Source organism: Pseudophryne corroboree, chromosome 4 (genome assembly GCF_028390025.1).
Source record: "Pseudophryne corroboree isolate aPseCor3 chromosome 4, aPseCor3.hap2, whole genome shotgun sequence".
NCBI classification, from domain to species: Eukaryota; Metazoa; Chordata; class Amphibia; order Anura; family Myobatrachidae; genus Pseudophryne; species Pseudophryne corroboree.
The window spans coordinates 27,594,511-27,738,689 of record NC_086447.1 but is presented as its reverse complement, the minus strand read 5'-3'; the positions used below and the strand labels follow the sequence as shown (position 1 = coordinate 27,738,689).

At 44.2% G+C, this 144,179-nt stretch overlaps 1 protein-coding gene across 1 annotated transcript; it reads left to right on the top strand.

The window, feature by feature from the left end:
- The first annotated feature begins 74,221 nt into the window (after positions 1-74,221).
- LOC134910764 (uncharacterized) lies at positions 74,222-139,970 on the top strand. The gene is made up of 8 exons (XM_063919146.1): positions 74,222-74,232; positions 74,333-74,624; positions 80,188-81,009; positions 84,669-84,799; positions 85,204-85,552; positions 88,139-88,354; positions 103,294-103,417; positions 139,048-139,970. Exons 1-8 carry the CDS (start codon positions 74,222-74,224, stop codon positions 139,968-139,970), a joined length of 2,868 nt encoding a protein of 955 aa, XP_063775216.1.
- The last annotated feature ends 4,209 nt before the right edge of the window (positions 139,971-144,179 follow it).

Here is a 144,179-nt window from a genome sequence, read left to right as displayed (position 1 = left end):
AAGCACACCACAATTGACAAGCACAGGAGATGTACAGGGAGACAGAGGAGGTTAGGGAGGTAAATGTGTGGCTCAGAGACTGGTGTAGGAAAGAGGGGTTTGTGTTCTTGGAACACTGGGCAGACTTCTTGGTCAGGCGCCATCTTTTTTCTCATGACGGATTGCACCTGAATGCGGAAGGTGCTGCGGTGCTGGGGGGTAGGATGGTTAGTAGGTCGGAGGAGCTTTTAAACTAGGAGCCTGGGGGGAGGGTTTAGCTAGAAACTATGGGTCATGCAGCGAGTATAGTAGGGATGGTGGTAGTGAGATAAATGGGGGTGGAGAAGGGGGGAGGGAAAGTGTAGCCGGTAAGGGTATTTACATGGGTTCTATTAAGGGTGTTAAGAAAGGTATTGCTAAAGCATTAAATAATAACATGTGTCACCATTACAGACTATAGAAAATGTTGTACGGGACTTAAGGGAAAATACTTATGTCAGGGCGGTGATTTTAGATGGGAACATTGGGTTGACCAAAGAGAAAAGTAAGGTGGGCAATACTAAGTACAGTTGGGTTGGAGAGGGAGTGAGAAGGACAGTCTGTATCAGTAACTCTACAGATGCACTCGTTAACCAGGATGGGAAATCTTTAGGAAAACAAACAAATAAAGGAACCGATACACTAAAATGTGGGGAATTGGAATTGTTAGCATCAAAGGCTGAGTATGACATTATAGGTAATACGGAAACATGGTGGGACAACTCTTACGACTGGGTTGCTAACTTGGAGGGGTATTCTCTTTTTAGGAGGGACAGGGCTAACAAAAGAGGATGAGGTGTATGTCTATGTTAAACCATCACTTAAACCTTACCTAAAGGAGGTTATCTATGAGGAGACTGGCGATAATGTGGAGTCACTATGGGTTGAAATCTCAAGTGGGGGAATTGATGCAAAAAAACTAGTCATAGGCACGTGCTACAAACAGCCGGATATTAGCATACATGAGGAAGAACAACTATTGCAGCAAATCAAAACGGCTGCGGGATTGGGGGACATCCTTGTCATTGGGGATTTTAATTACCTGGATATAAACTGGAGTAACGATTCATGTGCTAAAGCGAGGGGCAGCAGGTTCTTAAATATGTTTAGGGATCACTACTTGTCTCAATTAGTCGAGAACCCAACTAGGGGTAAAACTACCCTGGATCTAGTAATTACTAATAATGTGGACATTATATCAAACACTAAAGTTGGGGAGACTTTGGGTAACAGTGATCACTATATGATCACATTCGACATCAGTTTTAGGAAACATAGCTACAGGGGTTCCACCAAAACTTTTAACTTTATGAAGGTTAATTTCAGTATGCTTAGATGTGCACTTAACGACATAGAGTGGGAGGTTCTGTTTAATAACAAGAACACTTCGGAAATGTGGGATGTTTTAAAAGGGTTGCTGGATAGCAATATTCATAACTTTATTCCCATGGGCAGTAAACGCAGGAGAATTAAACCCAAACCAATGTGGCTTAACAAGAAGGTTAAGGCAGAAATGGATAAAAAAAGCAGGCTTTCAAAGAATTTAAATCTAATGGAAAGGAGGAGTCTTTCAAGTATTACAAGGAGTGTGATAAGAAACGCAAAAAAGCAATAAGAGCAGCTAAAATGGAAAATGAAAAGCAAATCGCTATAGAGAGTAAAACCAATCCTAAAAAGTTTTTTAAATACATAAACGGTAAAAGGTTAAAAAAAGGAGAATATAGGTACATTAAAAGGTGAATTAGGAGAATTGATAAATGATGACGAAATATAAGCAGAAATACTGAACAAATTCTTTTCATCAGTATTCACCAGTAAAGAACTAATGGTGGGAGTAGAACATAACGATTGTAACAGTAATGATTCATGGTTAGATACTTGTTTAAGTGAAGAAGTAGTCTGGGAGAGACTAAGCAAAATTAAGATTAATAAATCACCTGGTCCTGATGGACTTCACCCGAGGGTTCTTATGGAGCTTAGTTCACAACTAGCACAACCCCTATACTTGATTTTCAATAGTTCAATTAGATCAGGCATGGTACCGAAGGATTGCCGTATAGCTGAGATGGTGCCATTATTTAAAAAGGGATCCAAAAATCTTCCGGGAAACTACAGACCAGTTAGTTTAACATCTATAGTGGGGGAAATATTGGAAGGAATTCTAAGGGACGTCATAGAGTAGTATCTAAAGTCTGCTAGGATTATTAGCAAGAACCAGCATGGGTTTGTGAGGGACAGGTCATGTCAGACTAACTTAATTAGCTTCTACGATGAAGTGAGCAATAATCTTGATCAAGGAAAAGCAGTGGATGTGGTCTTCCTAGATTTTGCAAAAGCCTTCGATACAGTTCCTCACAGGAGACTGATGATCAAATTAAAGGAGATTGGCCTAGGAAAAACTATTTGCACATGGATAAACAGCTGGTTGGATAGCAGGGTAAAGCAAGTAGTGGTCAACGGGAAGTCCTAAACCTGGTCCCGAGTATTCAGTGGAATACCACAAGGGTTCGTACTCGGACCACTGCTGTTCAACATATTTATCAATGATACCAAACTGTATAAGGTAATTAATTCAGAATTGGATGTGGAGTCCTTGCAGAATGATCTATCTAAACTTGAACTCTGGGCGTCTAAATGGAAAATGAGGTTCAATACAGACAAATGCAAGGTTATGCATTTTGGGACTAAAAACAAACTTGAATCCTACATATTAAATTGGGAACGCCTAGGGGAAACAGAGTTGGAAAAAGATTTGGGGGTATTCATTGATAATAGGCTTAATAACTGTACACAATGTCAAAATGCAGTAAAGAAGGCAAGTAAGGTGCTAGCGTGCATAAAAAGGGGAATTGAGACAAGGAACTCGGATGTAATCATGCCGCTGTATAAGGCATTGGTACGTCCGCACCTGGAATATTGTGTTCAGTTTTGGGCACCATTGTATAAAATAGACATCAGTGAACTCGAAAGTGTTCAAAGGTGAGCTACTAAATTGATTAAAGGCCTAGTAGGACTGGACTATAAGGAAAGACTTACTAGGCTGAATATGTATACACTAGAAAAGAGGCGTCTAAGAGGAGATATCCTTAATATCTTCAAATATGTAAAGGGTCATCACAAAGAGTTATCAGAGGAATTATTTATTAAAAGAACATAGGCCCTCATTCCGAGTTGTTCGCTCGGTAAAAATCTTCGCATCGCAGCGATTTTCCGCTTAATGCGCATGCGCAATGTCCGCACTGCGACTGCGCCAAGTAAATTTGCTATGCACTTAGTAATTTTACTCACGGCTTTTTCATCGGTCTGGCGATCGTAATGTGATTGACAGGAAATGGGTGTTACTGGGCGGAAACAGGCCGTTTTATGGGCGTGTGGGAAAAAACGCTACCGTTTCCGGAAAAAACGCAGGAGTGGCCGGAGAAACGGAGGAGTGTCTGGGCGAACGCTGGGAGTGTTTGTGACGTCAAACCAGGAACGACAAGCACTGAACTGATCGCAGATGCCGAGTAAGTCTGAAGCTACTCTGAAACTGCTAAGTAGTTTGTAATCGCAATATTGCGAATACATCGTTCGCAATTTTAAGAAGCTAAGATTCACTCCCAGTAGGCGGCGGCTTAGCGTGTGTAACTCTGCTAAAATCGCCTTGCGAGCGATCAACTCGGAATGAGGGCCATAGTTTAGGACACGTGGGCACTCGCTGCGACTGGAGGAGAGAAAGTTCCAAATTCAGCGGAGGAAAGGGTTCTTCACTGTTAGGGCAATCAGAATGTGGAATTCCCTGCCAGGGAAGGTAGTAATGGCAGACTCTGTAATTGGATTTAAAAAAGGATTGGATAAATGCCTGAATGAAAAAGCTATCCAAGGTTATAATACTTCAAATATCAACGTGGTTAATCCGGGGGTAACATGAGTTATAGTAGCTAACTAGTCACAAAACATTATTTATCAAGCATGTAGAATCATCACAACTTAAAACAGGTTTAACAGGATGGGCAATTTGCCTCTATTCAACCTCAAATACTATGTTACTATGTTACATGTTACTATGTTACATCTTATATAATAATATTATTATTATTATTATTATTATTAATATCCTTTATTTATATGGTGCCACAAGGGTTCCGCAGCGCCCAATTACAGAGTACATATGCACATAATCAAAACAGGAAAATGGTGACTTACAGTTGAAGACAATATAGGACAAGTACAGAGTAACATAACTAAGCATAGCTACACCAGTAAACAACATAGAGATAAGTTTCAAGGTGTTCAAACAACTGCAGGATTTGGGCAGTTGAGGATTATTAACGTAAGAAAAGGATAAGAACATGATGGAAGAGGGCCCTACTCGTGAGAGCTTACATTCTAAAGGGAAGGCAGACAGACAGGGGTGACACAGATGGGGTAGACCGAGCATGAGACAGAGATTTAGGATGAGATTTGGCTGGGTTTGGTAAAGAATTGGGTCTTAAGAGCCCGTTTGAAGTTCTGTAGAGAGGTGGAGAGTCCGAGGGGGAGAGGTAAAGAATTCCAGAGAAAGGGAGCAGCACATGAAAAATCTTGGAGATAGGAGAAGGGATGAAGTAATCAGAAGACAGGAGAGTTAGCGTGCATTAGCAGAGCGAAGAGGACGGGTGGGAGAGTAAAAGGGAGATAAGGTCATTGATGTAAATGGGAGAGGAGTGGGTGAGTGCGTTGTAAGTGAATGTGAGAAGCTTGAATTGGACTCTGAAAGGGAAGGGAAGCCAGTGAAAGGCTTGTAGGAGAGGGGAGGTGGACGTAGTGCATTTGGTGAGGAAGATGAGCCGGGCAGCAGCATTGAGGATTGATTGGAAATTATCAGGGAGGCCAGTTAGGAGGAGATTACAGTAATCCAGACTGGAAATGATCAGTGAGTGAATATTGGTCTTAGTGGCATCCTGGGTGAGAAAAGGTCTGATCCTGGAAATGTTTTTGAGATGAAAATTACAGGTTTGTGAGAGGTGCTGAATGTGTGGTTTGAAGGAGAGGGAGGAGTCAAGGATTACGCCAAGACAGCATACAGAACAGAGCCTTGGGGGACACCAACATTTAGTGGAAGTAGGGGGGAGGTAGCGTCATGAGAGGAGACAGAGAAGGAACGATCAGAGAGGTAGGAGGACAGCCAAGAGAGGGCAGTATCATGCAGACCAAGAGAGTAAAGGATTTGCAAAAGGAGAGGGTGGTCCACAATGTCAAAAGCAGCAGAGAGGTCAATAAGAATAAGCAGAGAGTAATGGCCCTTAGATTTGGCTGCATGGAGGTCGATGCAGACTTTTGTTAGGGCAGTTTCAGTGGAGTGGAGAGAATGGAAACCAGACTGGAATGGGTCAAGCAGTGAGTGAGAGGAAAGAAAGGCAGTGAGGCAATTATAGACAATACACTCAAGAAGTTTGGAGGCAAAAGGGAGGAGAGAGATGGGTCGATAGTTGGAGAGAGTGTTTGGATCAAGGGTAGGTTTTTTAAGAATAGGGGAGACAAGAGCATGCCTGAAGGCAGAGGGGACAGTGCCTGATGAGAGGGAGAGATTGAGAGGTGGGCAAGATGGGAACAGGCAGAAGGAGAGAGGTAGCGGAGGAGGTGGGAGGGGATAGGGTCAAGTGGGGAGGTTGTGGGGGTTAGGAACAGATGAGGGCCATGACTTCCTCACCAGATACATGGGAGAAAGATGTCAGAGTTGGTAAGAGGGAAGCTGTGATGTCCCGATGTATGGAGTCAATCTTGGATGTGAAATAAGTGTCAAAGTCAAGAGCAGACAATGAGGAAGGGAGAGGACATGGTGGTGGGCAGAGGAGGGAGTTAACAGTGGTAAAGAGGCACAGGTGGTTGGAAGACTGGGTAGAGATGAGAATTTTGAAGTATGATTGTTTAGCGAGAGAAAGGGCAGTACTGAAGGATGAGAGCATATATTTGAAATGGAGGAAGTCTGCCTTAGAGTGTGATTTCCTCCACTGTCGCTCAGCAGTACGTGAGCATTTTTGAAGATATCTGGTGCATTTGGTGTGCCAGGGTTGAGGTGTTGATCTGTGAAGGTGAATAGTGGTTGGCGGAGTAACAGAGTTAAGGGCAGAAGTAAGAGATGCATTGTATAGGGATGTGGCTTGTTCAGGGCATGTGAGAGAGAGAAAAGGAGAGAGAAGTGAGTCAAACAGGGAGGCTAGGGATGAGGTGTCAATAGCCTCAATGTTACGCTTAGTGATGGTAGCCGTAGGAGGGAGAGATGGAGAAGCAGAGATAGATAAGTTGAAAGAGAGCAGGTGGTGGTCAGATAGGGGAAAAGGGGAATTGGAGAAATCATAAATATCGCAGCGGTGAGTGAAAACCAGATCCAGTGAGCTCCTATTCACATGGGAGGGTGAGGTGGTCCACTGGGAGAGACCAAGTGAAGAGGTGAGGTTAAGGATTTTAGAGGCAGGTGATTTTGTGGGGTTATCGATAGGGATGTTGAAATCACCTAGGATAATGGAGGGAATGTCAGAAGAGAGGAAGTGAAGTAGCCAAGAAGCAAAGTTGTCAAGGAATTTGGAGGAAAGGCCATGTGGACGGTAAATGACAGCAACTCGAAGATGATAATAATAATAATAATTATTATTATTATTATTATTATTATTATTTATAATAATAATAATAATAATAATAATAATAATAATAATATGTGGTGAGGGAGGTGGTCTCTCACCTGAATTGTTCACTTTCCTGTGGAATCAGCTACCTCCAATATTGAAGATAACAAGACCTACACATTCTGCATCTGCAGTAGTCATTTGTGACTCCGGGTTTTCTTGATTGGACAGCTGCATGTGGAAAAATAGAGATCCGGGTTTTCCAGCTCATCCAGAGCCAGCAGGAAGTAGGAAGCAGGAGAGGGGTTTAAAACTCCCATACACGCACTGCAGGTTGCACTGATGCCTGTTAGAGGCCAGCAAGTAGGATGCAGTTTGCAGTGCAAGGGACTGTGAACGTTGGCTGTGCCAGGAGAGCATGGCAGGCTGCAGGCCATTGCAGTGTAATGATTATTGAGCACGGAAAGTGCTAAGACTTTTATGTTCATTTGTTTATTTTCTGTATGTACCTGTGTGAGCAGGCCCAAGCCTGTGTATGCTATGTCCAGTGACTGATGTTTCTACCAGAAAATACCTGCCAATGGGTCCTTATTTCAAGTACCCATTTTACATATGGCGGTCTGTACTCTGGGAAAAATTGCACCGCTGAGTCACTGCACAAATGCCAAATACCTCCAGCGTGGCCAAGGATTTGAAGGCAAACATTTCAGTATACGTGAGTAATGGTTGGTGGACCTAAATAACCATAGTTATGTTAAAATCACTGGATCATTTATTGTGCACAGTAAGATAAAAAATTGTCACCATGAAGAGAAACAGTTGCTTATTTTGTTTTATCTCATAAGTTGAAATGCTGTCTGCTGTACACAAGATAGGTTTGGCTGCTGTGCAATCAAATACACCTGATAATTGAACAGAGCAGGGCACACATATTGAGGTCTTACTAAGCACATGCATTGCTGAAAGACATATTTGAAAGACATATTTGTTTGTGCAAACTGTCTTCTCATTTAAAAGCGCCTACATTCTTTCAAACCCCTCCCACAATAAAAATGGATGAATTTTTCTTCACTGTAGTAAATTTGCTAGACTCCCATCAAAAAACAGAGGAGCAAATGTTACAATTAATGACCCAATCAATAGGCACAACATATGCTGCAGGGGCATCTGAAAAAAATGTTCTCCTCAGATGACCCATGGGGTGTATTTAATAATATTTGAAAGGGTGGCACAGTGCTTAAAATGGCCAGTGGATGCTTGGGCTGGTAGGCTTACTGGTGAAGCTTGGAAAGCATATGATGAGCTAACCTCTTTGATGCATAGAAATATGACTTAGTTAAAGGTACCAATCTAGCCCATTCAGGTCTCACTCCTTCTCGGAAAGTGCAGCGCTTCCACGAATGGGCCCTATTACCAGGGGCTCCAATTCAGAAGCAGGTGGCAGAACAGGGACGGAGTTGGCTCCAGCCAGAAGATCGCACTGCCACTCAGATTGTAAAGATGGTGGTCATTTACCAGTGTATGAGAACCTAAGGTTCCCTAAGTGTGGTCTGAGAGAATTGTATTTCTATTAATGGAATACTGATCGTAAATGTGAATCCGATAAAGCCTTGTCATGAAGACACAAAATTGATTTAAGAGAATAAACAGATGACACACAGTTTAATTTTGATAAACATTTATTAACACAGTTTCCCTTTTTTAATACTTTTTAATATCGCTTTTTATCATAATTTTAATACTTCACTCTTACAACCTTAATATAATGTAATAAAAATATGTTTTGGAAATGGCAATAACAAGCATAGAATATGTGAAATATGGATATGGATACCTTTTAAATAAATTATGAATAAACCGTTATTTTAAAAAAATAGCTTTTTGTTATCAGGGGATAAAAGTGCACCCAATTCAGAACTGATTCCTGTTCTGGTGCTTTTGGAACTATTTGCAGATTTGAGTCAGTGGGTAGCACTCAGTTGGAATTCATGATTAAAGGAGTCTTTAGAACCTTTGAATTTTTGAAAAAATAAACATAGGTAATTCCTTTGAATAATATTTTTCACATTAAATGCATTTAATGAACTTGTATCTCTAGTGCGGGATTTCTCTTCTATTTTGATTCAAGATAAATTACTAACCAACCAGCTCCTGTCATTTTTTTTTCAACCTGTAACATTGCAGTCAGAAGCTGATTGCCCAGTACTTTATCTCTGTCCACTGTTATCTTTCTCCAAGTCTTAGAACATAGACCCCTTATATTCCCTATCACACCGACACACATACACGCCATGACTTTTTGTTGTCAGACCCCAAATGACCTACAATTATTTGTTTGGAGCATGTGGAAAAATCTAAGAAAACATGCAGAAAACTTACAAATGCCACACAGATCAGCCATGACTGGGACACGTGTGCATCTCCACAATATTGGGATGCAGGAAAGCCAACCTCTACATCAACCATTATTCCCAGTAGGGAATAAGACAGAACAATGACATTTCTTCAATATTGGTCTACCAGTGTCACCTGATCTGTTTTCTATATTCAATTCCTCTAAACTTTATAATGGTGTTAAATTCTAAATGGAGTTTAATTCAATAAGATTTTCAGGGATGTCCATAGTTGGGTATTCTTGGAATTTGTTCTCCATCGATTAAGTATATTTGGGACAATTTTTGAAATATGTTTCATGAAACCAACAGAACAATACACAGAATATATTCAGGTAAGGCTGCGATACATAGACAACATCTTACTATTATAGGATGGCCTAAAGAACTATTGGAGGAGTTCATATGAAAACTGAATCCTAAGTAACTTCCTGTAGTCTATTATTAATATCTAAGATTAGCAGTAGTAACATCACTTTGCTTGTAATCAGCCTCGGAATAGCAGAAGATGAGGCCTGCAGAGGGATATCTTTAGAAACGCTCAAAAATTGACAGCATAGTAGATGCCATAAACTCACATCACAACTGGGAAGGGTTTCACCAAAGGAGAATTTTTAAGCACAAAGAGAAACTGATCCAATAATATAAATTGAAGGGAGAGGTAATGTAATGCCTGAGACCTAATGAAAGAGAATACAATTAAATAATCTCTGAAAGGGTATGAAACCCTTCATAAATATGCCGGAGATCGTTACTCCTATCGAGATCAACTAAAATACCATATAACACATTATGGCAAAACTGTACCTTCTGTAATAAGTGAAAAGATTAAAACAAATAATTAAAAAATGCTGGCATGTTTTACAGGGTATCCGGTCTATGGATCTACACTAAAAAGGTCTATAGTCAATAGGTAGACCACTAATGGTCAACATGCATTAGGTCGACTGGGTCAAAAGGTCGACATGTAAAAGGTAGACAGTTCAAAAGGTCGACATGGTCAACGGGTCAACATGACAACGGTTGACGCACATATGACGACACAAGTTTTTCTTATTATTTTTCATTTGTTTCAGCTTTTTCATACTGTACCGTCCACGTGAACTACGATTGGTAATAGTAACCAGTGCAGTGAGGCACATTTCCCAAAGCATGGTGAGCTAACCGAGCCATGCGAGGTGACGTGGTACACTAATAGGGCTTGTTTGTTGCAGAAAAGTGCAAAAACACCCCCAAAAAAACAAAAAAATCCAGAATGTCTACATTTTTGTGTCGACCATTTCCATGTCAACCTTTTCACCCTGTCAACCTTTTTGACCTTTTGACCCTTTTGACCTAATGCTTGTCGACTATTAGTGTTCTTCCAATTGAGAGTTAAAAAAAGGTTGTAAAGTAAACAACACTTAAAATAACTTGTCTGAGGAGGGGTTCCTCCAGTGCTCGGGTTCCTGGGAGACCAGATTGCTCTGAGCTCTGTCCTCTGTAGGTATGTGGAGAGGGAGGAAAGGTGCCATGAAAGTGGAAAAGTAGGAATAAAACCCAACACCAGAGCAGCAGTGCAGCACAACAATGCTCTTAATTTTAAAGGAAGCTATCCGCTGTATCACCAAAACTTATGTTTAGTGACAGCACTGGTGGAGGAGAGAAAACAATACAGTTAAGTGAAATAGAATGGCTGGAACTGCAGAGCTCATGTTGAGCTTTTAAATTGCCAATATATGGTTTAGCTGTTATAATCATGCTTACAGCTTTTTCCATCTTCTGGAATTGCCAGTGTATATTGAGAATTATGCTTATTATTTCTAAATTACTCTTGGGCTTTGTGATGAAGTCTACTCTCTGCATGTTGCTGCTATCTATTGCCCACCTGTGCAACCCAAACAATATCTGGAAGATGTTTCTGCCTTGTTTCCTCACTTCTTATCCTCTGACATCTCCACCATCTTTATGGGCAATTTCAATATTACTATTGACAAACCACAATCTCCCCATGCCTCCAAACTCTTCTCCCTAACCTCCTCTCTCAGCCTCTCCCAATGGACTGATTCCTCTACTCAACTGGAGGGCCACTGCCTTGTTTTTGTATTCACCAGACTATGCTCATTTTTTGAATTCACTAACAATTCTTTCCCTTTCTAAAATAGCAACCTTATCACCTGCATGCTCTCCTCCTTTACTTCAAATTTAATGTCACTGAAGTCTACCAAACCTCCTTAATCCTTCAGAAATACTAAGGCTATTCATTTTCAACAATTTTTCGCCTCTCTGCAACAACTATTCTCACCAAATTCTCCATCCACCTCTCCTGATACTGCTGTATCACTCCTAAACCAGACTCTAGAAATAGCACTCGATGAAGTGGCTCCAGCTACCCATCACACTCCACTTAGGTTTATATGTCAAACATGGCACTCTAAATTCACAAGACTCCTACAAAAACATTCACATAAGGTAGAACATCAGTATCCCAAATCTTGTAGTTCATGTGACTTCGCCACATATAGGACCATTTGCCACTCTTATCGTAATGCTGTGGACATTACCAAACAAACATATTTCCAATCTCTCATCTCTGCTGAAGCATCTAACCACAAGTGACTTTTTAATACATTTAAATCACTTCTTATCCTTCCCTCACCCAACCCACCAGCCACTATCAGTGTGCAAGATCTCGCTTCCTATTTCAAGGACAAAATTTATAAGATCCAAAATGAAATGGTATGCTCTTCCTCATCCAGTGATCTGCTCAATTCCCTTCCTGATCCCTCTGACACCTTCTCTTCTTGATCCCACAAATGAAGATGAAGTGTCTATATACTTGTCATCTGCCTACTCTACTACCTCCCCTCTCGATCATATAACCCCACAAATAAGTAAAGCTCTGATATCGCCGTGTAAAGTAATTGAAGAACAATGAAGTCTCTTTGGCAGATTTATTGCAGGTGGACTCACGATAAAAGAATATCATGAACTTTCCATTGACACATTGGTTTCATCTCTTATACTTTCATTGCAGCATTGCATACACCAATCAAAATAACAGACCAATCACAATTAATTTATGAGAATATATTATTAATTCATATACTCTCCTTATGGGGGATTTCCAATTAATTAGCTCAACATCTTATGATTATGAATGTTTAATATCAAAATACATTTTACCTCTCACCTACTTCTTCTAATTCTCTTTATTCTGCAAAACTCAATTCCCTATTCTGCAGGGCACTATCTAAACCACAGACTCATGACATACTGTGCATTTGGCTTTAACTTCTTGTTTTAACTAGAAATCACAGTTTCTGCAAACATATAAAAATCACTATCAAAGCAACATTTTATTTTCTAAACAATAGACAAACTGACATCCAGCTTCCATTTTGTGTATTCACTTATCTGTATCATTCCTCACTCTGCCAATATACTTGGCACTCTAATACACAAATCAGAAGGTTTGAATTCACAATTTCTAGTGAGGGTTAGGTAGATGCAGAACACAGGTAAAAGGTAGGTTCATGGGGTTGGCGTTGGCGCCAATGCTCACCTCACTGGACGGGAGATCCCTAAACTTTGATGTGAACCTTCTGGTGTTGGCTAGGAGGGTTTTGATACAGTTAATTGAAACTCATCTGTATTTCATGTCGAACATAATCATCCTTGTCAGGTACCACCTTGTTATCCATCTCATAAATGAAATTTACATGCTGAGTACTTCCCCTACCTTCCGGATCACCTTCTAACATCTGGTATATGGGGTCAACTTCCATGAGCTGCAAACTTTAATAAGACTTCTCCATGTCAGCATATACTACCTGTCTTTCCTGTTGCTCCTGGCTATTTCCTTGAGTCACCTGTTCCAGTGGACTCTCTTCATCTATTACCACAATGGACATCTCTTGGTGTATTTTCAACTGCCTAAATCCTTTACCACATTGCACACAAACTACCGGTCCACACTTGATGGTAAGATATATGATTCCCACAATAAGGGCAGCAAACACAATATACTGCAATATTCCAGGGAAAAGCTTTCCAATACTACCTCCTAAGCATCCAAGTGGATCAGAACCTTCACTAGCACCTAGTGGGGAGCACCTATTTCTGCTCTGTGATCTTCAATGTAGGTACAACATTCTTGTCCTACAACTACACATGCGCCACTTTCTGCTGCAAACAACTAATCCAGAGCCATCCTATTCTGTAAAGCCACCTCTCTTACTTGAGCAAGCTCTTCCACTGTCTGATTGAAACCTCTAATTCTCCTAACATCTGATCTAGTACTGTTTGGGACACAGCCTTTTAAATGATATAAAAAGTGGACTGAGTAAATAAAGTGCCAGCAGTTCACACACCATCCAAAAATCTAAAAGTCACATCTCCTTTTTTCAGTTCTCTTGTACTGTGGTGTTTCAAATATGTCAGATCCCTTGGCACCAAATCATGCTCTATGGGAATATTACTTGGGTATTGATCCAGATTATTAGTGGCTCTCACAAAGGGGACTACATAGGAGAGCACACATTGTCCTTTAGCACCTAAAGGAATCCATGAATATGCCCATTTTCCACAAACCCAATACATACCCTTAGGCAGAGGCATTCCAAATAGTTTGGTATAAAAGATTCCTATGTATATCATAAAGTACCCTGTGTTATTACCATTGGCATCTCCACATGTAGCAAAAACAATATGGAAACCAGTGCTGGCTGTGAGAGTTAGAAAATATGGACGGTGTGTTATAAAATAAATGGTATCAGCAATTTATTTACCAATACACATTTGAAATAAGTATGTAAAAGAATATACACATTAAATAAAAATTATTACTAAAATAGCTAATGTCATCAAATTGAAATAATTGATTCTCAGCTGATCCACTAAAAAGGCTCCCATACGTAAATTCTCACTTGGCTAGGATCTCCTTCAATGGAAAGCAGTCAGCATATAAACAATAGATGTTACCAGAAATCAGTAGATGGTTGTCCCTTGGTAAAACTCAGCCTTAGGGATTATCCATTTGTAGCTAGAAGGGAGTCCAAATGAAATATGTTTTAGCTGTAAGTCCAGATGATGTAGCAAATGTCAAATTAATGCCAGGGATGGATAGCAACATAGGGCAATCTTCCAAGTAGTATCTCATAAGCGGAAATATTCAGTTATCCTCTAGGGGTGGGCCAGATTCAGTGTAGCATTAATGGCAAAGCTTCTGGCCACTAAAAACTGGTTTCTTTACATATTTTGCCCAGCTTATTTTTAATAGTCCCATTGTAATGTTCAATGTTGGCACATCTTTTTAAACACTAGTCCCGTAAAATGTATGCCTTGGTTAGATGATATTACATATGGTATACCATACCTATAAATTCCCGTACCAATTTCAGTTCTGTACTTGATGTACTACCCAGCCACTGAACATGTCTACATAAACCAAAACATACTAAAACAACCTAACCTATGAAAGCTGAATGTAATCAATTTGTAGGATTTGGAAAGGACCAGTTGTTTGGGGAATGTGTGAAGGTATTTTTTTAACTGCTCTTCCAGCATTCTTCTGCAAGCAGGTGATGCAAGAATTACAGTATTTGGTTGCCACTGGTGCAAAACCAGGTGCATACCAATAAGTCTGAATCAGACTTATCATGGCCGTCTTACCTGCATGGGTCAGTCCATGGGACATCTATGCCAATGCTGGCAAGAGTGATTTTGGGGCAACAGGCTTACCTTCAGAGCTGTGCCACAGGCCTTTGCTGTCTTGGGTACATTTTGTACTTTCCCACTTGGTCTTTTCCTGTAAATCACAAACTTTTTGCATATTAATTAATGTCTATTCACTTGGTATGCATACATCAGTAATCATGCAAACATTATCAATTTTAACCTGTTGTGGGGCTGCCAACTTTGAGGTGGCATCTGCCCTTCTGTTCCATTTTGTAATTTCATCATGGCCAGTCATGTGAGCTCGGCATTTAATGACTGCTATTTCTGAAGGCAGTTGTATAGCATCTAGTAAGTCTTTTACTACCTCTGCATGTGCAATTGGATTTCCTGTTGCTGGGAGGAAGTCTCTGTGTTTCGACAGCTCACCAAAATCGTGTGTAACGCCAAACACGTACCTGCTGTCTGTGTGTATATTTATAGTTTTCCATTCAGCTAGTTGACATGCTTTGGTTAAAGTTTTAAGTACTGCCAGCTGTGCTGAGTGTAGTGGTGGGAGTGGGGAAGAAAAAACAGTTTTTGTGTCATCTATCACAGCATATCCTGATTGGGTAGCTTTGGTTTCTGTTTGTCTATGACTGCTACCATCAACATAGTAAACTAGATCAGGATTCTGGAGTGGTGTTTCTTCCAGGTCCACCTGTTATGCGCACCAGTGCCAGCAGGAAAGTACTGGTGTCAGAACTGTTATGCACTCCAGTGTCTGCAGGAATGTACTGGTGTTTGAACTGTTATGCAAAACAGATGGACTCACAGACAAACTGGGGAATATGACATAACGTACACAGAAGGTGATAGGGTAACAAAATACACACAAAGTGAACAGAGAAGCCCAGAGGCTAAGGAACTGGGTATCTCCCTTGTATTAGAACTGCTAAGATGGAAAAAGCAAGATGTTGTGTTTTAATACGTAGAGAACCCGAAATGCTGTTGCTAAGGGCAACAGCAAAACCCTAAAGGGTTACCAACGGGTGTGGCAGTAAACTCCTTGGTCAGAGATGGAATGATAGACACAAGGAGAATCTCCACAATCCTAATTCTCACTTGCAGTGCACAGGTTTTAGCTTACTGCCACTAAACTGACCCCTGACACCTAGCACAGTGAGACAGGATTAGACAGGCAAGTCTTAGAATACAGCCGCAAACTTGCTAAGTTCACAGAGTAGTAACAGAACCCCAGCAAGCTAAACGACTGACTCCAGTCTTACTGCTAGGTCTGGATTGGCAGAGTGTAATACCAAATTCCCAGGCCTATTTGCAGTAAGCAACAAACAAATACAAAGCTACACAGTACTGGCTAACTTTCATGAACTGACTAACCAACAAAGATTCAGCAGCATCTGCTTACCCTGAAAAGAGGCCTTATAAAGCAGGTGCTGTCCACGCCCCACTCAGACCTCACAGACTGTGAGCACAAAAACCAGCACCGGATCCCCTGCCGTGCACAGAGCCTATAACCACTGCACAGCAAAAGACCCGAACCGGAGTATCAGCTGCGCTCAGGTTACTCCACTAGCACTTGTCTCCCGGTTGCCATGACGACGTGGCAGCACAGGGCAGGAGACCCTAACAGTACCCCCCCTCTGACGAGGGGTCAAAGAACCCCTACCACCGGGTTTATCGGGGAACTGCGAGAAGAAAGAGCGTATCAGTCTGGGGGCATGAAGATCACAACTGCGCACCCACGACCGCTCCTCCGGGCCATACCCCTTCCAGTGCACCAAAAATGACAGCCGACCCCGAACCACCTTGGAGTCAAGAATCCTTTCAACAACAAACTCCCTCTGGCCACGTATCAGAAGAGGGGAAGGTCTTCCACTGGAAGAAGGATTACTAATCGCCCGTTTTAAAAGGGAACAATGAAATGTTTTATTGATACCCAAAGAACGGGGCAGATCTAACTGAAATGCCACCGGATTGATAACCCTGGTGATCTTATAAGGGCCGATGAACCGGGGCCCTAACTTATGAGATGGCTGTCTCAACTTCAAATTCTTGGTAGACAACCAGACGAAGTCTCCTAATTTGAAGCTGCAGGGTCTTTTCCGCTTATCAAAAACCCTTTTGGTCACTAATGACACAGACACAAGGGCTTTCTTCACTTTCCGCCAAATACCTCTAAGGACCGAAACCACAGAGGAACCACCAGGCGTGGAGTCCAGGGGGTCAAAAGAATTGGCCTTAGGATGATGCCCATACACACAAAGGAAGGGAGAGATCCCTGTAGCAGAGTGAGCCGCGTTGTTATAGGCAAACTCCGCCATGGACAGATGAGCAACCCAGTCAGTCTGACACTTGGAGACATAACACCTGAGGAACTGCTCCAAGGACTGGTTCACCCTTTCAGTCTGCCCATTAGACTGCGGATGGTAGCCTGACGACAAGCTGACAGAAATCTGGAGATCGGAACAAAATGCCCTCCAGAATTTGGCCACAAACTGGGATCCGCGGTCAGAGACCACATCAAGTGGCAACCCGTGGAGACGCACAACATGCAGCATAAATAATTCAGACAGGCGTCTGGCTGATGGCAGCCCAACCAGTGGAACGAAGTGCGCCATCTTCGAAAACCTGTCAACGACAACCCAGATGGCTGTCATCCCCGAGGATTTGGGCAAGTCCACCACAAAATCCATTGAAATGTGGGTCCATGGCTTAGATGGGATAGAGAGTGGATGTAATGGGCCAACAGGAACCCCTCTAGGAGTCTTATTTCGGGCACAGATGTCACATGCCCGAACCCACTGATCCACATCCTTAGCCACCGAGGGCCACCACACCGCCCTAGATAGCAACTCCTGAGTTCTGGCAATACCCGGGTGACCTGCCGACTTCTTGGCATGGAATTCCAGGAATACTCGCTGTCTTAACCTAGGAGGCACAAACAAAAGACCTACCGGAAGGTCTGGAGGAGCCTGCTCCTGTGCTCTAAGGACTAATGATAAGAGGTCCTGGGTAATGTCCACTTTAATACATGATGGGGAAACAATGGGCAACGGCTCCTCGGTGGTCTCCTGGATTGGAGCAAAACTCCGCGAGAGCGCATCAGCCTTGATGTTTTTTGACCCAGGGCGATATGTTATCAAAAAATTAAAGCGAGCAAAAAACAAAGCCCATCGTGCCTGCCTGGCATTGAGACGCTTCGCTGACTCTAAATATGCCAGATTCTTATGGTCAGTGAGAATTGAGACCACAAACTTAGCCCCCTCAAGCCAGTGTCTCCACTCCTCGAGTGCATCCTTAATAGCCAACAATTCCCGGTTACCCACGTCATAATTCATCTCGGCAGGCGAAAATTTACGGGAAAAGTAAGCACAGGGATGAAGGCGATTATCAGACACTCCCATCTGAGAAAGCACTGCCCCAATACCCATCTCAGAGGCATCCACCTCCACCACAAAAGGACGCTCTGGATCTGGGTGTCGCAGCACCTTGGCCGAAACAAATGCCCTTTTGAGACGGGCAAAAGCCGCTTTAGCCTCACAAGACCAGTGAGCAACATCCGCCCCTTTCTTAGTGAGTGCCACCAAGGGCGCCACTATAGACGAAAATCCAGCGATAAATCGTCTATAAAAATTCGCAAAGCCCAGGAAACGCTGAAGCGCCTTCAAACTAGTGGGCTGCACCCAATCCAGGACTGCCTGTACCTTGGAACCCTCCATTTGGAAACCTTCTGGGGAGATAATATATCCTAGAAATGCGATTTGCTGAACTTCAAATTCGCACTTCTCCAGCTTCGCCCCAAGCCGGTGGTCTCTGAGTTTCTGGAGGACTAAGCGTACATGCTTCCGATGTTCCTCCAGGGAATGGGAGAAGATTAGGATGTCATCTAAGTATACAACTAAGAATCTATCCAAATATTCCCTGAGCACATCATTCATGAAATCCTGGAAGACTGCCGGGGCATTACAGAGCCCAAAAGGCATCACCAAATATTCATAATGCCCTGAGTGGGTATTAAAGGCAGTCTTCCATTCATCCCCCTCTCTTATTCGGATTAGATTGTACGCACCGCGTAGGTCAATCTTAGAAAAAATGGTGGCAGTACGAAGCTGGTCAAACAAGACCGAAATGAGAGGCAGTGGGTATGAGTTTTTAATCGTGATACGGTTCAATTCCCTGAAGTCGATGCAGGGTCGCAACGAACCATCCTTTTTACCCACGAAGAAGAACCCCGACCCAACTGGAGACTGTGAAGGTCTGATAAATCCCTTAGCCAAGTTCTCCTGAATGTACTCTGCCATAGCCTGAGTCTCAGGACGTGACAGGGAGTACAACCTGCTCTTGGGAAGCTTAGCATTTGGCAACAAATCAATGGCACAGTCATAGGGGCGATGGGGAGGTAGTACCTCTGCAACTTTTTTGGAGAACACGTCCGCAAAATCTGCATAACACCCTGGCAATCCTGGCAAACTTAGCTGCGAGAGCCTGACTGGAAGGCTCAAGCAACTCCTGAAACAATCAGTACCCCAACTAAGAATCTCCCCAGAGACCCAGTCAAATTGAGGATTGTGGGCCCTTAACCAGGGTAACCCCAACACCAATGGGGCAAAAGTACAGACAGTCACATAAAAGGACAATTTTTCAGAGTGTGTGGCTCCAATAAACAAAGAAATCTGGCTAGTGCAAGAGGTAATTTTACCTTGGGATAATGGTTCCCCGTTTAACCCACAAATCTCAATTTCCGATGCCAAGGGTACTAAGGGAACAGAGTGTTTCAGGGCGAATTGGCGGTCCATAAAAACCCCGTCGGCCCCACTGTCCACAAAGGCCTCAGTCTTGACAGTTTGACCGAGGATCTTCAAGGTCACCGGAATGATAAAAGTCTTCTTGGGAAATTCTGACTTCTGGCCTGACAGGATATTTCCCATCACCCTCAGGCCCTGAAGTTTTCCGGCTTTTCTGGGCATGATACTACCACATGACCTTTATTCCCACAGTACAAACACAACCCCTGCTGTCTCCTCCGCGTCTTCTCACGCGAGGAGAGGCGGGTAGCCCCAATCTGCATAGGCTCCTCAGAAAATTCCTCAGAGTCTGAGGTTCCCTTGGGAAGGAAGGAAATCTCAGTCTCCCTTTCAAGCCTACGCTCTCTCAGCCGTCTATCCACCCGGATGGATAACTGCATGAGCTGATCCAAGCTATCAGGCAAGGGATATTGTACCAGTTGGTCCTTTATCTGGTTAGAAAGACCTCTTCGGTACTGGTGTCTCAGGGCTGGGTCATTCCACTGGGTATCATGGGCCAACCTCCGAAACTCCGTACAGTAAACCTCAACTGGCCTTCGCCCTTGCTTAAGGATCGAAATCTGAGCCTCGGCTGAGGCCGTCTTGTCAGGGTCATCATACAACATGCCCAGTGCCGTAAAAAAAGCATCAACACTTTTAAGCGACGGACAGTCAGGCTGCAACCCATATGCCCAGACCTGTGGGTCTCCTTGTAGCAAGGAAATCACTATGCCCACCCGCTGAATCTCCGACCCAGAAGACTGAGGCCTAAGCCGGAAGTATAGCTTGCAGCTCTCCTTGAAACAAAAGAACTGCGAGCGATCTCCAGAAAAACGATCCGGGAGATTTACTTTCGGCTCCTTAACCCCTGCAGGTGCTGCTGCTGCGGGAGCTCCGCCAGCAGCCTGGGAGGTGTGCATTTTAATGGACAAATCATTAAATTGTCGAGTCAGGACCTGCACCTGATCGACCACCTGTTGCAACGTATTTTGAGGGGTATGCTCCATATTCCCACAAAATTTCAACAGGAGTATTAGGCTGCTGAATATGTTATGCACACCAGTGCCAGCAGGAAAGTACTGGTGTCAGAACTGTTATGCACTCCAGTGTCTGCAGGAATGTACTGGTGTTTGAACTGTTATGCAAAACAGATGGACTCACAGACAAACTGGGGAATATGACATAACGTACACAGAAGGTGATAGGGTAACAAAATACACACAAAGTGAACAGAGAAGCCCAGAGGCTAAGGAACTGGGTATCTCCCTTGTATTAGAACTGCTAAGATGGAAAAAGCAAGATGTTGTGTTTTAATACGTAGAGAACCCGAAATGCTGTTGCTAAGGGCAACAGCAAAACCCTAAAGGGTTACCAACGGGTGTGGCAGTAAACTCCTTGGTCAGAGATGGAATGATAGACACAAGGAGAATCTCCACAATCCTAATTCTCACTTGCAGTACACAGGTTTTAGCTTACTGCCACTAAACTGACCCCTGACACCTAGCACAGTGAGACAGGATTAGACAGGCAAGTCTTAGAATACAGCCGCAAACTTGCTAAGTTCACAGAGTAGTAACAGAACCCCAGCAAGCTAAACGACTGACTCCAGTCTTACTGCTAGGTCTGGATTGGCAGAGTGTAATACCAAATTCCCAGGCCTATTTGCAGTAAGCAACAAACAAATACAAAGCTACACAGTACTGGCTAACTTTCATGAACTGACTAACCAACAAAGATTCAGCAGCATCTGCTTACCCTGAAAAGAGGCCTTATAAAGCAGGTGCTGTCCACGCCCCACTCAGACCTCACAGACTGTGAGCACAAAAACCAGCACCGGATCCCCTGCCGTGCACAGAGCCTATAACCACTGCACAGCAAAAGACCCGAACCGGAGTATCAGCTGCGCTCAGGTTACTCCACTAGCACTTGTCTCCCGGTTGCCATGACGACGTGGCAGCACAGGGCAGAAGACCCTAACAGTACCCCCCCTCTGACGAGGGGTCAAAGAACCCCTACCACCGGGTTTATCGGGGAACTGCGAGAAGAAAGAGCGTATCAGTCTGGGGGCATGAAGATCACAACTGCGCACCCACGACCGCTCCTCCGGGCCATACCCCTTCCAGTGCACCAAAAATGACAGCCGACCCCGAACCACCTTGGAGTCAAGAATCCTTTCAACAACAAACTCCCTCTGGCCACGTATCAGAAGAGGGGAAGGTCTTCCACTGGAAGAAGGATTACTAATCGCCCGTTTTAAAAGGGAACAATGAAATGTTTTATTGATACCCAAAGAACGGGGCAGATCTAACTGAAATGCCACCGGATTGATAACCCTGGTGATCTTATAAGGGCCGATGAACCGGGGCCCTAACTTATGAGATGGCTGTCTCAACTTCAAATTCTTGGTAGACAACCAGACGAAGTCTCCTAATTTGAAGCTGCAGGGTCTTTTCCGCTTATCAAAAACCCTTTTGGTCACTAATGACACAGACACAAGGGCTTTCTTCACTTTCCGCCAAATACCTCTAAGGACCGAAACCACAGAGGAACCACCAGGCGTGGAGTCCAGGGAGTCAAAAGAATTGGCCTTAGGATGATGCCCATACACACAAAGGAAGGGAGAGATCCCTGTAGCAGAGTGAGCCGCGTTGTTATAGGCAAACTCCGCCATGGACAGATGAGCAACCCAGTCAGTCTGACACTTGGAGACATAACACCTGAGGAACTGCTCCAAGGACTGGTTCACCCTTTCAGTCTGCCCATTAGACTGCGGATGGTAGCCTGACGACAAGCTGACAGAAATCTGGAGATCGGAACAAAATGCCCTCCAGAATTTGGCCACAAACTGGGATCCGCGGTCAGAGACCACATCAAGTGGCAACCCGTGGAGACGCACAACATGCAGCATAAATAATTCAGACAGGCGTCTGGCTGATGGCAGCCCAACCAGTGGAACGAAGTGCGCCATCTTCGAAAACCTGTCAACGACAACCCAGATGGCTGTCATCCCCGAGGATTTGGGCAAGTCCACCACAAAATCCATTGAAATGTGGGTCCATGGCTTAGATGGGATAGAGAGTGGATGTAATGGGCCAACAGGAACCCCGCTAGGAGTCTTATTTCGGGCACAGATGTCACATGCCCGAACCCACTGATCCACATCCTTAGCCACCGAGGGCCACCACACCGCCCTAGATAGCAACTCCCGAGTTCTGGCAATACCCGGGTGACCTGCCGACTTCTTGGCATGGAATTCCAGGAATACTCGCTGTCTTAACCTAGGAGGCACAAACAAAAGACCTACCGGAAGGTCTGGAGGAGCCTGCTCCTGTGCTCTAAGGACTAATGATAAGAGGTCCTGGGTAATGCCCACTTTAATACATGATGGGGAAACAATGGGCAACGGCTCCTCGGTGGTCTCCTGGATTGGAGCAAAACTCCGCGAGAGCGCATCAGCCTTGATGTTTTTTGACCCAGGGCGATATGTTATCAAAAAATTAAAGCGAGCAAAAAACAAAGCCCATCGTGCCTGCCTGGCATTGAGACACTTCGCTGACTCTAAATATGCCAGATTCTTATGGTCAGTGAGAATTGAGACCACAAACTTAGCCCCCTCAAGCCAGTGTCTCCACTCCTCGAGTGCATCCTTAATAGCCAACAATTCCCGGTTACCCACGTCATAATTCATCTCGGCAGGCGAAAATTTACGGGAAAAGTAAGCACAGGGATGAAGGCGATTATCAGACACTCCCATCTGAGAAAGCACTGCCCCAATACCCATCTCAGAGGCATCCACCTCCACCACAAAAGGACGCTCTGGATCTGGGTGTCGCAGCACCTTGGCCGAAACAAATGCCCTTTTGAGACGGGCAAAAGCCGCTTTAGCCTCACAAGACCAGTGAGCAACATCCGCCCCTTTCTTAGTGAGTGCCACCAAGGGCGCCACTATAGACGAAAATCCAGCGATAAATCGTCTATAAAAATTCGCAAAGCCCAGGAAACGCTGAAGCGCCTTCAAACTAGTGGGCTGCACCCAATCCAGGACTGCCTGTACCTTGGAACCCTCCATTTGGAAACCTTCTGGGGAGATAATATATCCTAGAAATGCGATTTGCTGAACTTCAAATTCGCACTTCTCCAGCTTCGCCCCAAGCCGGTGGTCTCTGAGTTTCTGGAGGACTAAGCGTACATGCTTCCGATGTTCCTCCAGGGAATGGGAGAAGATTAGGATGTCATCTAAGTATACAACTAAGAATCTATCCAAATATTCCCTGAGCACATCATTCATGAAATCCTGGAAGACTGCCGGGGCATTACAGAGCCCAAAAGGCATCACCAAATATTCATAATGCCCTGAGTGGGTATTAAAGGCAGTCTTCCATTCATCCCCCTCTCTTATTCGGATTAGATTGTACGCACCGCGTAGGTCAATCTTAGAAAAAATGGTGGCAGTACGAAGCTGGTCAAACAAGACCGAAATGAGAGGCAGTGGGTATGAGTTTTTAATCGTGATACGGTTCAATTCCCTGAAGTCGATGCAGGGTCGCAACGAACCATCCTTTTTACCCACGAAGAAGAACCCCGACCCAACTGGAGACTGTGAAGGTCTGATAAATCCCTTAGCCAAGTTCTCCTGAATGTACTCTGCCATAGCCTGAGTCTCAGGACGTGACAGGGAGTACAACCTGCTCTTGGGAAGCTTAGCATTTGGCAACAAATCAATGGCACAGTCATAGGGGCGATGGGGAGGTAGTACCTCTGCAACTTTTTTGGAGAACACGTCCGCAAAATCTGCATAACACCCTGGCAATCCTGGCAAACTTAGCTGCGAGAGCCTGACTGGAAGGCTCAAGCAACTCCTGAAACAATCAGTACCCCAACTAAGAATCTCCCCAGAGACCCAGTCAAATTGAGGATTGTGGGCCCTTAACCAGGGTAACCCCAACACCAATGGGGCAAAAGTACAGACAGTCACATAAAAGGACAATTTTTCAGAGTGTGTGGCTCCAATAAACAAAGAAATCTGGCTAGTGCAAGAGGTAATTTTACCTTGGGATAATGGTTCCCCGTTTAACCCACAAATCTCAATTTCCGATGCCAAGGGTACTAAGGGAACAGAGTGTTTCAGGGCGAATTGGCGGTCCATAAAAACCCCGTCGGCCCCACTGTGCACAAAGGCCTCAGTCTTGACAGTTTGACCGAGGATCTTCAAGGTCACCGGAATGATAAAAGTCTTCTTGGGAAATTCTGACTTCTGGCCTGACAGGATATTTCCCATCACCCTCAGGCCCTGAAGTTTTCCGGCTTTTCTGGGCATGATACTACCACATGACCTTTATTCCCACAGTACAAACACAACCCCTGCTGTCTCCTCCGCGTCTTCTCACGCGAGGAGAGGCGGGTAGCCCCAATCTGCATAGGCTCCTCAGAAAATTCCTCAGAGTCTGAGGTTCCCTTGGGAAGGAAGGAAATCTCAGTCTCCCTTTCAAGCCTACGCTCTCTCAGCCGTCTATCCACCCGGATGGATAACTGCATGAGCTGATCCAAGCTATCAGGCAAGGGATATTGTACCAGTTGGTCCTTTATCTGGTTAGAAAGACCTCTTCGGTACTGGTGTCTCAGGGCTGGGTCATTCCACTGGGTATCATGGGCCAACCTCCGAAACTCCGTACAGTAAACCTCAACTGGCCTTCGCCCTTGCTTAAGGATCGAAATCTGAGCCTCGGCTGAGGCCGTCTTGTCAGGGTCATCATACAACATGCCCAGTGCCGTAAAAAAAGCATCAACACTTTTAAGCGACGGACAGTCAGGCTGCAACCCATATGCCCAGACCTGTGGGTCTCCTTGTAGCAAGGAAATCACTATGCCCACCCGCTGAATCTCCGACCCAGAAGACTGAGGCCTAAGCCGGAAGTATAGCTTGCAGCTCTCCTTGAAACAAAAGAACTGCGAGCGATCTCCAGAAAAACGATCCGGGAGATTTACTTTCGGCTCCTTAACCCCTGCAGGTGCTGCTGCTGCGGGAGCTCCGCCAGCAGCCTGGGAGGTGTGCATTTTAATGGACAAATCATTAAATTGTCGAGTCAGGACCTGCACCTGATCGACCACCTGTTGCAACGTATTTAGAGGGGTATGCTCCATATTCCCACAAAATTTCAACAGGAGTATTAGGCTGCTGAATATGTTATGCACACCAGTGCCAGCAGGAAAGTACTGGTGTCAGAACTGTTATGCACTCCAGTGTCTGCAGGAATGTACTGGTGTTTGAACTGTTATGCAAAACAGATGGACTCACAGACAAACTGGGGAATATGACATAACGTACACAGAAGGTGATAGGGTAACAAAATACACACAAAGTGAACAGAGAAGCCCAGAGGCTAAGGAACTGGGTATCTCCCTTGTATTAGAACTGCTAAGATGGAAAAAGCAAGATGTTGTGTTTTAATACGTAGAGAACCCGAAATGCTGTTGCTAAGGGCAACAGCAAAACCCTAAAGGGTTACCAACGGGTGTGGCAGTAAACTCCTTGGTCAGAGATGGAATGATAGACACAAGGAGAATCTCTACAATCCTAATTCTCACTTGCAGTGCACAGGTTTTAGCTTACTGCCACTAAACTGACCCCTGACACCTAGCACAGTGAGACAGGATTAGACAGGCAAGTCTTAGAATACAGCCGCAAACTTGCTAAGTTCACAGAGTAGTAACAGAACCCCAGCAAGCTAAACGACTGACTCCAGTCTTACTGCTAGGTCTGGATTGGCAGAGTGTAATACCAAATTCCCAGGCCTATTTGCAGTAAGCAACAAACAAATACAAAGCTACACAGTACTGGCTAACTTTCATGAACTGACTAACCAACAAAGATTCAGCAGCATCTGCTTACCCTGAAAAGAGGCCTTATAAAGCAGGTGCTGTCCACGCCCCACTCAGACCTCACAGACTGTGAGCACAAAAACCAGCACCGGATCCCCTGCCGTGCACAGAGCCTATAACCACTGCACAGCAAAAGACCCGAACCGGAGTATCAGCTGCGCTCAGGTTACTCCACTAGCACTTGTCTCCCGGTTGCCATGACGACGTGGCAGCACAGGGCAGAAGAACCTAACAGTACCCCCCCTCTGACGAGGGGTCAAAGAACCCCTACCACCGGGTTTATCGGGGAACTGCGAGAAGAAAGAGCGTATCAGTCTGGGGGCATGAAGATCACAACTGCGCACCCACGACCGCTCCTCCGGGCCATACCCCTTCCAGTGCACCAAAAATGACAGCCGACCCCGAACCACCTTGGAGTCAAGAATCCTTTCAACAACAAACTCCCTCTGGCCACGTATCAGAAGAGGGGAAGGTCTTCCACTGGAAGAAGGATTACTAATCGCCCGTTTTAAAAGGGAACAATGAAATGTTTTATTGATACCCAAAGAACGGGGCAGATCTAACTGAAATGCCACCGGATTGATAACCCTGGTGATCTTATAAGGGCCGATGAACCGGGGCCCTAACTTATGAGATGGCTGTCTCAACTTCAAATTCTTGGTAGACAACCAGACGAAGTCTCCTAATTTGAAGCTGCAGGGTCTTTTCCGCTTATCAAAAACCCTTTTGGTCACTAATGACACAGACACAAGGGCTTTCTTCACTTTCCGCCAAATACCTCTAAGGACCGAAACCACAGAGGAACCACCAGGCGTGGAGTCCAGGGAGTCAAAAGAATTGGCCTTAGGATGATGCCCATACACACAAAGGAAGGGAGAGATCCCTGTAGCAGAGTGAGCCGCGTTGTTATAGGCAAACTCCGCCATGGACAGATGAGCAACCCAGTCAGTCTGACACTTGGAGACATAACACCTGAGGAACTGCTCCAAGGACTGGTTCACCCTTTCAGTCTGCCCATTAGACTGCGGATGGTAGCCTGACGACAAGCTGACAGAAATCTGGAGATCGGAACAAAATGCCCTCCAGAATTTGGCCACAAACTGGGATCCGCGGTCAGAGACCACATCAAGTGGCAACCCGTGGAGACGCACAACATGCAGCATAAATAATTCAGACAGGCGTCTGGCTGATGGCAGCCCAACCAGTGGAACGAAGTGCGCCATCTTCGAAAACCTGTCAACGACAACCCAGATGGCTGTCATCCCCGAGGATTTGGGCAAGTCCACCACAAAATCCATTGAAATGTGGGTCCATGGCTTAGATGGGATAGAGAGTGGATGTAATGGGCCAACAGGAACCCCTCTAGGAGTCTTATTTCGGGCACAGATGTCACATGCCCGAACCCACTGATCCACATCCTTAGCCACCGAGGGCCACCACACCGCCCTAGATAGCAACTCCCGAGTTCTGGCAATACCCGGGTGACCTGCCGACTTCTTGGCATGGAATTCCAGGAATACTCGCTGTCTTAACCTAGGAGGCACAAACAAAAGACCTACCGGAAGGTCTGGAGGAGCCTGCTCCTGTGCTCTAAGGACTAATGATAAGAGGTCCTGGGTAATGCCCACTTTAATACATGATGGGGAAACAATGGGCAACGGCTCCTCGGTGGTCTCCTGGATTGGAGCAAAACTCCGCGAGAGCGCATCAGCCTTGATGTTTTTTGACCCAGGGCGATATGTTATCAAAAAATTAAAGCGAGCAAAAAACAAAGCCCATCGTGCCTGCCTGGCATTGAGACGCTTCGCTGACTCTAAATATGCCAGATTCTTATGGTCAGTGAGAATTGAGACCACAAACTTAGCCCCCTCAAGCCAGTGTCTCCACTCCTCGAGTGCATCCTTAATAGCCAACAATTCCCGGTTACCCACGTCATAATTCATCTCGGCAGGCGAAAATTTACGGGAAAAGTAAGCACAGGGATGAAGGCGATTATCAGACACTCCCATCTGAGAAAGCACTGCCCCAATACCCATCTCAGAGGCATCCACCTCCACCACAAAAGGACGCTCTGGATCTGGGTGTCGCAGCACCTTGGCCGAAACAAATGCCCTTTTGAGACGGGCAAAAGCCGCTTTAGCCTCACAAGACCAGTGAGCAACATCCGCCCCTTTCTTAGTGAGTGCCACCAAGGGCGCCACTATAGACGAAAATCCAGCGATAAATCGTCTATAAAAATTCGCAAAGCCCAGGAAACGCTGAAGCGCCTTCAAACTAGTGGGCTGCACCCAATCCAGGACTGCCTGTACCTTGGAACCCTCCATTTGGAAACCTTCTGGGGAGATAATATATCCTAGAAATGCGATTTGCTGAACTTCAAATTCGCACTTCTCCAGCTTCGCCCCAAGCCGGTGGTCTCTGAGTTTCTGGAGGACTAAGCGTACATGCTTCCGATGTTCCTCCAGGGAATGGGAGAAGATTAGGATGTCATCTAAGTATACAACTAAGAATCTATCCAAATATTCCCTGAGCACATCATTCATGAAATCCTGGAAGACTGCCGGGGCATTACAGAGCCCAAAAGGCATCACCAAATATTCATAATGCCCTGAGTGGGTATTAAAGGCAGTCTTCCATTCATCCCCCTCTCTTATTCGGATTAGATTGTACGCACCGCGTAGGTCAATCTTAGAAAAAATGGTGGCAGTACGAAGCTGGTCAAACAAGACCGAAATGAGAGGCAGTGGGTATGAGTTTTTAATCGTGATACGGTTCAATTCCCTGTAGTCGATGCAGGGTCGCAACGAACCGTCCTTTTTACCCACGAAGAAGAACCCCGACCCAACTGGAGACTGTGAAGGTCTGATAAATCCCTTAGCCAAGTTCTCCTGAATGTACTCTGCCATAGCCTGAGTCTCAGGACGTGACAGGGAGTACAACCTGCTCTTGGGAAGCTTAGCATTTGGCAACAAATCAATGGCACAGTCATAGGGGCGATGGGGAGGTAGTACCTCTGCAACTTTTTTGGAGAACACGTCCGCAAAATCTGCATAACACCCTGGCAATCCTGGCAAACTTAGCTGCGAGAGCCTGACTGGAAGGCTCAAGCAACTCCTGAAACAATCAGTACCCCAACTAAGAATCTCCCCAGAGACCCAGTCAAATTGAGGATTGTGGGCCCTTAACCAGGGTAACCCCAACACCAATGGGGCAAAAGTACAGACAGTCACATAAAAGGACAATTTTTCAGAGTGTGTGGCTCCAATAAACAAAGAAATCTGGCTAGTGCAAGAGGTAATTTTACCTTGGGATAATGGTTCCCCGTTTAACCCACAAATCTCAATTTCCGATGCCAAGGGTACTAAGGGAACAGAGTGTTTCAGGGCGAATTGGCGGTCCATAAAAACCCCGTCGGCCCCACTGTCCACAAAGGCCTCAGTCTTGACAGTTTGACCGAGGATCTTCAAGGTCACCGGAATGATAAAAGTCTTCTTGGGAAATTCTGACTTCTGGCCTGACAGGATATTTCCCATCACCCTCAGGCCCTGAAGTTTTCCGGCTTTTCTGGGCATGATACTACCACATGACCTTTATTCCCACAGTACAAACACAACCCCTGCTGTCTCCTCCGCGTCTTCTCACGCGAGGAGAGGCGGGTAGCCCCAATCTGCATAGGCTCCTCAGAAAATTCCTCAGAGTCTGAGGTTCCCTTGGGAAGGAAGGAAATCTCAGTCTCCCTTTCAAGCCTACGCTCTCTCAGCCGTCTATCCACCCGGATGGATAACTGCATGAGCTGATCCAAGCTATCAGGCAAGGGATATTGTACCAGTTGGTCCTTTATCTGGTTAGAAAGACCTCTTCGGTACTGGTGTCTCAGGGCTGGGTCATTCCACTGGGTATCATGGGCCAACCTCCGAAACTCCGTACAGTAAACCTCAACTGGCCTTCGCCCTTGCTTAAGGATCGAAATCTGAGCCTCGGCTGAGGCCGTCTTGTCAGGGTCATCATACAACATGCCCAGTGCCGTAAAAAAAGCATCAACACTTTTAAGCGACGGACAGTCAGGCTGCAACCCATATGCCCAGACCTGTGGGTCTCCTTGTAGCAAGGAAATCACTATGCCCACCCGCTGAATCTCCGACCCAGAAGACTGAGGCCTAAGCCGGAAGTATAGCTTGCAGCTCTCCTTGAAACAAAAGAACTGCGAGCGATCTCCAGAAAAACGATCCGGGAGATTTACTTTCGGCTCCTTAACCCCTGCAGGTGCTGCTGCTGCGGGAGCTCCGCCAGCAGCCTGGGAGGTGTGCATTTTAATGGACAAATCATTAAATTGTCGAGTCAGGACCTGCACCTGATCGACCACCTGTTGCAACGTATTTTGAGGGGTATGCTCCATATTCCCACAAAATTTCAACAGGAGTATTAGGCTGCTGAATATGTTATGCACACCAGTGCCAGCAGGAAAGTACTGGTGTCAGAACTGTTATGCACTCCAGTGTCTGCAGGAATGTACTGGTGTTTGAACTGTTATGCAAAACAGATGGACTCACAGACAAACTGGGGAATATGACATAACGTACACAGAAGGTGATAGGATAACAAAATACACACAAAGTGAACAGAGAAGCCCAGAGGCTAAGGAACTGGGTATCTCCCTTGTATTAGAACTGCTAAGATGGAAAAAGCAAGATGTTGTGTTTTAATACGTAGAGAACCCGAAATGCTGTTGCTAAGGGCAACAGCAAAACCCTAAAGGGTTACCAACGGGTGTGGCAGTAAACTCCTTGGTCAGAGATGGAATGATAGACACAAGGAGAATCTCCACAATCCTAATTCTCACTTGCAGTGCACAGGTTTTAGCTTACTGCCACTAAACTGACCCCTGACACCTAGCACAGTGAGACAGGATTAGACAGGCAAGTCTTAGAATACAGCCGCAAACTTGCTAAGTTCACAGAGTAGTAACAGAACCCCAGCAAGCTAAACGACTGACTCCAGTCTTACTGCTAGGTCTGGATTGGCAGAGTGTAATACCAAATTCCCAGGCCTATTTGCAGTAAGCAACAAACAAATACAAAGCTACACAGTACTGGCTAACTTTCATGAACTGACTAACCAACAAAGATTCAGCAGCATCTGCTTACCCTGAAAAGAGGCCTTATAAAGCAGGTGCTGTCCACGCCCCACTCAGACCTCACAGACTGTGAGCACAAAAACCAGCACCGGATCCCCTGCCGTGCACAGAGCCTATAACCACTGCACAGCAAAAGACCCGAACCGGAGTATCAGCTGCGCTCAGGTTACTCCACTAGCACTTGTTTCCCGGTTGCCATGACGACGTGGCAGCACAGGGCAGGAGACCCTAACACCACCCTAGAAGTGGATTGCTCATCAACATGCTTTAAGCAATCATGTGAGGTGTTTTGTTCTACTCCCCATACTCCTTTCTCTGAAACTCATCAGTTTCATTTATTGTCAGAAGTGTTGCAGGGTTCAAAACATTACACTTGATGAGGGTGATGTTTGTGGGCATAATGAGGGCCAATTCCCACTTTGTCAGGCATGCTGCAGTGACATGTCTTGTCTTTTGGCAGGTAAGTAGGGCTGCTACAGCATGGGGAGCATAAACTTTAAGATCACAGCCCAACACAATATCTGCTGACTTGTCTACCAGTAACGCAGCTGCTGCTATGGCTCGCAGGCAATAAGGTAGGCCTCTTGCCACTGGGTCTAATTGGGCACTGTCTTCTGTGCTCATCCCAACCTTAACTAAAATCTGTAATCTCTCTCTATCAACTAGTATCATTCCATCCCTGTTTAAACTTGCAGAGATTACTCCCATACTAAAAAAAACAAAAATCTGACCCTAATTCTCTCTCAAATTACTGTCCCATTTCTCAGCTCCCATGCCCCTCCATGCTACTTAATATACTTGCCTACACTCGCCTCACACATTTTCTTATCTCACACGAAACAGCCTTTCGTGCCCAACACTCCAACGAGACAGTACTGACTAAGGTAGTGAATGATCTGGTCACTGATAAATCTAAAGGCAATTACTACATTTTTATTCTTCTTGATCTTTCTGCTTCTTTTGACACTGTTGACCACTCTCTTCTCATACAAACACTACAATCCATAGGTATTCAGGACACAGCCCTTTCTTGGTTCTCAATCTACAGTATCTAGCTAATCGCTTCTTTAGTGTCCGCTTCTCTAAATACACCACCTCTTTGCAACCACTGTCAGTTGGAGTACCGCAAGGCTCAGTCTGAGATCCTCTGCTTTTCTCAATCTATGCCACATATCTTTGCAAACTAATCAGCTCCTTTGGATTTCTGTATCATCTGTATACAGATGATACTCATATCTACCTATCCTCCCCAGATTTGTCACCATCTGTATTGGGCCGTGTCACTGAATGCCTTTTTCATCTTGGATGTCATCTTGCCACCTCAAACTTAATATTTCCAAAACATAGTTAATTATATTTCTACCAGCCAATAGTAGTTACCGACCTAGGGGTATATTTACTAAGCTCCCGATTTTGACCGATTTTGTGTTGTTTTTTTCAAAGTGTCCTCTCGAGAATTTACTAAACTAAAATCTCGGCAGTGATGAGGGCATTCGTATTTTTTTGTAGTCAGAGTAAAAAAATACGAATGAATACACCATTGGTCAAACACGCCTGTTATTTGATACAACTCGGTAATTTACTAAAAAATCGTATTCACAATCATTGCCGGCAATAGCCAAACACTGCCGTGGAAAAGTACAAATCGCAAAAAAAGCAGTTTTTAAATAGACCTGCTTTTTCCCCCTGTAATCTGATAGGCATGCACAGATCAGTGAGATCCGTGCATGCTTATTAGTGGGAAGGGGTGTGAAATGGTTAAAAATCTCCCCCCAAAAAATGCGTGGGGTCCCCCCTCCTAAGCATAACCAGCCTCGGGCTTTTTGAGACGGTCCTGGTTGTAAAAATACAGGGGAAAAACTGACTGGGGTTCCCCTATATTTAAACAACCAGCACCGGGCTCTGCGCCTGGTCCTGGTAAAAAAAATGTGGGGGACAAAAAACGTAGGGGTCCCCCATATTTTCAACACGAGCACCGGGCTCCACTAGTCAGAGAGATAGTGCCAAAGCCGGGGGAAACTTTTATATTGGTCCCTGCGGCCCTGGCATTAAATCCCCAACTAGTCACCACTGACCAGGGTACCCTGGAACAGTGGGGACCCCTTAAATCAAGGGGTCCCCCCTCCAGCCACCAAAGAACCAGGCATGAAGCCCAAGGCTCTCCCCCCCCCATCCGTGGGCGGTGGATAGGAGGCTGATAGACTTTTGTGTACAAAAAGAATATTGTTTTTTGTAGCAAAACTACAAGTCCCAGCAAGCCTCCCCTGCAAGCTGGTACTTGGAGAACCACAAGTACCAGCATGTGGGGGGGAAATAGGCCCGCTGGTACCTGTAGTTCTACTACAAAAAATATCCAAATAAAAACAAAACACACACACTGTGAAAGTTAAATTTTAATGAACATACATGCACACTTACATACATACATACATACATACATACATACTTACCTACCTATGTTGACACAAAGCACTCGGTCCCCTTGACCAGTAGAATCCAGGGCCAATATTTACTAAAAATCCGAGTTGGGACGATTTGTGTTTTTTTTTCTAAGTCCCAATCCGGGAATTCACTAAGCACAAATCTCGGCAGTGTTTGGACTATTCGTAATGGTTTGAATGACAACGTTCCGAAATACGAATGAATAGACCACCGGTCAAACGCGGCTGTTATTTCATAGAACACGGGTATTCACTATTCATTCGTATTTGGGTGTTAGTCTCGGAGTGCTCAAATGCGGTCGTATTTTTTTGCGATTCGTTAAAAAAAGCGGCAAAAAAATAGACCTGCTTTTTTCAGGTGTGTTTACATGTGTTGCAAATAAAAAATCACTCACACCTGAATTAGCATGCCTATAAAAGGATCTTAGGCCCATTTCAATACACCTACACTCAGAAATGGCAGCAGGACTGTGGACCAGTGATATTTTGTTTGCTGTGGGATTCCTCAGACTCAGACATCAGCCTGTAAGTACCCAGGGCCAAGAAACTGAACATGGTCAGCAGGTTGTACAGGTTCCGCGGAGGCTGCGCAGGCCTCGTTTTTTTAGGGGGCGTTTAAACTTAAACGCATTGTCCGATGATAAGGTCATACAGATGTTCCGTCTAAATCGTAACAACATTTTCCGTCTGTATGACCTTGTCAAGCTGGGCCTAGACCCTGAGACAGCACGCTCTCGCTCTGTCTCAGGCCTGCACAAACTCCTGGCTGTTTTGCACTTTCTGGCTACTGGCAGCTTTCAGGCTGTGTCTGGGGATGTCATAGGAATCTCACAGACCTCATTTTTTAGAATATTAACACAGGTGATGTATACCTAACTACCCACTCTGTTTTTGCTTGGTTTGAATTACTCGGTGGCCAGTTCTGTGCTAAAATCTCATGTATAAATTTCTTTCAAATATACACACAGGTGTTGGCTGTTTTGCAGCCCCACATCGATGCCTCAATCTGCTTCCCTACCCAGGATTCTCAGTGGCATGCCATCAGAGTAGATTTCTATGAGCTGGCTGGCATGCCCAATGTGCTTGGAGCCATAGATTGCACACACATTCAGCTGAGACCACCTAGGGGCAGGCAGCACATATATACAAATCGACATCTAGAGCACTCCACAAATGTGCAGGTGGTTTGCGATGCAAATCTCAAAATAATAAGTGTTGTTGCTGGTTACCCTGGGGGCTGCCATGACTCCTTTATCCTCAGTCAGTCATCCCTCTTTGATAAGTTTGAGGACGGACAAATGCCAGATGGATGGCTGCTGGGTATGTAATTTGATATGTGTAGGCCTGTGTATACTTTGTCCAAATACAGGGGCAGATGTATTAACCTGTAGAAGGCATAAGGAAGTGAGAAACCAGTGATATGTGCAAGGTGATAAAGGCACCAGCCAATCAGCTCCAATATGTAAATGAACATTTAGGAACAGATTGTCCGCTGCCTTTATTACCTAGCACATATCACTGGTTTATCACTTCCTTATGCCTTCTACAGGTTAAAACATCTGCTCCACAGTGTTAATTATGTGTTGCTGTATCTTAACATGAATCATGTTACTATATCTGTCTTTTAGGTGATGGAGGATATGGCTGTTTCTCTTGGCTTCTAATTCTATTGTCCCGACCTGATACCCCTGCTGAATACAATTACAATAATGCACATAAGTCCACGCGGAATGTGATAGAAAGATGTTTTGGTGTGCTGAAATCTAGGTTTCGGTGTCTGGATAAGTCTGGTGGCCTTTTGTTGTATAGTCCCTCGAAGGTGACTCAAATTGTGTTCTGCTGCTGCTTTCTTCATAACATGTGTTTGCAACAACATCTGCCACATGTTGAGGAGGAGGAGGATGAAGAAAGCAGCCAGCAAGCAGAGGAAATAGAGACATCTGGTGATACTTGGAGTACAGATGTAGGGAGGCAGGTTAGGCAAGAGCTCATCATTCGCTATTTCTAAGGTAAGTTTGGTTTGCTTATTTCATTTGTTGTGTAATCATAAATAGATGTTGGCCCATTTTTATTGTAAAAACCATTACTCAGAATGTGTCTGTCTCCTTGAGACATACAAACATGCCCTCGCTTTATGCAAAACAAATGTCGCATGTGTATTGTGTTTATTTTAAAAATCAAAACAACAAATTATGAGTGGCATGCATTAAGTCTGGATAAGTGTTCGTAAATTTGCACTGATAATTTATTACAAGCACACATAATCCACATAGTAATTTATTTAGTATTTTACTTTATGATTGTGTGTAACGTCCTAATGCACAGGTTTTCAAACTCGGCCCTCAGGACCCCACACAGTGCATGTTTTGCAGGTAACCCAGTAGAAGCACAGGTGTATGAATTACTCACAGACACATTTTAAAAGGTTCACAGGTGGAGCTAATTATGTCACTTGTGATTCTGTGAGGAGACCTGCAAAACATGCACTGTGTGGGGTCCTGAGGGCCGAGTTTGAGAACCTGTGTTCTAAATAAACAGTCATCAACATATAATATGTTAGCCTTGAGGAATACATGTGTCCCTATGTGTGATGCTCCATCATATTTAAGGGACACAAACTTACTCTCATCAAAAATAATTTATTTCATAATGTTTGCTGCAGTAAACTTGCTGATTTGTAAGTAAATACACAGTTTGCCACATATATACATTATTATACACATTATTTGTTTTTTGGTTAAAAATTTCTTATTTTTTGGTTTCTGTATCATGTGAAATAACATTATTACTCATTTTTAACACACACAAACATGGCCCAACAATAATGACATTCATTTTGGCAATGAATTATCTCAATTCAATGACAACATATTAAAAGCGTTTCACGCAACTCAATTGTGTTATTCTTGTAATGTTGTATAGAGAAAAAAGGTAAAATAGTTAACAATCACATTGTAATTTGGATTGGCTGCAGGATATGTGAATGATTGGAATCTATAAAGAGTAATGATTAGAAAAAAATCAAGTGGTCTGGTTACTTCCTGCTAACATGTATGTGCAGCTCCAACAACATTTCCGTCCTCCAAAAAAAACAAAGATGGTAAAGAATAAATGTGCGTACAAATTTTATGCTGTTGTTTGTACCACTTATAATTAAAGATGTTGTATAAATTGTCAAGGAGCTAAGTGTTATATATATTTTGCCAAACATACACTTACTAACTATTTTGATTTACTTATCAGAAATGTTAAATTTGTTTGTTTTGTTTTAATTTTTTTTGGGTGCCTGCTTGTCTTGCCCGTTGCCTTTAGCACTGTCATGTTGTCATGCTCTGGTGGAGCGTCTTGGTGGTGATGAGACTGGCGTGATATTTGGAGTAGTCGTACCAGAACAGCTGCTTGTTTGCTTTTGGTGCATGGATCTGAGTGTTTCATTCAGGTTAGTGAGGGTGGCATTGAGTTCACGTGTAGCAGCATTTTGATTGTCTGCAATTCGGAATAAACTTTCATTAATATTTTGATTGTTTTGAAAAATGTTCATATAACTTTGCTGTTGTCTGTGCTGTTCTTCCATTAATTTGTGCTGTTCTTCCATTATGCGCTGTAAGTTGCCCATGACCTGTGTAATGTCTGTACGCATGAGTTCCATCGTATTGCCAATTCTGGTTGTTTGTTAATTTTGTCTACTCATATTTCTGGTTATTCTTCTGAGGTGACATGGTAGGCTTGCAAACATTTGTGTCTGCTTACGCAGGCAATCTTCATTAGTGGCCTGCTGTCTAGCCCAAATGGTCCAAAACACCTGATCAGGGCCTTGTGTTACTGGTGTTGTTGGGCTGTGTTGTGGTGGTGGTGGTGTGCTTTGCTGTGGTGGTGTACTCACAGGTGCTGGAGGGCTGATTCCTTGGCTTAATGGCTGCATTTCTAAGATGTTTGTCTCCTCCATGTCACTGTGTTGCTGTTGTTGCGGAGGGATGCTGTTACCAGGACTAGAAGCTGAAATGTAGAAAAATTCTCCGTTAGCTATCCATATGTTTGATAAATGAAAACAAATCACTACACATGGAACACATGTCATTCACTGTTGCTTTCAGATATTCTGCCTAGCAACATCATCACTCATAACTTAAATACATACATATGCCTGTTTGTGGCAAATGTGTCTGGTTACTTAATTGTGAAAGCAAATACTTTAGTTTTATTGTAGATCAGACATACTCCACCATAAAAACACATTGTAATCCATAATGTGTTACCTTATAGCTTTTCTAAAACAAACATAGTAATGTTTTTATATGTATTTGTCAATGTGAGCTCAAACACACATGTGAAAATTTGATAAACAACCTTACTATTTGCAAAAATTAAACATACGTTTCTGTTGCAGCATCTTACACACAATGTGCTACTGTATGGCTCAAGTGGACATACATATCAATACTGGATGTGGACAAGGCCATTTTGCTTGGATTCCATTTCATGTTTTACTTACTTCGGTAAGTATATAAGTTTTTGATGTGTTTTGACTTAATGCGGTTAAGAAAAAGTTTGATTACGATCTGAAATTGTTTACATCTATTTCAGTTTGATACTCACAATCAAGATGAGGGGAGTGTGGATGACGTCTTGGTGTTATGAGCCACGGCTGTGGCTCATTCCTGTTTTGCATTTTTGTTATGTATTTTATGTTTATTTAGTTGTCTTGCATGCCAGGATTTCCCATTGCTCTGTTTTAGATTACTCTTGTCTGCTGCCGCTGGTGAGTCTGTGCAATTGCAGCTTGTTCCCATGTGTTCAGCCTCATCTGGCTGCTAATTGCATCTTGTCAGCTTGGAGTCCTGCAATAGGCCAGCTGCACTGGATTATTAATTAGGCCTCTCTGTTATATGCTGGCTGATTGCAGTTCGCAGATGCTGGTGATATTCCTGGGTTTTCAGTCTGCTTGAGTTCTGAGCTTGGTTCCTGCTAGTTCCTGAGCTTCCTGCATGCTGTCTTTGTTTGCTGAGAGTCTGTTCCAGTCTTGCTGTATCCGGTCATTCCAGTATTGGAAGCTCTGAACTCGGAAGTTTGTCATCTAATTCCTGGAGTCCTGACTAATCACCTTATAACATCCAGTGGTGTTCGTGAGTCACGGCCTTGCCGTGTGTTGCGGCTTGTCCACTTTATTATTTATTATTTATGTTTTGGTGCATTTTGCGGAGGGTTCCGCTTCCACAGGTCCACTCTGGTATCCGGCGGTGCCGGGTAGGAGTATTGGACAAGTGGATTTTGGTTGTCCTTTTCCCTGGCGGGTTTCCGCACATACTTTAGGTTTTGTCAGTTAGCTTGTAGCCCCTGGCCTGGTTGTTTAGTCAGAGGGCCCCTTGTTATCACCCTGTCTCGGATTTCCCTTTGTCTCCCATTAAGACCTGAGGGGGCATCGGAGTTGGGCAGACTTAATCCGCCCTTCAAACGCGGCTGCCATGGGCTCAAGCAACCATAGTCTCGCAGGGGATTTCTGACAGCACGGGCGAGACAACGGAGTTAGGGCGCCAGGGGCTATTCCCTTTCCATTCCCCTTTCCCAGCATTACGTCCTGGTGCACTGGACTCGCTTCATAACATCTCCCTTGTTCTGAGCACCAGGAACCTAACATTATCACCAGCCATACCACAAAAAAGAAATAAAACTTTTTTTCTTTTTTGGCCCAGTCCAGTGACTAGTCTAGAATCCAGTCCTGTCTAGATTTCAGTGTGTTAGAATCCAGTCCGGTGTTAGAATCCAGTCCGGTGTTAGAATCCAGTCCGGTGTTAGAATCCAGTCTTGTCTAGAATTCAGTGTTTAGGATCCAGTCCGGTGTTTAGAATCCAGTCCGGTGTTTAAAAAAAAAAAAAAAAGTCGTTTTGTTTAGCAAAATTTAGCCTTGCCTTGCCTTGCCTTGCCTTGTCTAGTTTTAAATCCTCCTATGTCTACTATGCAAGCCCTGCAGGCATCTCTCGCAGCCCTGAACTCTGTATTCAGTGCTTTGAGACCAGAGCGACTAGAAGTTTTGCAGCAATCCCTAAAGCAACTGCAAAACCTTCTGACTAAAATCTTGCTCATTTTGCCAGAAGTCGTTGAGAGTACATCTATCTCTAAAGAGACTCTTGCTCACAGTATGGTGACAAGAGAATCCTCTGGTTTAATTGAAGAGAAAAGGTTTAAGAGTTTTCTGCGGCCCAGGCTCTCAGAAGAGGAGCATCTGCGTCGCAGAAACTTAAACTTATGCCTATATTGTGGGGGTTTAGGCCATTATCTGCAGACCTGTGAGTTGCGCAAGCCAAAGTGTGGTGACGAGTCTTGCCCTCTGGCCAAGTTGAGTCATGATACAAGACCTACTCCTGTCTCTACTGTGGCAGAGGTACTTGTCACACAACCCACACAAAAAAGCTCTCTGTCCTATAATTGGGGTCCTTGGGCAAGGGAGCCCCATTATAGATTCAGGAATCAAAAGAGAATGTTTCTCTCCTCTCTTGAGGTTCCTGTGGAAGCGGAGTTGCAAGTCCCTGGAGTGGTGCTTGATGCCCAGGTTCTTGGAGTGGTGCCCGATGCCCAGGTTCTTGGAGTGGTGCCCGATGCCCAGGTTCTTGGAGTGGTGCCCGATGCCCAGGTTCCTGGAGTGGTGCCCGATGCCCAGGTTCCTGGAGTGGTGCCCGTAGCCCAGGGTCCTGGAGTGGTGCCCGTAGCCCAGGGTCCTGGAGTGGTGCCCGTAGCCCAGGGTCCTGGAGTGGTGCCCGTAGCCCAGGGTCCTGGAGTGGTGCCCGTAGCCCAGGGTCCTGGAGTGGTGCCCGTAGCCCAGGGTCCTGGAGTGGTGCCCGTAGCCCAGGGTCCTGGAGTGGTGCCCGTAGCCCAGGTTCTTGGTGCGGTGCCCGATGCCCAGAGCGCTGGAGCGGTGCCCGATGCCCAGAGCGCTGGAGCGGTACCCGATGCCCAGAGCGCTGGAGCGGTACCCGATGCCCAGAGCGCTGGAGCGGTACCCGATGCCCTAGCTTATAGAGGGACATCAAATATTATAGTTCAGGTGTCCATACCGGAAGGGGTCTCAGAAGCTGTTACCCCAGGTAGGGACTTGAAAAGCGCAACCCTAGAAAGTGTCTCTAAAACCATAGTTCTTGAGGGGAACTCGAGAAGCAAAACCCCAGAAGGGATCTTTGAAGTAATATCCCCAAGTGGGGTCTCGAGAGACGCAGCCCCAAAGAAGGGTCTAGAAGTCGCTTCCCCGGGAAAGAACTTAAGAAGCATAGCATTAGTGGAGGATCTGAACGTTATTGCTTCAGCAAAAGTCCCGGAAGTCATAGTCCCGGGAGAACTTTCGATAATTATCGACTCAGAGAGGGAGGCCGATGGCCCGATCCCAGTCAGGGAGGCCAACGGCCCGGTCCCAGTAAAAGAATCCGAGGTGCTGGCCCCAGCGGGGTTCTCGGAGGCCACTGCCCCAGCGGGGTTCTCGGAGGCCACTGCCCCAGCGGGGTTCTCGGAGGCCACTGCCCCAGCGGGGTTCCCGGACGCCACTGTCCCAGCGGGGTTCTCGGAGGCCACTGTCCCAGCGGGGTTCCCGGAGGCCACTGCCCCGGGTGGGGTTCAGAAAGTCACTGCCCCGGGTGGGGTTCAGAAAGTCACTGCCCCGGGTGGGGTTCAGAGAGTCTCAGCCTCGAGTAAGGTCAATAGTGACCAGGTCCTAGCAAAGCACTCCAGTCAGTCAGATGAGAAGGAAACAGATCCTGACTCTGATATCTCAACATCCATAACCTTTGATGGGGACTTCGCCCAATTTCTGGCGCTTTTCAAACACTATTACACTATTATGTTGTCTAGACCATTTCTGGGCATCACTTCAGAAAACCTTGGGCTCTATCTGATTTATTCTTTTAGAGGAGAGCCTTCTGAGTGGGCAACCAGCCTAATGAAAGCTGAAGATCCCATTCTTCAGGATCCCCTAGCATTCTGTGATGCAATTGTTAAAAGATACGGTTCCAAAGAAATTGGTTCAGGTTCCTCTAAGTCACCCGTCTTGTCTGCTGAGAGTCCACCAAATACTGTAAACTCTGCACAAGAGTCCCAGCCCGATGTTTTGACTGCAGGATGTGCTTTTTTGACTTCTTCTTCTTCTAATAATAGTACTTTACCAGAAAGTTCAGCTCCCAAGGGTAAGAAAACTGTCTCTGATTTGAACGCAGCCTTGCTGGGTGGTACCATCAGTTCAGACAATGTTTGGGGAATTACCTTGGTCAGACCTAAAGAGCTTTGTAAAAAGAAGAAGAAAAAGAAATAATTTTTTGACTCTTGCCTTGATTAAAAAAAAAAAAAAAAGAGATTTTTTTTCTCTCCTTGTCTTGTGTCCTGTGGCCACCGTTAGGGGGAGGGCACTGTTACAAGTTGTTGCTACAGCTTGTTTTTGTTTTCTTGTCTGTTAGACCAGTGTGTCAGGTTTTTGTGTTTTTTTTTTTTGTATCCCTTGTTCTGGATAGTCTGAATTTTGGGGTCTTTTGACCCCTCCTCAAGGGGGGGGTAATGTTATGAGCCACGGCTGTGGCTCACTCCTGTTTTGCATTTTTGTTATGTATTTTTTGTTTATTTAGTTGTCTTGCATGCCAGGATTTCCCATTGCTCTGTTTTAGATTACTCTTGTCTGCTGCCGCTGGTGAGTCTGTGCAATTGCAGCTTGTTCCCATGTGTTCAGCCTCATCTGGCTGCTAATTGCATCTTGTCAGCTTGGAGTCCTGCAATAGGCCAGCTGCACTGGATTATTAATTAGGCCTCTCTGTTATATGCTGGCTGATTGCAGTTCGCAGATGCTGGTGATATTCCTGGGTTTTCAGTCTGCTTGAGTTCTGAGCTTGGTTCCTGCTAGTTCCTGAGCTTCCTGCATGCTGTCTTTGTTTGCTGAGAGTCTGTTCCAGTCTTGCTGTATCCGGTCATTCCAGTATTGGAAGCTCTGAACTCGGAAGTTTGTCATCTAATTCCTGGAGTCCTGACTAATCACCTTATAACATCCAGTGGTGTTCGTGAGTCACGGCCTTGCCGTGTGTTGCGGCTTGTCCGCTTTATTATTTATTATTTATGTTTTGGTGCATTTTGCGGAGGGTTCCGCTTCCACAGGTCCACTCTGGTATCCGGCGGTGCCGGGTAGGAGTATTGGACAAGTGGATTTTGGTTGTCCTTTTCCCTGGCGGGTTTCCGCACATACTTTAGGTTTTGTCAGTTAGCTTGTAGCCCCTGGCCTGGTTGTTTAGTCAGAGGGCCCCTTGTTATCACCCTGTCTCGGATTTCCCTTTGTCTCCCATTAAGACCTGAGGGGGCATCGGAGTTGGGCAGACTTAATCCGCCCTTCAAACGCGGCTGCCATGGGCTCAAGCAACCATAGTCTCGCAGGGGATTTCTGACAGCACGGGCGAGACAACGGAGTTAGGGCGCCAGGGGCTATTCCCTTTCCATTCCCCTTTCCCAGCATTACGTCCTGGTGCACTGGACTCGCTTCATAACATCTCCCTTGTTCTGAGCACCAGGAACCTAACACTTGGAGGTGTGTCCAAAATTTGGAGTGGGGGGACCGAACATACTGTCGATAATCTTCTTGGCGGGGTAGCCTGCTGTGGTTGGCCCTGGACATCAGACCTTGCTTTCTTTGCTGCCACAGGTTTTTTGTGGTGGTGTCTTACAGAAGTCCCATTTCTGCTGCTCCAGACTTCTTTTGATGGACCTATCAATGAAAGTGAAATTTTGTTATGGCCATTCCTTTACAAACATACCCTATACTACAATGGACACTTTACCTGCTTCCGCAGCGTCATCATCATCAGATGTGATGGGAGTTACTGGAGGACGAGTAGTACTGCTTTTTTCAAACACTGTAAAAAATAAAAATAAACTCATGTATTCATGCTATTGTTGCCCATTATGCTTATAAACATTTATTCTTTAATAAATGCATGCTTTATTTTTTATAAATACATAAGGACCGGAAACAAAAAAAACACTACATAAAACAAAAACATTGTCCAATAGCCATATGCACTATGGAAAGTGCAACACAGGAAAACATGTACAGGACACTGACATAGGCCACAAGTAAAAATACATACATTAACAACCAAAAACACATACATCTTCATTTTGTAATGAAAGTAAAAATATTACAGATGCAATATATAAATTGTTCTTTGATGTGGCACTCCAAACACACATTACCACTATATGAGCCAAACAAAAACAAAACACAAATAAAAAAATTACACTGCAGTGTTGTGTCAGGGTACAAATACAAACTCAAACTGAACAAACAAATAGTGGGTTTTTTTAAAAAAAATATTACATTCTGTAATAATGACATTACACATGTAAGTGGTTTCCAAACCACTTCCCACTACTCCAGCCTCTAACATGACAAGCACTGTTTTTGAAACATTGCACATGGATAACCTAAATATAAAACATAGTCCAAATGTATAAAAAAGGCCAAAAGGAAACCATTATTGCAGGACAATTCAATGACACACCAAGTCCAAACTACACATGCAAAATATACTGGGGGAAAAAAACATGACATACAATAAAGTAAGATGTTACATTGGCTTTTGGTTAAAACATTACCCAAAACAATGTATTTGCTGACACACACTTGAAGATGGGAGTAATAAGCAACGTCACATGACACACATTAAAAAAAATATATATATAAGGTCATACAATGTTAATGGAAATACACGTGCTCACCATTCTTCCTGGGCCAGACATGGGTTGCAGAAACTACTTCAGGAGGTATTACACTCCGCATGGGCTCCTCATACTCCAGATATCTTGCAATATAGGGCTGCCCACCACCGGTTTTTCTAGCCGACTTTGCCTCCTTGGCCATTTTGGACTTGACATGTCGCTTTATGTCATAGTACCGTTTGCGGCACGTGTCCTCCGTCCGCTTGATCACCCCCTCACTATTCACAGCAGCAACAACTTTCGCCCACAACACGTCTTCTTCCGTGTTGGCACCTTGGCGGACTCAGGACCAAATAGCTGCCGCTGATACTTCATCAGCTCACGCACCAATGCCACATTTTCGGCATAACTAAACTTTACATTCCGCCCAGTCTTAGTAGCGGTACGTGGCTGCGGAGCTGTCTGATTGTCACTATCACTGTCACTTGAGGCTGTTGCAGCAACCTCACCCACCTCCTCCACTTCACTAACCTCACTCACACTCACCTCCTCCACCTGACCGACCTCCTCCCCCTCACTCACACCCTCCACCTCACCCACCTCTGAGTCACACATAATTGTGTGTCTAAACACTTAACACAGAAAAAAAAATAGACAAACAACACACTCCTCCACTACCACTACACAACTCACACACACACACCCACACACACACTGACAAGGGACTATAAAGAAAAATAACTTGGACAAAAAATGAGACAAAACCACAAAAAACAAGACTAAAAGAATGACAAGACGACTTTCAAACACAATACTACACTCAGAAATCGCTACCAACACTCCTCACCAAACCACAAATTCACCTACCTCCACAGCACAACCTCCCTCCTCCTCACCACTAACTAAACCCACGAGGTGCGGACGGTTTGGGGCATATTTATATGGTTGCGCACAGACATTGATAATGTGGATGAGGTGATTACACACATGAGGAATGATAGAAGACTGGAACAAGCACAAGTAAACTGCAGGATGCAGACAGCACACTGGTGTTAGGAAGGGGTGTGTATTGCATTACCGGCGGCCAATATCCTGGGGGTCAGCATCCCAACATCAGCATCCCAGATGCAGAATGCTAGCGGGGGCGAGTGCAACAAGTCCCTTGCAGGCTCGCTGCGCTTGCCACAGGTTCTATTCCCCCTCTATGGGTGTCTGGTCACCCATGAGTGGGAATAGTCCCTGTTGGTCAGCATGCCAACCGTCGGGATAGTGTAGGGGCAGGATGTAGGTGGAGGTGTTGTGACTGGTGGTCTCCAGACCGCCTGTCACATAACTACATCCCTTAGGAAGCAGCTGTGATTAGGCAAGAAGCACTCATGTAACAAATGCAGGATTTTGTTTCAGATGCAGGATCTTAGGAACTTCTTCTGCCACAGGGGACCAGGAGTCCGAGGAGCAGTGGCAGATTTTAACTATGGGCTGCAATTCTGCAGCCCCCCAGGTAAAATCTGCCACCCCGTAAAACTGTCAGTGAGACATATGAAGTCCGTGACTGCACTGGCTTCACTGTGACTGGCAGAGACTTCCTATTGGAGGTCCTACCTGTCAGTCACAGACACACAAGGCAGTCCCATTTGGAGGTGTTTCCTCCCTCTGGGACTGACAGACTGAGCTGCAATTATCCTATAGAAAGCCACTCCCTGCCTTTTTTTACGCAGCCCAATCTGGCTTTTATGGGCTACAGCCGATGCAGTCCATGGAAGCTGGGGGTTTGTGCATGTGCAGTTGCGCCTTTGTGTCTGTGCATGCACCAGTCCTAGCATCCCAGCACCTGTTGGATCCATTGTGCAGATGCCAGGACCTGGGGCTACCTGTCAAGTCTCCTCTCCAGGCACGGGGGTAGCGGCAGTCGACTACATTTCGTTATTAGAAGCCACTGCTGCCTAGGAAATTTAAAATACTTAGTAAAAAATGCAAAAGTAATCCCTAGTACACCATGAAGTATCAGCAATAAGACTTGAACACTACATGATAATAGAGAATTCAGAGATCTTAATTACATATATTTGCAAAGATATAATTAAGCCACCAGGCCTCGGCAAGCTTCCCTGATACTGATACTTCCTAGTGTGCGGGGGGAATCTTCTGTATTTCTTTTTCATCTTTAGAATAACCCTTCCATTTTATGCACCTGAAAGTATTACTAAAGTAATTGAGCAGCTACCTTTTTATATTGCAGTTCTGAGAGGAATGTATGGCATCAGCATTTTGAGGGCATGCTCTTTCTTGTGGTGCCATTTGGAGGATATAGGGGTGACTTCAGGTAAGTTGGCTTTAAATTTAGATATATTTCACATAGTATTAGGGACCACCAGTATCAGAGAAGCCTTGAAGAGGCCTGGTTGCTTAACCATATCTTTGCAATTATATATAATATCACTGAATGGAATAAATACGTAATCCCGATGGACTGTATTCCGGCTGTCAATATCCCGACAGTGGCATCCAGCCCGCCAGAATGCGGGGCGAGCTCAAAGAGTCCCCATGTGGGCTTGTTACGCTCGCCACACTACAGGCTTGGGATTCCCACTCTATGGGTGTCGTGGACACCCACGAGTGGGAATAGCCCTTGTGTGCTGGGATTCTGGCTGGCGGTATTGTCAGATGTCAGAATTCCGGCATCAGTATCCTGACGGTTGGGATCCTGACAGCAGGAAATGAACTGCTTCCCCTCTGAATTCTCTATTATCATGTAATGCTGAAGTCTGATACTTCTTAGTGTGCTGTTCTTTAGGTCCCTTTCATGCACTTGAAAGAGAAGCTATCATTTTATATTACTTACTGTACTGGCAAAATACAGGTGGTAGAATCAGATTAAATAGGGAGCTCTAGCAGAAGACTGGATGTGTGAGTTGATTGAGCATAGTAATACTGTGTATAGCTGGAGTGGCTCAAGTGATCTTAGACAAAATGGTGGTGCCCTTGCTGCTCCATGCTGTAGCTACAGGTGAATCCTGACATGACTGGCGAGCTGACATGTACAAGCCTATGAATCGGCATTACTGGGTAGGTATAGTCACTTTGTGACATGACTTTATAGGTTTTTTGTTATTCAACTTGTGAATTTTTCCCAATGTAATACCCAGGTACAGAGGTGTGTTTGAGTTCTGGCTGCTGCTGACTTCCTTCGGATGAACCATTGCTGAAATCACACCGTGACAGAGAGGCAAGCAGTTCAACTTCTCCTTTTAAGCAGACACAGAACCCACACGTGGAAGTAATCCAACACAATTTTATTGTATTCTGTGGCTGCACAATATAAAGGTTATCAATTGCAAGGGTACAGTAGAGTCATACATAGATTCAAATAAAGAAAAAAATTACATTGGAGATGGCACCAAAATATCTAATGGCTTTTATAACTCAGTCTCAGGTAACCAGCATTAGCATTAGACAGTATGCAGGTGAAGCAGAAACAGGTGCACAGTGAAACAAGCTGGATATGGCATTTATAACTCAGTCTCGAGTAACCAGCATTACACAGTAACACTAGAAATCACTTTTCATAACCACATTAGCATGAACCGAATAGAGTAATATTACCAAGGGAATGCAGGTTGCATACATGGTGAGGAGCAGGGTTAAAGGTAATCTTTCCCTGCACTAGTATGTATGTATGCTTTCTGGAACTAGACATCTCCCCGGAAAAGCTCTCTTTTACCTCTCGGGGCTGAACAGGGAGAGACTACCTCCTTTTTACAGATAGTAATTGAGCTTACCCCATTTTCTTTTTTAGAGTGGGGCACCCAGAGACTCAGAGCAGCAGAGAGCCTACCCTTTTCTTTCAACTTGTCCTGCTGGGACACAGAGATACAGGGAGCCTACCCCTTTTCACTAAGTTACTTCCCCAAATGCAGAGTTCTGGCAGTGGAAGGGTAACAGGGGCAGAGTCTGGCAGTGGAAGGGTTACAAGGGTAGAGTCTGGCAGTGGAAGGGTTAAGCAAGGGTACCAGGGTCTCACCACTAGCTGCGGCTCATCTGCCACCACCACCGTCTTTGGTGCCACACAAGTGCTATGCACCGCACCGGGGCTGCACCCTTGCTCTGAAGTCCGCTGTTCAGTCCTCTAGGGTCTCCAGCCATGCCATCACAGAAATCCTCAAGGGCCCTATCTACTAATTTGTGGGGTGTCCTCTGTGCTGTTCGACCACTTCTATCACTCCCATGGGGTCCTCTTCCTTCAATTTCTCCCTTGGCTCAGCGCTGCCCCGGATCCTCTCCGACGGTACTTACTATCTTCTCTGTGGAGTCTGGCAGTTTTGCGGGCAGCCCTTTCTTCTGACCAGCGTCTTCTGGGGTTGGCGACCCTTTCCACACTCCCGGCTCTTCTCCTGCACTCCGGAACCTCTGAAATTTTAGTGGGGCGGCTCCATCCAGGATTCAGCAGGCGAAGTCCTCACTCTCCGGTCGGCGCTTCATTCTTAACAGGTAAGTGATCTGGTCCCAGCCAAACTCTGTGCTCTCTCTTTCCCACTCTTTGGTCCTCCTTTTATGGGTCCCTGCTCACCAGCACTACCCCGTACTCAACAGTCATAGGCTCCCAGGTCCCTAGCAAAAAACAGCCCTCAGGCCACTCTGCCCTGCATCCTGAAGACCTAATCAATAAAGGCAAACTTTCCCGGGCTCCACTGTTGCTGGCCAGGAAGAGAACAAATCTAAACTTCAGCAGTGCCAAATCCTTCCTGTAGGGATGCAGGGTTATTCAAAGTTCATCTATGTGCCAATATGGGCTGCTAGGGGTGCACATGAAACCATGAACACAACTTCCGTTTTTTATCAATTAAAGTTTTACAAATAAAAAGGAGACATCAGAACTAGAGTGCTATCCTTGAGAAAGGGCATGCTGCCCGAAACGAGTTGGTTAGCGCACAATAGTGATACCAGCCACAGACTGCAGAGGACGCAAGTCCAGCATCTGCTGCAGACAGGTGCACGGAAGAAGCCGCAAGAGGGATCCATCCAGAAACCGCTTACCATTCAAGCATCAGCCACAGATGGGCGCATGGCAGAAGCATCGAGAGGCAACCAGCTGGAACTGCTCACCATACAGCTGTAAGTACGTTCTTCCGCTCCCACTCATCCACCAATGGCAATACATTTGAACTCTAAATGCTTTTAATCTGTGGACTCTAAATATTTCACTTAAAAGAGCTGTAAACAAAACTAACTACCAATTTTTTTCCCCACTGGTGTGCGTTCACATATAAACAAGCGCTCCGTTATTTATAGCATCATATTAAAACAACTTTTGTAGGAGCTGCTCTTTATAAAACCTCCATAAATAGGGCAGACAATTATTACTTATACATATTTGCAGCTAACCAATGGAAAAGGGAAAATTGGGATAACATTTTTTAATAAAATTATAAATGTCCTTGTCTCATGGGAGCAGTACAGGTAGGTAAGAGAATGTGGAGAGCACAAGAATGTAAATGTCCGTGCTGAGACTGGTTCTTGTGCTCGCCCCCCTCAATTCCCAGCTAACCTTGACGGGTAGGCCCAAGGGCCAGTCCTGATGCTTTTAGCCAGAAGGGTGGTAGGCCTGGTCCTGGAGTTCTCATGGCAGAAGTGAGGAGAGGCCACATAATGAGCCTAAAATTTGATGTTTCTAAAAATGGTTTCTTTTTAGAATCTAGAGTAGTCCAAATCTGGTTCAAGTTCTGGTTTTAATTGCATTCTTAAAATGACATCCTTAAAATGCGTTCTTAACAAATGCAGGTCAAGGACCTGCCTGGTGCCGGAGGGGATGTTGCATGAAAGGGAGGTTCACAGTTGCAAGCAGACTTTCTTGGCATGGGAAAAGTGTAGCCAGAGAGAGATGGTAAACTCAGATACACAAACATGAAGATGGTATTTACTGTTGTAAGCTGATAGCAGTCCTTTTGGAGGAGGCATAGAAGTTAGATTGTTGTCCCTCAGTTTTTCTCCGATCTAGCTCCAATATTCATATTATTGATTCATCACACTTTACATTAACACACGTAACATCTACATGGTTTCGCAGCCAGACACATACCAGAGCATGGAGAGCTACTAATATAATTTATAGTCCAATTTTCCTGGCAGTATTGTACAGAAAAAGCACAGAGCAGATGGAGGGATGGTGTTATGATCTGGGCAGTATATCTGGACAGAGTGTTGATTGGAATGATCTGGGGCATGTATCTGGATTGGGTGTTACACAAGCCCAGCAATCCGCAAGTCTCCTGCATACTAAAGCTTCACCTTTAGCAGCCGCCTTTCCTAGGTGGATTAAGTCCACCCAATTCTTAAATGCCCCCAGGTCTTAAAGTGGACAAGGAAACTATTGGAGGCTGGGCAAGTGCAAGGAATATGCTGAAGAAGACACCCATCTGGCTCAGAGTGGGTTAAAGCTGGAAAGATAGGCACACACTAGACAAGGACTGGCTGGTACTGGTAAATAGCAGGAGTATAACACTCAGTGGGATCAGGACTGGATAAGACAAGACTGGACTGGCAGGTACTGGTAAATAGCAGGAGTATAATACACAGTGGGATCAGGACTGGATAAGATGAGACTGGACTGGCAGGTACTGGTAATAAGCAGGAGCATAACACAAAGTGGGATCAGGACTGGATAAGATGAGACTGGACTGGCAGGTACTGGTAAATAATGTGGGAAGCGGCATCTATAGTAAGCACTGTTCTTTTAGGATATGCAGATAGATGTCCAAATTACTGAGTCTGATTTGTATAATAAGCAAAATGACATGTATTTTATTTGGAAAAATTTCCATAGGCAGAAAGTGACACAGTGCACATACAGTACGTACAGAATAGGACACATATACAAAAACATTAAAATATAAGGTTGATGAAAAATAGAAACATTGCACGGACCCTTAGTAAACATTTGCATGTAAACACTTAATTAGGTAGATCCAGTGCTAATATCATCTGGTGAAAGAAAAGGACTTCTGGCTCATACCATTCAAGGTATGTAGTGTGTGCTTCGATGTTCAAGAAAGGATCCCAGTAGGTAGCCCAGCAACACACCACAAACTCTGCCTCAATGAAGATGGATACAGCAAGAGATTAGGTCAGAGTCCAGATGGTTTTAGCGTTCTGTTGTCAGCACAACGTGTTTCGGAACTGTCATCTTTTTTCAAGTGCATAATGATGCGTGTAACTGCTGGAGTTATTTAAAGGCCTAATACAGAAGTGTACAAGGCTCATTAATCCCTCGTTTCCCACAGTTTCTATGGTTTGCGTTCCACTACGAAACCGGAACTGAAACTGTGCATTCCATTTGCTTCAATCGCCAGCGGAAGTTGGACAGTGGAAATCAATGATTCATCACCCCCGTAGCTTGCGTTCCACCATGGAAATGATACTGGAAATGTGCGTTCCACCTCGAATTCTTAAAGATTTATATTATAACAGCTAGATAATCCTGGACATAGAAATATTTAGAATATCCACATTTCACAACTTTCCGGTCAGATATACTATTGATTGAACATGGTTGGTGGCAAAAGATCTTTGTTTTTGCACATGGAAGAAACACCGATAATAAGAATACAAGTTGCCTGTAATTATCTAACATGGTACTTTGTATTCCTATGGAGTCCATCCCTAATGGCAACATTGTAGATATTATAAGCATTCTCTTTGATATCCAAATCTCCACAGAATCCATGTATAAAGAAAATATAAAGGAAAAAACCTATTAGAAAAAGGTATATATTTACAGATAAAACAATTAATTCATAAACCATTTCAATTCAAAATCTGAATTTAAACCATTGGGAACTAAAGTATTCAAAGTATATATTAGAGATGAGCGCCTGAAATTTTTCGGGTTTTGTGTTTTGGTTTTGGGTTCGGTTCCGCGGCCGTGTTTTGGGTTCGAACGCGTTTTGGCAAAACCTCACCGAATTATTTTTGTCGGATTCGGGTGTGTTTTGGATTCGGGTGTTTTTTTCCAAAAACACTAAAAAACAGCTTAAATCATAGAATTTGGGGGTCATTTTGATCCCAAAGTATTATTAACCTCAAAAACCATAATTTACACTCATTTTCAGTCTATTCTGAATACCTCACACCTCACAATATTATTTTTAGTCCTAAAATTTGCACCGAGGTCGCTGTGTGAGTAAGATAAGCGACCCTAGTGGCCGACACAAACACCGGGCCCATCTAGGAGTGGCACTGCAGTGTCACGCAGGATGTCCCTTCCAAAAAACCCTCCCCAAACAGCACATGACGCAAAGAAAAAAAGAGGCGCAATGAGGTAGCTGTGTGAGTAAGATTAGCGACCCTAGTGGCCGACACAAACACCGGGCCCATCTAGGAGTGGCACTGCAGTGTCACGCAGGATGGCCCTTCCAAAAAACCCTCCCCAAACAGCACATGACGCAAAGAAAAAAAGAGGCGCAATGAGGTAGCTGTGTGAGTAAGATTAGCGACCCTAGTGGCCGACACAAACACCGGGCCCATCTAGGAGTGGCACTGCAGTGTCACGCAGGATGGCCCTTCCAAAAAACCCTCCCCAAACAGCACATGACGCAAAGAAAAAAAGAGGCGCAATGAGGTAGCTGACTGTGTGAGTAAGATTAGCGACCCTAGTGGCCGACACAAACACCGGGCCCATCTAGGAGTGGCACTGCAGTGTCACGCAGGATGTCCCTTCCAAAAAACCCTCCCCAAACAGCACATGACGCAAAGAAAAAAAGAGGCGCAATGAGGTAGCTGTGTGAGTAAGATTAGCGACCCTAGTGGCCGACACAAACACCGGGCACATCTAGGAGTGGCACTGCAGTGTCACGCAGGATGTCCCTTCCAAAAAACCCTCCCCAAACAGCACATGACGCAAAGAAAAAAAGAGGCGCAATGAGGTAGCTGTGTGAGTAAGATTAGCGACCCTAGTGGCCGACACAAACACCGGGCACATCTAGGAGTGGCACTGCAGTGTCACGCAGGATGTCCCTTCCAAAAAACCCTCCCCAAACAGCACATGACGCAAAGAAAAAAAGAGGCGCAATGAGGTAGCTGTGTGAGTAAGATTAGCGACCCTAGTGGCCGACACAAACACCGGGCCCATCTAGGAGTGGCACTGCAGTGTCACGCAGGATGTCCCTTCCAAAAAACCCTCCCCAATCAGCACATGATGCAAAGAAAAAGAAAAGAAAAAAGAGGTGCAAGATGGAATTATCCTTGGGCCCTCCCACCCACCCTTATGTTGTATAAACAAAACAGGACATGCACACTTTAACCAACCCATCATTTCAGTGACAGGGTCTGCCACACGACTGTGACTGATATGACGGGTTGGTTTGGACCCCCCCCAAAAAAGAAGCAATTAATCTCTCCTTGCACAAACTGGCTCTACAGAGGCAAGATGTCCACCTCATCTTCACCCTCCGATATATCACCGTGTACATCCCCCTCCTCACAGATTATCAATTCGTCCCCACTGGAATCCACCATCTCAGCTCCCTGTGTACTTTGTGGAGGCAATTGCTGCTGGTCAATGTCTCCGCGGAGGAATTGATTATAATTCATTTTAATGAACATCATCTTCTCCACATTTTCTGGATGTAACCTCGTACGCCGATTGCTGACAAGGTGAGCGGCGGCACTAAACACTCTTTCGGAGTACACACTTGTGGGAGGGAAACTTAGGTAGAATAAAGCCAGTTTGTGCAAGGGCCTCCAAATTGCCTCTTTTTCCTGCCAGTATAAGTACGGACTGTGTGACGTGCCTACTTGGATGCGGTCACTCATATAATCCTCCACCATTCTATCAATGTTGAGAGAATCATATGCAGTGACAGTAGACGACATGTCCGTAATCGTTGTCAGGTCCTTCAGTCCGGACCAGATGTCAGCATCAGCAGTCGCTCCAGACTGCCCTGCATCACCGCCAGCGGGTGGGCTCGGAATTCTGAGCCTTTTCCTCGCACCCCCAGTTGCGGGAGAATGTGAAGGAGGAGATGTTGACAGGTCGCGTTCCGCTTGACTTGACAATTTTGTCACCAGCAGGTCTTTCAACCCCAGCAGACCTGTGTCTGCCGGAAAGAGAGATCCAAGGTAGGCTTTAAATCTAGGATCGAGCACGGTGGCCAAAATGTAGTGCTCTGATTTCAACAGATTGACCACCCGTGAATCCTTGTTAAGCGAATTAAGGGCTGCATCCACAAGTCCCACATGCCTAGCAGAATCGCTCCCTTTTAGCTCCTTCTTCAATGCCTCCAGCTTCTTCTGCAAAAGCCTGATGAGGGGAATGACCTGACTCAGGCTGGCAGTGTCTGAACTGACTTCACGTGTGGCAAGTTCAAAGGGCATCAGAACCTTGCACAACGTTGAAATCATTCTCCACTGCACTTGAGACAGGTGCATTCCATCTCCTATATCGTGCTCAATTGTATAGGCTTGAATGGCCTTTTGCTGCTCCTCCAACCTCTGAAGCATATAGAGGGTTGAATTCCACCTCGTTACCACTTCTTGCTTCAGATGATGGCAGGGCAGGTTCAGTAGTTTTTGGTGGTGCTCCAGTCTTCTGTACGTGGTGCCTGTACGCCGAAAGTGTCCCGCAATTTTTCTGGCCACCGACAGCATCTCTTGCACGCCCCTGTCGTTTTAAAAAAAATTCTGCACCACCAAATTCAAGGTATGTGCAAAACATGGGACGTGCTGGAATTTGCCCATATTTAATGCACACACAATATTGCTGGCGTTGTCCGATGCCACAAATCCACAGGAGAGTCCAATTGGGGTAAGCCATTCCGCGATGATCTTCCTCAGTTGCCGTAAGAGGTTTTCAGCTGTGTGCGTATTCTGGAAAGCGGTGATACAAAGCGTAGCCTGCCTAGGAAAGAGTTGGCGTTTGCGAGATGCTGCTACTGGTGCCGCCGCTGCTGTTCTTGCGGCGGGAGTCCATACATCTACCCAGTGGGCTGTCACAGTCATATAGTCCTGACCCTGCCCTGCTCCACTTGTCCACATGTCCGTGGTTAAGTGGACATTGGGTACAACTGCATTTTTTAGGAGACTGGTGAGTCTTTTTCTGACGTCCGTGTACATTCTCGGTATCGCCTGCCTAGAGAAGTGGAACCTAGATGGTATTTGGTAACGGGGGCACACTGCCTCAATAAATTGTCTAGTTCCCTGTGAACTAACGGCGGATACCGGACGCACGTCTAACACCAACATAGTTGTCAAGGACTCAGTTATCCGCTTTGCAGTAGGATGACTGCTGTGATATTTCATCTTCCTCGCAAAGGACTGTTGAACAGTCAATTGCTTACTGGAAGTAGTACAAGTGGGCTTACGACTTCCCCTCTGGGATGACCATCGACTCCCAGCGGCAACAACAGCAGCGCCAGCAGCAGTAGGCGTTACACGCAAGGATGCATCGGAGGAATCCCAGGCAGGAGAGGACTCGTCAGACTTGCCAGTGACATGGCCTGCAGGACTATTGGCATTCCTGGGGAAGGAGGAAATTGACACTGAGGGAGTTGGTGGGGTGGTTTGCGTGAGCTTGGTTACAAGAGGAAGGGATTTACTGGTCAGTGGACTGCTTCCGCTGTCACCCAAAGTTTTTGAACTTGTCACTGACTTATTATGAATGCGCTGCAGGTGACGTATAAGGGAGGATGTTCCGAGGTGGTTAACGTCCTTACCCCTACTTATTACAGCTTGACAAAGGGAACACACGGCTTGACACCTGTTGTCCGCATTTCTGGTGAAATACCTCCACACCGAAGAGCTGATTTTTTTGGTATTTTCACCTGGCATGTCAACGGCCATATTCCTCCCACGGACAACAGGTGTCTCCCCGGGTGCCTGACTTAAACAAACCACCTCACCATCAGAATCCTCCTGGTCAATTTCCTCCCCAGCGCCAGCAACACCCATATCCTCCTCATCCTGGTGTACTTCAACACTGACATCTTCAATCTGACTATCAGGAACTGGACTGCGGGTGCTCCTTCCAGCACTTGCAGGGGGCGTGCAAATGGTGGAAGGCGCATGCTCTTCACGTCCAGTGTTGGGAAGGTCAGGCATCGCAACCGACACAATTGGACTCTCCTTGTGGATTTGGGATTTCAAAGAACGCACAGTTCTTTGCGGTGCTTTTGCCAGCTTGAGTCTTTTCAGTTTTCTAGCGAGAGGCTGAGTGCTTCCATCCTCATGTGAAGCTGAACCACTAGCCATGAACATAGGCCAGGGCCTCAGCCGTTCCTTGCCACTCCGTGTGGTAAATGGCATATTGGCAAGTTTACGCTTCTCCTCCGACAATTTTATTTTAGGTTTTGGAGTCCTTTTTTTACTGATATTTGGTGTTTTGGTTTTGACATGCTCTGTACTATGCCATTGGGCATCGGCCTTGGCAGACGACGTTGCTGGCATTTCATCGTCTCGGCCATGACTAGTGGCAGCAGCTTCAGCACGAGGTGGAAGTGGATCTTGATCTTTCCCTAATTTTGGAACCTCAACATTTTTGTTCTCCATATTTTAATAGGCACAACTAAAAGGCACCTCAGGTAAACAATGGAGATGGATGGATTGGATACTAGTATACAATTATGGACAGGCTGCCGAGTGCCGACACAGAGGTAGCCACAGCCGTGAACTACCGCACTGTACTGTGTCTGCTGCTAATATATAGACTGGTTGATAAAGAGATAGTATACTCGTAACTAGTATGTATGTATAAAGAAAGAAAAAAAAACCACGGTTAGGTGGTATATACAATTATGGACGGGCTGCCGAGTGCCGACACAGAGGTAGCCACAGCCGTGAACTACCGCACTGTACTGTGTCTGCTGCTAATATATAGACTGGTTGATAAAGAGATAGTATACTCGTAACTAGTATGTATGTATAAAGAAAGAAAAAAAAACCACGGTTAGGTGGTATATACAATTATGGACGGGCTGCCGAGTGCCGACACAGAGGTAGCCACAGCCGTGAACTACCGCACTGTACTGTGTCTGCTGCTAATATATAGACTGGTTGATAAAGAGATAGTATACTCGTAACTAGTATGTATGTATAAAGAAAGAAAAAAAAACCACGGTTAGGTGGTATATACAATTATGGACGGGCTGCCGAGTGCCGACACAGAGGTAGCCACAGCCGTGAACTACCGCACTGTACTGTGTCTGCTGCTAATATATAGACTGGTTGATAAAGAGATAGTATACTCGTAACTAGTATGTATGTATAAAGAAAGAAAAAAAAACCACGGTTAGGTCACTGGTATATACAATTATGGACGGGCTGCCGAGTGCCGACACAGAGGTAGCCACAGCCGTGAACTACCGCACTGTACTGTGTCTGCTGCTAATATATAGACTGGTTGATAAAGAGATAGTATACTCGTAACTAGTATGTATGTATAAAGAAAGAAAAAAAAACCACGGTTAGGTCACTGGTATATACAATTATGGACGGGCTGCCGAGTGCCGACACAGAGGTAGCCACAGCCGTGAACTACCGCACTGTACTGTGTCTGCTGCTAATATATAGACTGGTTGATAAAGAGATAGTATACTCGTAACTAGTATGTATGTATAAAGAAAGAAAAAAAAACCACGGTTAGGTCACTGGTATATACAATTATGGACGGGCTGCCGAGTGCCGACACAGAGGTAGCCACAGCCGTGAACTACCGCACTGTACTGTGACTGCTGCTAATATAGACTGGTTGATAAAGAGATAGTATACTACTAATATTATATACTGGTGGTCAGGTCACTGGTCACTAGTCACACTGGCAGTGGCACTCCTGCAGCAAAAGTGTGCACTGTTTAATTTTAATATAATATTATGTACTCCTGGCTCCTGCTATAACCTATAACTGGCACTGCAGTAGTGCTCCCCAGTCTCCCCCACAATTATAAGCTGTGTGAGCTGAGCAGTCAGACAGATATATAATATATATAGATGATGCAGCACACTGGCCTGAGCCTGAGCAGTGCACACAGATATGGTATGTATGTGACTGAGTCACTGTGTGCTGTGTATCGCTTTTTTCAGGCAGAGAACGGATTATAAATAAAAGTGGTGGTCACTGGTCACTATCAGCAAAACTCTGCACTGTACACTACTGAGTACTCCTAATGCTCCCCAAAATTAGTAAATCAAGTGTCTAAACGGAGAGGACGCCAGCCACGTCCTCTCCCTATCAATCTCAATGCACGTGTGAAAATGGCGGCGACGCGCGGCTCCTTATATAGAATCCGAGTCTCGCGATAGAATCCGAGCCTCGCGAGAATCCGACAGCGTCATGATGACGTTCGGGCGCGCTCGGGTTAACCGAGCAAGGCGGGAAGATCCGAGTCGCTCGGACTCGTGAAAAAAAACATGAAGTTCTGGCGGGTTCGGATTCAGAGAAACCGAACCCGCTCATCTCTAGTATATATCCACTCTATTTATTTTTTCGCTAAACGTACATCGATATCTTTGGATCTACCTAATTCCTTTATTTGTTCTATACCAATGTACCTTTTTATATTGAATTCACAATTTTCGTGTGCTGTTTTGAAATGTTGTGACAGTGGATGGTTTAATTGACCTTTTCTGATATTATAAATATGTTCTGCCATACAAGTTTTGAGGTTACCAGTGGTTTTACCTATATATGTTAGATCACATATACATTCCAGTAAATAGATTATATTTTTAGAATGACAGGTGATAAAACTATTGATGTTATATTTTTTACCTCATATGTATCTTTCTTGAAATGAAAAGATTATTTGTAGAGCAGCAAATCAGTCATGATCCGCATCTATGAAATCCTTTAGTTCTTTCACTAATGGATTTTGTCTCATACAGTGTACTTTTCGCAAGTTTGTCCTTGAGGGATGGTGCCAAGCTGTACATAAATTTTGGTTTGTTAGTAAGGTGTTTTTTTTAGGATCAGGTCTTCCTGTAGTACCCTCCAATTCTTTTGTATACTAGTTTCCAATTCTCTAAAGTGGGATCCATACTGACTAATGAAGGTCCACTGTAGGGAGGGATTTTCTTTTTTCTTTTTCTTTTTTTCTCTTAATGGGTCATCTCTCTTTGTTTCCTTTACTATCTCCTTTGCTTTCAAAATGGTATTTACTGGATAACCCTTGTTTTCAAAATGTTTGCTAACAGCATCAATCTCGGCTTCACATACTATATCCTCTGCACAATTTCTTTTTACCCTTTTAAATTGACCTAGGGGTATGCCTTCCAACCATTTTTGATGATGCTGACTGGTAATATCGATATATGAGTTTGCATCAGTTTCCTTTCTAAAAATACTTGTAAATAAAACATTATCTTTGATATAAATGTTCAAATTCAAAAAGGAAACTATTTCCTTAATTCTGAAACAAGAAGAATTAGCCATTCTTCAGAAAGGTTTAAAGTTTGCCCCTACCACCTCTGCCAATTCTTATATATATATACACTGTATATATACATATATATATATATATATATATATATATATATATGTGTGTGTGTGTGGATGCACGAAAATATATACGTAAACTATGCACTATGCATCAAAAAATTATTTTTATCTAAAGATAATGAGAATGAAGCAACCCCAATAGATAAATAGATAAATCAAAATCAACCTTTTTTTCTGAAACAAATGAAAGGTAACTGCATCAACTGCTTTAGTACACTTGAAGAAAAAGTCATCAGAAACATGCAGCAGAATAAAAAATAAAAGAAGTAATGTCACAAAGAAAGAAGAATTTGCAATTAAATATTTAAGAGAAAATAAAGGAATATTAATTAAGCCCACGGATAAAGGCGGCTCAGTTGTCATTATGAACAGAGTGGATTATATAGATGAAGTTAAATGACAATTAGGGGACACTAACACGTATTAAAGGTTGAGGAAAATTATTTCCAGTAGTGTTATGAAAAAATTCAAGTCATTAGCTGATAAAGCACTTCAACATGGTGTCATAACACAAAACGAAAGTGACTTCATCAATATACAAAATCCAACCATCCTTATGATGTATATACCTCCTAAAATTCACAAGCATGCTACAAAACTCCCAGAATGACCTATAATCTCTGGGTCCAATAGTGTTACATTCAACTTATCTGCCATGGTTGATAACTATTTACAACCATTAGTGATAAAAAAATATTCCTATCTAAGAGATACATCTGACACTATTTTTATTTTAATGGATTTTTTTTTCATCTGCAGATACAAGGTACAGCAATGGGCATCAAGTTTGCCCCCAGTTATGCAAATCTATTTATGGCATACTGAGAGTATATTTTTATTGACCCACAGAAAACAGCGGGGGCAAAACTTGTGTGCTGGTACCATTTTATAGATGACATATTTTTTACTCGGAGGGGTAATAATGAAAGTTTGTCATCTTTTTGCACATACCTAAATGAAAATAATTTTTATATTTTATAAACCTTTCAAACAAGAAAACAGTTTCCTTTTTTGATTTGAACATTTATATGAAAGAGAATGTTTTATTTACAAGTATTTTTAGAAAGGAAACTGATGCAAACTCATATATCGATATTACCAGTCAGCAGCATCAAAAATTGTTGGAAGGCATACCCCTTGGTCAATTTAAAAGAGTAAAAAGAAATTATATGGAGGATATACTATGTGAAGCTGAGATTGATGCTGTTAGCAAACATTTTGAAAACAAGGGTTATCCAGTAAATACCATTTTGAAAGCAAAGGAGATAGTAAAGGAAACAAAGAAAGAGGATCTATTAAGAGGAAAAAAGAAAAATCAAAAAGAAAATCCCTCCCTACAGTGGACCTTCATTAGTCAGTATGTATCCCACTTTAGAGAATTGGAAAATAGTATATGAAAGAATTGGAAGGTCCTACAGGAAGACCAAATCCTAAAAGAACACCTTCCCAACAAACCAAAATTAATTTACAGTTAGGCACCATTCCTCAAGCACAAACTTGTGAAAAGTACTCTGTATGAGACAAAGTAGGTAATTCAGACCTTATCGTAGCAGCAATGGTTTTAGCAGTTGGGCAAAACCATGTGCATTGCAGGGGCGGCAGATATAACATGTGCAGAGAGAGTTAGATTTGGGTGGGGTGTGTTCAAACTGAAATCTAAATTGCAGTGTAAAAATAAAGCAGGCAGTATTTACTCTGCACAGAAACAAAACAACCCACCCAAATCTAACTCTCTCTGCACATGTTACATCTACCCTACCTGCAGTGTACATGTTTTTGAACAATTGCTAACAAATTTGCTGCTACGATCAGGTCTGAAGTACCCCCAAAATCCATTAGTGAAAGAACTAAAGGATTTCATAGATGCAGATAATGACTGATTTGTCGCTCTACAAATAATCCTTTCAGTTCAACAAAGATTACATTTGAGGTAAAAAATAAAAAATATAACATCAATAGATTATATTTCTAAAATGGCAGGTGATAAACTATTTAATAGAACGTATATGTGGTCTAATATATATTGGTAAAACCACTCATAACCTCAAAACTTGTATGGCAGAACATATTTATAATATCAGAAAAGGTCAATTAAACCACCCACTATCACAACATTTCAAAACAGCACACGAAAATTGTGAATTCAATAAAAAAATGTTAGGGTCTTCTGCTCTGTGCTGCCACGTCGTCATGGCAACCGGGAGACAAGTGCTAGCGGAGTAACCTGAGCGTAGCTGATACTCCGGTTCGGGTCTTTTGCTGTGCAGTGGTTACAGGCTTTGTGCACGGCAGGGGATCCGGTGCTGGTTTTTGTGATCACAGTCTGTGAGGTCTGAGTGGGGCATGGACAGCACCTGCTATATAAACCCGCTTCTCAGGTTAGGCAGATGCTGCTGAATCTTTGTTGGTTAGTCAGTTCCTGAAAGCTAGCTAGTACTGTGTAAACTTTGTATTTGTTTGTTGCTTACTGCAAATAGGCCTTGGGATTTGGTATTACACTCTGCCAATCCAGACCTAGCAGTAAGACTGGAGTCAGTTGTTTAACCTTCTGGGGTTCTTTTGCTACTCTGTGAACCTAGCAAGTTTGCGGCTGTATTCTCAGACTTGCCTGCCAAAATCCTTTCTCACTGTGAAAGGTATTCAGGTGTCAGTTTAGTGTCAGTAAGCTGAACCAGTGCACTGCAAGTGAGGACTAGGATTGTGGAGACTCTCCTTGTGTCTATTATTCCATCTCTGACCAAGGAGTTTACTGCCACACCCGTTGGTAACCCTTTAGGGTTTTGCTGTTGCCCTTAGCAACAGCATTTCGGGTTCTCTACGTATTAAATCACTACATTTCGCTTCTTTCCATCTGAGCATTCCTAATACTAGGGAGACACCCAGTTTCTTAGCCTTTGGGCTTCTCTGTTCACTTTGTGTTTATTTTGTTACCCTATCACCTTCTGTGTATGTAATGTCATATTCCCCAGTCTGTCTGTGAGTTCATTTGTTTTGCATCCCTCACCGTTCAGACACCAGTACATTCCTGCTAGCACTGGTGTGCATAACATATTCAGCAGCCCTGAGACACCAGTACCGAAGAGGTCTTTCTAACCAGTTAAAAGACCAACTGGTACAATATCCCTTGCCTGATAGCTTGGATCAGCTCATGCAGTTATCCATTCGGGTGGATAGACGGCTGAGAGAGCGCAGGCTTGAAAGGGAGACGAGGTTTCCTTCTTTCCCAAGGGAACCTCAGACTCTGAGGAATTTTCCGAGGAGCCTATGCAGATTGGGGCTACCCGCCTCTCCTCGCGTGAGAAGACGCGGAGGAGACAGCAGGGGTTATGTTTGTACTGTGGGAATAAAGGTCATGTGGTAGTATCATGCCCAGAAAAGCCGGAAAACTTCAGGGCCTGAGGGTGATGGGAAATATCCTGTCAGGCCAGAAGTCAGAATTTCCCAAGAAGACTTTTATCATTCCGGTGACCTTGAAGATCCTCGGTCAAACTGTCAAGACTGAGGCCTTTGTGGACAGTGGGGCCGACGGGGTTTTTATGGACCGCCAATTCGACCTGAAACACTCTGTTCCCTTAGTACCCTTGGCATCGGAAATTGAGATTTGTGGGTTAAACGGGGAACCATTATCCCAGGGTAAAATTACCTCTTGCACTAGCCAGATTTCTTTGTTTATTGGAGCCACACACTCTGAAAAATTGTCCTTTTATGTGACTGTCTGTACTTTTGCCCCGTTGGTGTTGGGGTTACCCTGGTTAAGGGCCCACAATCCTCAATTTGACTGGGTCTCTGGGGAGATTCTTAGTTGGGGTACTGATTGTTTCAGGAGTTGCTTGAGCCTTCCAGTCAGGCTTTCGCAGCTAAGTTTGCCAGGATTGCCAGGATGTTATGCAGATTTTGCGGATGTGTTCTCCAAAAGAGTTGCAGAGGTACTACCTCCCCATCGCCCCTATGACTGTGCCATTGATTTGTTGCCGAATGCTAAGCTTCCCAAGAGCAGGTTGTACTCCCTGTCACGTCCTGAGACTCAGGCTATGGCAGAGTACATTCAGGAGAACTTGGCTAAGGGATTTATCAGACCTTCACAGTCTCCAGTTGGGTCGGGGTTCTTCTTCGTGGGTAAAAAGGATGGTTCGTTGCGACCCTGCATCGACTTCAGGGAATTGAACCGTATCACGATTAAAAACTCATACCCACTGCCTCTCATTTCGGTCTTGTTTGACCAGCTTCGTACTGCCACCATTTTTTCTAAGATTGACCTACGCGGTGCGTACAATCTAATCCGAATAAGAGAGGGGGATGAATGGAAGACTGCCTTTAATACCCACTCAGGGCATTATGAATATTTGGTGATGCCTTTTGGGCTCTGTAATGCCCCGGCAGTCTTCCAGGACTTCATGAACGATGTGCTCAGGGAATATTTGGATAGATTCTTAGTTGTATACTTAGATGACATCCTAATCTTCTCCCATTCCCTGGAGGAACATCGGAAGCATGTACGCTTAGTCGTTCAGAAACTCAGAGACCACCGGCTTGGGGCGAAGCTGGAGAAGTGCGAATTTGAAGTTCAGCAAATTGCATTTCTAGGATATATTATCTCCCCAGAAGGTTTCCAAATGGAGGGTTCCAAGGTACAGGCAGTCCTGGATTGGGTGCAGCCCACTAGTTTGAAGGCGCTTCAGCGTTTTCTGGGCTTTACGAATTTTTATAGACGATTTATCGCTGGATTTTCGTCTATAGTGGCGCCCTTGGTGGCACTCACTAAGAAAGGGGCAGATGTTGCTCACTGGTCTTGTGAGGCCAAAGCGGCTTTTGCCCGTCTCAAAAGGGCATTTGTCTCGACCAAGGTGCTGCGACACCCAGATCCAGAGCGTCCTTTTGTGGTGGAGGTGGATGCCTCTGAGATGGGTATTGGGGCAGTGCTCTCTCAGATGGGGGTGTCTGATAATCGCCTTCATCCCTGTGCTTACATTTCCCGTAACTTTTCGCCTGCCGAGATGAATTATGACGTGGGTAACCGGGAATTGTTGGCTATTAAGGATGCACTCGAGGAGTGGAGAGACTGGCTTGAGGGGGCTAAGTTTGTGGTCTCAATTCTCACCGACCATAAGAATTTGGCATATTTAGAGTCAGAGAAGCGCCTCAATGCCAGGCAGGCACGATGGGCTTTGTTTTTTGCTCGCTTTAATTTTTTGATAACATATCGCCCTGGGTCAAAAAACATCAAGGCTGATGCGCTCTCGCGGACTTTTGCTCCAATCCAGGAGACCACAGAGGAGCCATTGCCCATTGTGTCCCCATCATGTATTAAAGTGGGCATTACCCAGGACCTCTTGTCATTAGTCCTTAGAGCACAGGAGCAGGCTCCTCCAGACCTTCCGGTAGGTCTTTTGTTTGTGCCTCCTAGGTTAAGACAGCGATTGTTCCTGGAATTCCATGCCAAAAAGTCGGCAGGTCACCCGGGTATTGCCAGAACTCGGGAGTTGCTATCTAGGGCGGTGTGGTGGCCCTCGGTGGCTAGGGACGTGGATCAGTGGGTTCGGGCATGTGACATCTGTGCCCGAAATAAGACTCCTAGAGGGGTTCTTGTTGGCCCATTACATCCACTCTCTATTCCATCTAAGCCATGGACCCACATTTCTATGGATTTTGTGGTGGACTTGCCCAAATCCTCGGGGATGACAGCCATCTGGGTTGTCGTTGACAGGTTTTCGAAGATGGCGCACTTCGTTCCATTGGTTGGGTTGCCATCGGCCAGACGCCTGTCTGAATTATTTATGCTGCATGTTGTGCGCCTCCACGGGTTGCCACTTGATGTGGTCTCTGACCGCGGATCCCAGTTTGTGGCCAAATTCTGGAGGGCATTTTGTTCCGATCTCCAGATTTCTGTCAGCTTGTCGTCAGGCTACCATCCGCAGTCTAATGGGCAGACTGAAAGGGTGAACCAGTCCTTGGAGCAGTTCCTCAGGTGTTATGTCTCCAAGTGTCAGACTGACTGGGTTGCTCATCTGTCCATGGCGGAGTTTGCCTATAACAACGCGGCTCACTCTGCTACAGGGATCTCTCCCTTCCTTTGTGTGTATGGGCATCATCCTAAGGCCAATTCTTTTGACCCCCTGGACTCCACGCCTGGTGGTTCCTCTGTGGTTTCGGTCCTTAGAGGTATTTGGAGGAAAGTGAATAAAGCCCTTGTGTCTGTGTCATTAGTGACCAAAAGGGTTTTTGATAAGCGGAAAAGACCCTGCAGCTTCAAATTAGGAGACTTCGTCTGGTTGTCTACCAAGAATTTGAAGTTGAGACAGCCATCTCATAAGTTAGGCCCCCGGTTCATCGGTCCTTATAAGATAACTAGGGTTATCAATCCGGTGGCATTTCAGTTAGATCTACCCCGTTCTTTGGGTATCAATAAAACATTTCATTGTTCCCTTTTAAAACGGGCGATTAGTAATCCTTCTTCCAGTGGAAGACCTTCCCCTCTTCTGATACATGGCCAGAGGGAGTTTGTTGTTGAAAGGATTCTTGACTCCAAGATGGTTCGGGGTCGGCTGTCATTTTTGGTGCACTGGAAGGGGTATGGCCCGGAGGAGCGGTCGTGGGTGCGCAGTTGTGATCTTCATGCCCCCAGACTGTTACGCTCTTTCTTCTCGCAGTTCCCCGATAAACCCGGTGGTAGGGGTTCTTTGACCCCTCGTCAGAGGGGGGGTACTGTTAGGGTCTCCTGCTCTGTGCTGCCACGTCGTCATGGCAACCGGGAGATTTGTGCTAGCGGAGTAACCTGAGCGTAGCTGATACTCCGGTTCGGGTCTTTTGCTGTGCAGTGGTTACAGGCTCTGTGCACGGCAGGGGATCCGGTGCTGGTTTTTGTGCTCACAGTCTGTGAGGTCTGAGTGGGGCGTGGACAGCACCTGCTATATAAACCCTCTTCTCAGGTTAGGCAGATGCTGCTGAATCTTTGTTGGTTAGTCAGTTCCTGAAAGCTAGCTAGTACTGTGTAAACTTTGTATTTGTTTGTTGCTTACTGCAAATAGGCCTTGGGATTTGGTATTACACTCTGCCAATCCAGACCTAGCAGTAAGACTGGAGTCAGTCATTTAACCTGCTGGGGTTCTTTTGCTACTCTGTGAACCTAGCAAGTTTGCGGCTGTATTCTCAGACTAGCCTGCCAAAATCCTTTCTCACTGTGCAAGGTATTCAGGTGTCAGTTTAGTGGCAGTAAGCTGAACCAGTGCACTGCAAGTGAGGACTAGGATTGTGGAGACTCTCCTTGTGTCTATTATTCCATCTCTGACCAAGGAGTTTACTGCCACACCCATTGGTAACCCTTTAGGGTTTTGCTGTTGCCCTTAGCAACAGCATTTCGGGTTCTCTACGTATTAAATCACTACATTTCGCTTCTTTCCATCTGAGCATTCCTAATACTAGGGAGACACCCAGTTTCTTAGCCTTTGGGCTTCTCTGTTCACTTTGTGTTTATTTTGTTACCCTATCACCTTCTGTGTATGTAATGTCATATTCCCCAGTCTATCTGTGAGTTCATTTGTTTTGCATCCCTCACCGTTCAGACACCAGTACATTCCTGCTGGCACTGGTGTGCATAACAAAAAAGGTATACCGGCATAGAACACATTGAGGAATCAGATAGATCCAAAGATATCGGTGTACATTTAGCGAAAAAAGAATTGGAGTGGATATATACTTGAATACTTTAGTTCCCAATGGTTTAAATTCAGATTTTGAATTGAAATGTTTTATGAATAAATTGTTTTTTTCTGTAAATATATACCTTTTTCTAATGTTTTTTCCTTTATATTTTCTTTAAACATGGATGCTGTGGAGAATTGGATATCAAAGAGAATGCTTACAATATCTACAATGTTGCCATTAGGGATGGACTCCATGGGAATACAAAGTACCATGTTAGATAATTACAGGCAACTTGTATTCTTTCTATCGGTGTTTCTTCCATGTCCAAAAACAAAGATCTTTTGCTACCAACCATGTTTAGTCAATAGTACATCTGACTGGAAAATTGTGAAATGTGGATATTCTAGCAGTTATAAAAGAAATCTTTAATACTTCGAGGTGAAATGCACATTTAGGGTATCATTCCCACGGTGGAACGCAAGATACGGGGATGATGAATCATTGATTTCCACTGTCCAACCTCCACTGGCGATTGAGGCAAATGGAATGCACACTTCCGTTTTTGTGGTGGAACGCAAACCGTAGAAACTGCGGGAAACGAGGGATCAATGAGCCTTGTACACTTCCGGATTAGGCCTTTAACACCAACAGTTACATACATCATTATGCACTTGAAAAAAAAAGACAGTTCCGAAACGCGTTGTGCTGACAACAGGACGCTAACACTATCTGGACTCTGACCTGATCTGCCGCTGTATCCATCTTCATTGAGGCAAAGTTTGTGGTGTGTTGCTGGGCTGCCTTGAACATCGAAACACACACCACATACCTTGAATGGTATGAGCCAGAAGTCCTTTTCTTTCACCAGATGATATTAGCACTGGAACTACCTAATTAAGAGTTTACATGCAAATGTTTGCTAAGGGTCCGTGCAATATTTCTATTTTTCATCAACCTTATATTTTAATGTTTTTAATATTTTTGTATATGTGTCCTATTCTGTACGTATGTACATTGCTTCACTTTATGCCTATAGAAATATGTCCGAATAAAATACATGTTGTTTTGTTTATCATACAAATCAGTTGCATTAATTTGGACATTTATCTGAATATCTTAAAAGAACAGCGCTTACTATAGATACCACTTCCCACATTGTTTACAGAATCTGGGCACTGGTGATTGTGCTTTTCTGGTATCATAATTGTCTGCTGCATATTCTTTTTTTATTGTACACTACTCAACCCACAACTGCGTAATTAAAAGGTACTGGTAAATAGCAGGAGTATAACAAACAGTGGGATTAGGACTGGACTAGACACATATCAACTAGAAATGTGCGGTTGGCACTTTTTGTGTTTTGGTTTTGGTTCTAACTCCACTTTCGTGTTTTGGTTTTGGCTTGGTTTTGCCAAAACCACCATTTCGTGTTTTGGTTTTGGATCAAGATGAATTTTTAGAAAAAAACATAAAAACAGCTAAAATCACAGAATTTGGGGGTTATTTTGCTCCTTCTGTATTATTAACCTCAATAACATTCATTTCCACTCATTTCCAGTCTATTTTTAACACCTGACACCTCACAATATTGTTTTTAGGCCTAAAACTTGCACAGAGGTGGCTCTATGACTAAGCTAAGCGACACAAGTGTGCGGCACAAACACCTGGCCCATCTAGGAGTGGCACTGCAGTTGCAGACAAGATGGCACTATTCAAAAACTAGTCCCCAAACAGCACATGATGAAAAGAAGAAAAAAAGGTGCACCGAGCTTGCTGTATGACTAAGATAAGCGACACAACCACCTGGCCCATCTAGTAGTGTCTTGCAATTGGTGGACTTATACAGCGGTACCCCAGGACTAATACAGCAGTACACCTGGACTCATACGGCAGTGTCAGACAGGATGGCACTTTTCAAAAACTAGGCCCCAAACAGCACCTCATGCAAAGATGTCGAAGAGGTGCAATGAGGTAGCTGTATGACTAAGCCAAGCGACACAAACATTTCCCACTGGAATTATACTTCCAAATCACTTGATTTATACGTCCAAATCACTGGAATGAAATGGCAAAATCACTGGAATTATACGTCCAAATCACAGGAATCAAATGGCAAAATCACTGGAATTGTACATCCAAATCACTGGAATTATACGTCCAAATCACTGGAATTATACGTCCAAATCACTGGAATTAAATGGCTAAATCACTAGAATTATACGTCCAAATCACTGGAATTAAATGGCAAAATCACTGGAATTATATGTCCAAATCACTGGAATTAAATGGCAGTACCACTAGACATATACGGAAGTGTCAGACAGGATGGCACTTTAAAAAAAATAGTCCCCAAACAGCACATGATGATAAGAAGAAAAAGAGGTGCAAGATGGAATTGTCCTTGGGCCCTCCTACCCACCCTTATGTTGTGTAAACAGGACATGCACACTTCAACAGACCAATAATTTCAGCGACAGGGTCTGCCACACGACTGTGGCTGAAATTACTGGTTTGTTTGGGCTCCCACCACAAAAAGAAGCAATCTCTCCTTGCACAAACTGGCTCTACAGAGGCCAGATGTCGACCTCATCCTCCGATTCCTCACCCCTTTCACTGTGTACATCCTCCTCCTCCTCACAGAGTATTAATTCATCCCCACTGGAATCCACCATCACAGGTCCCTCTGTACTGTCTGGAGGCAATTGCTGGTAAAGGTCTTCCCGGAGGAATTTATAATTCATTTTGATGAACATCATCTTCTCCACATTTTGTGTAAGTAACCTCCTACGCTGATCGCTGACGAGGTTACCGGCTGCACTAAACACTCTTTCGGAGTACACACTCGAGGGGGGGCAACTTAGATAAAATAAAGTCAGTTTGTCCAAGGGCATCCAAATTGCCTCTTTTTCCTGTCAGTATACATACGGACTGTCTGACATGCCTACTTGGCTGCTGTCACTCATATAATCCATCAATTCTCTAAGTCCCACTGAACTAATGGCAGATACCGGACGCACGTCTAACAACATAAGGGTCAAGGCCTCAGTTATCCACTTTGCAACAGGATGACTGCTGTCATATTTCATCTTCCTCACAAAGGACTGTTGGACAGTCAATTGATTACTGGAAGTAGCACAAGCAGTTTTCCGACTTCCCCTCTGGGATGACGATCGACTCCCAGCAGCAACAGCAGCGGCAGCAACAGCAGGTGTACCACTCAAGGATCCTACGGAGGAATCCCGGTTAGGAGAGGACTACTCAGTCTTGACAGTGACATGGCCTGCAGCACTACTGACGTTCCTGACTGAGGAGGAAGTTGACATTGAGGGAGTTGGTGGTGTTGCTTGCAGGAGCTTGGGTACAAGAGGAAGAAGGGATTTAGGTGTCAGTGGACTGCTTACGCTCTTACCCAAAGTTTCACAACTTGACACTGACTTCTGATGAATGCGCTGCAGGTGACGTATAAGAGAGGATGTTCCTAGATGGTTAACATCCTTACCCCTACTTATTACAGATTGACAGAGGCAACACACGGCTTGACACCTGTTGTCAAGATTTGTGGAGAAATAATTCCACACCGAAGAGGTGGCTTTTTTGGTAGTTTACCCAGGCATCACAATGGGCTTTTTCAGCCCACAGACAACAGGTGTCTCCCCCAGTGCCTGACTTAAACAAACCTCATCACCATCAGAATCCTCATCGTCAACTTCCTCCTCAGCGCCAACAACACCCATATCCTCATCCTGGTGTACTTCAACAGTGACATCTTCAATTTCAATATCAGGAACTGGACTGTGGGTGCACCTTCCAGCACTTGCAGGGGGTGTGCAAATAGTGGAAGGAGCCACCTCTTCCCATCCAGTGTTGGGAAGGTCAGGCATCGCAATCGCCAACACACTTGGACTCTCCTTGGGGATTTGTGATACCATCTCAGAACGCACAGTTCCTTTCTGTGCTTTTTCCAGCTTAACTCTCTTAATTTTTCTAGCGGGAGGATGAGGGCTTGCATTGTCATGTGAAGCTGAACCACTAGTTATGAACATAGGCCAGGGCCTCATCCGTTCCTTGCCACTCCGTGTCATAAATGGCATATTGGCAAGTTTACGTTTCTCCTCAGACCATTTCAATTTCTTTCTTTGGGTCTTTTTACTGAACTTTGGCTTTTTGTATTTTACATGCCCTCTACTATCACATTGGGCATCGGCCTTGGCAGATGACGTTGATGGCATTTCATCATCTACAGTATGTCATGGCTAGTGGCAGCAGCTTGAGCACTAGGAGGAAGTGGTTCTTGATCTTTCCCTATTTTATCCTCCAAATTTTTATTCTCCATTATGTTTCTGGAGTTATATAACACAATATGCGGCACAGTAATGACTAATGGCTGATGGGCAAGACACTACCACTAGTCTGATGCAGCGCAACACAGCAACACTGTGAGGGACTTGTTGTTGTTGTTGTTATTATTATAATACTGTAGCAGTGGACATATAGCTGCAGCGTATACCACTGTGACTGCCTGGTCACTGGAATGACTGATGGCCAGGACACTACCACTGGTCTGATGCAGCACAACACAGCAACAATGTGAGAGACCTATTATACAGCAGCACTGGACATATGGTAGCAGAGGACACCACCACTGTGAATGGTCACTGGACTGACTGATGCCCAGGAGACTACCACTGGTCTGATGCAGGACAACACAGCAACACTGTAAGGGACTTGTTGTTATTATTATTATAATATGTCGGTGGACAATACCACTGGTCTGATGCAGCACAACACAGCAACACTGTGAGGGACTTATTATATAGCAGCACTGGATATATGGCAGCAGAGGACACCACCACTGTGAATGGTCACTGGACTGACTGATGCACAAGACACTAGCACTGGTCTGATGCAGGACAACACAGATAATTATACAGCAGCATTGGGTATATGGCAGCAGATGACACCACCACTGTGAATGGTCATTGGACTGACTGATACCCAGGACACTACCACTGGTCTGATGCAGGACAACACAGCAACACTGTAAGGGACTTATTATACAGCAGCACTGGACATATGGCAGCACAGGACACCACCACTGTGACTGATGCAGCACAACACACCACCACTGAACTGATGCAGCACAACACAGCACCACTGGACAGCACTGGACACATGGAGGCAGAGGACACAAGCACTGTGACTGGACAGATTCAGCACAAGCCACGGACACTGAGGACACTGAGAGAACGGAGACACGTCCTATCTGTACACTCTCCAATGCCGGAGTGAAAATGGCAGGGATGCGCGGCTCCTTATATGGAATCCAAATCCCGCGAGAATCCAACAGTGGGATGATGACATTTTGCCTCGTTCTGGTTTCCGAGTCAGACGGGAAAAGCCAAGCTTTGCTCGGAATCGGACTCGAATGGTGAAGTTTGGTACGGTTCGGTTCTCTGAAATCTGAACTCGCTCATCTCTAATATCAACTGGTACATAAATGACAAGGAATGCTCTGAACGCACAGTGGTTGCTGCTGGCAACAACAAAAATGCATTGCAATAGAATACAGACAGGAAAAGCAGAACAGACATACAAACAAAACAGAATCCTCCAGGGCAGTGGATGTTACTCCTGGCAACCGCAGTACCAACACAAATGAGCAGAGAAGACTGAGACAAGGAATTGTGCAGAGAACAGACTAATAGGACTGTGACAATGTGCACAGAAATTCAGGCCAGAGAGAGACTGGAGTGGAATGGGACTGTGGAAATAGAGACACAGGTGGCGGTATGTGTAAAGCAGCTGTAAGTAAATGAAATGTTACTGGATAACAGAAAGACCAAGATACAGACAAGACAAAGAACAAGTATGGTGTGGAGAAATCACTACTGCAGCTGAAGCCAGGACAGACAGCAACCAGATAGGACTGGGTCTGGCAAGGACACTTTAGCACAGGATCTCAGAGGACAAGAATATAAATCAGAGAGCCAAAGGCTTCTGCAGCAAACAGGATCTATGACCAGCAAGGAGTAATGGGCAGAATGGGAATATAAAGGGAGTACTAACCAATGACAAGGTTCAGTACAGACAAGCCCCCTTTAATTACTAACTCAGTGCAACTGTGCTGCTGCACATCTACCAGGCTCCTAACTTTAACAAGAAACCACATGCTGGAGTAAGGTAACAAGGCATCTCCCAACAGGTGTGCTGCTACAACAATTAAACAGACAGAATAGAGCTGCAATTAAACTGACAGAACAGAGTTGCAGACAGCACATGTAACAGATGGTAGGAGTAGTACTTCCATTTAACAGTGTAAGATGAGCAGAAATAGGGGGTCACATCAGCTGAAGGGTCTCCAGTCTGTCGCTGATATTCATATTATTGTTTCATCACACTTCACACCTACACATCTTCACAGCCTACATGGCTTCACAACCGGAAACATACTCGTAGCTACTTTCAATACATCTGACTGAAATGTATAAAGTCACCACATTATTTACACACACTACCCGGCCTTCCAGAGTTGTCGTAATGTATATCAGGTGAGTTTATTATATTTAATCATAGAAATTGTTGCTAATTATGGAATATGACTCAAGATGTCATTAATCCCTCACGCGTTTCATGATATTATTTCCATAGGCCAATTCCTCTGTATTACAAATATCTCCTAACTTTCATTTTCATCATTGAGGAAATTAACAAAGATCAGACAATATTACCCAATGTTACTCTGGGATATCACATATATGATTCATGTGCTCAAGAAAAGAAAGCTGTAAAGAGTGTCCTCCAGATTTTATCAGGATCAGGAAAACCAATTCCAAACTTTTCCTGTATGGGACGTAGAATGTTATCTGGGTTTATTGGAGATCAAAGTTCCATAACTACTGTTTCCATGGCACAGATATTGGCAGTATACGGCTACACGCAGGTATGTTAAATACTGTACAGTAGATATCATCGTCAAAAGCTGTTTCAAAATTTCTTTAGTTAAAAGAAAGGACTTTGTAACTCAATAATTGAAGTGTGAAGAGAAGGAAAAAACCTGCACGTAAAGACAAAACCCTTTAATTTCTCAATGTTTACACACTGCTGTATTAGCCATCATCACAACATATGTTTAAGCATTTCACAACAGTTGTGTCAGTGGATAAGTATCTAGCTGATGTATGGTGCAATTGTCAATGTCTGTGATTTGTCTTGATTTGTAGTAGGGCCCAAGGTTGATATATGGCTGGAGACCATATGATGGAAGCTTGAAGGTTTAATAATATTTCTCCTCATAGATAGTAAATATAACTTGCTTATTGAATACAATGAAAATGGACATCTGGTAATATATAGTAATGTATAGTCTAGGACTACCAGTAGACTGCATATTATGATCAATACAGGGAACTGTGGAGAGTGCACAACATACTATATGTCATGGCTGTAGCTGTTTGTGAACCCGAAATAGAACTGGACACTGGGTCTTGTCTTGAATGCTGTGGACAGAACTGGGCAGACTTAATAAATGATCTGCTCATGCAGAAATGGCAGGTTTGGCAGAAGGCTCTGGGTTGAAGGTGACCAGCAATGGGGAACTGGAACACTGGTGGTGTGGACCACCAGCACAATAGGTAGCTGGGATGTCACCAGGGCTGAGAGTCTCGTGAAGACTGGTGAGTATCAGGATGCTGGGAGTAGTCAGCAATGCAGGGAAGAGGAGTGCTGGACAGAACCAGCACAGCCGGGTTTTCAAATGCTGGACGGAACCAGCGAGGTAATTGGCAGAAGGCTGGGCGGAACCAGCACGGCAGATTGTTTAGATGCTGGGCAGAACTAGCAGAGTAGTCTGTAGAGAATGCTGATGGAGTCAGCAAGGCAGGTTTTCCTGTAGCTGGACGGAACCAGTGGAGTAGTTTGTAGAGAATACTGATGGAGTCAGCAAGGCAGGTTTTCCTGTAGCTGGATGGAACCAGTGGAGTAGTTTGTAGAGAATACTGATGGAGTCAGCAAGGCAGTTTTTCCTGTAGCTGGATGGAACCAGTGGAGTAGTTTGTAGAGAATACTGATGGAGTCAGCAAGGCAGGTTTTCCTGTAGCTGGACGGAACCAGTGGAGTAGTTTGTAGAGAATGCTGATGGAGTCAGCAAGGCAGGTTTTCCTGTAGCTGGATGGAACCAGTGGAGTAGTTTGTAGAGAATGCTGATGGAGTCAGCAAGGCAGGTTTTCCTGTAGCTGGACGGAACCAGTGGAGTAGTTTGTAGAGAATGCTGATGGAGTCAGCAAGGCAGGTTTTCCTGTAGCTGGATGGAACCAGTGGAGTAGTTTGTAGAGAATGCTGATGGAGTCAGCAAGGCAGGTTTTCCTGTAGCTGGACGGAACCAGTGGAGTAGTTTGTAGAGAATGCTGATGGAGTCAGCAAGGCAGGTTTTCCTGTAGCTGGATGGAACCAGTGGAGTAGTTTGTAGAGAATACTGATGGAGTCAGCAAGGCAGGTTTTCCTGTAGCTGGACGGAACCAGTGGAGTAGTTTGTAGAGAATGCTGATGGAGTCAGCAAGGCAGGTTTTCCTGTAGCTGGATGGAACCAGTGGAGTAGTTTGTAGAGAATGCTGATGGAGTCAGCAAGGCAGGTTTTCCTGTAGCTGGTCGGAACCAGTGGAGTAGTTTGTAGAGAATGCTGATGGAGTCAGCAAGGCAGGTTTTCCTGTAGCTGGATGGAACCAGTGGAGTAGTTTGTAGAGAATGCTGATGGAGTCAGCAAGGCAGGTTTTCCTGTAGCTGGACAGAACCAGTGGAGTAGTTTGTATAGAATGCTGATGGAGTCAGCAAGGCAGGTTTTCCTGTAGCTGGATGGTACCAGTGGAGTAGTTTGTAGAGAATACTGATGGAGTCAGCAAGGCAGGTTTTCCTGTAGCTGGACGGAACCAGTGGAGTAGTTTGTAGAGAATGCTGATGGAGTCAGCAAGGCAGGTTTTCCTGTAGCTGGTCGGAACCAGTGGAGTAGTATGTAGAGAATGCTGATGGAGTCAGCAAGGCAGGTTTTCCTGTAGCTGGATGGAACCAGTGGAGTAGTTTGTAGAGAATGCTGATGGAGTCAGCAAGGCAGGTTTTCCTGTAGCTGGATGGAACCAGTGGAGTAGTTTGTAGAGAATACTGATGGAGTCAGCAAGGCAGGTTTTCCTGTAGCTGGATGGAACCAGTGGAGTAGTTTGTGGAGAATACTGATGGAGTCAGCAAGGCAGGTTTTCCTGTAGCTGGATGGAACCAATGGAGTAGTTTGTAGAGAATGCTGATGGAGTCAGCAAGGCAGGTTTTCCTGTAGCTGGATGGAACCAGTGGAGTAGTTTGTAGAGAATGCTGATGGAGTCAGCAAGGCAGGTTTTCCAGATGCTGAGCAGTAGCGTGATAGCGCAGCAGGTTTTCCAGATGCTGAGGAGTGGTAAATCATCAGCAGCAGGTTTTCTGAATACTTGAAGTGCACTGAGTTTGCACAGCTGGTTTTCTGGATGCTGGTAGGAACCAGCGGAGATACTGATGCTGCGATGGTATACAGTCTTTAGATGAACTGGATTAGCACTTCCAGTGCACCAGGACACGCTGTGTTGTAAATAGCGGTATGACCCTTTAAGACCTGTGGGGGATTCAGCGAGTACTGTGGTGGAATAGTACTGAGTCAATACAGTTTGAGATACTGGAGCTCTACACAGATTGAAGAACATCAAAGCAGTGACAGCTTGCCAGTGCTGAGACTTGGAATTTATACCCTATGCTTACAGCTGACTGGATGATGCAGAAGTGAATCCGAATTGGCATCAGGAACATCAGCTGACTGTAGACTGTCATGGCGCTGTTCATGGAACTGAGTGGTGGGAACCTTGGCGTGGTGCGGCTGTAGATAACTGCTATGGCCGCTTGGCAGAGAGACGCAGGCATGCAGTCCCAAGCGCCGTGGCTGCTGGTGCAGGACATCAGGGGAGTGCACAGATGAGAGATCGCACATAGGCTTACGGCAGAGGTAAGACAGAGCGCGGCTGAGGAGCGCTGATAACTTCCATTTTGTGACACTATAGAAACAATGGGGGTCATTCCGAGTTGTTCGCTCGCTAGCAGATTTTAGCAGCATTGCACATGCAAAGCCGCCACCCTCTGGGAGTGTATCTTTGCTTAGCAGAATTGCGAACAAATGATTAGCAGAATTGAGAATAGAAAATTCTTAGCAGTTTCTGAGTAGCTCGAGACTTACTCCTACACTGCGATCAGCTAAGGTCGTTTCGTTCCTGGTTTGACGTCACAAACACGCTCTGCATTCGGCCAGCTACTCCCCCGTTTCTCCAGACACTCCCGCATTTTATCCTGGCACGCCTGCGTTTTTCCGCACACTCCCAGAAAACGGCCAGTTTCCGCCCAGAAACACCCACTTCCTGTCAATCACACTCCGATCACTTCAACGATGGAAATTCTTCGGTTGGACGTGAGTAAATCTACTAAGTTTTGTGCTAAAATATGCATGCGCATTTTCACCTTAATCGCTCCGCTGCGAAAATCAGCAACGAGCGAACAACTCGGAATATCCCCCAATATGTGGTAACAGCAGTCTCTGTAATAGCAGGAGGCAAGGTTTCTATGGATAGCACTCAGCAAGGCTGGCTAGCACTGAAGAAACACACAGAAGCTGATGGAACAAATTGAATTGTGGAGGACAAATTGATCTCAGGATATTGCAGACTGGAACAAGCAGGCAAGATACAGCAGACATTGTTCTGGGAATGAGTAGTGGCCAGGAAGAGACTTACAATATATAGAGACCCCTGGCTGTTGATAGGTTTCTGGAGTCATGTGCAGGAGATCTGTACTGGAATTGGTTAAGCAGCTGTCAGCTGATCCCAGACAAAGTGGTAATGCTTGTGTGCCGGCTCCACATGAAGAAAACAGACTTTATTATTATTATTATGGCTTGGAGCATGTCCTGACAGCAGGGCCGGCAACAGAAATCATGGGGCCCGGTACATACTGTAGATATGTATGGGAGCTATATAAGAAACTGTTAATAAATATATGTATTTATTTATTTATCTGTATACTTATTTAAATATGGATCTCTCTCCTTCCTCCCCCAAACACACCACAGTCTGTGTCTCTCTTTCTCCTTCTTCCCACACACCCCGCAGTCTGGATCTCCCCAATGACTCCATGCTTCATTCCCAGCTCCACCAGCCCATTCCCAAGCTCTGTATCCGCTCACCAAACCACTCTTACCCCACAGAGAGACTCCCCTGCACTGCACTCCCCAGTATTCAGACCCAAACACCGCACAACAGGTACCATGCGGCACTCACACCCCACCAGAAGAGGCTGACGCATGGCACTGGAATCCTGGCCAGTGGAGCTGCTGCCATGTCCCGTAACTGCCTGCAACAGAGCTAGACCCAGTTGAGTCATGCACACTCACGATGCACAGTCACTGTGTGTGAGAAGCTCCTGTCACTCTGAAGTTGCGCCCACACCACCTACAGCTTGCTGCCCTATTTGGACAAGAGAGCTCACATCCTTGCCGGCCACTCAGTGGCATATCCTTTAGTACCCTCTGATTCTTGGGGCCCGGTACAGGTGTGCCCTTTGACACCCCCTGTCGCTGACCCTGCCTGACAGTGTCAGTGAGTGATGCACTGCCTTGAAGCGACAGTGCCTGATGCAGAAATGGGCTTTACCAGTACAGTGAGCTACAACAATGAGTAAAGGTGGTATTTCTATTAGGATAGCCTACAGTAGGTTATCACAAAATGTGCCATAATGTAAGGGGAGCTTAAAACACTTATACTGTAGTCTGATGAACATAAGTCATTTTCCAGTTTCAGTGGAGTATATTATGTGTTCTGAACTATGCATGCTCAGAATATGAATGAAGGCGAATGTGCTAATCCGGAGTCAAAACCATTCTGCAAGAACTATCCCTCCTGACTAGAGAGAGGGGTGGAAGGGCATGTTGCAACAAATGCAGCTGATGCAGACAACAACTACACTCAGTGCTGGCAGCTAACTCAAAGGGCAACAATTGGACATCTTCCATCTTGTGATAATTCTGGCTGCTAAGCCTCCATGTTGGTAAAGGTTGTCCAGTGTTGTTGTAATATAAGAATAGAAGATACCAGCCTGCTCTGCTCAGGACAAGGTGAGAAGCCGGGAGAAAGGCAGGGTCTATGGTACCCAGGGCACACAAGACATATGTGAGACAGAGGTTCTACATTAGAGTGAAATGTTCAGTAGTCCAAGGTAAAACCTTTTGTGGTTGTTTCATATTTGACTGTGGAAACCAGTATTTACGGACATTAGTATAGAACATTGATGTGGTGTGCCAAAGGTTCCCCATCACTAGTATACAAGGTCTATGATTTACACAGGTCTTTACAGAAAAGTCATCATGGGAAATATTTTAATGTTCTCCCGCTATTTCATCATGTTACACAATCTTTAAAACTGTTTTCTTCAAACATTGTGTCGTTGTGTAGATCAGCTATGGAGCAACCAGTTATCTTCTCAGTGACCGCAACCTCTATCCAACGTTCTACCGCACTGTACAAGGGGACCGAGCCAGTTATTCTGTGCTATCAAGTCTGATCAAGTTCTTTGGCTGGACATGGGTTGGAGTTTTGGCTTCTGATGATGACAGTGGTAATGAAGAAATTCAGCTTCTGACAGAACATCTGACTTCCAAGAGGATCTGTGTTGCCTACACAATAATATTGAAGTATTATAAATTAGATGTCTTATATGAGATGAATAAGAAGAGAGCTGATATTATCAGAAAGTCATCTGCCCAGGTTATAATACTCTGCGGGACATATTCTTCATATTTAGATGAACTTTTAGCAGATTTGAGAGGAGTCATCAATGATAAGACTCTAGTGTTTGGTCCAACATTTGCCTTAGTTCAATTTCTACTGGAACATTACATGGATGTATTTAATGGAAGTTTGGCCCTTCAACCTTCATATCTCCCAATGCTGGACATGAGCAGTTTCTATGACCATTTCCAGACCATAAATTACCCAGAGGACAAGTTACTAGAACATATAATGTTATTTTGGTTTAATTGTTTGTCAAGAGATAGAAAAATAAATAACTTATATAGTGAAACATATAAGATATCACTTCTCAACTGTTCTGGGAAAGAACCTATAACAGAGTTTGATAGCTTTCACAGCCCAGGACTGACTGATCGAGTATATAAAGCAGTTTATTCCATGGCCTATGCTTTACATAATATGCATATGTCCCTTGGTGGGCAGTCTCCCCCCAAAAAACCTCCTTCCTATGGCTACAGACATTGGGTAAATATGTAATTTCTTAATACCATGACAGTAATTTTAAGCATATGATATTCAGGGGGTACGGACAGTGCCAAAGGGTACTCAGGACCAGCAGCCTAAGTAAATACTGTATAAAGGTTTTGCAAATCTTAGGTATAAACTGACATACAAGGGGACTCTCCTGACCTAGAACGGTACAACTTTAAAACATGTTTCTATGACACAAATCTGTTACTTAGCCTCCCCTTACGCAGCCAATTAGGGAGAACACATACAGTATGCATGCTTTTTTTTTTAATAATACATTACTGTCTAGCCCTGGACAAAAGTGTTAATATAATAAAAACATTTTCACTAATAACAGACAGTCAGTATACACCTAAGCATACAATTTATGAAAAATAATACACCATCGAAAATTAATATAAAGGCATAAAATCATAAAGGCTAAAGAAAAAATCAAATGGAATAAAAATAAAACAAAAATGAGCTAAAACATTTCTCAGTGATAGGTAAACGATACGTGCTTCACAGCTTCAGTCGGCTTCCTGAAGCAGTAGAAGCATGAATAAGGGTAGAGAAAGGACATGACTTTAATGGGCTAGGGCAGTGGTTCGCAAACTTTTTTGAATCACTGTGCCCTAGATCATAAGAATATTTTTCACGGCCCCCTTAGGCCAAAACTTTCTTATGGAAAAATGTAGAAAGTAATATTAAATTAAGTAAATTGTGTTTATATGTCATCCTTAAGGTTCAGTTATGTGGTGAGGGACAAGATTTGCTTTTATTTGTCCACACATTTTATGATTGGCAGCCACCAGTGCTGGTTTTGTCTAATACATTGGCCATAAATAATTTGAATTGGTCCTGGACCACCAGTCCAGGGCACCACTGCAAGTGTCCTGAGGCACCCCAGGGTGCCATGGTATACAGTTTGAGAACCACTGGGCTAGGGTGTATATTTACTAAGGTGTGGGTTTATAGAAGTGAATATGTTGCTCATAGCAGCCAAATCCTTGCTATTATCTTCTAGAAGGTAATAGATAAATGATAAGTAGAATCTGATTGGTTGCTGTGGGGAACATCTCCACTACTATTAACCCGTAGATAAGAAAAGTATACATAATGTAAAGTGAACAAGTAGTAAAAAAAAAAGAGAAATGTAAACAGTATGCTGCGCTAAATTAGGTTGTGTGAGCAGCTTAAAGATGTTATTTCTTGAATTTGTTAGTTGACTTCAGCGCTTCTGTGTGTGTTGTATATGTACTATGAGTGAGGTAGAAATAATGTTATCTTTGTAGCAACAGAAAGATACAGAAAAGCAGGCTGAGAGGAATAAGAGATGGAGCTAGATAGAATTAAAGGAGGAAAATAGGTATAAAAATGAAGTCAGTAAAAAATAAAAATAAATAAGAATAAAAAATAAAAAATAAAACAAAAATAAAAATAATAATAGTAAAAATAAAACAAAATGCAAATCAAAAGAAACTATAAATAAAGGGAAACGGATGATGTTTACAAGCTACTTTCATGTAGTAATTGGGGTGAGGGGGTTTTGGCACAGTTTCACGGGATTTATGCAGTCCATAGAGGTTCAATTAAGGGACTTTCCCTACCTTTCCCAATAGTAATCCTCAGTGGTAGTCCAGCAGGGATGAGTGTCCATCCCTGAGGACGCTGGCTCCGGCTCTTTTAGCAGTGGGACAATGTGTGTCTCCTCTACTCCCTCTAAGCTCCAATGCGTTTCAAATCTCATAGGATTCTTTCTCAAGGAGTGGTTATACTTTCCCCAGTGTTGCTTTTTAAACTAAAAGTTTGGAAAAAAACTTTATTTAAAAATGTTTTAAAAACGGAAAATTCAATTGCTTTTTTGGTGGCAACCATGTTTTCCGGTTGTGGTTTGTTAAAATGAAAGGGGATTTGTTCATTATCAAGCTGCTTGAATAAAAATAAAAATAAATGAAAATGAACAAGTGACAATACAAATAAATAATAAAATAAAAATAAATATGAAAGAGAAAAAATAGAGAATAAAAAATAATAAGAATAAAGTTGAAAATGAAGATATAAATGAATAGTGAGGGTGGGAAATATAGGAAAGAAGGAAAATATATTCACTTAAGAATAGTATGTGTATTCGTGCATTAATTTCATCTTGTTTTGATGTTTAAATACTAGGTCTTCATGATGAAGCTCCTTATCTTTTGTGTTACAAAAAGGCTTTCAATTCTATATTGATGTTTAGACCATCTGGTTCCAATGTTTTAAGTTTATGTATCCACTTTGTCTCTGAATTTTCAATGTGTTTATCACTGGGGAAAGGATAACCACTCCTTAAGAAAGAATCCTATGAGATTTGAAACGCGTTGGAGCTTAGAGGGAGTAGAGGAGACGCACATTGTCCCACTGCTAAAAGAGCCAGTGCCTGACTCAGTAGCGGCACTAGCCTGGACAGAGACTCATCCCGGTCGCACCTCATAAGAACACTGCAGTGGCTCCAGCCAGCATCCGCCGGGACAGAGAATCCTCCCCACCACGTTCAATCACAGCGGCAAAGGACACTACTTCGGTTCCCACCAGTGCCCACCAGGACGGAGACTCGTCCCTGCTGCACTGCCACTGAGGATTACTATAGGGAAAGGTAGGGAAAGTCCCTTCATTTAACCTCTATGGACTGCATAAATCCTGTGAAACTGTGCCAAAAACCCCTCACCCCAATTACTACATGAAAGGAGATTGTAAACATCATCTATTTTTCTTTATTTATAGTTTCTTTTGATTTGCATTTTGTTTTATTTTTACTATTTTTATTTTTTATTTTTGTTTTATTTTTTATTCTTATTTATTTTTATTTTTTATTGACTTCATTTATGTACCATTTTTCCTCCTTTAATTCTATCTAGCTCCATCTCTTATTCCACTCAGCCTGTTTTTCTGTATCTTTCTGTTGCTACAAATATAACATTGTTTCTACCTCACTCATTGTATCCACCACATATGCAACACACACATAAGCACTGAAGTCACCTAACAAAGTAAAAAAAGAGAACAAAAAATGGCTGAGAAGGCTAGAGTGACTGAGCACAGAGTTTCTTATGTAGAAACTATTTAGAAATAGGAAATAAAAACAAACTAGAGTTGGACCCTTAGAATAATAGCATAAATCCTTCTCCATATGTACAAAAATTCTAAAATCTGAATAGCTGTTGGGACAGTGACACCTGAATCTGTAGAAGTGTAATTGCTGTGGCTTAACTATGTGTTACCTAAATCCTTCTGCTATCTCACTTCTTCAGTCCATTGCACTGAGTACTGTATGGTGCCTGCATCTCCCTTTATGACCCTATTACCATAGTATAGTTTAGTGGTAAATATCTGTTTATTTAAGGTACTGTTAGAATATGAAGGATGATGTGGCACTCAGCACTACTGTGGGCCCAACACACAGGTTACATTATTCCATCTGGGTTCTTAAGTACGGTGTTTGGTATATGCATGGATCTGGAAATGGCAATTTACCATGAAGTGTACAGTTCTAAAGTTATCAGACTGGGACGGGACCATATGAAAAAACTTAGGTACAGGGAAAAAGCAGAAATAGGACAAAGGAGTGAAAGGAACTGGGAACAGAATTTTGCCAAAATGTACATGTTTTGGCATTCATGGCCCTTTAAATCCAGGTGCTTGTAACTGCCAAAAGTTGTCACAGCCAGGGAAGGAAGCCACCCAACAAAGAGAGAAATGGTTGGCCAGAAACACTCAAAACCACCAGCCAGCAGGAGACCACACAAGACCAGTGCCACCAGACACGGTAAGTGAATGCATGGTTTCAGCCTGCTTTACACCAATACTGAACACCTGGAAGGTATTGAAGTAGTGTGGGAGATCATTGCAGCCTGACCATTTATATGGGTCTACCAATAAAATTTCTAGTTTTGCTCATGGAGAGTATACTTCATAAAATACAATTCTTTAATTTGCAACTGAAAGGAACCGTAATGGGGTCCAATATGTCTCCACCATATGCAAATCCCTTTATGTACAACTATGAGCAGACACATATTATACCAATTAGCAATTTTTCACAGTATATTGCATTTTTTATTCAATTAATTGTTAATTTATTTTTATCATGGACTGTGACATTGAGACACTCACTGAGTTTGAAGAACATCTAAACAATATTCCTGGTTCCATTATATTTTCTTGTAACAGCAACCCTTCTGAATTTGACTTTTTGGATATTACCATTAAAATAATTGATGGACAGTTTACCACTGGTTTGTTTAGAAAGCCTATGGATAAGAACACTCTCCTGCTTTCATCAAGTTTTCATCCACAACCCATGAAGAGGGATCTCCCCTTCTCCCAACATTTAAAGGCAGCACAAATAACTTTTGATAGAAGTAAACTCCCAGGGGCTCTAGACACCATAGGGATGAAATTTGTTGGACAAGGATATGATCTCAAAGAGGAACAAGGTGCTAATCAGGAATATCTTAGTCTCAACAGTGAGGACTTGATGAGTCCAAAAACAAAGACTGATGATTCTACAAGGATTACAGTATGTTTTCCAGCACCTATTACATTGCATCAGAGTTGACTATGACTGCTTTTTGCAAACACTGGCAGATAATAAAGTCTGATGCAGTTTTGGGTCTTTCTTTTTTACTACTCACATATATATATATATATATATATATATATATATGTATGTCATTTTTTATTTTATTTTTGGCTTTCCAGGAATTAAGCTAGATAGGGCTTTTCATGGTTATGGATTAATGTAATGTGTGATGTTTTTCCCTAATATGGTCTTTACCTTTGCATCAACAGCTTGTCTCTATGTAGTTAACAAGTGCTAATGTAGTATTGCTGTATTTTTTGCATCGTATAAGTAGTGCTTTTTAACTAATGAATATTAGCTTTTTTTGCCACTGATGTTTATTCCAGTGGCTTTTAGTATAATTTTTATATGATATTTCTGATTTTAAACATCCTCAACCTTTTGCATATGGGCGCATGATTTATTTGTTATATTTTGATTGTTTGCGAATTCTTCGGTGTAGGGAGGCTGCAGCCGCGTCACTCCATGGTGGGGGAACCTGTGTGCAGGTCTCTGTTTTGCGGAGGCTGCTTTTGGTTCCATCCACCTGGTGGGTGTCTGTGGCTGCAGCGTCACTTTTGCGAGTTGGTTGATCTGGCTAGGGAACCCACCTTACTTCCCTGTTTTGTGGTAGACAGGCAGATGTTCTTTTATGGTATTTCTGTGTTTTTTGATTGGTGTTAAACCTTTTTCTTTTTCCGATTGTGGCTTGTTGTTTATTGTCTGCAATTGTATTTGACCCAGGTGTGAGTTTTAATGACAATGGAGTTGTGCTATGTATGAGCTCTTTGCTGGCAGTGTAATTAAGCAGTTCATGGGGAAGGTGGTGATACACCAAAACAGTACCGTTGGACTAAGACTATTAAGGATGGATGACTATGCTTAGTCCTGGTCATTGATTGCCATTATGCTATTTTGCTATTTTGAATGATTTGCCATTGCAAAGGGATGCAGTCAATTTACCTCCAATCAAAATCCCGATGGTCGAAATCCCGAAAGCAATTGACCGACGGTCAAAATCCCGACAAGGTCAAAATTCCGACATGGACAAAATACCGACATGTAAAATAGCGACAGGTCAAAATGCTGACATTATTTTTTCATGATTTTATCATTGAAACCGGCTTGTTCATACTTTTACCCTCCCAGTGGACCTGGAGGGGGAATATAATAGTGTGCCGAGTGCAGTGAGGTACCGTGCCCGAAGCATGGCGAGCGCAGCGAGCCATGCGAGGGTACGCAGTACACTTATATGGTGTCTATGTCGACCTATGTCGACATATACACAAAACAATGAAAATGCATGTCGCTAATTTGACCTGTCGGCATTTTACATGTCAGTACTTTGACCTTGTCGGTATTTTAAATGTCTGTATTTTGTCCATGTCGGGATTTTGACCTGTCGGCATTTTACATGTCGGTTTTTTGACCTTGTCGGTATTTTAAATGTCGGTATTTTGTCCATGTCAAGATTTTGACCTTGTCAAGGTATTGACCGTCGGTCAATTGCTGTCGGGATTTCGACCGTCTGGATTTTGATTGAAGGTATTTCATACCGATCCCATTGCAAAGGCTGCTAACACTATTCTGTGATATTTATTCTGGATTAAAAGTTTTTCTTGCTATAGATGGTATGCTGGTTTCACATGTGTACAGAGCCCCTGGTGGAGCCTTTTTGTATTGACATGCTTCTATCTAATATATAACCGGCTCCCAACATTCAGTTGTATACGGGTATGACTTCTGCAAGCTTGATATTATATAATTAATTGAATTTATTATTGGTGTAATGTTAATTTCATCTATTTTCAACACTTTCTCTTCTCTCTCTCTCTCTCTCTCTATATATATATATATATATATATACATATATATATAGACAGAGAGAGAGAGAGATGATAGGTGGATAAATAGATAGATAGATCAACAGTGCTGTGCAAAAGTTTTAGGCAGGTATGGAAAAATGCTGTAAGGTAAGAATTATTTGAAAAATCGAAGTGCTAATAGTTTATTTTGATCAATTAACAAAATGCACATTGAATAAACAGAGGAGAACTCTAAATCAGATTAATATTTGGTATGACCACCCTTTGCCTTCACAACAGCATCAATTCTTCTAGGTACACTTGCACAGAGTTGTTGAAGGAACACAGCAGGGAGGTTGTTCTAAACCTCTTGAAAAACTAATCGCAGATCTTTTGTGGCTATAGCTTGCTCAAATCCTTCTGTCTCTTCATGTAATCCCTGACGGGCTCCATGATGTTGAGATCAGTGCCCTGGTAAGGAATCCCGGTACAGTAGCCCATAGGCTACTAAAGGCTAACACCATATTCAGGACTAAGCCTCTGTAAATTCAACTGCATAGCAGCCCCCATAGAAACTTATAGGGTTCCCTTTTGTGGTAGGAAATGGAGGGGTAAATCTGGGAGAGCCTTATTCCTAAAACATATGTTTTTGGGGGATACATACAAATATTAAATGATAAATAGGCAAATATTAAATAATAAATCGGTAAAGTTATAAAATATTGTTTGTATTTTGCAGCTACATCGCTATGTGCGGGATGAGAGACGTGTGGACGGGGATCTGGTTTTTAATAAAAATGGAGATTTTGTCACCCCGTATAAAATTGTAAATTGGCTAGCTTTCAAAAATGGCTCCTTGTTTGTAGTACACGTTGGACGTACAAGGAACGTGGATGACAATCACCAGATTTATATTCAGCCGAACAAAATTGTGTGGAAGAATGGCATCAATGAGGTGACTTTTATTTATTATTTAGTATAACAATGTAATATCTGACAAATTTGATTTTATTATTATTATTTTTATAATTCATTTTGGAATGTGCATTGGGCTTTGTAGCGCTGAAATGAAACATTTATCATTATTTTCTTTCTTTGTTTTTCTAGGAATCTCCCAGATTTATCAAGCCTTGGAGAGTGATATATTGCACAGTGATAAAGTGCCAATCAATCAGCTTCTAACTAGAGATGAGCGGGTTCGGTTTCTCTGAATCCGAACCCGCCAGAACTTCATGTTTTTTTTCACGGGTCCGAGCGACTCGGATCTTCCCGCCTTGCTCGGTTAACCCGAGCGCGCCCGAACGTCATCATGACGCTGTCGGATTCTCGCGAGGCTCGGATTCTATCGCGAGACTCGGATTCTATATAAGGAGCCGCGCGTCGCCGCCATTTTCACACGTGCATTGAGATTGATAGGGAGAGGACGTGGCTGGCGTCCTCTCCGTTTAGAATAGATTAGAGAGACACTTGATTTACTAATTTTGGGGAGCATTAGGAGTACTCAGTAGTGTTACAGTGCAGAGTTTTGCTGATAGTGACCAGTGACCACCAGTTTTATTTATAATCCGTTCTCTGCCTGAAAAAAGCGATACACAGCACACAGTGACTCAGTCACATACCATATCTGTGTGCACTGCTCAGGCTCAGGCCAGTGTGCTGCATCATCTATTATCTATATATAATATTATATATATCTGTCTGACTGCTAAGCTCACACAGCTTATAATTGTGGGGGAGACTGGGGAGCACTACTGCAGTGCCAGTTATAGGTTATAGCAGGAGCCAGGAGTACATAATATATTATATAGTGAGTGACCACCAGACACACAGTGCAGTTTATTTAATATATCCGTTCTCTGCCTGAAAAAAGCGATACACACAGTGACTCAGTCAGTCACATACCATATCTGTGTGCACTGCTCAGGCTCAGGCCAGTGTGCTGCATCATCTATATATATTATATATCTGTCTGACTGCTCAGCTCACACAGCTTATAATTGTGGGGGAGACTGGGGAGCACTACTGCAGTGCCAGTTATAGGTTATAGCAGGAGCCAGGAGTACATAATATTATATTAAAATTAAACAGTGCACACTTTTGCTGCAGGAGTGCCACTGCCAGTGTGACTAGTGACCAGTGACCTGACCACCAGTATATATAATATTAGTAGTATACTATCTCTTTATCAACCAGTCTATATTAGCAGCAGACACAGTACAGTGCGGTAGTTCACGGCTGTGGCTACCTCTGTGTCGGCACTCGGCAGCCCGTCCATAATTGTATATACCACCTAACCGTGGTTTTTTTTTCTTTCTTTATACATACATACTAGTTACGAGTATACTATCTCTTTATCAACCAGTCTATATATTAGCAGCAGACACAGTACAGTGCGGTAGTTCACGGCTGTGGCTACCTCTGCGTCGGCACTCGGCAGCCCGTCCATAATTGTATATACCACCTAACCGTGGTTTTTTTTTCTTTCTTTATACATACATACTAGTTACGAGTATACTATCTCTTTATCAACCAGTCTATATATTAGCAGCAGACACAGTACAGTGCGGTAGTTCACGGCTGTGGCTACCTCTGTGTCGGCACTCGGCAGCCCGTCCATAATTGTATATACCACCTAACCGTGGTTTTTTTTTCTTTCTTTATACATACATACTAGTTACGAGTATACTATCTCTTTATCAACCAGTCTATATTAGCAGCAGACACAGTACAGTGCGGTAGTTCACGGCTGTGGCTACCTCTGTGTCGGCACTCGGCAGCCCGTCCATAATTGTATATACCACCTAACCGTGGTTTTTTTTTCTTTCTTTATACATACATACTAGTTACGAGTATACTATCTCTTTATCAACCAGTCTATATATTAGCAGCAGACACAGTACAGTGCGGTAGTTCACGGCTGTGGCTACCTCTGTGTCGGCACTCGGCAGCCCGTCCATAATTGTATATACCACCTAACCGTGGTTTTTTTTTCTTTCTTTATACATACATACTAGTTACGAGTATACTATCTCTTTATCAACCAGTCTATATATTAGCAGCAGACACAGTACAGTGCGGTAGTTCACGGCTGTGGCTACCTCTGTGTCGGCACTCGGCAGCCCGTCCATAATTGTATATACCACCTAACCGTGGTTTTTTTTTCTTTCTTTATACATACATACTAGTTACGAGTATACTATCTCTTTATCAACCAGTCTATATATTAGCAGCAGACACAGTACAGTGCGGTAGTTCACGGCTGTGGCTACCTCTGTGTCGGCACTCGGCAGCCCGTCCATAATTGTATATACCACCTAACCGTGGTTTTTTTTTCTTTCTTTATACATACATACTAGTTACGAGTATACTATCTCTTTATCAACCAGTCTATATATTAGCAGCAGACACAGTACAGTGCGGTAGTTCACGGCTGTGGCTACCTCTGTGTCGGCACTCGGCAGCCCGTCCATAATTGTATATACCACCTAACCGTGGTTTTTTTTTCTTTCTTTATACATACATACTAGTTACGAGTATACTATCTCTTTATCAACCAGTCTATATATTAGCAGCAGACACAGTACAGTGCGGTAGTTCATGGCTGTGGCTACCTCTGTGTCGGCACTCGGCAGCCCGTCCATAATTGTATACTAGTATCCAATCCATCCATCTCCATTGTTTACCTGAGGTGCCTTTTAGTTGTGCCTATTAAAATATGGAGAACAAAAATGTTGAGGTTCCAAAATTAGGGAAAGATCAAGATCCACTTCCACCTCGTGCTGAAGCTGCTGCCACTAGTCATGGCCGAGACGATGAAATGCCAGCAACGTCGTCTGCCAAGGCCGCTGCCCAATGGCATAGTACAGAGCATGTCAAAACCAAAACACCAAATATCAGTAAAAAAAGGACTCCAAAACCTAAAATAAAATTGTCGGAGGAGAAGCGTAAACTTGCCAATATGCCATTTACCACACGGAGTGGCAAGGAACGGCTGAGGCCCTGGCCTATGTTCATGGCTAGTGGTTCAGCTTCACATGAGGATGGAAGCACTCAGCCTCTCGCTAGAAAACTGAAAAGACTCAAGCTGGCAAAAGCACCGCAAAGAACTGTGCGTTCTTTGAAATCCCAAATCCACAAGGAGAGTCCAATTGTGTCGGTTGCGATGCCTGACCTTCCCAACACTGGACGTGAAGAGCATGCGCCTTCCACCATTTGCACGCCCCCTGCAAGTGCTGGAAGGAGCACCCGCAGTCCAGTTCCTGATAGTCAGATTGAAGATGTCAGTGTTGAAGTACACCAGGATGAGGAGGATATGGGTGTTGCTGGCGCTGGGGAGGAAATTGACCAGGAGGATTCTGATGGTGAGGTGGTTTGTTTAAGTCAGGCACCCGGGGAGACACCTGTTGTCCGTGGGAGGAATATGGCCGTTGACATGCCAGGTGAAAATACCAAAAAAATCAGCTCTTCGGTGTGGAGGTATTTCACAAGAAATGCGGACAACAGGTGTCAAGCCGTGTGTTCCCTTTGTCAAGCTGTAATAAGTAGGGGTAAGGACGTTAACCACCTCGGAACATCCTCCCTTATACGTCACCTGCAGCGCATTCATAATAAGTCAGTGACAAGTTCAAAAACTTTGGGTGACAGCGGAAGCAGTCCACTGACCAGTAAATCCCTTCCTCTTGTAACCAAGCTCACGCAAACCACCCCACCAACTCCCTCAGTGTCAATTTCCTCCTTCCCCAGGAATGCCAATAGTCCTGCAGGCCATGTCACTGGCAATTCTGACGAGTCCTCTCCTGCCTGGGATTCCTCCGATGCATCCTTGCGTGTAACGCCTACTGCTGCTGGCGCTGCTGTTGTTGCCGCTGGGAGTCGATGGTCATCCCAGAGGGGAAGTCGTAAGCCCACTTGTACTACTTCCAGTAAGCAATTGACTGTTCAACAGTCCTTTGCGAGGAAGATGAAATATCACAGCAGTCATCCTACTGCAAAGCGGATAACTGAGTCCTTGACAACTATGTTGGTGTTAGACGTGCGTCCGGTATCCGCCGTTAGTTCACAGGGAACTAGACAATTTATTGAGGCAGTGTGCCCCCGTTACCAAATACCATCTAGGTTCCACTTCTCTAGGCAGGCGATACCGAGAATGTACACGGACGTCAGAAAAAGACTCACCAGTCTCCTAAAAAATGCAGTTGTACCCAATGTCCACTTAACCACGGACATGTGGACAAGTGGAGCAGGGCAGGGTCAGGACTATATGACTGTGACAGCCCACTGGGTAGATGTATGGACTCCCGCCGCAAGAACAGCAGCGGCGGCACCAGTAGCAGCATCTCGCAAACGCCAACTCTTTCCTAGGCAGGCTACGCTTTGTATCACCGCTTTCCAGAATACGCACACAGCTGAAAACCTCTTACGGCAACTGAGGAAGATCATCGCGGAATGGCTTACCCCAATTGGACTCTCCTGTGGATTTGTGGCATCGGACAACGCCAGCAATATTGTGTGTGCATTAAATATGGGCAAATTCCAGCACGTCCCATGTTTTGCACATACCTTGAATTTGGTGGTGCAGAATTTTTTAAAAAACGACAGGGGCGTGCAAGAGATGCTGTCGGTGGCCAGAAAAATTGCGGGACACTTTCGGCGTACAGGCACCACGTACAGAAGACTGGAGCACCACCAAAAACTACTGAACCTGCCCTGCCATCATCTGAAGCAAGAAGTGGTAACGAGGTGGAATTCAACCCTCTATATGCTTCAGAGGTTGGAGGAGCAGCAAAAGGCCATTCAAGCCTATACAATTGAGCACGATATAGTAGGTGGAATGCACCTGTCTCAAGTGCAGTGGAGAATGATTTCAACGTTGTGCACGGTTCTGATGCCCTTTGAACTTGCCACACGTGAAGTCAGTTCAGACACTGCCAGCCTGAGTCAGGTCATTCCCCTCATCAGGCTTTTGCAGAAGAAGCTGGAGGCATTGAAGAAGGAGCTAAAAGGGAGCGATTCCGCTAGGCATGTGGGACTTGTGGATGCAGCCCTTAATTCGCTTAACAAGGATTCACGGGTGGTCAATCTGTTGAAATCAGAGCACTACATTTTGGCCACCGTGCTCGATCCTAGATTTAAAGCCTACCTTGGATCTCTCTTTCCGGCAGACACAGGTCTGCTGGGGTTGAAAGACCTGCTGGTGACAAAATTGTCAAGTCAAGCGGAACGCGACCTGTCAACATCTCCTCCTTCACATTCTCCCGCAACTGGGGGTGCGAGGAAAAGGCTCAGAATTCCGAGCCCACCCGCTGGCGGTGATGCAGGGCAGTCTGGAGCGACTGCTGATGCTGACATCTGGTCCGGACTGAAGGACCTGACAACGATTATGGACATGTCGTCTACTGTCACTGCATATGATTCTCTCAACATTGATAGAATGGTGGAGGATTATATGAGTGACCGCATCCAAGTAGGCACGTCACACAGTCCGTACTTATACTGGCAGGAAAAAGAGGCAATTTGGAGGCCCTTGCACAAACTGGCTTTATTCTACCTAAGTTGCCCTCCCACAAGTGTGTACTCCGAAAGAGTGTTTAGTGCCGCCGCTCACCTTGTCAGCAATCGGCGTACGAGGTTACATCCAGAAAATGTGGAGAAGATGATGTTCATTAAAATGAATTATAATCAATTCCTCCGCGGAGACATTGACCAGCAGCAATTGCCTCCACAAAGTACACAGGGAGCTGAGATGGTGGATTCCAGTGGGGACGAATTGATAATCTGTGAGGAGGGGGATGTACACGGTGATATATCGGAGGGTGAAGATGAGGTGGACATCTTGCCTCTGTAGAGCCAGTTTGTGCAAGGAGAGATTAATTGCTTCTTTTTTGGGGGGGTCCAAACCAACCCGTCATATCAGTCACAGTCGTGTGGCAGACCCTGTCACTGAAATGATGGGTTGGTTAAAGTGTGCATGTCCTGTTTTGTTTACACAACATAAGGGTGGGTGGGAGGGCCCAAGGACAATTCCATCTTGCACCTCTTTTTTCTTTTCTTTTTCTTTGCATCATGTGCTGATTGGGGAGGGTTTTTTGGAAGGGACATCCTGCGTGACACTGCAGTGCCACTCCTAGATGGGCCCGGTGTTTGTGTCGGCCACTAGGGTCGCTAATCTTACTCACACAGTCAGCTACCTCATTGCGCCTCTTTTTTTCTTTGCGTCATGTGCTGTTTGGGGAGGGTTTTTTGGAAGGGACATCCTGCGTGACACTGCAGTGCCACTCCTAGATGGGCCCGGTGTTTGTGTCGGCCACTAGGGTCGCTAATCTTACTCACACAGCTACCTCTTTGCGCCTCTTTTTTTCTTTGCGTCATGTGCTGTTTGGGGAGGGTTTTTTGGAAGGGACATCCTGCGTGACACTGCAGTGCCACTCCTAGATGGGCCCGGTGTTTGTGTCGGCCACTAGGGTCGCTAATCTTACTCACACAGCTACCTCATTGCGCCTCTTTTTTTCTTTGCGTCATGTGCTGTTTGGGGAGGGTTTTTTGGAAGGGACATCCTGCGTGACACTGCAGTGCCACTCCTAGATGGGCCCGGTGTTTGTGTCGGCCACTAGGGTCGCTAATCTTACTCACACAGCTACCTCATTGCGCCTCTTTTTTTCTTTGCGTCATGTGCTGTTTGGGGAGGGTTTTTTGGAAGGGCCATCCTGCGTGACACTGCAGTGCCACTCCTAGATGGGCCCGGTGTTTGTGTCGGCCACTAGGGTCGCTAATCTTACTCACACAGCTACCTCATTGCGCCTCTTTTTTTCTTTGCGTCATGTGCTGTTTGGGGAGGGTTTTTTGGAAGGGCCATCCTGCGTGACACTGCAGTGCCACTCCTAGATGGGCCCGGTGTTTGTGTCGGCCACTAGGGTCGCTAATCTTACTCACACAGCTACCTCATTGCGCCTCTTTTTTTCTTTGCGTCATGTGCTGTTTGGGGAGGGTTTTTTGGAAGGGACATCCTGCGTGACACTGCAGTGCCACTCCTAGATGGGCCCGGTGTTTGTGTCGGCCACTAGGGTAGCTTATCTTACTCACACAGCGACCTCGGTGCAAATTTTAGGACTAAAAATAATATTGTGAGGTGTGAGGTATTCAGAATAGACTGAAAATGAGTGTAAATTATGGTTTTTGAGGTTAATAATACTTTGGGATCAAAATGACCCCCAAATTCTATGATTTAAGCTGTTTTTTAGTGTTTTTTGAAAAAAACACCCGAATCCAAAACACACCCGAATCCGACAAAAAAAATTCGGTGAGGTTTTGCCAAAACGCGGTCGAACCCAAAACACGGCCGCGGAACCGAACCCAAAACCAAAACACAAAACCCGAAAAATTTCAGGCGCTCATCTCTACTTCTAACTGTCATTTTTCAAACCCAGCCTGTAACATGGCAGTTAGAGAAAAAGTACCAACCAATCAGCTCCTATCTAATGCTTGATAAATATGGGCCTGTGTGTTTCGTTTTTTACTTTTTTCTCCTAATTAATGATCTAACCAGGAGCCAGATTCATTCAGTACCAAGTTTCTGTCTCTTGTGTTTTTCCTAGACAAATAATGATTGCTTTGTTTATGCTATGTAACCTCTAGTGCTCTCCTAGGAGTAATTACATAATTCCCAGAGGGGCCTATTATTGGCCCACAAATATTGCTCTGGAACTTAATCTGGTTGTCCCAATCTTTTGGACATATTTTTCTCCCCTACCTTTTTTATGATGTTTATATACTTGTAATCAGAGCAGCCATCAGGGGGGTGGGGGAGGGGGGGGCTGTGGGGACTAGTGTCCCAGGCCCATACAGAGAGAGGGGCCCACCCCTGGCTCCTACCATCAATAACTGTAGAGCTGCACCAGTCTGTGAATCAACAGCAGGCTGATACACAGGGAGGACTTCTTAAAACGAGCCTTATCTGCACATCAGCTCTCTGAGAACCATTCCTGTAGGTCCGCAATACTCCACCTATATATAATGTCACAATGTATGACATCACACAGGGGTGGAGCAGTGCAGCAGAATCTTTTTTTTTTTTTTTGGGTGGGAGGGTCCCTGTCTATTTTGTCAGTCCCGGGCCCCATAATTTCTGATGGCAGCCCTGCTTATAATAATGATGGTAAGTGCCCTAAGGATCTCGCTGCAATCACTAAGTTGACGCCTGACTGATAATGAGTTTAACCATTAACCATAAATGAATTACAATTATCCCTGTTATAATATAATGTATTGTCTTGCTGCATTGCATGTAGAACCATCACATGCCACTATGTGACTCTTACCACACATCATACCGTCATTCATTCTACAATCTCATTTTCCCATGATAAGCATATAAATAGATAAAGGAACACACAGCCTGGCCATGCTTCCCTAGCTAATCAGCACAAGGGTTATAGTTTGGGCCGGGTACAACAAAATCAGGGATAAAACAACTACGGACTCTTCTTGCATCAACTAGCACCATGCAACTGTATGTAAGGCTGGGCATGTTACATGTTACACAGCATGTGGTCTCGTTAGTTGCTTTATACTTTTACACTTGTACGTCTTATTACTGTCTTGCTTACACAATGTAACCCATGTAGTGAGCCCAAGATGGCTGCCTCTCACCTAGTACTTTGGTAGAATGAACAAAGCCTTCATGCAATGACAACATGAGTATCCTGTATTGCCGTCTATTCCACATCACCACCACATGTTTCACATATCCGCGTATTATCCGCAATGCTCACTGTAACCTATTCAGTGTGTCCAAGATGGCTGCCTCATCTGTATTACAGTATCAAAAGAAAAAACTGGTATTACAGCGCACACAAAATGGATATCAAAAATGTATTGAAACATATAAGAATATGTCAATGAATCATAACCACCGGACGGTTTTTCACAGCTTCATAACATACAATCATTAAAAAAAACATACAGTACAATGTAGCAAAATCTCTGTCTAGCGGTACTCAATATGGCAACAATTTCTTCTGAGCTCACTTATTTATGGTTCACTTGGATACAAGCACAACAATGTATTTTGCGTCAGTCTCCTTAATGCAACTGATATAGGTCACTGTGTTTATGATATAAGAAAAAAAGCCAGAGGCCAACAAACAATCCGTTTACCAGTCCTTTAGTTCATGTGAAATCCGCTGTGATAATTCAATGTAATATTTATTTTGTCTGGCCAGACAGTTCAAATACAAGTAAATACAAGTATTTGAACTGTCTGGCCAGACAAAATAAATGAGTATCTATCCAATAGGGTTGAGTAGCCCTATATTACTGGCTACACAATAATTGGAGAGATAGAGCGCTTGGTTAATTTTTCTATATTCTGTTTTACAGTAGGTAGGATGAAGAATGCATTGTTCTGATGATTTTGTTATGATTGTGTATCTTTCTTTAGTTTTCTCTAGCCCCACCCCCCTGCCCCCCATAATGTGTCATCTCTTCCAGACATTGCCTGTAGTGTGGTCTACAATACTTTATGTAGTGTACCCAACATGTGGGTAAGATGAACCACTCTTGTAACTGGTGGCCCAAAATGGCTGCCTCACCTCTGTGGTTTTCATATCTTCTGCAAATCTAAGAATAAACTGTATTTAGTTCATGGTCTCTGTATCTTCTGCAAATGGAAGCCTCTGTGTTACGTGTTCATGGGTTCTGCATGTAAAGCTCCTCTCTGCAGAGGAACACTTCAGGGGTGGGGCCGGGCTCTTCACATCATTACGTCCCACCCTGTTGAGGCATATTGAAGTGAGTCATTGGTCTGCATGGAGGTGATGGGGCTAAAATGACATTAATCATGTCATATCGGCCTCGACCCTCTATACAGACCCGAGATTCTGTGGGACTACCCAAAAATGTATTTATTCTTTATGTTTTTCTACTGCTGTGCTCACTATTGGAGGAGTGTTAGCAGGTAAGAGATAGCGTTCCCAAAGAGTAAGATGCTCCCTCTGACATCATATGTTGGTGATAAGTATGTCCTTAGGCTAATACAGAAACTCATATTAAATTTACAGTATAATTACAATTAAGGGGCCAATTCAGCACGGTACGGAGAAGTACAGAAATTGCTATATGGCGATTTCCGCACTTCTGCACATGAATGTGATCGCAATCTAAATTCCGGGCCATGTCTAGGGTGGGCCATGCTGGCTGCATGACATCACACGAAAACATGGCTGCAGCTACACTGTGTAGGCAAGGGGCAACCATTAAGATGCAAGCGCGTATCTGTACAGCGATGCTCTTGCATTTCACCAGGGGGGAGGACCCGACATGTGGGGAGGCCTGCACTGTGCTGGGTGCCCCCCTTCATGCTAGAGATATGGGGGTCATTCTGAGTTGATCGCTAGCTGAAAATGTTTGCTGCGCAGTGATGATGCAAAAAAATGGCACTTCTGCGCATACGGCGCAATGTGCACGTGCAACGTACTTTCACAACGGCCGATGTAGTTTCACACAAGAAAAATAGTGATCACCAGCGCTAAGTTGTATAAAGTATAAGTAATACTCTAGTTAGAACAAATCCAGGACGGTAGGTTATGTTGAAAAAATATGTATAATAAATTTAATAAGAATAATATCTTAAAATCACAGATGCCTATACAACATGATTAGAAGTTAAATGATCATAAAAAATGACACATCCACATATCTCCTCAATAAGTGTTAGTTCATACCCCGGCTAGGACTCCCTCTGGAATTGTATCCATAGAAATTATTATTGGAGAGTTGATTGTATATTGATTGTATATATCCTTTTGGGGAATTACCACCCCCTACACCAGCAGCTTTTTGACAGCGCACTCTTTCTATTTCTCTTTTACATATTAGTTTCACACAAGGTCTAGCGATGCTTTTCAGTCGCAATGGCCGCCATAGAGTGATTGACAGGAAGTGGGCGTTTCTGGGTGTTAATTGACCGTTTTCAGAGAGTGTTTGGAAAAATGTAGGCATGGCTGGGCGAACGCAGGGCGTGTTTGTGATGTTAAATCTGGTACTGAATGGTCTGAAGTGATCGTAAGTGCTGAGTAGGTCTGGAGCTACTTTAAAAATGCACAATTTTTTTTTGTAGCCATTCTGTGATGGAAGCAATCGCACTATTGCAAAGCTAATATACACTCCAAGAGGGCAGCAGCTTAGTGTTTGCATGGCAGCAAAAAAATGCTAGCGAGCGACCAACTCGGAATGACCACCATGAGCTGTAGTTTTGCGATTTCTCGCAAAACTACAACTCATGCTGAATTAGGCCCTAAGTGCGATATATGATCATTATGGGTCTCATTTCATTTAGTATCAAAGGAAAAAAAACTGTCACTAATAAGTTTCAGTATACAGTATAAATACAGTAATGCTGCCCTGTGTCATGGTACATGCAAAAACAGCCAATATGTTCTCTGCACAAAAAGACGGTGGTCAATATAGCTCTGAAAGTGGATGGATTAAGCAATAGAGTGCGCCTTCATCCTCCTCCTCCCTTCCCACAGGATACTGCAGCCATAGCCAGATTAAGGAGGGGTGCATCAATAAACTATTAGTTTAAATCTAACATATAGTACACAATTTACACCTCCCAATATGACCCATTTCAGGAGTGATGACATGCTCTCTACCTGGACTTCACCTGTGTTGAAATACCTTCCTTATCAATTAAGTAGCTGAAGTACCCGGCGTTGCCCATGTTTAAATTTTTCATTTATTAATTTGGATGCAACTGTCAAGATTTTTAAAATAAATAGTTGTTTAGTAGCTTTTTCAACACACCCATGAGGTGGCTTCCCAGTGTCGTTTTTGGTTTTCGGGTGTCACCCGTAGTCCTGATCCCCAGCATTTCATTCTGTTCAGTTTTATAATCACTTTGGGTTTTATGATTTCCTTCTGTTTCTCAATGTTATTATTTCAAGGCTTTTGGATACACAACATTTCTGTCGGTTATTTTAGTTCATGATTTATGGTTATTTGTCAGTTATTTCAGTTCATTAAAGTTTTCACCCAACTCCATCCAGTGGCAGGCCCAGAACAGGCTCCCTGAGTGAAAGTTCCGACCAGCGTACATCAGCGGGAGGTCCAATCGGGACCCCAACCTCCTAGTATATCTTCTGGGATCTAATGTTACCACTCATTGAAGTTTTCATCCAAATCCATCTGGTGGCAGGTCCATAACAGGCTCCCCAGGTCAAAGTTCTGGCCAGCATACACCAACCCCCCAAGTATGTCTTCTGGGATCCAATGTTATTACTTTGTGAAGTTTTCATCAAAATCCATCCAGTGGCAAGTCCAGAACAGGTTCCCTAGGTCTAAGTTCTGGCCAGCATACACCAAAGGGAGGTACAATTGGGACCCAACCCCCTAGTATGCCTTCTGGGATCCAATGTTACCACTCTGTGAAGTTTCCTTCCAAATCCATTCAGTGGCAGGCCCAAAACAGGTTCCCCGGGTCAAAATTCTGACCAGCGTACACCAACCCTCAAGTATGTCTTCTGAGATCCAATGTTATCACTTTGTGAAGTTTCCTTCCAAATCCATCTAGTGGAATGTCCAGAACAGTCTCCCAGGGTCAAAGTTCTGCCCCATCCCCCCCCCCTCCCCTGATTCTGCCATGAGGTCTGTCTGGGACCCAAACCTCCCTAAAACCTTGCCAGGACCCAACTGGACCACCTGTTGGTTTCATCCCAATTGGTGCAGGGGTATCCAAATGTATAGCCGGACAGACAAACAAATAGACCAACGTATTTCATATGTATATAAGATAGATCAACAGATGTAAAGCAAGTCAAATACAGGTAATAATAGGGAAGTCCTGGTAGAGAGCATTTTGTCCCTCCTGAAATGGGTCATGTTAGGAGGTATGCACCATCTAATATATACCCCACACTCCCCTGGGCCCAGTGTCAGACTGGCCCACAGGGGTATAGGGGAAACCCCCCTGTGGGCCCTACTGCCTGGGACCCCCACCTCCTCCTCTAGCGAAGAGGTTCCAGACTGTGCACTTGAATTATACATTATGCATATGTTGCATTATAATGCACAGGACTATGGTGTATTCTCTATCATGCATTGCTGTTATTAATCTGCTACATTATCATGCATGCACTAGCAATATTGACTGTACTGTACAGTATATATATATCAAGGGCCCAGACCATGCAGTCTCTAATGGTTATGTAAACCAATGTGGTGGTTGGCCACACCCCTATGCATGGGCCCCTACTACTGCATTCCCCGGTAGGCCTTTCATGCAGCAGTCCGACACTTCCTGGACCCCCCTCTCTTAAGTGTCCCGGGCCCCCCAAGTGTTAATCCAGCCCTGACTGCAGCCCATGGGTGGGAAATTGCCCAAAAAGGAAGACTATCCTATGAAATTGGAATGGTTGGGAGGTATGCTATCATCATTACTTACACCTACCATAGTAGATACCCACAATAATAAAGTATTCCTTAAATGTACTGTAAGAAGGGGGGACAGCAGCAGATATGGGAGATGTTTGCTGTGGTCCCCCTGGTTTTGTTTGCAAAAACTGCTCCCATAGCCTTCTACATAGGCCGCTATAATATGAAATGCATTAACTCTGGAGACTGTAGCTGCTCACGCTATTGATTGGTGATGTTCCCGGTGGCGCCACTAGTGTGAGATAGGCAGTGTTCACACAGGAATGCAGGGAAGGACTAATGTAAATCTGGTACTGAAGAATACTGAAATGGTATGGCTTGAGGCTAGTTCTGAATTGAGATACAGGAACTGGGATTTACTGGAATGGCACTAGTGATAACTTGGAATGCTGGTGGGCAGGGCTAAACCCAGTGAGCAGGATACACTGGAATGCTGGTGAACTAGACTAACTCAGTGAGCAGGATACGCTGGAATGCTGGTAAACTGGGCTTAACCCAGCTAGCAGGATACACTGGAATGCTGGTGAACTGGGCTTAACCCTGCACTACCAGCTACATGGGACATGGTCAGCTACACGGGAAATACTCAGGACACTGAGACATGGGCAGCTACACAGGAGGAACACTGGAGGCTGGAGCATGACCAGTTAAATAGGAAATACTTAGAATGCTGGGACTCGGCCAGCTACACAGGAGATACTCATGACGCTAGGACATGGCCAGCTACACAGGAGAAACACAGAAGGTTGGAGCACGACCATCTACACAGGAAATACTCAGGATGCTGGGACATGGCCAGCTACACAGGAGATACTCATGAGGCTAGGACATGGCCAGCTACACAGGAGATACTCATGAGGCTAGGACATGGCCAGCTACACAGGAGATACTCAGGAGGCTAGGACATGGCCAGCTATACAGAAGAAACACAGAAAGTTGGAGCACGACCATCTACAGAGGAAATACTCAGGATGCTGGAATATGGCCAGCTACACAGGAAATACTCAGGATGCTGGGACATGGCCAGCTACACAGGAAATACTTAGGCAAGAAAGCCAGCAAATCAGGAAATCCTGACCTACAGGAAAATGGCAGATGCACATGCTTGTTGTGGAGTCAGAGTCTGGATCAGGGTGACAGGTGAGTAGCAAGGCAATACTTAGAACTTGAGTGAAATGAGTCTGGATTGGGATATAGCCATTATAGCCTATGGGCAACATCACCTCAATTCTTTCAGGAGAGGGACCCTACTGTAAGTATCCCTATGTTTAAGCTGCAGCTGCGCATGCTCAGTCCAGTAAAAACAGATGGGCAGAAGGCCGGTAACCTGCAACACTCTGTTTCACATTCCCTCAACAAAAACAAAAAAAAACACATTTATTGTTAATGCAATTTGCAGCAATAAGAAGTGAATGTCCCATATAATTATAGGATTTACATTTACATGGATATTTTTCTTATTTCTAGATCATGAAGTCTCAGTGCTCAGAGAACTGTCAGCCAGGGACCAGGAAAGTGCTGAAATCTGATGTATATTCCTGCTGTTATAGCTGTGTCCAGTGCTCTGAGGGGGAAATATCCAACGTGATCGGTATGAGACAGAAATATATATGTTATCTTGCAAAGTTACATGTTTTATTATCCTACATCCATAGGCATAGCCAGAACTTTGTGGGCCCAAAAAAGTTTTTATAAAAAAATGTTGTACAAGAAGAAAATGTTAATACAATGCAAGAAAAGACAACTGTACAATCAATGGTGATAAACATTTTTGTAATTTTTTAGAAAAACAGAAAACTGTTGAAGTAAAGAATATAATAGGTAGAGAAAGCAAAAGAAAGAGGCAAAGAGTAAGAAAGAGGTGGAAAAAAAGAGACAGGTAAGGAGAAATAGAAGAAAACAAAGAGGTCAGTGTCAGGTTTAAAGAGAGTAGAGATTACAAGGTGAAACAAGGGCCCTCATTCCGAGTTGATCGCTCGCAAGGCGATTTTAGCAGAGTTACACACGCTAAGCCGCCGCCTACTGGGAGTGAATCTTAGCTTCTTAAAATTGCGACCGATGTATTCGCAATATTGCGATTACAAACTACTTAGCAGTTTCAGAGTAGCTTCAGACTTACTCGGCATCTGCGATCAGTTCAGTGCTTGTCGTTCCTGGTTTGACGTCACAAACACACCCAGCGTTCGCTCAGACACTCCCCCGTTTCTCCGGCCACTCCTGCGTTTTTTCCGGAAACGGTAGCGTTTTTATCCACACGCCCATAAAACGCCGTGTTTCCGCCCAGTAACACCCATTTCCTGTCAATCACACTACGATCGCCGGAGCGAAGAAAAAGCCGTGAGTAAAAATACTATCTTCATTGTTAAATTACTTGGCGCAGTCGCAGTGCGAATATTGCGCATGCGTACTAAGCGGAATTTCACTGCGATGCGATGAAAATTACCGAGCGAACGACTCGGAATGAGGGCCAATATGGGGTATACAGCCAAGGTAGTGCTAATAGAGCAAGAATTCTAACTTATGTTGATGGAGAAAAGACAGGTGGAGGGAGGACTCAGGGACATCCCGTCAAGCTAGGTATGAAATTTCAGTTAGGTTCAGTCAACTAATATTGAGATCAATGAGGCATCATAAGCAACCATGGACCCCAGACTATGTCAAATTTGTGGGGGCAGTCGTGTAAGTAACAAGTAATTTTTTCCATGTGAGCAATGAACCAGATATAGTTGTGTAGGCAGGAATTGTAAGAGCATTCGGAGATTTCCAATTTCTGGTTATTAAAGATTTAGCTGCAGCTAGAATGTGCAAAAATAGTTTATTTAAGGGTGGATCAATATCTTGAAAAGCGCGTGCCAATAAAAATACCCATGGGTCTAAAGAAAGCGGAAGACCAGAGAGAGATTTGAAAACTTCATGTACTGTATTCCAAAATGGAATAATGTGGGGACAGGTCCACCATATGTTGAGTAGAGTTCCCCTCTGGCCACAACCCCGCCAACAAAGAGGAGTAGCAGAAGGAAACATCTTGGATAATTTATCAGGAGTATAATACCATCTATAGTAGATCTTATAGGAGGTTTCTTTAATTTGGGTGGAGATTGAACTTTTAGCAATCCCCTCTTATATCCGCCCAACAAGAATCATCAGGGGGAGGGCCAAGGTCCCTTTCCCACTCTGCTCATGACGGGTCCATGTGACAGAGGTAACATCAATCAATATAGAATATACATGAGAGATCATACCATTGCGCAAAGGGTCCCTAGTACAAAAAAGTTTAAAGGGGGTAAGGTTCCTTCTAACATCAGGTTGTGGTAATGATAAGAGAAAGTGGCAGTTTTGGAAGAATTCGAAAGGGTTGGGATTAAGAAGGGAACTTATGTTTAATGTCAGCTAATGTTGCCCAAGAATCCTGGGAATTAAGGTCATACACCAGATGGATCCCGGCTTTGTGTCATAAGGTATGCCATGGGGGCATTCTCCAGGGGGAAAGGCAGGGTTGTCTCATAGTGCGGTGAACGGGGGGGGGGATATCTTTTACTTAAAGAGTAATTCCATAGTGAGAGATGAAGTTAAAAAGAGGGAAGAGGATTCAAGTGGGAGAACCTAAAGCGCTTAGCCAAACCCCAAACAGAGGACATAGATCGGATTCCCAGGCAATAGGTCTCCAGGTCTATCCAGGATATAGAGCCCATAGGAGCAGAGCCGTCTTAACAGCAGTGTAGGCCCCTGGGCACAGCAATGCACTGGGGCCCCTACCCACCCATCAGCAGTAGGAGTGGGGGGTGCTATCAGTGGCGGCTTTGATGTTCCGCAGGGGGGAAGGGGAGTACGATCTTTTGCTCAGCATGTAGGACCTGGAGAAATAATTTCTGCTAATTACTCCTTTACTGCACAGATGGGGCGGGAAGGAGAACACTAAACTGTAGAAGGGGGCATTGCGCTGAATGAAGGGGCCCTGTTACATGACTTCCAGGGTGGTTTAATACACAGGGGAGGGGTGGATAGTGGAGTGGGCTTAATATTCATCATTTTCCGGGGGTCAGGGCAGCTTGCTTTACTACAGATATCTCCAGTTCCTGGAAATAGATTTCTTAGCTTTAATGGGATAAGAAAACAAAAACTAGGAGGTACTGGGACTTGGGTATCACAGTTCAGGAACCAGAGCAATCCACCAACAAACATATAAAACTGCATATTAGGCATGTGGAGCTGGAGCAGGGACCATCTGCTGGAAGGCTGATATCTCTGGTTCTGGGAATAGTAGAGACAAGCTGCCAGTGTCCACCGAAAGTGGAGAGTTCCAGATTTTGGAGTATACCCTCAGAAAACTCTAAGTCAGACAGAACCCGAGATATCTGGCTGGCAAGAACAATTAACAGGCTTTGATGGGGACCACTGCTTTGAAGTCGGATATCTCCGGTTCCCCAGGGTCGATTTTCAAAAATCTTGTACCCCTGGAAAGAGGGGACCCTCAGCTATCAGCCTAGGGCCCATTTACTCCTGGGGCCCTTGGGCAAGAGCCCATTGAGCCCATATGAAAAGACGGCCCTGCATAGGAGCAAAGAAGGCTACAATTTGACTGAAATGGCTAGCTAAGTAATATAGTTTGATATCCGGTAATCCTCTTCCCTCCCTGATATAGGGAGTTTAAGTATATTAAGAGCAATTCTTGGGGGTTTATCATTCCATACAAATTTCAAGAAGGAAGCCTGGACATCTTTAAGGACTTTCTAAGGGACTTTAACAGGTAAGGTATGAAATAAATAAAGAAGCTGAGGTACTAGAGTCATTTTAATTGAAAGGATTCTTTCCAGCCAAGAAATTATTTGAGATCTCAACCTAACAAGACTACTCTTAATTTTGTTTAAAAGGCGAGGAAAATTCTCCATGTACAAAGAAGAATAAATGAGAAGTGATAAACACTCCTAAGTATTTAATTTTACGTGTTTGCCAGTTAAAATCATAGGAAGAGTAGAGATAAGCTTTTGATTCCGCAGAAATATGCAACAACATGGCTTCAGACTTGGTAAAATTAATTTTATATCATGACAATTTTCCATATTTGTCAATAATTTTGTTAAGGGCAGGGAGAGAGGATCATGGTTGGGTAAGGGAGAGTAAAACATCATCAGCAAATAACGAAATTTTGAAGTCCTGGGAGACCACCCTCAGCCCTCGAACACTGTTTGAATGTCTAATCAGAGCAGCAAGACGCTCAATGACCATTGCAAATACCGGGGGTGAGAGAGGGCATCCATGCCTCGTGCCATTAGAGAGTGGAAAGGGGGTGGAGGGGATCCCATTTGTCAGAACTCTAGCTATTGGGGAGGAGTATAACACCGAAATGCCTGTTAGAAATTCTGCTGGTATACCAAAGGCTTTGAAGTAAAAATGGCCACGAAATGCAATCAAAAGCTTTTTCGGCATCGAGTGAGAGGATGATAGATGGGGTTTGCCTATGATTTAAGATCTGGATGAGCTCTATCGCTCTTTGAGTGTTATCCCTGGCCTGACCACCAGGAATAAAACCAACCTGATCATAATGGATCAGACCAGGGAGAACACTGTTCAGTCTTGAATCCAAAACCGTAGCATAAATTATAATATCTAAATTTAGTAGCGAGACTGGCCAATAATTAGCACACTCACTGGAATTTTTCTCCTCCTTATGAATGACTATTACTCTGGCCTCCAACATAGTCTTGGGAAGTGGAGTACCATGTAAAACTGCATTAAACAGAACTTTCAAATGTGGAAGCAGAATAGGGGCACATTTCTTATAATAAGAGGCTGAAAAGCCATCTGGGCCCAAGGCCTTAGATGGCTTTTGGCCGATCAGGACCATAGAGCTCTCTTCTTTTGATATGTCTTGATTTAACTCTAAAGAAGGATATTCTGACAGTCTATGGAGGTGAGCTCGCTGTAGAAATTCAGATACAATAGTGTCTGAAGGAATAGAGTCCAGTTTGTCAATATTAAAATTATAGAGTTTAGCATAGTAATCTTGAAATTCCTGATTAATAACTTCAGGGGAATACATCACTATGCCAGATTTAGTGTTTAGTGTGAGAATATTGTTCTGTGCACGTTGGGCCCTGAGTCTAGATACCAAAATTCGATCAGCCTTATCACCCTTTTCATAGAAATTCTGTTTAAGTTTCTGGAGAGTTTTCGCATTGCATTCTGAAAGGGAAAGTGAAATCTCAGATTTAACTCTTAAGTAAAAGCTCAAGATTAGCTTGTGAGGGGTCGAGTTTGTGTTGCCTTTCAAGCGATTGGAGCCTAGATGTTAGGGAGAGAAAGTGAGATTCTCTATTTTTTTTTAAACCTAGAGGCTTGCCTGATGAGGTGGCCACGTAAGGCGGCCTTATGAGCCTCCCACAATGTGATAGGAGAAGTTTCAGGTAAATCATTTAGAAGGAAATATTCAGTTAGGTAGGTCTTGATTCGGTCAGTGATCTCTGGGTTATGGAAGCAGGAGTCATTTATCTTTCAAGAAGTAGGACGTGGAACTATAGATATAAGGTCCACTGGTATCAGGCAGTGGTCCGACCAAATCATAGGTTGAATATAAGCGGATTTAAGTTTAAAAGAGAGGTCCCAGCTAAGAAGAATCATGTCAATTCTAGAGTAGGAGTTGTGGACAGAAGAGTATAATCTCTAGTTGTAGGTTCCATAAATCTATATGAATTGTACAGCAAGTGGTGTTTTAAAAGAGTGAGTAAAGTCAGCGATTCAGAACAAGGAGGTTTAGAAGTAGCAGGAAAGGTAGGTGAAGATCTATCCACAGAGTTAAAGGACTTGAATCCTGGTTAAATGGGCATCAAGTCTTTTGAAAAAGGTAGTTTGATTTTGGTTTGGGGCATAAATATTGACTAAGGTACATAAAGTGTTATCAAGGTTCCCAACAAGACTAAGCCATCTACCGTCTTTGTCTGCATGGGTGTTGTTGTTCAAAAGTTAAATAGGAAGCCATCATAATTGAGACTCCTCTTTTACTGTTTAGAATCACTAGCATGAAAGGTGAAGGGGAAAGATTTATACATCAGTTCTGAATGAAAGGGCTTTTTAAAATGAGTTTCTTGTAAGAAAATCAAATCACTTTTAGATTGCTTGAGTGAAATAAAATGTTTGGTACGTTTGGAGGGGCTAGTCATACCTTTGACATTTTGAGAGTAAATTCTAAGAACCATGGTATTCAACTTTTTGGGTCACCCTGAGTCCTCCCACCGGTGTCCAGAAAGCTGTAAGAAAGCACAACCGAAATATTAAAAGATACATTGAGAACCGTTTCACATCATAGAACAAGTGACCAGAAGAGAAAAGAGTAATACAGATACAGTTTGGGGAGGTTGGGAGAAGGGGGGAGGAGTGGAAACCAGAAGGTAGCACATCTGGACCAATTTGCCGGTCAGGGAAGAATAGAAAGAAGTCACGAAGTGACAGCGACCTGAACTGGGTGTAAAACCCAATAGGGGGAACATGGCATAAGCAGGGGCATCAATTAGACTAAATTTCCAGGAATACTGTAAGTATCCCGAGTCTAGGGCCAAATTTAATTAAAGAGAAACATTTCGAGAAAGGATCAAGAAATCTAGGGATCTAATATCTAATTCCCTACTACAGGTTGAGTATCCCATTTCCAAATATTCCAAAATACGGAATATTCCGAAATACAGAATTTTTTGAGTGAGAGTGAGATAGTGAAACCTTTGTTTTCTGATGGCTTAATGTGCACAAACTTTGTTTAATACACAAAGTTATTAAAAATATTGTATTAAATGACCTTCAGGCTGTGTGTATAAGGTGTATATGAAACATAAATGAATTGTGTGAATGTACACACGCTTTGTTTAATGCACAAAGTTATTAAAAATATTGGCTAAAATGACCTTCAGGCTGTGTGTATAAGGTGTATATGAAACATAAATGCATTCTGTGCTTAGACTTAGGTCCTATCGCCATGATATCTCATTATGGTATGCAATTATTCCAAAATACGGAAAAATCCGATATCCAAAATACTTCTGGTCCCAAGCATTTTGGATAAGGGATACTCAACCTGTACAAATTGTTTTGTCACAATAATATGCAGAGCATTCACATCTGAAATCAAAACGATAAGGAACCGAGAGGAATAAAAACAATGGGGAGTAGACAGTCCCTAAAGATATAGATGAACCTCCTACAGAAGGAACTGCATCTGTAATATAACCTAACAAATATAGAACCGTGAATACAAAATTTGCACTTATAATAGCATTAAAAGGTGATAAGGAGAATCTCTAGAAAGACAAAAAGGACAGAAGAAAAACACTTTGAACCACCATGCTATGCACTTGACAACTGCAAAAAAAAAAAAAGGCAGGGTCGAACATTGAAAAAGTTTAAATACAATCAGGTCGGGGGGCCAGGTGAAGCTGATTTCCTTGTAGATGCCACCTTTGACCAGTCTCGGTTCAGGGATCGTCATGGAGTGGTAACTAGCTCAGTGATGGGAGAATTTTGTTTCTTAGACGTTGGATCAATGGTGGTGGATGGAAGTGATAGGCCCAAAGTGTCGAGAAGGCGACAAGCTTCTTCCAGGTTCTTAGCTGAGAGAAGGTGGTTCTGATACCATAGCAGGATGCAGAAGGGGTATCACCACCTGTAGCGGATATTATTATCCCTAAGCATCGAAGTGACAGGTTTAAAGTCCTTCCTCTTAAGTAGAGTAGCCGGGGCAATGTTCTGGTAAAGTTGAAGTGAGTGACCCTGGAATGAAATAGAAGAAAGCTTCCTAGCTTCACGGAGAACATCCTCTTTAGCTGTGAAATAATGACAACGAAGATCAATCAAGCAAGAGGTGGTCTTCCGGTGTCGCAGGTTAAAGGTGTGAGAAGAGTTTTTCAATATAGTCATCGAGTGATATCATCTCAACGTCTTCCGGAATCCCTCTAATATGGAGGTTATTATGTAGTGCCCTATTATCCTGGTCCTCTTGATGTTCCAATAGAAGGTGAAATTCATGCTTTAGATTATGGAGTTCATCACCCAAGTCTTGTTGGGAAGAGACTACTTCCTCAACTTTAGTCTCCAGATGGTCCATTCTATCACCCAGGTCATTAATTTCAGCTTTAAGGGAGCTAACTGCCTTATGGACTTCGGCTTGTGCTGCTTGTATAGATCTCCTAGTCTCTTGGACTTCATAGGAAAGCGATTGCAAGTCTCTGATTGCGGAGTCCTCTGAATCTGAGTTGTCCCGTTGAGCAGGAGTAGAACTTCTTGGTGTTTTATCTGTGGAGAAGGCAAACTTTTTGAGGCTTTGAGTCAGGTCCGCCCCGGGTTGTTTACGATTGTTCTTAGGTATGGCGAAGAAATGTCAGGTAGAAATGCAGAATATCCATACAGTACGTAGTTAGGTCAATCCCTGTAGCAGAGAGGATACATGATAATTAATTTCTCATATGCTGAAGAATTAGGGTCCCAAGACTCAGGACAGCTCTGCTAAATCACATCTCGGGGGGAAATGTCCGTTTATGTCAGATTTAAAAAAATAATTCTGAAAAAGCACCACTGAAGGGAGCTCCAAACTCAGCTTTTACACTTTGAATATATATCCTGGAGCTTGTAATAGGATTTGAAGGAGCAATACGAGTCTGTGGAAGCCTAGAGAAGAATGCAAGGGTAACTTCCAAAATGATTGGATATGGGGTAGCTCCAGTAGAATATAATAAGAGTGGGTCAAGTAGTAGCCTAGCTAAATATAGGCTGTTCCCACACTTTAGCAGGGAAAGGACTCACCCTCCTCCAGGCACAGCAGGAGCCACTTTACACAAGCAGAAAGGTGTAGGGTAGAAGTCACGGACCAGCCTGTGGTTAGATATCCCCAAAATGCTCCTTATAGTGGGCGGGGCACTGCTGGGAATCGGAGGGAGCCATGTCCAATATGGCCGCCGGGAGCAGGGTACAAGTGCTGGCAGCACTCGGTGTCCCCCCCCCATGGCCATGGTCAGAGATGGTCCAGGGCAGAGGGGATAAGCAGGGGTGACGATATGCAGCTCCAGTGTACAAGGGAAGAGACCACTCAGTGCCGCGTCCACCGCAGACACGAAGTTCCGGTCTGTGCGTCCTCGGCTGAACCCTCAGACACAGCTCCCGGCTGCAGCATGTGTGACAGGCCAGAATCTTGCGGGGGCTCAAGCGGCAGTCAGCGGCGGCTCAGACTCCTGGTAGCGGTGTAGGGCTTCCAAGGGAGTTAGGTGGGTGATGTTTGGGGCTGCAAATGTGCTGATAGATCGATCGTAAGGGCTAAAAGAGCAAGAGCTCAATGCAGGCAACTCCTGTCTCCTAGACTGCCACCCCCCCCTCCCCCCACTTCCCCGATAGCAACATTTTGTTGGAGAATCTTCTAGGGAGACACCTCTCTCCACCGCATTAAGGGCCTAATTCAGACCTGATCGTAGATGTGCTAAATTTAGCACATCTACGATCAGCTCCTCTGACATGTGGGGGGACACCCAGCACAGGCCTAGTCCGCCCAGCATGTCAGGCCCTGCCCACCCGCACAAGTACAAAAGCATCATACAGCGGTGATGCTTTTGTACTTCAGGAGTAGCTCCCTACTAGCGCAGCTCCTGCGCGCTGGCAGGGAGCTAATTGTCGCTGTGAGGGTCGCAGTGGCTGTGTGTGATGTCACGCAGCTGCCGCAGCCCGCCCCCAAATGGTCCGGGCACAGCTGCGTTGCCTGCACTGCACCCCCTAAACGGTGGCCAAACACCGCCCCCTCCCGCCCAGTGACTGCCTCTGCCTGTCAGTCTGCGTCACCGGCACATGCGCAGTTCAGACCTGATCGGCTGCTGAGTGAAAACGCACAGCACCGATCAGATCTGAATTAGGCCCTAAATCCTTTCTTTCCCCACAGAAGTGCCCTGGTTCATTTTAGGAACTTTATTGGGGCCTTAGTTCATGTTATGCCCCATAGTAGTGCCCTAGCTCACATTATACCATATAAGATACCTGGTTCATATTATGCCACATTATGCTGCTCCAAGTTAACAGTATGCCACATTGTACTGCTGCCAGTGCACTTGCCACACAGTGCCCCCCCCCCCAGTTTACATTATGCCACACAGTTCTTAGTGGACAATTCCAGGAACCTTTAAGACAACTTTGTGATCTGGCTGTAGTTGAGTCAGAATCCAGAGGCAGGACCCCTATGTCTCTGGGGCCCATAGCAATGACACCCCCTGCACCAACTATAGCTATACATCCATCTATTGTATATACCAGCTAAAAAAAATTTTTTCCAGCCTTTATGTTTAAGGATCTGTTCTATTAGACCATTCAGGCCAGGTCACTCTCAACCTCAACCCTCAAGTTTTCTCGACAGGTCATGTTTTGAGGATTTCTGTCCATGGGAGCGGTGTGATAATTACCAACCAAGCAAAATATATGAACTAATCTCTGTATGATTAAAGATACCCATAAAACATGACCTCTTGGTGGTACCTGAGGACTGGCCTTGAGAACCCATGCTCATTACCCTCATTTAAAGGACTCAGTGGTGGGTTTGAATTTGCAGCAATTTATTAAGCTCAAAGCCATAATTATTTTGCTCACAAAGCACACTATGGAATAGTAATCACCATCACAAATTTCTCCACCAGCAAAACTACAAAGACCCCATATTTACTAAGCAGTGGGTTACAAACCACAGCAAAGCCAGTGCAATCCTGCTGAGTAACCCTCTAAAAAAGTAACCTGCTTCTAGTAGGCATGTTGGTTGAAGGTCCCACTGCTAGGTATACCCAACACTAGTGCCATCAGCAATACAGAAGGTCTCATTCTGTAACCATGTAGAAGTGAGTACTAGGTAACAGTGTAAGAAATAGAATAAGTGCATTTTACTCTTCACGCACTACAGGTACCAGCATGCACCTGTGCACACAATGGCTGCCAGTGCATGTTGGATCATTTGGAACCATTTTCAGGCACCTGGGCTTGCTGACACCTGCAGTACACCAAATACAAAGTGAATTTATTATACTTTTTTTACACTATTTCCCCATACTCTCCTTGACACAGGTTTGGGTTAAGCATTAGAGCTGGCAATACCTATGGGGAGAACCATCCATGGTGCCAACTGGCCAGGATATGGTTGTAATCATTGTGTAGGGATATTGCAGATCCCACTTTATGGTTCTACAAGCCCATGCTGGTAAACTCTAGTGATGAATAATGGAAAGTCTTCATGACTCCATTATTTTTGTCCCCCCAATTTATCCACTATCAGTCTAAGCTTAAAGGACTAGTAGTGGGTATTAAAAGGGTTGACATGTCATTTTTTTGTAGATTTGCATATTTCTTTAAAAAGACAATTGGCCGGAATAGGGGTTTATACATTTTTTGTGACCATTAGTAAATGCAGTATTCCACACTTAGAACTCACCATCAATCTGTGGTAATGAAAACCCAAACTTCTACTTTTACCCCAAGGTCCTACTAAACTGTCTGGTACATTTACCTGTAAGGAAGGACAGGTGTCAAGTTTTCAGGAATGTGTTTGGTTTGAGAGGTCTGGAGTCTGGTTTGGATGTCTGTTTAGCATGCAGTAAAATAGGTGGGCATAGGTAATTCCTCCTCATAGAACACCAGGACTGATGATGATGAGATGAGATACTTGGCCACACTCTAGCTTGTGAGAATCCACTACTTCAGAAGTTTAGGGTACTGGCATGATACTGAGCAGAGGACTGGAGCAGAATGAGTCTTCTGAAGTGTATGATAGTAGATATAGACAGTGTCTGTAACTCAAACAATTAGAATATGGGGCCGGACTGGACCAGAGTATTTTGGAACCGGCCATGAACCGATATGGCTTGGCACAGTGGAACTGGGCTTGAACCAGTATAGCTTGGCACATGGCACAGCTACACTAGCTGGACAATGAACTGACACTAAGATGCAGATACACAGGGAGACAAGGTAACTGGAGCCTGTCACGGCTGTTATTTGTGGAACTGGACGAGGTCTCGTTACTGGTTGGCTGGAGACCTGAGAACAAAACTGTGTAGACTTAATATACGGTCTGCTCATACAGGCATGGTGGGTTTGGCTAGAGTCTATGGCTGGTCACAGCTGTCAGTACAACTATGGGGTTACTGGAACACTGGGGATAACAGTGCAATGGTTAGTTGGATGACACCTATGGTAGAGGATGATGTGTGAAAGCTGTGATTGATCCAGCAGTACAGGACAGCTGGAAGCTGGTATTAATTCAGCAGTATAGAATAGCTGGATAGCTGGAAGCTGGGATTGAACCAGCAATGCAATACAGGATAGCTGGAAGCTGGGATAGAACCAGCAGTACAGGATAGCTGATTGGCTGGAAGCTGGTATTGAACCAGCAGTACAGGATAGCTGGTTGGCTGGAAGATGGGATCGAACCAGCAGTACAGGATAGCTGGATAGCTGGAAGCTGGGATTTAACCAGCAGTACAGGATAGCTGGAAGCTGGGATTTAACCAGTAGTACAGGATAGCTGGAAGCTGGGATTTAACCAGCAGTACAGGATAGCTGGAAGCTGGGATTGAACCAGCAGTACAGGATAGCTGGAAGCTGGGATTTAACCAGCAGTACAGGATAGCTGGAAGCTGGGATTGAACCAGCAGTACAGGATAGCTGGAAGCTGGGATTGAACCAGCAGTACAGGATAGCTGGAAGCTGGGATTGAACCAGCAGTACAGGATAGCTGGAAGCTGGGATTGAACCAGCAGTACAGGATAGCTGGAAGCTGGGATCTAACCAGTGGTAAAGGATAGCTGGAAGCTGGGATTTAACCAGCAGTACAGGATAGCTGGAAGCTGGGATTTAACCAGTAGTCAATGGCGGATCTTGCCACGAACAAGCAGGACTTTTGCCCGGGGCGCCGCCATCCGGAGGGCGCCGCACCATGGCAAGATCCGCCACTGTGCAGAGTGCCCCCCAGCAGTGCCCCCGCGCTGTGCCTCCCCCCGCTGTGAGAAGGGAACCAGATGCTACGCGTCTAGTTTCCCTTCATGGCGCTGGTCCCCCCCGCTGTGAAGGGAATCAGACGCTAAGCGTCTAGTTTCCCTTCATGGAGAGGACCTTTGCTGTGCGGTGCGCGATGACGTCATCGCGCACCGCACAGCATTGTAGCACAGACGCTAGGAGTCATAATTGACCTCTAGTGGCTATGCTGTGCTATGGGGGAGACGTCATGACTGACGTCTCTCCCATAGATCCGAGGAGAAGAGCGGCGCTGGGGGGAGGTCTGCAGGTCTGGAATCAGGAGCGGGGTATAGTAAGTATACTTTGTTTGTTTGTTTTTTCATTTCCTTTCAGCGGCGCTACAAATGGGGGCGTGACTGACCACGCCCCTGCATTAAGCCACGCCCCTAACTTTTGCCCGGGGCGCCACAAGGGTAAGAACCGGCCCTGCCAGTAGTACAGGATAGCTGGAAGCCGGGATTTAACCAGTAGCACAGGATAGCTGGATAGGATACTCAGTGATGCAGGCTTGCAGATATAATGGAGATTGTATTGACCAGCAGTGCAGATTTGTAGGTATACTGGAGATAGGATTACCAGCGGTGCAGGCTTGCAGATATCCTGGAGATGAGATAACCAGCGGTGCAGGTTTGCAGATATCCTGGAGATGAGATAACCAGCGGTGCAGGTTTTCAGATATCCTGGAGATGCGATAACCAGCAGTGCAGCTTTGCAGATAACCTATAGATGAGAGTCAGGAAGTGTCGAAGTTGGTAATGCACTGTCTCTTTAAGCAGGAGATTGCAGGAGCTCTCTACAGTCTTGAGGACAACAAAGCACTGACAGCTTCCCACTGTTTTGAGCTGGATTATATATCCCTTGCTCTCTGGTGATAGGCTGAAGGAATCACATGTCAGGGAAACACTACCTGGTTGGAGAGTTCTCTGCAGAGTCAGCTGATCAGGAAGTAACATGCAGTACTCCAGGCTAGGCTTCAGAGTGGACTGAGGCATAGCAGGCCGGAAAGGAGCTGAAGCCTAACTAATCTGAAATGGATGCTGGCATCATTCTATAAATTCAGAACACAGTACTGCACGCAGGAGTTTGTATCATACTTGCCTACCTGACCCTCTCCATGAGGGAGAAAATGCTCTGTTCCTGGACTTTCCTGGTAATGTATGATTGCCATTACCTGTGCTGAGCTAGTTAATTGATAAGAAAGGTGTTTCACCACAGGTGATGGCAATCATACATTACAAGGAAAGTCCAGGAACAGAGCATTTTCTCCCTCATGGAGAGGGTCAGGTAGGCAAATATGGTTTGTATTATTCTCAGGCACACTACTAGTTATTAGCTGTTCTAAGATCACTGGTGCAATCTGGTGCATACTTGCCTACCTGACCCTCTCCATGAGGGAGAAAATGCTCTGTTCCTGGACTTTCCTGGTAATGTATGATTGCCATCACCTGTGGTGAGCTAGTTAATTGATAAGAAAGGTGTTTCACCACAGGTGATGGCAATCATTCATTACCAAGAAAGTCCAGGAACAGAGCATTTTCTCCCTCATGGAGAGGGTCAGGTAGGCAAGTATGATCTGGTGTCTACACAGGTGTACAATCAGTCTGGGAAGTGCTGCAGCAGTAACACAGTCTTACACAGAAGGCAAAGGAGCTTGGAAGCTGAAATCTGTATTAAAGCTAAAGGAATCCTGTAGTACAGGAGGTAAGGCATGAGGAATCACTTGGTACATTAATGAAAATAAATTGTGATGTGAGAGAGCCACAGGATGCCTAAAACATTGCTCTGGCCCCTTCAGAAGGTGACTTTTATCCCCATTGCTTGCATCCCAATGATGAACATGGTCAGCTGGTTAGAGACATTAGAATCCAATTGGTTCTTTTATGGTCAGCTGACCAGGACCAAGATGGTGGCACCAAGCAGACAGATCTGGTGGGAGGACACATGTTGAGATGCCATGCAGAGATAAACACCATGGGACATAATGCTGCAACCCAGAACCCAGCACCCACGACCAGTGGGCTGGTGCCTAAGATGCTGAATCCTGACAGTACCCTCCTCTGAACGTGGCCTCAGGACACCCCTTGAGCCTCAGTGGAGGCTTGGCGTGGGAGGCAACAACAATAAGTGAATTCTTACATTGAACACATTTAAAACATGAAACCACAAAGTCCTGGACATCAGCTTTCACCAGTAAATCCTCTGAATAAACTTGAGTCTTCAGGGTACCAAGACGAACAGAGGAGCAGGAATGATATGTCGCAGGAGTAATTTCTTTTGAAGCTTTGGCGCCAAGAACACGTTACCAGAAGGAAGAGTAGTATTCTCTGGAACTGTAGCAAAGTCTAGAGGATCAGAGAAAGGGTTCACTTCCAACAACTTTTCATATGTAGGTGACTGATCATAAAAAGATGGTCTTGGTTTATAAGGTTGAGATCTGGACCTTTCCATAGAATGCTCTTGAATACTCAGGTAAACCTCAGTAAAGAGGGAAATAAGCTCATCAAGCCTCTGAGGCAGATCCTGAGTTGAAAGTTCATCTTTAATTTTATTAGAAAAGTCGTTCCAATGTGCTGCTAACACTGCTTCGCCATTCCAGTAATGTTCAGAAGCTAGGGTCTGAAATTGAATGACGAATTGCTCAACGGAACGGGTTTCCTGGCACAGTTAAGGAATATCAGCAGAAGTGGATCTGCCGAGCTCTTTGAATATCTTTTGAAAAGTAGCCACAAAGTCTGGATAAGACATCAGTAGAGGAGCAGACTTCCCTCAAAGTGGTGAAATGCATTCCAATGCAGAACTGGAGATCAGAGACAGGATATACACTACCCTGAATCTGGAGGTTGGAAAATTTCCAGGTTAAAGTTCAAAGTGTATTTCACACTGATTTATAAAGTCACAGTAAAGCTTTGCATTACCATTGAATTTGCTAGGAGTGGGTAGATAAAGGTGAAGAGACTCTTGAAAATGATGGGTAACTGGAGGTGGGGGCTGAACCTTAGTGGTGGAGGCTAAACTGGCTAGAGCAGATTGGATAGCATAAATTTGAGTAAACACTTGTAAATGCCGATTTACTTATAGGACTAAAAGCAATACCTTAATACACTCAATACAATTAAATTCGAGCCGCTGCGGCCGCTGTATGTAATCCTTAACCTACGTACTTTTTACACAGTTAGCGTACAAAAGCCTGTACCATGTACGCACTTTGTGTACACACGCCGCGACGGATGTACTAAGTACAAGCAGTGCATATACACACACACACACACACACACAAAGACACACTGAGAGCACACTGCAGTTACACATGTGGCTGAAATACACTTTAAACCTTAGTAGGAAGGAGACACGACACCAATTGTATTTAAGATGTTGGGATCCGACCCACCAACATATAATTGCTGAAAGGGGGTTACAACAGATATACAATCACAATAACAGAAAAGAGGCTACAATCAATGGTACATACGTTTGGTTTCACCAGCGCCACGCGGTTCGGTGCTCAGTCAATCAAGCAAGATGACCTTCAGAGAGAGATGAATGACCGATTAGGCAGCTTGGCTTTTATACAGTTGGTCAAAACGCAATACAATAGAAACTGTAACCTCTTCATCTATAGGACAACGGGCTGGTCATTTACAGTACAGGAGGGGTCATAGGTTGGCTTGAATAGGTGGGCAATGTCTGGTCCAGGTGTGCTTGCAGTTGGTCTCCACTGGGTTCCTGCCGAATATCAGAGTACAGTAAACACAGTATAATATTAATATCCTGTTCCTGCGCATAATTATGCGCAGGAGCGTGCTATCTTCTGCAAACTGCTACCGGAATGTTGCCCTAAAAATATCCTACAGTTGGATACCAAACACCACCTCATAACCTAATGCTGTCCCCTCATATCCTGCAAAGGTGAATCCCTTTGTTGTTGTACCTTTTAAACAAGTATAACTTGCTGGTGTGGTGCGTGTGGGCTATGTGTACATTGTGCACTATGTGGATTAAATATGAGATATGTCTTTGTGGATTTCCATGCGAATACAAATGCTACCGTAATTACTCATACCACGCGCTAATACGCAGGACCGCGTGAGCGGTCATATTCAACTTGTGAATATGCGCACGCACGGCAGAACAAGTACGCGCACGGAGGCCATCTGTGTGGTGTTTGCACATGATGTGTGTATTGTAATATTTTCCGACTTCGACAGTCCACCCTTTGGCAGTCATCAATAACTGCCACTCTTAACTAATAAACTAAAAATATTACCTATACAATATATATACAAGTTTGGATGATCGGGGGAGAGTTGTAGGTGGGAAATGTATAGCCTGGTGGGATAGTAAAAGCATGTATGTATGAATCAATGTCAGGGGGGCATGTATCATCGTGCCATATATGTTCTAAGTAAGCTTTGAGGTATTGCGAAGTATACATTAAATCCTTCTTATCCCGTATTAAGGGTCTGTACTTGGGCAAACAAACACCTCTTCGGCTTCAAATACCAACAAATGGGGATCACATTTAGTTGATGATACATGGAGGGGGAACATATGTGAATGCTACTATATGTGTATAACACCTGTCGACTATGTGTGCCTTTAACTGAGGGTTGCAGAGATGAAGATAAGACACATATATAAAAATACATTCACATAAACATTGGGTAGGGTTGACGTCTTTTCTGGTTGGATGTTTCTGGGTAAAGGGGGAGACAGAGAAAAACGGTGAAAGAAACAGGCCATGAAATTCATTTGCAATCCTTATCATAACACTGTTTCTATTGATGGGTCATAAACCAAATCTGCTGCTGTGACAGCGCCCTCGCTCCTTAGAATTTGAACACACCTGAATATCAGACCAATAATTATGATGACTCCCAGTATACAAAGGAGAAAGTTTCCCACACTCATTATAACATTCCGTGCCCACTCTCCTAACCCTGAGAACCATTTGCGTGGGTTCAACCATGATACCCAGCCAGTCAGTTCATTACCCACAGTCGCTAAGGTAAGGTTGTGCTTCCTCCTGAACTCCCACTTCAACTGCAAGATCTCGTCCATCTTTTGATCGATGATCTCCATGGGGTCGTCAGTGCTATTCGTAATATACATACAGCACTTCACACCATATTGAGTTGCCAGGGTAACACAGTACCCACCTGTCACAGCTGTAATGTAATTGAGGACCATCCTGTGCTGAATCAGCTCCTTCTTGTAGGCTTGTAACTCCCTTCCTGTATACCTAAAGGTGTCATCATACATCTCAGTGATATTATCTATCAAGTTAGCTAGCGCATGGATGTACCTATAATTTAAAGTTCCTCTGGCAGTACGGGTGATATCTAAAGCGAGTAAGAACTGAATCCCGGTGGATTTGTGGATCAAATCAGAGGCTGCGTGCTCTGTCCTATCTATGAGGTGTCTCTTGATGATGTGTTCGTAATGGGTATGAGTATAATGAGTCTGAGCGCTGCGGTGAACGTCTTTCATTTTGTCGTGGGTTATGGTCATGACCTCTGGTAGTACTCTCCCAATATAACACAATCCCTCAGAGCTCGGAGTAAGCCACTTGTATGCTTTCCTCCCACATATGAAATAGGAATCATCTGGGAGAAAATAGGGGACAAAATGTAACACCATATTGCAAATCTTCCATGTAAAGAATCCAATCCCTAGTTCTCTCATTTGTTCAGTACAAGTATCGGGCTGGATGACATAGGCACAATACCCCTGAGAAACCTTTCCAACCCTCATGGTTTTGCTTCCACGTGTATAGCGGTACCGAAAATACTTCCCACTGTTGGCTATCTTGAGTACAAGTTCAGAGTCGATAGGTATCCTATCAGCTCTGTGTGAAAAGGCCATTGGTTATTCCACGTCACTTCCCAATTTCCTGGTTTTCGGAAATTAGAAATATTAAAACACAACAGTGACCTATCTTCATGATACTGGTGGAGCTTCAAACTAGGGGGCCTAGATATATTGAATTTCTTGTCCACCAGTCTCCCACACCATAATTCAAGTACCTCAACTATTGTTAAAGGGTATGGTACTAATCCTGACTTACTCTGTCCTTGAGGTACCTGTGAGCACACCCAACATTCTGTCTGGTTTAAGACCTTACCCACTAATGAGTGGTAATCACTCAATTGATGTCGGTCCATGTCGATATTAATGTTGGACTGACATCTCTGGATGCACCCATCTTCGACTATGTTCTCGCAATTCCTACAAATACAATATTCATCAGACAATAACCCCTCACATTGCCTCCGAGCTCCGTGACTACCAGAGCGCTTACTAATACCAGCCTTTACTAGAGTGATGTGCTGCTCCTGAGATCCTACAAATCCGTACTCGGCATCAGAACCCATTCCAGATCCTTGCTCGACTTCTCTGGGACCCTCACCAAAACAGATTGTCCTGGGCAAAAACAGAATTACCAGAAAAACCCGAAACGCAGTCTCTTGAGGTAGATCCATATCGTTAGGGAAAAAGAAGGGAAATAAGAAGGAGGAGAGAGAGAAAAGGGCAGTGGGAGGTGAAAAAAAACTGCTATGACAACCGTCTTTGATCTTGTTGTTCTCCGTGCTCAGGTGCCGTTTCAACAGTCCTGCCTCTCAGCTTTCCCGGAACAAATTCTCTAGTGATACGAGGTTCTCTTCACCTTGCTCTTTGTCACGAGTTTTCTCCGGGTCAGCAACCTTCTTGCAGTGGGACAAGTGGACCCAAGTCTCTCTTTCAGCGACCTTTAGTGCTGTTGTGCTGGTTAACAAGACTTGATATAGTGACTGTAGTACTGGTCGCACAGGTTGAATAACTTCTATGAAAATGACCCCTTATTTATTTTGTCCCAAACACATCTGTGTTATTCATGACAGTTTAGGGGGTGCTACCACGGGCAAAATAAATCTGCACAAAAAAAGGGAAGAAAGAGGGTTCGGAATGCCCTAAAGTGGTGCACACAATCTTATATTAAAATATAACTTTTATTATTATATATAATAAAACCAGCGAATTTTAAGAAAAAAGGTAAGAGAGTGTAAATAAGATAGAAATTGTGATTAAAATTGAAAAAGCTGCGCACTAGATGTCATCCGTATAGTTCCTAAATTCTAATATTGGAACAATGAAGAGTGTCCTAGAGGTATATGCTTTCTCTATAACTGTATATCTGTTATTCTAAACCCCTAGAATAAGTGTCTCTATTTTTCAAGTCCCTCTCGGGATATGTACTGTGAGACCGTTATGGAAACAGGACTCCTATTTTCTTAATATATAATAGTAACAAAATGATAGTAGTGCTCCAATGGTTTGCTGTGTTAAATGATAAACATAATGAAATGATCTTCCAACAATGTGTGTTATGTTTTTATTGTATCACTGGAATGATAACATAATTCTTAGGCTTCAATTGTACCACAGAGGCATCTGTATATTCTCAGTTCATTTGATACTGTTACATCCACTGTGAATGAGTCATGTGTGTAGTGATACAATTGTAACACATGCAGGAGAAACAGCAGGTGTCTGATTCTCAGATTGAACTCTAACAGCCTTATGGTTCTTGGCTGTTTATGTCTGACAATCTAATCTCAGTTTAATTGTGACAATTTTAACACATGCAGGAGAAACAGCAGATGTCTGATTCTCAGATTAAACTCTAACTGTTCTTGGCTGTTTATGCCTGACAATCTAATCTCAGTTTAATTGTGACATGAGGATGGACTTATTTGCAGCTCACGTTGCTGCTTATCACAATGGGTTAAACTTTCCCCGTCACAATGTTGATTGGTGATTAATATTCACCTTAACACAGTATTAATTAGGCACTTTCCCCTCGGAATCACTATAATGTTATACTGTATTCGCTCCTAAATTATTCATAAAGGAGCATTCAAAGTTTATTCTTTTGAATTATATTGAGACAGAGATAGAGCAGGCTTATTGAATAGCAATTAGGCATTCATTAAGCATGTGAACCATGTCACTGATGCCCCAGTATATATGCAGTCCTTTGAACAGTGCTTTATAGTATAAGTATACTGTTTATGTTAAAACTGAGTACTGCATCTATAAGGACATTAATTAAAGGTATTTACTACATGTCATTAATTCTGCTCAGTAACTTTCAATGCACACAATAGAGTTACATATATTTCTCAATTAAGCTGTTTCCTACTCAAGGAGCACTTGATATATCCTTCACTATGCACACTGAATTTCACAATTCACACTGGAGTCTGGTATCTGACAAGACTGTTTCCTATTTCCCTGCAATTTGCATGGGATGACACTCCTCATATGGTTATATCCTTCCTATTCTAACATGATATGGAGACTGTCTAAAGTGCACAGCTAGCCTGACGCACGCTTCGCTGTTTGCTTCATCAGAGGCAGAACCAGATTGCTTCCAGGTTCTCCCCTAAATACCGGCAATTGCCGCGATCCACCAATCAGAATCCTTTATCCTGATGTCATCATCTGCATCACTAGTCCAGGGAGTCTCAATCAATCACAATGTGGCAGGCTGGATCGTGTGTAGACTCGATTACACGAGTGCCTATTCATGCTGTGATAGATCCGATCAAAGGATATGCAGCATATCCTTTGATCGGATCTATCACAGCATGAATAGGCACTCGTGTAATCGAGTCTACACACGATCCAGCCTGCCACATTGTGATTGATTGAGACTCCCTGGACTAGTGATGCAGATGATGACATCAGGATAAAGGATTCTGATTGGTGGATCGCGGCAATTGCCGGTATTTAGGGGAGAACCTGGAAGCAATCTGGTTCTGCCTCTGATGAAGCAAACAGCGAAGCATGCGTCAGGCTAGCTGTGCACTTTAGACAGTCTCCATATCATGTTAGAATAGGAAGGATATAACCATATGAGGAGTGTCATCCCATGCAAATTGCAGGGAAATAGGAAACAGTCTTGTCAGATACCAGACTCCAGTGTGCATTGTGAAATTCAGTGTGCATAGTGAAGGATATATCAAGTGCTCCTTGAGTAGGAAACAGCTTAATTGAGAAATATATGTAACTCTATTGTGTGCATTGAAAGTTACTGAGCAGAATTAATGACATGTAGTAAATACCTTTAATTAATGTCCTTATAGATGCAGTACTCAGTTTTAACATAAACAGTATACTTATACTATAAAGCACTGTTCAAAGGACTGCATATATACTGGGGCATCAGTGACATGGTTCACATGCTTAATGAATGCCTAATTGCTATTCAATAAGCCTGCTCTATCTCTGTCTCAATCTAATTCAAAAGAATAAACTTTGAATGCTCCTTTATGAATAATTTAGGAGCGAATACAGTATAACATTATAGTGATTCCGAGGGGAAAGTGCCTAATTAATACTGTGTTAAGGTGAATATTAATCACCAATCAACATTGTGACGGGGAAAGTTTAACCCATTGTGATAAGCAGCAACGTGAGCTGCAAATAAGTCCATCCTCATGTCACAATTAAACTGAGATTAGATTGTCAGGCATAAACAGCCAAGAACAGTTAGAGTTTAATCTGAGAATCAGACATCTGCTGTTTCTCCTGCATGTGTTACAATTGTCACAATTAAACTGAGATTAGATTGTCAGACATAAACAGCCAAGAACCATAAGGCTGTTAGAGTTCAATCTGAGAATCAGACACCTGCTGTTTCTCCTGCATGTGTTACAATTGTATCACTACACACATGACTCATTCACAGTGGATGTAACAGTATCAAATGAACTGAGAATATACAGATGCCTCTGTGGTACAATTGAAGCCTAAGAATTATGTTATCATTCCAGTGATACAATAAAAACATAACACACATTGTTGGAAGATCATTTCATTATGTTTATCATTTAACACAGCAAACCATTGGAGCACTACTATCATTTTGTTACTATTATATATTAAGAAAATAGGAGTCCTGTTTCCATAACGGTCTCACAGTACATATCCCGAGAGGGACTTGAAAAATAGAGACACTTATTCTAGGGGTTTAGAATAACAGATATACAGTTATAGAGAAAGCATATACCTCTAGGACACTCTTCATTGTTCCAATATTAGAATTTAGGAACTATACGGATGACATCTAGTGCGCAGCTTTTTCAATTTTAATCACAATTTCTATCTTATTTACACTCTCTTACCTTTTTTCTTAAAATTCGCTGGTTTTATTATATATAATAATAAAAGTTATATTTTAATATAAGATTGTGTGCACCACTTTAGGGCATTCCGAACCCTCTTTCTTCCCTTTTTTTGTGAAGACTTGATATAGGCCTTCCCACCTGTCTATGAGGCAACCTTAGCGTAAAAATTTTGCATCATCACATAATCCCCAGGCTCAATGTCTTGACAATTACTGTTCGGTAGGTCAGGAATCACCAGCTTTAGATTTCTTTGTTGATTTCTCAGCTGCTGGCTCATCCTAACCAAATATTTCACAGTTATTTCGTTATTGCATTTCAAATCATCCTGGGGGTCTATCATTACATGGGGCTGTGGACCAAAAAGAATTTCAAAGGGTGATCAGTCAAGCGGTGACCTGGGAGTGGTTCTGATGCTGTACAACACTAGTGGCAAAGCTTCTAGCCACAGCAATCCAGTTTCAGCCATCACTTTGCTCAGCTTTTTCTTAATAGTGCCGTTCATTCTCTCCACCTTCGCACTCGCCTGTGGCCGGTACGGAATATGCAGCTTGCTATTAATTCCCATCAGTTTGCACATGACCTGAAAGACTTCACCTGTAAAATGGGTACCCCTATCACTTTCAATCATTCTAGGGATACCATATCTGCACACAAATTCCTGCACGATTTTCTTTGCAGTGAACACAGCAGTATTTGTGGCAGCGGGGAATGCTCCTACCCAGTTGGAAAGCACATCAGTACATAATAACACATATTTCAAATTCCTACAGGGTGGTAACTGTATGAAGTTGATTTGTATTACCTGAAAAGTCCATCTGTAGGAGGGATATGGGATGGCTCCGTTGGTATTGCTTTACCAATAGTCTTCCTCAAGCAAGTAAGACATGTCATTGCTTTATTACCTGCATGAGAAGAGAATCCTGGTGCACTCCAGTAGGCTCTTACCAGCTTGCACATACCCTCCTTGCTCAGATGAGTCAGACCGTGTGTCGCCTCAGCTAGTCTCGGGAGATATGTTCTGGGGGCCACTGGCTTACCGTGTCCATCTGTCCAAAGTCCTGAGGACTCCTGACCATATCCCTTCACCTTCCAGACTGCCTTTTCCTGTAGGGAATTAACTGTTGCATGTTAACTGTTTCAAATGTCATCAGTGATGTGATGTTCATTTGTATGGTTGTGCTTGCTGCTGATTTAGCAGCTTCGTCTGCCCGGCTGTTACCAAGTGAGATTGGGTCTTGGTTGTAAGTGTGTGCTTTACACTTGATAACAGCCACTCTGTCTGGTTCCTGTATTGCTGTCAGGAGCCTCTGGATGTGCGACGTATGCACTACAGGTGTGTCAGCTGCCGTCATGAAATATCTGAGGCGCCACAGGGCCCCAAAATCATGCACCACTCCAAAGGCATACCTAGAGTCCATGTATATATTAGCTGACTTACCTTTGGCCAACTCACATGCTCTGGTCAGGGCGACCAGCTCAGCAACTTGTGCTGGGTGTGGTGGGCCAAGGGGTTCAGCTTCTATGATACCTTCATTATCTACAACTACATATCCGGTGCACAGGTCTCCCGATTCCGTCTGTCTGTGGCAACTACCGTCAGTGTAGAAGGTAAAGTCTACTCCTTCCAGTGGGTTGTCACTGATGTCAGGTCTCGCAGTGAAAGTTTGGTTCAGGTATTCCATACAATCATGCGCATCAGTATCTGCACTAAATTCTCCTTCACCATCATTCTCATCCTCTACCCTTTGTGCATGACCAGGCACACTTGGCAAGTATGTTGCAGGATTTAGTGAGCTGCATCTCTTAGTGGTGATGTTTACCAGGTCCATCAGTGATAATTCCCACTTTGTAAACCGAGCAGATGAGACATGTCTGGTTTGGGCAGAGTTTAGTAAGGCTGATACTGCATGAGGTGTATGAATGGTCAAGTCGTGTCCTAACACTACGTCCTCGCTTTTACTTACCAGCAAAGTTATCGCTGCAACACTTCGCATGCTAGTGGGGAGAGACCATGCTACCATGTCCAACTGTGCACTGTAGTAGGCTACCGGTCTGCTGGAATCACCATGTTTCTGTGTTAAGACTCCTGCCATGCACCCAGCACTTTCAGTACCATACAACTCAAAGGGCTTTTCATAATCTGGCATACCCAACGCAGGTGCTTGTGATAAACACTGTTTTAGTCTGTCAAACGCCAGTTCGGACACATCTGTGTGTGAGACCTGTTCTGGTTTGTTCAAAGAGACCATCTCCTACAAAGGTAGTGCCAATATGGAGAACCCTGGAATCCAGTTCCGACAGTACCCACACATTCTGAGGAAAGTGCGGATCTGTTGCTGAGTTTGCTGCAGAGTCATGTCGCGAATCGTCTCTATCCTATCAGCGGTCAGGTCCCTAAGTCCTTGTGTCAAGCAATGTCCCAAGTATTTAACCCTGGTCCGGCACAACTGCAGCTTATCCTTTGAAACATTGTGTCCTGTCTGGGAGAGATGAAACAGAAGCTGTTTAGTATCTGCCAAGGATGACTCGAGTGAGTCAGAACACAACTATCATCAACATATTGTATTAGCACTGATACACTCTCAGGTTGAAAGGATTGCAAACAGCCATGTAAGGCCTGGGAGAAAATACTCGGGCTGTCAATGAAACCTTGGGGGAGACGAGTCCAGGTGTACTGTAATCCCCTGTACATGAAGGCAAAGAGGTATTGGCTGTCAGGGTGAAGAGGGACAGAAAAGAAAGCAGAACAGAGATCAATGACAGTGAAGAATTTTGCGGTAGAGGGAATCTGCATGAGGATGACAGCTGGATTGGGCACTACTGGGAATTGGCTCTCAACTATCTTGTTTATCCCCCTTAGATCCTGCACTAGCCTATAACCCCTCCCCCCACTCTTTTTCACAGGGAAGATGGGACTATTGGCTTTGCTGGATGTCCTGACTAGGATGCCCTGCTGCAGCAGCCGCTCTATGACAGGGTACACTCCTAATTCTACCTCTAGCTTCAGAGGATACTGAGGGATTTTTGGAGCTATTCTGACATCTTTTACTTGTACTGCTACTGGAGCTACATTCACCATCAATCCAGTGTTCTGTCCATCTTTGGCCCATAGAGAACCCAGTATTTGTGAGATCATTTCCTCTACCTGCGATGGACACGTGTCTATAACAGCAGAATGCGACATTAGCCTTTGAGGGGTGTCTAGTATATCTTGCACTTCTTGAGCATAGTTCTCAGGTATATCCAAGAAGACACCCTCAGGAGTACAATATAGGATACACCGCATTTTACAAAATAAGTCTCTGCCAAGTAGATTAGTCGGAGCCGATGCAGCCAACAGAAAGGAATGTTTTGTCTGCAAGGGCCCTATCATAATCTCTGCAGGTCTACTCAAAGGGTATTGTTGCACCGTTCCTGTAACTCCCATTGCCGAAATCATTTTACCCGTGGTTTTTACACCTGATGTGGATTTCAACACTGACCTGGCTGCCCCTGTATCTACAAGAAAGGTAATGGTACACCAGCTACATCAACCATGACCTCAGGTTCACTACCAAGGCTAGCAATCAACTTCACTGGCTGCCGACTACAGGTGTGGCCCAACCCCTATTGTGTAGTGGGACCCTCCCGCAGTGCATTGGCAGCTACAATATGTGAGGGGAGTAGCTGTGAGTTTTCGGAAGCCTGCCAGTCTCTCCTTGGTGGGTACCTCCTTGTTTCTCCTCTATGTGGCTCATAATCTCTTCTATGTGGTCCCTGATCCCAATTATGTAAATTGTAGTGTGGTTCGTATTCAGGTCTAGGGTGTCTGTATACGTTATGTGTCCCTTTATTCCTACAATATCTTGCATAATATCCTTCCTTTTTACAATAGTAACATACCATTGACCTTGACTTACCATCAGGGGTCTGGGGTTTTGGCTAATAGGACGTTCCTGTAAGTGCCTGTATACTCACCGTCATCAGCTTATCCCCTTGCGACTCCCTGTGTTTGCTGATGTTACGGTCGTGCTTGATAGCGGACTCTCTCAACGCAGCCACCGAGATACTTCTCCAATTAGGTAGAGAGGTTTGCACCCTTGTCCTTAGTGACTCCTCTAAACCGTCCATCAACACAGAAACAGCTACCTCCCTGTGGTGTGCATTCTCCTTAATATCCTCGATCCCAGTGTATCTAGATATTTCCTGCAGTGCTCAATGGAAATATTAGGATGCCATTTCACCTTCCTTTTGTCTTATGGAGAAAATTTTATTCCATTTAACAACAGATGAAATACACTCCTAATTGCAGGTTGATTTGCCGTACATTCTCCTGATTGTACTCATCAGTGAGAGGTACCTCTGCGTCTAACTTACAATCCGTTATGAATTTTGTGATGTCAATATTTGAGGGTAGATACTCGTAGCACTGTTCGCCAATCTTTATTTGTGGGCTCGTGGGCGTTACCTAACTCTTTAATGAATTTCTGTCATCCGACTAGATCTTTTCTGGGATCGGTGAATTCTGACATAATTGACCTTAACTCTGCTCGGGACCAAGGAAAATGCATGGCATTAGTTCAACTATATCGTTTTGACTTGATTCTATAATGCGGGGAGCTATCGTTTCTGCATAGTGTATGGTACCGTACTTACCAGTGGACACAACCTCACTCACCCCTCCGCTGGGGGGTATCGCTACTACTCTTGGTGGTTGGGCCATGCCCACCTGGGTGTCCTGTATGGTGGCTGCTAGAGAGAGTGCCGATATCGTGCTGGGCTCATCATCCTCCTCACAATCCTGGGGAAAATTTAAAATGGGATACAACTGGCAAGGGTTAGGGTTAACACATTGATCAATCACTTTCCTATCCTTTACCAATGCACCATTGCTTGTAGCCAATTTCTCCCCATCAACATATGGTGGTGGTGGTGCACTCGCAATTGCCTTCCCGCTAGGTTTGGAACCTGCTGTGTGAGCCAGTTCCTTTTGCACCTCCCCCTCTTGTTGCCACAGATTTAAACAATCGGTATGCCTGAGCCTTTGTTTTCTTGATTTAATCAGACATATTCAAATCCTTATGTTCTGTAATACCTCTGATTCAAAGCTGCCCATCCTGGGGAATGAGGCCCTATCTTCAGCAGTCATACATACCCATTCATTGCAAAAAGCCTCCGTGTGTGAACCATATTTCTCACACATAATAAACCTCGCTGACCCTCTCAGCCGCAATTCTTCAGCCTGAACCCTAGCTATCAAACGCCCACTGCTTGTGCAATTGGATCCCATCGCGGACTTTTTGCCTGTAGACGCAATCCCCAAATGCACAACACAAATAGACGGTGAAAGTTCTCTGAGCGCTTCCACCCACTCCTTCTCTGCTGGCGTACCACAACTCACTCCAGTAGTGACCACCACGTACCCAGTGAGGCCCTAACTGGCTTCTATTCACTGGAAGTTTTTGGAGTAACTTACCTTTTCCAGTGAATATCCACCGTTGAAGATTTTCCTGAGAGAGACCAGCGAAAACTTCCTTTTATGCAATACACAAATCACGCTTGCATATGCTCTACACGGCGCTAATGATACCTTTGTTTACGCAAAAGCTCGCAAAGGGGGTATCAAATTGCGTCACGTATCACACCCACAAACATGCGGTCCAATCGCACAGCGTATAGGTACTTGTTACCTATCCGCCCTACGATCACTGGAGTCGAATATACAAGCTGCACTCCTCACCCGGAGCGTAACACACAACCTTTAAACTTTAATTCACAATTTCTATACTTCTGCACAATGCACAATTTTATATCATGCTCCTCTGCAAATCACCTCATGATTTGCATATTATTTCTATCTGTATTAACGAAAGTCAGCTGCCTCATGCCACCAAGCCTCCCCTTACTTGGTGTACCACGGGACCCGATTTCCGGGGCTCACTCCACGCACTCCTGCTTTCACTCACTCAGATACACCTTGTTTTTCTTTTCTGTACAAAATATTCCACTCCCTTAGGTTGGTTACTTTACCCCAGAGGCACTTACACTTTTAAACAAAATATTTAAGGTAACCTGTTTTTGAAATCAGATAGTTATGTGCTATTGTATTAAATGTATACTATCCCGCCTTTAATTGAAAAACTATCATGTGATTTGTACTTAGCGTCCGTAATCCTACGCAACCTTGTGTAAACACGCGACCGTGCTTGCCTTTTACGCCACGTGTGCGACCCTGCGCCACATGCACGCTCCTGTACTTTGTCCATCACACGTGTACAAACGTACGTCCGCAATTCAACAAATCACACAATCTCTTTAAATGTGAGCAATACAAACTATTATCACTCACTAACACAACCCACACTTGTTCTGTATAACCCTTTAACGACTAGGCCAGAACTGCGTTTTATGTTTTATGAATACACCCTTAATACACTTATTTCAACTTTATCTATATAGCAAACAAATGTATCCGATTTCACACAGGTCTAAAATTACTAATAACCTATGGCAACAATATGTGGGAGAGTATGCAAAATATTGGTATGCTTTGTGTACGCTTTGTGTACGCTTTTGGCGTTAAAAAAAATTACACAGATTTTTAAATAGCTTTTTTCCTGTTTACCTCCGGATTCTATCATCACCTCTACAGACTAGACAAAGCAGATTCAATCTAACAGCACAAAATAGGGTTTTAAAACATCCAAGCAACCAGGAAAAGGTTTTACTTAAAGATGTATCTCCACCCTTTGCTGACAGATTAAAGTCTGCTCTGATCCGCAAGATCGCAAGTGTGTGAAAAACCGGATCGAGCCCCCAATTGTAAATGCTGATTTACTTACAGGACTAAAAGCGATAACTTAATGCACTCAATACAATTAAATTTGAGCCGCTGCGGCCGCTGTATGTAATCCTTAACCTACGTACTTTTTACACAGTTAGCGTACAAAGGTCCGTCCCGTGTACGCACTTTGCGTACACACGCCGCAACAGACTACTAAGTACACACAGTGCATACACACACGCACACCGACACGCTGAGAGCACAATGCAGCTACACGTGTGGCTGAAACACACTTTAAAAACTTAGCGGGAAGGAGACACAACACCAATTGTATTTAAGATGTTGGGATCCGACCCACCAATGTATAATTGCTGAAAGGGGGATACAACATATATACAATCACAATGACAGAAAAGAGGCTACAATCAATGGTACATACGTTTTGTTTCGCCAGCGCCACACGGTTCGGTGCTCAGTCAATCAAGCAAGATGACCTTCAGAGAGAGATGAATGACCGGTTAGGCAGCTTGGCTTTTATACAGTTGGTCAAAACCCAATACAATAGAAACTGTAACCTCTTCATCTATAGGACAACGGGCTGGTCATTTACAGTACAGGAGGGGTCATAGGTTGGCTTGAATAGGTGGGCAATGTCTGGTCCAGGTGTGCTTGCAGTTGGTCTCCACTGGGTTCCCGCCGAATATCAGAGTACAGTAAACACAGTATAATATTAATATCCTGTTCCTGCGCATAATTATGCGCAGGAGCGTGCTATCTTCTGCAAACTGCTACCGGAATGTTGCCCTTTAAATACCCTACAGTTGAATACCAAACACCACCTCATAACCTAATGCTGTCCCCTCATATCCTGCAAAGGTGAATCCCTTTGTTGTTGTACCTTTCAAACAAGTATAACTTGCTGGTGTGGTGCATGTGGGCTATGTGTACATTGTGCACTATGTGGATTAAATATGAGATATGTCTTTGTGGCTTTTCCATGCGAATACAAATGCTACCGTAATTACTCATACCACACGCTAATACGCAGGACCGCGTGAGCGGTCATACGCAACTTGCGAATATGCGCACGCACGGCAGAACAAGTACGCACACAGAGGCCATCTGTGTGGTGTTTGCACGTGATGTGTGTACTGTAATATTTTCCAACTTCAACATAGTTCTTGTTGCTACTGCATCATTTGCTGCTGTGTAGATACCTGTGTATCAAGATTATTCATCATACTCTGTAAGGCAATTGCCCCAGCACCTTGATCATCTTCTGAGTCCATCTTTCAGGCAGTGCACAACTGTCAGGAATTTGTTTGGTTTGAAGAGATCTAGAATCTGGTTCGAATGTCTCATTTGTGTGCAGTAAAGTAGGCGGACATAGGTAATTCCTCCTCATAGAACTCTGGAACTAAATATGATGACTAAGAGATACTTGGTCACACTCTAGCTTGAAAGAATTTGCAACTTCAGAAGTTTAGGGTACTGACATGATAATGAGCACAGGACTGGAGCAGACTGAGTCTTCCGAAGTATAAAATAAGAGATATAGACAGCATCTGTAACTTGAGTAACTAGAATACTGGATCTGGAATTGGACCAGAGTATTCTGACACTGTGTAATCAGACTTGAACTGGTAAGGCTTGGCACAATGGAACTGGGCTTGAACCGGTATGGTTTTGGAACAGTGGAACGGGCCTAAACTGTTATGACTTGGACAATTGAACCGTGTTTGAACCGGAATAGCTTAGCATGATGGATCTGGGATGGACAGAAATAGCTTAGCACAATGGATCCAGGCTGGACCGGTAAGCCATAGTACAATGGATATGTGCTGGACTGGAATGGTTTAGTACAATGGAACCAAGCTTGAACTAGTATATATTGGCACAAGGCACAGCTACACTATCTAGACAATGAGCTGACAATGAGATGCAGATACACAAGGAGACCTGGTAACTTAAGCAACAGGATGCCTAAAGTCAAACGTTGCTCTTGCCCCCTCTGGGTGTCAGAAGATTATTTTTATCCCCCTTGCTTGCATTGCATTGGTGGACATGGTCAGCTGGTCAGAGATTGGAATCTAATTGGTTCATCAGCGGTCAGCTGACCGGGACCAATATGGCGATGCCAGGCAGATGGAGCCAGCGAGAGGATACACATGGAGATGTCAGGACAGCAGCCATGCAGAAGTGATGTAAAGAATGATGACAGACACTCCCAGAGCTCAGAAGAGATGAAGACCATGGGGCAGGTAAGTGTCTAAGATGTTGAATTGTGACAACAGGTATCTAGCATTTCCATGATATCAAACCAGTTACAGGTGAGGTAAATGTTACCCGAGTGTGGATCATTGGGTCGACCCTAACTAGGTCGACAGTCATTAGGGTGACCACTATTGGTCGACAGTGAGTATGTCGACACCTGAAATAGGTCGACACTGACGTGCGTTTGACATGGAATATGACGACATGGGCAAAGGTCGACATGAGTTGTTGTTTTTTTAAATTTGGTGTTGTTGTCTTTGTAAAGTGACCGGGAACCCCAATTAGTGCACCCTGTCCCCTTGCATGGCTCACTGCGCTCGCCGTGGTTTGAACAGGGTGCCTCACTCTGCTACCGTAAGTAAGAAAAAAACCTTTTCATGTGTCGACCTTTGCCATGTCAACCTACTGACCATGTCAACCTAAAGACCATGTCAACCTAATGCATGTTGACCAATAGTGGTCAACCTAATGACTGTTGACCTAAGTGAGGTCAAGCTAAAGACGGGATACCATGTTACCCACTTATGACATATCAGATAATTACAGTGAGTTACTGGATGGTACTCAGCACCACATTACAGCCGCTATTAATACATGACATCACTAACTAACCATAAATGGGGGGAAAAATATATAGTGAGCCACAAAGGGATGGACTAAAAATTGGGTGAATTAGAGTAGGACACATTGGCTTTTTGAGCATATTATGTAATATCTCAAACTAAGTATGGCCTCACATTTTAGTGGTACATATCTATTTAAGTGAGACATAGTCATGTAGCTTGTAGTGGATATGTTTTTTTATGATTTACTTTTTTATTTTATCTAATATTTATTATTTGATATATGAATTGTGCTATGTGTATAAATTGTTTATTCGTAACTGAAGATTCCACAAAATCCTTCTCCTTCTCCCTATGGCCCTCATTCCGAGTTGATCGCTAGCTGGCGTTGTACGCTGCGTAGCGATCATTTAAAAAAACGGCAAAACTACGCACGCATGTGGGCCGCAATGCGCACGCACGGTGTACGGGTACCAAGAGCATTGTTGTTTTGCACTGCTTCTAGCGACAATTCCATTCGCACAGCCGATCACAAGGAGATTGACAGGAACTGGGAGTTTATGGGTGTCAACTGACCATTTTCTGGGAGTGTTTGGAAAAACACAGGCGTGTCCATGCGTTTGCAGGGCGGGTGTCGGACATCAATTACGGGACCTTCATCGCAGCAATCATCGCACAGAATAAGTAACTACAGGGCTGGTCTTGTTTTGCACAAAATGTTTTCGTACCGCTCGGCTGCACAGGCGGTCGCACTCTTGCAAACCGAAAATACACCCCCCCCCCCCATGGGCTGCGACTATGCGTTTGCACGGCTGCTAAAAGTAGCTAGCGAGCAATCAACTCAGAATGAGGGACTATATTAGCTATTTCAAATAGAGGTTGTGTTTTGGTGGTAAGCCTTAAAATGCAGTCATTAAAAATGACCATTTATACTGATAAAATGTTAGCATGGACATTATGTGGATAATCCAGTTATCAGGGAACCCTAACCACAATCTCAATGTAAGCATTTTTGCAGATTGTTTTATCAATAACGTTAAGAAATAAAACTGTTTATGACACAAATATGTAGGACCTGACCTATCAGTGGCATACCTACCATGGATGCAGGGGGTTCAGCTGCAATGTGGTCCGGGCTGCTTTGAGGGCCCGCTGCTCCCCCTATGCCCAGTCATCGGCTGCCTCCAAGGCCCATAGCTCCCCTTTCCACCCACTAAGAACAGCCACCATCGATAGCATAGCCTCGACACCCCCCCTGTTCCCCCAAGACTGCAGCCACATGGAGGATCCAGCATAGGGGCCTTCCTGGCCAACTCCAAGTGCTGTGATTCACGGGTATTTAGGGGGCAGGGCCTAATGCCGGTAAGTGACCACCCCCATCAGAGACCTCTCCTGGAGTTAGGTAGTGCTCGATCCCCCTCTCTCCCTGACACTCTCTCTTGCTTCTGTCTCTCTCTTTCTCTCTCCCTGACACTGTCTCTCTCCCTGAGAAAATTGTCTCTCCCTCACCCTCTTCCGGACACACTCCTTCTCTCTCTCTCCCCCTGACACTGTCTTCCTCCCTCCCTTTCTCTGACACTGTCTCTCTCCCTCCCTGACACTATATCTCCCTGACACTGTCCCTCTCTCTCCCTGCACTCTCTCCCTCTCTCTCTTTTGCCCTAACACTGTACCTCTCTCCCTTTCTCTCCCTGACACTCTCATCGTAACACTCTCGCCCTCCCTCTCCCTGACACTGTCTCTGTCTATCTCTCTCCCTGACACTGTCTCTCTCCCTGACACTGTCTCTCTCTCCCTGACACTGTCTCTCTCCCTGACACTGTCTTCCCCTTTCACTGACACTGTCTAGCTCGCTATCTCTCTCTCTCCCTGACACTCACTCTCTCCCTCTCTCCCTGACACTCTCTCTCTCTCTCTAACACACTCTCTCTCCCAGACTCTCTCTCTCTCTCTCTCTGACACCCTCTCTCTCTCTCTCTCTCTCTCTCTCTCTCTCTCTCTCTCTCTCTCCTCTCTCTCTTGTTATGTTTCTCCCTATTTCTCTTCCTGACACCCTCTCTTACTCTTTCTTGCTTTCTCTTTTCCTCCCTGACACTGTCTATCTCTCTCCCTGACACTGTATCTTCCTGACACTGTCTATCTCTCTTCCTCTTTCTGGCACTCCCTCTATCTCTTTCACCCTAACACTGTACCTCTCTCCCTTTCTCTCCCTGACATTCTCATCCTGACACTCTTGCCCTCTCTCTCCCTGACACTGTCTCTGTCTATCTCTCTCCCTGACATGGTCTCTCTCTCTCTGATATTATCTCTCTCACCCTGACACTGTCTCTCTCACCCTGACACTGTCTCTCTCCCTGACACAGTAACTCTCTTCCTGACACTGTCCTTCCCTCTCACTGACACTGTCTAGCTTGCTATCTCTATCTCTCCCTGACAACTCTCTCTCTCTCCCTCTATCCCTGACACTGTCTTTCTCTTTCTAACACAAGCTCTCTCTCTCCATGACACTCTCTTTCTCTCACTGTCACCCTCTCTCTCTTGTTATGTTTCTCCCTATTTTTCTTCCTGACACCCTCTCTTACCCTCTCTTGGTTTCTCTCTTCCTCCCTGACACTCTCTATCTCTCTCATTCACTCTCACTCCCCTCCCTTAATTACTCATCCCCTTCTGTCTCTCTACCACTCTCTCTATCTCTGACACTCTCTCTCTACCTAATGCCATTTTTTCACTCCTGTCATTCCTTTCTCTCTTTCCCCCTGACACCCGCTCTCTTGCTCCTCTCTCTCTCTCTTTCACTCATTCTCTCTTTTTCCAAGAATCCTTCTCTCTCTCTCTCTTCTTACTACACTCTTTCTCTCCCCCTGACACCCTTTTTGGCTCTAACTCCCTTCAATCTCAATCTCCTACTCCACATGGGGCATTGTAGTGACAACAGCGGGAGAGGGGGAGTATCAAGATTTGAGTAGATCCAGTCAGATGTAACTTTGCTCCCAATTAAAGACATTGTTTGCCTCAAGGAGGCAAATTTAAAAATATACAAATAGAGTTAATAGTGGTTGCATAGCCTAGTTCTATTATAGGGGTATATTTACTAAGCATTAGGTTGTCACAACTACAGCTTTGATCAATAGTTTTAAAATAGCAAAAGGATTCAATGCTAAACCAGGCATGTTTAGTATTTATTTATGTTGCCATTTTAAAGCCAACCATGATCAACAGCCTTGACAACCCAATCGCTAGATAATAAACCCATTAAATCTCAGTGTAAAATTAGAGCTGCCCAGTGATTGTGTACTACATGCAAAAGTAGACAGGATTTTCCTGACTCTTGCAGAAGCCCATAAAGTATTGTTATTCTGGTATCAATGCTGTCCTGAATAGTGTGTTGTGCCGATGTCATTATTCTACAGATGTTCTGCCTGTTGTTTTATTCTTCCAGATAGTGAAAATTGCCTGAAGTGTGCTGACCACGAGTGGCCCAATGAGAAGAAGACTCAGTGTGTTCCCAAAGAGTTGGAATTTCTGTCCTACACAAATGACACAATTGTTGACTTATTCTTATTAGCATCTTTTCTGCTTTGCTTTTTGACGTCTTTGATTCTTAGAATATTTATTTTGCACCGAGACACACCTCTGGTGAAAGCCAATAACAAGAATCTGAGCTTCCTCCTCCTAGTCTCCATCATGCTGAGCATTCTCTCTGTGTTCCTGTTCCTTGGACATCCTGTAGATGCCACCTGCATGTTGCGTCAGATCTCTTTTGGAATCCTCTTTTCAGGAGCCATATCTTGTGTCCTAGGCAAAACTATCATGGTTTATATTGTTTTTAAAGCCTCCAAACCCCAAAGTCCATGGAAATGCTGGATCAGCACCAAGCTGTCTAATTGTGTAGTGTTTGTGTGCTCATCCATCCAAGTGGTAATCTGTATGAGTTGGGTGACTGTCTCTCCACCTTTCCAGGAGCTGGACACTCATTCTTATCAGGGAAGGATCATTGTCCAGTGTAATGAAGGTTCTCTTATTGGGTTTTATTCTGTCCTGGGATATATGGGAATCCTGGCAGCCATTAGTTTTATTACAGCATTCTTGGCCAGGACATTACCGGACAGTTTTAATGAGGCCAAATACATCACCTTCAGCATGCTGGTGTTCTGCAGTGTCTGGATCACCATGATCCCAGCCTATCTCAGCTCCAAAGGGAAATACATGGTGGCTGTGGAGATCTTTGCAATACTAGCTTCATGTGCTGGACTTTTAGGTTGTATATTTTTTCCCAAATGTTACATTATCCTATGGAGGCCGGAACTAAATACAAGAAAACATCTACTTGAGAAAGGAAATGATCATATGTGTTACTCATGAATAATAATCAAATATGTTGTTGTTGTAGTTGTTATTATTATTATTATTATTATTATTATTATTATTATTATTGTGTTCCACAAGGGTTCCAATGTACCATTTATCAGGGTAAACATACAACAATATACATAGGTAACAAAAAATATAGACAAACATAAACATCATTAAAAAAATCAAAGTGTTGAGATTGTTTTATTACTTGGGGAATATAAAAGGACAGAGAAGACAGCAAAAAGGGAAGTATATAGAGTGGAGCAGAGGTTTATACAGGTTAGGGGTGGAGAGTTAATGGACATTTGTAGAATGAAGTGTGTGAGAGGGTGTGTGAGGATATGTTAGGAGGAAAGTGTGATTGAAGGCTTTGTAGATGAGTGAGAGCAGTTAAATTTGCGATGGGGGACAGGGAGACAGTTGAGGGACTAGATGCATGGGGAAAGCAGAGGTATAATGACAATAGAAAAAAATGCAGTAGGCATCAGAGTTAAGTGCAGACTGAAGAGGGTTGAGGCAGGAGTTCAGAAGGTCAGAGTGGAGAAGATTACAGTAAACTAGGTGAGAGATGATGTGGGTTTGATAACGGTGTTCATGGTTTACAGGGTGAGGAAGGAGGATACTGTATTTTGAAGGTCAATTGATATTAGGCTTTGGAGAATAAGAGGGTTGGTAACAGTGTAAAATGTACTTATGTAGAAGGTGAGATGAAATAGCTGCGCAATGAAACCTTAAGCTGGCCCAGGAGAAAATCTGGAGCTCCCCTATTGAGCTCCCTAATGAAAAGCAGAAAAAAAGTGGGGGTGATTTCTCCTATAGGCGCTGGTCCTGGATCCGTGACCCCACCCCTTTTATTCTGGGGGTGAGTGTGGCAATAAATGATGTGAGTGTCTGAATAGACGGGTGGTCAACGTAAAAAGATGTACAGATTTATTGCACAATACTGACACAGACTTACACATTTAAAACCACATAAAATCAACACAGTTGGTATGGGCCAGATGGAAAGCCAAAAAATGGAATTAGTCCTACCGAGGGTGCCTATTAGGATGGTATTTCAAATACTTAGTTATCTTTATAGATGCCCTTCCAAATGTGCCTCCAAATAAAAATGAGGTTCTCTGGAAAGAATCTGAAAAGATGAAGCCAATTTAGTTAATCTCAGATGTATTTTCAACATTGATTATTTCCATTGGCAGAAGCCGGTAGAATGGGAGGTACCTTTGTTTATTTCAATCCTGCGAATAGACCCTCATATCAGAAGCACCTAAAAAAAAAGGGACAGAGGAATCTCACGTTTAGAATATTAGTAATATTGGTAAAAAACGTATATATTTCTTTACATAAAAATATGCTTATGTAAGGAATCTTTAAGACTTCAGTATAGACCCACTTTGGCAAGAGGTCATAAGCTTCCTGTTTTACCCTGCCACAGGGTGTGAGCTCATGACAGAAGCGATATCTATGAGGTCAAATCTGCAATCCTACCCTACGCGTTTCATGTAACACAACTTCATCAGGGGTATCTTAAAAATGAAGATGGGTGTCTTACAGGCACAAGTCTATGGTACGTCTCTTATCCTATATAAAAATAAACATTTACCTTTATGAAATTTTCTACATGAAAAGTATTAAAAATTAAATACTTTTTACTTTATACCATTTAAAGTCAACATATCTACGGGGTGGAATTAGGTGTTAGTTTAGTTTTTAAACTGAAACAAATGGTTACCAACATGTATAGACAACTTCAATTGAAACTCGACATCGATGTCAGTCATTTTTTTTGCTGCTACACAGTTTCTTGGTTTTGATCATCCAGGTCAAAATTAAGGCAAATATAAGAAAAAAAAAAACATAATGACCAGCCCTGGACCTCTCAGCCTTAGCTGGTAAGGAACAATAGAGGGAAAATATGGCATCTAGGCTGAACCAGCCACGGGGCTGGTGATATAGCATGGGGACACACAGAGTGGTGTCCTCCTGCCACACTGGCAACTAGTCCCAAACTGGTCAGCCCAGGACTCAAAAATAAATTAGATCACTCCCTCTCAAGGAACCACCAGCCCTGGTGATCATGGGTGGTGGGTTAGTGGTAAGAAAATAGACAATAATATTGCTCTTTACAGATGGATTACAAGTTCCAGCAAGCCTGTACTGGCATGGCAGCACTTAAGGAACAAGTGCCAGCATGCTTAGATATTAAGGGCCCGATTGTGTCAGTAGTATAACTGTAAAGAAAATATTATATAACCACTGTATCCAACAATAATGCTGGTAATTCTTTAACAAAAATGGAACCCGGGTCAGTAATACCACTTTTACAGCAAAATCCCGGGTCTGACCCAGGATTTGGAACACGGTTCCAAGCCGGGTAAGACTTGGGACTCCCCCATTTATACCGCAGTTCCGATCTGGGAATATTCCCGGATCGGCACCATTTACACTGTACCCGGGTGTAGTGACTTGTGGCTCGGCGCTTAGAGATGATGTCATCTCCAAGTGCCGGGAAACACTGCAGACCGGTGCTCCGGAGCATCTCGCTGGGGCAAGTCCAGCAATCTGGAAGCTGCAGTGCTGCCCCCATCCTTCGGCGCTTTCAGGCACCAGACATGGCGCTGCTATCTGCATAGACAGTGTGCGCCGTGACCTCCAGCCTCCCAACCACCCACCGGACACTGCAGTACGGGAGGTTTGCCATGCTGTAAGTGGGTGCCGGGTCAGCTGACCTGGCTTACCCATTTACACTGCCTCCTACCTGGGTCTTACCCGTGTCCAACCCTGCGAAAGTGGACCCAGGCTTTAGGAGAAGGACCCTTTTACACCTCCTGCAGTCCCAGGATTTTGCGCGCTCCCGTGCAAAATCCCGGGATATTTCAGGTGGTGTAAAAGGGGTATTAGAAAGGTAGATGGAATTCCCGGGTATTAGACCTCTCCTCTGGCCAGAGATGGCCCTAGGTATAGGCAAACTACAGTAGGCTTTTGCACTGCCTAGGGTCGAGCTCTACTTTAGAGTGATGGTGACTTGTGAGGCAGGGCTGACTTGTGGTGCAGGGGCTCTGCAATGATTTGCACTGTCCATCTCAGCTGAGATTGGGCAGCAGCCGGCAGGACAGCTTACACAGCTGAACTGAGCCTTCAGCGGGAGGAAGTGCCGGACCAGTGCCACTCCATTCAGGCAGCCGCCAGCAGGGCAGACCACTAAGCTGCTGCCCTCTTCCGAGCAGCCCCGGCACCCTCCTTCCTCCAGCAGCTGTAGTGAAGCAGAGGTCCACCTCTCATTACCAGACACAGTTCCTGGAGTGTCCTCGACTCCTCCTCACACTATCGCCCAGGCGGCACCATGGGGCAGCATAGCCATTGGCGCTTGATGAGCTCCGCGTCCAGTAAGATCCTCCTTTCTTTCAGCCTCAACCTTGATCCATGGTCCTCCCTCAATGACACCATGCAGCTCACCCCTTGCAAGATCAGGATTGAACACAGCGTGGTGAGACCTGTACCCACCTACCCCCCACCCCTGTGTTATCGGCCTGTCCCCCGATCACTGTGTGTGTGGGGGGGGGCCACTGTAACCCCCTTCACCATGTTGTGTGACCCCCTGTACCTCCCTTCACCCTGTTGTGTGACCCCCTGTACCCCCCTACCCCTGTGTGTGACAACTTGTGCCCCCTAGTTTCCCCCCTGTCCCTGATGTTTGATACCCTGAACCTGCTAACTTTGTGTGTATGTTACCCTGTACCCCACTACACTGTGTGTATGTCATTTTGTACTCCCCCAACCCCCATGTATGACACACTGGACACCCCCTACCCCTATGTGTGTGACACCCGTTACAACTTACCCCCACTGTGTGTGACCCCTTGTACTGCCATAACCCACGAGTATGACAGTTTAAACCCCCAATACCTGTGTGACACCCTGTGACCCCAATCCCCCCATGTATGAAATACTGTACACCTTCTGCCTCTGTGTGTGTGTCACCCTGTGACCCCCTCTCCCACAAGGGTGAGGGTATTTTTGCTATGTTGGAGGGGTTAAATTGTTTTTTTTTTATTGTATTTTTTCCATGTCCTTCTCCCCATTCATATCATCTGTCCCTGTCTCCTAGTCAGCATCAATTCCTCTGTCCCCTGGCCACAGGCCGTCACCCACACCCATTTACCCCAATAACACAGCCCATCACCCCACACCTGATGTACCCCAAGTCAAAGCCTGTCA

Excerpts from the sequence above, each read along its gene's own strand:
- LOC134910764 (XM_063919146.1), top strand. Across the intron at positions 74,625-80,187 it reads CAGTATACGGCTACACGCAG|ATCAGCTATGGAGCAACCAG; the intron begins GTATGTTAAATA and ends GTCGTTGTGTAG. Across the intron at positions 88,355-103,293 it reads GGAAGAATGGCATCAATGAG|ATCATGAAGTCTCAGTGCTC; the intron begins GTGACTTTTATT and ends TCTTATTTCTAG.